Here is a 135,913-nt window from a genome sequence, read left to right as displayed (position 1 = left end):
TTAAGGAAAGAAAATATCATATCATATCATTATATCATATAGTTTGACCAACTTATGTATCTAACAACATATAAAAATCGAATGTGTACCTACTTATTTTTCAATTGAATGTAATTGACTACCTAATTGAGTGCCACCTATGCATTGGGACCTCTTTTAATTAATACAAAATTGAGGTTACATCTTTTCAAATGTTCCTCAATTAATATATAAGGGATCTTTAGAAAATAAGTTGAAGGTGACTTTTAGTAGAAATTAAAAATGCGAGGGTAGATTTTGAAACAGACGAAAAAGAAAGCCCCTCAAAAGAAACTCGGAAGGGACTAGCCGTTGGGGGTTCTCAGATTCAAAATCTCTCTCTCACCTCGGTAAAGACAAAAGAAGCCCAAAACCCGTTTCATTTCTTCTTCATCTCTACCACGAGACTAATCAGAAACCTCTCTCACTATCTACTTCACTCACATTCTTTTATTCTTTAATTCATTTCTTCTATCGTTGATCTCAGACAATTTTGGTGTCTGGATCTCTCTTCGATCCGAGAGTAACTCTTCGATTCCTTTGGTTTCTGTAAGTACTCCATCCCTTATTTTTTTTTTCTGTAACTCTGTTTAGTGAAGTGAAGTGTTTTTTTTTTCTTTTGGAAAGTTTCGAGCTTTAAGCAAACCTAAGATTACCTTTTATGGATTAGGTTTGACTCAAATCAAATTTCGTTAAGAAAATCCATTATTAATGTTGCCTTATATGAGTTTTTACATAGATCTGAGTAATATTTCAGAAGAAAGATTAAAAGTAATCCCTAGATTTGGGGGAAAATAATCTGGAATTCTGATGATGTAATAGATCTGACGAAACAATCTGTAATCATTTGTAGGAAGACGACAATGAGAACTCCTGGAACTCCACTTTCGAAAACCGACAGAACACCAGCTGTAACACCAGGTGGAAGCTCACGATCAAGGGAGGAGAAGATCGTTGTTACCGTGAGGCTAAGGCCACTGAACAAGAAGGAACAGTTAGCTAAAGACCAAGTGGCTTGGGAATGTGTTGATGACCACACCATTGTGTCCAAACCACAAGCTCAAGAACGTTCGCATCACCAGTCCTCGTTTACATTCGGTAATATTAAGAGTCCATATCTTTGCTTTTTTTTTTCGTTCTGTTTCCTGAGGAATCTTGTGTCTAATGAATGCACTCTTTTTTTTTTGTTTCAGATAAAGTGTTTGGACCAGAGAGTGTCACAGAAGATGTGTATGAAGATGGTGTTAAGAATGTTGCATTGTCTGCTCTGATGGGCATAAACGGTAGATGCTTTATGACTAAGATAGTCTTGTTTTGTTTGTAGCTTTTACTTGGATTGATTAGTAGATGACTAATTAGTTTTAATGTTTCAGCAACAATATTTGCATATGGACAAACGAGCAGTGGGAAGACATATACCATGAGAGGAGTAACGGAGAAAGCTGTCAATGATATTTACAATCACATAACTAACGTAAGCTTTGTTTTGCTATGATCAGAGCTTTATATGTCAGTGCAGATCTTTTGACTAGTTGCTTAATTTTTCTGGTTTATAGACCCCTGAAAGAGATTTTACTATCAAGATCTCTGGTCTGGAAATATACAATGAGAATGTTAGGGATCTGCTGAATTCAGATTCAGGGCGTGCCCTTAAACTCCTTGATGACCCTGAGGTACTCACTTATTTACATTGCATTGGAATCATTTTCTTGTTGATAATGGCCTAACGATCCACGATTGCAGAAAGGGACTGTGGTCGAAAAACTGGTGGAAGAAACAGCTAATAATGACCAACACTTGAGGCATCTGATTAGCATTTGTGAAGGTAACTTGGGCTTGTTGCATCATATTCGGTTTCTCATAATCTCCAAGTTTGATTCATGTTCGACATTTCTGACTGGTACTTCCTTTTTGATAGCTCAAAGGCAAGTTGGAGAAACTGCTTTGAATGATACTAGCTCACGGTCACACCAAATAATCAGACTGGTAATGTTCTTTATTCATTATTTCACTGAAACAAAATTAAACATCCCCTGTAAAATGCTGATAACAAGTTCTTGATGGCAAAGCAGACGATACAAAGTACTCACCGCGAAAATTCAGATTGTGTGAGATCATACATGTCTAGTCTGGTAAAAATAGATCCTTCTCTTTTCAGTTTCTCTATATTTTGAGTCTTCAGTATATCTAGAAATATGTGTTTTAACTGGTGCGTGTGTGCGTGAATTCATTGCAGAACTTTGTGGACTTAGCAGGAAGTGAAAGAGCGTCACAGTCGCAGGCAGATGGAACGAGGCTCAGGGAAGGTTGCCATATCAATCTTAGTCTAATGACCCTTACAACTGTCATAAGGAAACTAAGGTAAGATACTTATATATCTGTTGAGAGTGACACTTGAAATTTCAAAAACTCTTAATAAATTGATTTCATCTGAATTTTGAACTCTTCATAGTGTGGGGAAGAGAAGCGGCCACATACCTTACAGAGACTCCAAGCTCACTCGGATATTACAGCATTCACTCGGTGGAAATGCTCGAACAGCCATTATATGTACATTAAGTCCAGCCTCGACTCATGCTGAACAATCAAGAAATACTCTCTACTTCGCCAACCGAGCCAAGGAAGTTACAAACAATGCTCAAGTGAATATGGTAATGATCTTTGTTCTTTTTGGTGCCCTTTTTGGATGAAAACAAACAAAATATTTAACTTGCTAGTATTGTAACTACTACAGGTTGTCTCTGATAAGCAACTAGTGAAACATCTTCAGAAAGAAGTGGCTAGACTGGAGGCAGAGCGTCGCACACCTGGTCCATCAACAGAAAAGGATTTTAAGATCCAGCAGGTTTCTATTCACTTCAGTTTCGTCAAAACCGCATAGATTATATAGTGAACAAAAGGTTTGATACTTAGTGATGATTTTTGTAGATGGAAATGGAAATTGAAGAGCTTAGGAAACAAAGAGATGATGCACAAATCCAACTTGAGGAGTTGCGCCAAAAGCTTCAAGTGGAACAACAACAAAATAAGGTTCCTAAGTCTCTCCCTCTCTCTACTGTTTCTATATGTACTAACAGACTTTGTCTGTATCTCAGGGCTTAAATCCTTTTGATTCACCAGACCCACCGGTCAGAAAATGTCTTTCCTATTCTGTTGCCGTGACCCCTAGCGCGGAGAACAAAACGCTAAACAGGAACGAGAGAGCCAGAAAGACAACTATACGTCAATCTATGATACGCCAGTCATCAACAGCTCCTTTCACACTAATGCACGAGATCCGAAAACTTGAACACCTTCAAGAACAGCTTGGTGAAGAAGCAACAAAGGCTCTCGAAGTACTACAGAAGGAAGTAGCTTGCCACAGACTAGGAAACCAAGATGCAGCTCAGACCATCGCCAAGCTTCAAGAAGAGATAAGGGAGATGCGTACCGTGAGATCATCCTCCACAGTGCTTAAAGAAGTTTTGAATACGGGAGATGTTATAGCTCCTAACAAGAGTGTAAGTGCCAACCTCAAGGAAGAGATAACAAGGCTCCATTCACAAGGAAGCACCATCGCAAATCTAGAGGAGCAACTTGAGAGTGTTCAGAAGTCAATAGATAAGCTGGTGATGTCACTTACAAGCAACACCAATGCTGGAGATGAAACCCCCAAGGCAAAGAATCATCATCATCATTCAAAGAAGAAGAAGCTTCCATTGACGCCGAGCAGCGTGTCCAACCGCCAGAATTTCTTGAAATCTCCATGCTCTCCTCTTTCAGCTTCTAAGCAAGTCTTGGACTGTGATGCTGAGAACAAAGATCCTCAAGAGAACAACAGTCCCGCAACTAGAGGGACAGTGACACCACAAGAGACTCCACAGAAAGGAGGAGAAGAGAGCGGAGATGTGTCGTCAAGAGAAGGCACTCCAGGGTACAGAAGATCAAGCTCAGTGAACATGAAGAAAATGCAGCAGATGTTCCAAAACGCAGCGGAGGAGAACGTGAGAAGCATAAGAGCATACGTCACCGAGCTCAAAGAACGTGTCGCCAAACTACAGTACCAGAAACAACTTCTCGTTTGTCAGGTGCTTGAGCTGGAAGCAAATGAAGGAGCTGGATACAGCGTAGAGGACGAGGAGAAGACCATAGAGGAAAATGAAGAGCAGAGTCAAGTAGCGTGGCATATAACATTCATAGAGGAGAGACAACAGATCATAGAGCTGTGGCATGTCTGCCACGTCTCCATCATCCACAGGACACAGTTCTATCTACTGTTCAAAGGCGATCAGGCAGACCAAATCTACATGGAAGTCGAGCTGAGACGGTTGACATGGTTAGAACAACACCTAGCAGAAGTAGGTAACGCAACTCCAGCTCGAATAGGTAACGGAACTCCATCTAAAAATGGCGATGACACTGCAGTTGTATCTCTATCATCAAGGTACACACACACATACATACAAGTGAGTTCTCTTACATTAGCCACTTCACAAAAAGCTAATGTGTTGTGTTTATGCAGTATAAGAGCATTGAGACGTGAGAGGGAGTTTTTGGCGAGAAGGATCAATTCGAGACTGACGCCTGAGGAGAGAGAGGAGCTGTACATGAAATGGGACGTGCCACTGGAAGGGAAACAGAGGAAGCTGCAGTTTGTGAACAAGCTATGGACTGATCCTTACGACTCAAGGCACGTGCAGGAGAGCGCAGAGATAGTGGCGAAGCTTGTTGGGTTCTGCGAAAGTGGGAACATCTCTAAAGAGATGTTTGAGCTCAACTTCGCCATGCCTTCGGATAAAAGGTGGAACATTGGTTGGGACAACATCTCTAACCTTCTTCATCTATGAAACTTTTTTTTTGTTTGTGTTTGTGAATTATGTTCTCTTATCATTTTGATTTTGTATTCCCTATCACATTTGACAGTCCCAGTCATATCGTTTATCCAAGAATAATAGATTTTGACTAATGCTACTGAACTTACTAATGCTACTATCAGCAAAGTTTTTTGAATCCCTTATATATTAAAGGAGAAGCATTATAATAAATGCATTCACATTATAATAGACACGTGGCAGCTTCACAATGATTTGATAATAAATATGCTAACGCGCTCACACTATATTACATTTGACAGTCCCAGTCATATCGTTTATCCAAGAATAATGGATTTTGACTAATGCTACTGAATTTACAAAATAGGTCAAAGATTGTTATCTTGTTTTGGGAATCTGGAAAGACTATCAGCAAAGTTTTTTGAATCCCTTATATATTAAAGGAGAATCATTATAATAAATGCATTCACACTATAATAGACACGTGGCAGCCTCACAATGATTTGATAATAAATATGCTAACGCGTTCACACTATATTCATAAATGTGTTTACACTATATACTTTATATTTTTTAATATAAAATTCATATGCATGGTTCCAATAAAACTTTTGATTTTTCGGTTCGGATCAAAACAAATAACGAATCAAAAGCTAAACTATATATATATTATTTTTATTGTTTACCGATAAAGTTGGGCAAAATATTTATAAGTTTTGATTCAATTCGTTATCCGTTTTGAATTGAACCAAAAAATATGGATATCTGTAACTCTACAAAACAAATCAATTACTAAAATACAATTAAAAAAAAAAGCAAATCACAAATACCAATATTTTTAGGAGTAATTATCAAATTTGATCTATTATATGCATATATATATATACATATATGTACAGAATTATATATATATATGTTATATATATTATAGTTTATATAAGTATTACAATATTTTTATGAATTAAATTTATTATATTAGGTATTAAAATTTTAAAAGTAAATAATATTTTATTTTTGTAATAAAACGTTATTATTAAATTTTCAGTTATTTTTTAAATTTTATTTACGGATCAAGTCGGATATTCTTTAAAATTCTAAATCATTTCGGATATCATAGTCACCGATTATCCAAGTGGCTAAAGATTGAATCGACATGAATGCTTCCAAATACTCGGATATTCGATCTGTGCCCACTTCTATTTACGGATACAGTTGATTTTTTTATATGAAAAAAATTCACTAATGTCAAGGCCTTTTTAATTTTTAATTAATTTTAATTTTATCTGTTATGTATTATTTAGAACAAAAATATCATTAATATTAATTAACAATATCTTTATATATTTGTCATTTATTTTTATATACTTTTACATACACATATATGTGCACCTTGATGTGAGCACTTTATAAGTATTTACCACTACTGAAGTATCTATTTTTTTTTTGGAAGTTGAAATATTTTTTTTCTTAATGCTTCTTTCACTACCGACCAAATTATAGTGAAATGATTAGTCTTAATAATTTTTTTTTCTTTTTCTTGAACTATTATCCGTTTACAAACTATAATATGAAACCATTGGTTCGACATGACAATTATCTAAAATTTATATCATAAAAATAAACAAATAATAATAATTTTTTGTTTTTACCAAAAAAAACTAAAAAATCAAACATTCTAACAGAATAAACCAAAAAATAATTTAAAACTGAACCAATATCTAGATTAAACAGATTTAATATGTTTTTATTAAAAATAACGAAACTAATAATCACATCCCGCGCGAGGCGCGGGTTATTAACTAGAGATTATTATTATTACGTGCCACGTGGCGTATGTAAAATCTCTACTAATAAAAGGGAGCTTTTGAGGCTCCATAGGACGTCCACATCAGAGGAAAAAATTTCTCCCAAAAGATGACACGTGGCATAAAATATAGTTTTACATTTTAATATTAATTATTTTCGAAAATTGTAAAAAATATGTAAACATACAGCATTAAAAAATGAAAAAACTACATTAAACATATGTAAGATTACTATTTTTCACTTAAAAAAAAAGATGGCTTATCTCCATAATGTAACACTACCGTTTTATAAAAAAAAAAAAAACATTATATATAATTTCGAAAATAATAATTATATGTAAAACATACAACATAAAAATGGAAATACTACAATAAACATAAATATGTTTGACTATTTGTCCAAGTTCTTCTATTAAACATTGCCGTTTTACATTAAAAAGAAAAATACGTAAAAATTTAAACATCTATCTTAAAATATAAAATATAGACATTAACTAAATATAAAGTATAAAAAAGAGAAATACTAAATATATAAAAAATAATAAGTAAATATTATAAATATATAAATATACGAATTATATATACAATAATAAGTAAATGCACAATTTTTTAAAAATGAAAAGAGTATATTAAATATTAAACATCTCTCTTAAAATGTAAAATATAGATATTAAGTAAATAGAAAATATAAGAAAAAGAAATAAACAACTTAAAAACAATGAAAAAAGTATATTAAGATTTAAACATCTATCTTAAAATGTAAAATATAGATATTACGCAAATAGAAAATATAAGAAAAGGAAATACACAATTTAAAAAATGGAAAAAGTACATTAGTATTTAAACATCTATCTTAAAATGTAAATCAATATTAAAATATAAAATTATTAGTAAATAGAAAGTATAAGAAATAAAAATACACAATATAAAGAAAAATAAATAATAAGTAAATATATAATATAATCTCGAAAGATGACACGCGACATTAAACATATGTAAGATACTATTTTTCACTTAAAAAAAGACGGCTTATCTCCATAATGTAACATTACCGTTTTATAAAAAAAACAAAAAACATTATATATAATTTCGAAAATAATAAATATATGTAAAACATACAACATAAAAATGGAAATACTACAATAAACATAAATATGTTTGACTATTTGTCCAAGTTCTTCTATTAAACATTGTCGTTTTACATTAAAAATAGAAAAATACGTAAAGATTTAAACATCTATCTTAAAATATAAAATATAGACATTAACTAAATATAAAGTATAAAAAAGAGAAATACTCAATATATAAAAAAAAAATAATAAGTAAATATTATAAATATACGAATTATATATACAATAATAAGTAAATGCACAATTTTTTAAAAATGGAAAGAGTATATTAAATATTAAACATCTATCTTAAAATGTAAAATATAGATATTAAGTAAATAGAAAATATAAGAAAAAAAAATACACAACTTAAAAACAATGAAAAAAATATATTAAGATTTAAACATCTATCTTAAAATGTAAAATATAGATATTACGCAAATAGAAAGTATAAGAAAAGGAAATACACAATTTAAAAAAATGGAAAAAGTACATTAGTATTTAAACATCTATCTTAAAATGTAAATCAATCTAAAATATAAAATTATTAGTAAATAGAAAGTATAAGAAATAAAAATACACAATATAAAGAAAAATAAATAATAAGTAAATATATAATATAATCTCGAAAGATGACACGTGGCATAAAAATATAGTTTTACATTTTAATATTACTTATTTTTGAAAATTATAAAAAATATGTAAACATACAGCATAAAAAAATAGAAAAACTATATTAAACATATGTAAGATTACTATTTTTCACTTAAAAAAAGACGGCTTATCTCCATCATGTAACATTACCGTTTTATAAAAACAACAAAAACATTATATATAATTTTAAAAATAATAAATATATGTAAAACATACAACATAAAAATGGAAATACTACATTAAACATATGTAAGATTACATTTACATTTTTATTTTAAGAAAATAATATGTAAACATACAACATAAAAATGAAAAAACTACATTAAACATATGTAAGATTACCATTTTTCACTAAAACAAAAAAAGACGGCTTATCTCCATAATGTAACATTACTATTTTGTAAAAAAGAAATTATATATAATTTCGAAAATAATAAATAATATGTAAACATACACCATAAAAAATGGAAATACTACATTAAACATATGTAAAATTACCATTTTACATTTAAAAATAAAAAATATATGTAAACATACAACATAAAAAAATGGAAAAACTACATTAAACATATGTAAGATTACCATTGTTCACTAAAAAAACGGGTTATCTCCATAATGTAATATTACCATTTTATTAAAAAAAGAAAAAAAAACATAAATATAACTATTTGACTATTTATCCAAGTTCTTCTATTAAACATTGCCGTTTTACATTAAAAATGGAAAAATACGTAAAGATTTAAACATCTATCTTAAAATATAAAATATAGACATTAACTAAATATAAAGTATAAGAAAGAGAAATACTCAATATATAGAAAAAAATAATAAGTAAATGTTATAAATATATAAATATACGAATTATATATACAATAATAAGTAAATGCACAATTTTAAAAATGGAAAGAGTACATTAAATATTAAACATCTATCTTAAAATGTAAAATATAGATATTAAGTAAATAGAAAATATAAGAAAAGGAAATACACAATTTAAAAAAATGGAAAAATACATTAGTATTTAAACATCTATCTTAAAATGTAAATCAATCTTAAAATATAAAATTATTAGTAAATAGAAATTATAGGAAATAGAAATACACAATATAAAGAAAAATAAATAATAAGTAAATATATAATATAAGTGAATACCAAATTTAAAAAATGGGAAATTACATTAAGATTTAAAAATATATATTAAAATTTAAATATAGATATTACGTAAAATGAAAGTATAACAAATGGAAATATACAATTTAAAAAATGGAAAACGTACATTAAGATTTAAACATCTATCTTAAAATGTAAAATAGAGATATTAAGTAAATTAAAAGTACAAGAAATGGAAATACATATACAGGAAAATAAATAATAAGTAAATAATGTAAATATATAATATATGAATTATATATGTAATAATAAGTAAATACACAATTTTTTTAAAAATTGAAAAAATTCATCAAGCATTAACATCTATCTTAAAATGTAAAATATATAATATAAGTAAATACACAATTTAAAAATGGAAAAAGTACATTAATATTTAAATATCTATTTAAAAATATAAAATATAGATATTACGTAAATAAAAATGTAAGAAATGGAAATAAACATTTTAAAAAATGGAAAAAGTACATTAAGATTTAAGCATCTATCTTAAAATGTACTTCTATCTTAAAGTGGTAGTAAATTATATAAAAATGGAAATACCACATTAAACAAAAAAAAATGTATAGTTTTACATCAAAAAAGTCCCTATAAAACTCATTATTCCATCCACATCAATCTCACACTATTAAGGAAAATTTCAAAGCACTCGAGCAAAAAAATGGTTTCACTATCAACTCTTGCCGTACCAAAAACCTTTAATGACCTTGAATGAGATTTTTTTATAACAACAAACTTTTTGTTATGTGGATTCATTGTTGGGAAACCCACAACTTCCAAAAGCCAAACTTATTCATGGGAATTGAATTGTTTTTCATAGACTCAAAGGTATTCTTACAAATTTAAATTAATCTAATCCATAATTTTATTGTTAATATTCATACTAACTCTTTCATGATCAAACCATTTCAGTTAATAACCATTCAAGCGTTTATCCCGAAACACTTCCTTCCTCGCCGAATCAAGTATTGGTTCATATTGGTTTAGTATTGTTTTTGGTTTACTAACCGGTTTAGGATGGTCCTATTGTAAATATAATTTAAGTTGGTTTAGCATATATTATGTTTAAAATAACTTAAATTAAATAATAATAATAATATTATGCTTAAAATATAATTTTAGAGACTTTGAAAATATAGTTTACAGAACATTATAGGTGATGAATTTAATTTATTAAATTCGTTTATTACTTAAAACTAAGTTTTAAAAAAAACGTACTGAGTTATAAATATCAATGATGGATTGGTGAGTATAACATGAAGACAAAAATATAAATATCTGATTTTCAAGATAAGAAATTCAGCTTTTATTCAAATACTCAATATATAATATCTTAAATTATTTTTTAAAAAATATACATAATTTATATATTTAGATTAATCTTCCAAACTTAAACTATTATATTATATATGAATAATGTTTTTAAATAAAAATAATTTCTGATTTAAAATAAAAATAAAAACAACAAATGTTTATTTTCAAATAATGGATGTAATTTACATTATAATATCATTTAACAAGTATTAGATACGTTTTGATATATCATTATTTTCTATTTCCAGAAAACAATAAATTGTTAAACATCAATATCATCTAGGTTAAGTATACGAACAACAAAAATTCAAACATCACAAAAAATATTTACATAACCATTATAATACAATAATTTAATCAAAAATACAATTAAAAAAATATTAAAAATAATAGTTATATACTTAATATTTGAAAATAAAAGATATTTTTGCTAAAATTGTACCTACCTGGCCAAGGAGATCGACCATCATTTTACGGATCGATCGAATGTTGAGCATGTGGTCGATCCAAAAATACTCTGCAGTTTAATAAAATCTCTAAAACATTTATTCCAACACTCAAAAGATAGTTTTGTTAAATATGATAACTAGATAGCCAATAAAATTACAAAAAAATATTTAAATAGTAAAAAATATGTTAATTTAACGTGTTAAAATTTAAAATAAATTTTAATTATGACATGCATTTTAACATTTATATAAATATAAATCATAGCCTAAATATAAATAATTTAACAACTTCAATTAGAAAAAAATAAAAATCCCGGGCGTAGCCCGGGTTAATCCCTAGTAAAGTTATAAAACCCACGTTTGCTGGAAATTGGGCGTTACAACGTATATAATATTTGGGCCTGTTTCGGATCCAAATCCGGATCCTACCGAATCACCTCAGGGAAACGGGTCGGCGTCTGATCATCTCCAGCTTTTAATAACAGTGGAAACTCGAGACTTGCTGCGAAGATATCGAAGAAGGAGAAGATGTCAAGCTAGCTAATCGGATCTCGTTTCTAGCGGGAAGATACTGAAACTCTTGAGTTGGATTCTCGTGAAAGCTATATCAAATGGCTACCGTTGCTTCTAAGCTCTATTCAGGTCTTAACTTCCTCTCTGATTAGAAAACCCTAACACATAGTATGAAAACGATTCTGATTGTTTTCGCGCAGACGATGTTAGTCTTCTAGTGTTGTTACTCGATACGAATCCCTTGTTCTGGAGCAATAGATCGACTACATTCTCTCAGTTCCTATCTCATGTAAGTAAGTGTTGTTCTTTCGAATTACGTTGTGAATGATTTCGTTTTGTGTTCTTGATTTTGCTGTTTTGTTACGGTAGGTGCTTGCTTTTCTGAACGCGGTTTTGGGGTTGAATCAACTGAACCGAGTTGTAGTGATAGCTACTGGGTACTGTTCGTGTGATTACATCTATGATTCGTCTTTGACATTGAGTGGGAACTCTGAGAGTGGTAGAACTGGAATGCCTGCTCTTTTTGGCTCTTTGCTTGAGAAGTTGGAAGATTTTATTGACAAAGATGAGGAGCTTATCAAGGAGCAGGAGCATGATGAGAGGATAGCTTCTTCTCTCTTGTCAGGATCACTCTCCATGGCTCTTTGCTGTATCCTTTCTTGAAAATAATGATTCATTTAGTATTTGATCACTCTTCTTTGTGTGTTTTACTGGCAAGTGAAGGCCTTGTCTGTATGCTACATAACATCATGCTAATGATCTTAAGGCCTAGCGTCCTCTTAAGTTAGAAAAAAACTGATAGCATTTTAAGGTTGCTATGTGTGTTCTCGGCTAAACCTATAGCAAAGCTCTAGGGAAAACTCACCTTTTTTGTTTTCTTTGATTTTCCGGCTAGATATACAGAGGATTTTCCGTTCTGGACATCTTCATCCCCAGCCTCGGGTGCGTGTTCAGTATGATATACATCTCAATCAATTGTATTGGATAATAGTTCTCATCTTGATTGCTTTGTAGAAGTCTTCAGCTTAGAGCTCGTACCTCCTGATATTTGATTGCATCTCTTTCAAATAGAACTGATTGTGCTATTGGCATGTATATGAAATACAGATTTTATGCTTGCAAGGCTCCCCTGATGGCCCTGAACAGTACGTTTGCTTCTATATCCCTTTTCTACTTGCAATATCATCTCCTGTTTGTCTGGTCTCATGAAGGATGTTGTTCTTCTTTTCAGATATGTAGCTGTTATGAACTCTATCTTCTCTGCCCAACGCCTAATGGTACTCTTTGTTTTCATTAGTTCTTTGGGATTTAAGGTTTCTCAATAATTTCAAAGATCTGTACCTCAAGTGACTTGGTTATTTAGGTCCCCATTGATTCCTGTTACATAGGTACACAGAACTCGGCGTTTTTGCAGCAGGTAATATCATTTCTCCCTAGAATCTTCTTAAATCTTCAACCCCTCAACCTATGCATTAGTTTTTCATCATCTGTGGCATATATGTAGGCATCTTACATAACCGGCGGTGTACATCATGCACCAAAACAGTTGGATGGGCTGTTTCAGTTTCTTACGGTATGCTCTCAGCTAAAGTCCAAACACAAAACTATTACATGTGTACTGTGTAGTTTTATGTCTCTCGGTTACATTAGCGTAATCGAAGGGTCCTAACTTTCCTTTGTTCTGTTTTGCATAAAAAGACGATCTTTGCTACTGATTTGCACACCCGTAGCTTTGTACAACTTCCTAAACCCGTAGGCGTTGATTTTCGAGCATCGTAAGTGACACATATAGAACTCTTACAGTCTTCCTCCGCATGTTTTTAAGTAAGAGATGGTAAAATGTAAACAAACAAAAAACTCGCAGGTGTTTTTGCCACAAGAAGACTATCGATATGGGGTATGTATGTTCGGTATGTCTGTCCATTTTCTGTGAGCATCACAAGAAATGTTCGACGTGCGGGTAAGAGATATTGACCCATTCTTGTTCTTTCTCAATATAATAAGCTATCAAGAAGTTGTTTGATTCTAGTATCCATAAACTGAATTTGCAGGTCAGTTTTTGGTCAGTCTAAGCTTGATGGTGCTTCAACTGTCAGTGATAAGAAGAGAAAAGCTCCTGATTCTTAAAAGTCATCTTTTACGCTGGAGACACTTCAAAATTTGCTTAGTATTTATTTACGTATTGTAGTCTTTGCGTTGATTTACAACAATCTATGAAGAAAAACACCAAATTGAAAAATCAACTTAATTACAGTTTTGATCAAATCACCTATAGTGCCCTAGTGATTTGAGTTTATTTTTGCAAAGCTCTGACATGAACAAACAATACTCGAATACCTAGAGATTGAACTAGACTGTTCAAAGGCATTTGTGTTGCCAAAGACACCCCATTCTGAAACCCGAGTCCTCGCAACCAACCAGTCGTCTGTCATCAGCATACAATAAATTTGGTAAGCTGTGTGTACTTTTGTCTGGTTTAATTAACCTTTAGGAGAGATAGTACAGAGTTAGGACTTGGACTGATTAGTGTAAGAAACTGATCTTGTACTAGGTTTCGATATTGATGAATCAGAGAGATATTAGTCTGATAACTTTTCTTTTCAAAACTGCCTTAAATGTTGAATCATGAAGACTCGAACCTTAAATCGTCCTTGTAGACAAATAACGAGATTAGAAAATATGAAGTGTGGATGTGGTAATGGTTTTCTTGCGTAACAGAAAGGAACTTTAGGACCTGAAATGTGTACATGTAAACTAAACTGAGTGTTAACAAATCGTCCTTTCTCATAAATGGAGGGGGAAAAAAATCTAATAGGTATCCAATTCCATTTTTTCTAAGGCAAGTATATTAAAAAAAATATGAAACAAATATAAATAAATAAAAGAGGGATGGGCTGATGTGGTCGTATCAAAATTGTGGCTCCGATAGCCTCTGTGATTAATAGAGATCTCGTTGTCGCATCCGCCACCATGTGATGTGGCTGATTTCCCCTATTATCCCAACCATTTACTTTTACAATTTTCATGTGTGAACTTTCTAAATTTTCAGTAAAGGTGTATTATTATTTAATCAAATTACAACCAATCAATCATCTAATGGAAAAGGAGTAAACATAAACTACCTGATGATTGATGAACTATTTACAGAAATTAATTCAGGATATATAGATATTTGTTTCTTATAAAATCCAGGATTAAAGTTCTTAACAACCAGATTTGTTTAGGGGCAAAGAGCAATAAAACAGGGACGGAGATGATGAAATAAATAAATAAAAACAAAAAAATATCTTCTCAATAATTACAAGACACTCAATATCTTTTTCATAAATTCTAACGTCGCCCCCACTTTATCCACAGATCGGATCTTTGTAGACGAATCGCGTGAGGTACACCGCAAAGAAACGAGCGTGAAGGGTTAGGTTAGGTTAGCTCACAGCCACAAGATTATCTGTCTCTCACCTTCTCGAAATTTCCATAGAGATTAAAAAAAATATAGAAACTAGCATCTGACGTGGCAAAGCACGGCTATATTAGCACTTGCCCTTTCTAGTATGTTCTCCTCACTGTCTCCTTCCTAATCTCTTCTTCTCTAACTATTAATTTTTTTGTTTTTGCTTCACTTTCTCGGAGATAATCTTCCTGTTTCCAGGAGTTTGATTTCCCCTGGAAAAAAAAACAGAACTAGTCACACTTTTTTTTATCTATTAACTGTGCTGAGATCTGAAGAAAGCTTGCAGATACTGTTACATGGCTGCTCCGGTAATTAACTTTCTTCTTTTGGAAAACAGATTTGATTTAATTAAAGATGTGTTAGCTTGCGAATTGCTTTGTAAGCTATTTAGTTAATTGCTTTAGTTTTATACTGTAGGATCGAAGTGAGGATGGAAGTAGCAATGTAGAGAATGGAAGTTGCAATTCAAATGAAGGAACCAATCATGAAACCAGCAGTTGTCGGATCGCAAACGCTGCTAAGGTATCAGCTTTATTAAGACAGGTTCCACTGTCGGAGATTTTTTTTTTTTTTTTCATTTGCTGAACTCTCTGTGTATTGTTCTTTAAGGTTAGGAAGCCGTACACAGTATCTAAGCAGAGAGAGAAGTGGAGCGAGGCAGAGCATGAGAGGTTCCTTGATGCTATCGAGCTTTATGGTCGTGCTTGGCGGCAAATCCAAGGTATTCTTTCAGTTTTGTTTTGCTTTGACAGAAGGCAACTTTCTAGCTTGAGGTAGTTCTGAGTTAGTGTTGATTTTTTGGTGCAGAACATATAGGTACGAAAACAGCTGTTCAGATCAGAAGCCATGCTCAGAAGTTTTTCTCCAAGGTCTTGTCTATATACATACATCATCTCAAACATTAGTATTACTTATCTAGCTGGTTTTTTAATCTGACTTTTTTTCTGTTTGATCCATTTGCAGGTGGCTCGTGAAGCTGACAGTGGTAGGGACGGCTCGGTTAAAACGGTTGTGATCCCGCCTCCTCGTCCAAAGAGGAAACCAACACATCCTTATCCTCGGAAGTCGCCTGTTCCATATGCTCAGTCTCCTTCCTCTAATTTGGAGAAAGGAACAAAGTCTCCAACTTCTGTGCTATCACCATTTGATTCAGAGGATCAGGTCAACCGATGCTCCTCTCCTAACTCGTGTACCAGTGACATGCAGTCCATAGATAAGAAGAATGACTATGCAACATCCAAGCAATCTTTTAAAGAGGATGATGCTGTAACCGGTTCAAAACCCATATCTAGCATTATGCTTTTTGGGAAGATTGTCCTAGTGACGGGTGAATCTCACAAAACATCTTCTTCCAGAGAGGACTCAGGTGTTGATCACAAATCAACGACGGGTCAAGATTCTAGGCACGTCGACACTGCTTTATCTCTAGGGGTATGGGATACGTCATGTACCGGTTCCAACGTGTTTGGCTCGGTCACAGAAATTTCAGACAACTTGGAGAAGAGTGCAGAAGCACGGAAACGGCTAACCTCGTTAGAAAAACAAGAACCTTGTTATCGTGCAAATGGGTTCAGACCATACAAGAGATGCTTATCAGAAAGAGAAGTGACATCGTCCTTGTCCTTGGTAGCTTCAGAAGAAGAGGGAAGCCGGAGAAGAGCACGTGTATGCTCGTAGCCTAAGAACACGCCATCTTGTACAGTTGCTACAAAACCACTTTTAGGATTGATACTGATGGGTGGAAGGGCATATCATTGTTAGAGATTGGAGAGGAAGCAAATGCACTTGTGATGAAGTTTCATCCACTGTCTAACATTAAAAAAAGACGGTTCCTTTTTTTTTTTTGCTTCATAGACAAGTGTATTTGTCCAATCAACTGATTGTAACTCTATTCCAAGCTTAAGCATCGTTTCATGAATAACAGTCAGGAGATTTGTCAAAGGTTATGATTACAAAAGAGTGAACATTTAACCAGCTTAATAAGCCAACCATGAAGAAGGCAGAAGACAAGAGGGAAGGGACTTCGGCTAATTGAAACTTTCTACAGGGCCCAGATCTAAACATTCTAGGCCCATTGGTATATAAGACCACCTACAAATTGGAACTTTCTTCAGGGCCAGATCTAAACATTCTAGACCCATTGGTATAGGGCTGGGCAAATAAACCGAACCCGAAAATCCGAACCGAACCCGACCCGATAAAAATGAATCCGAACCGATCCGAACCCGACATAAAAACCGAATGGATCTTGTTTTATGGTATTTCGGGTTATGGGTATTATCCGAACCGAACCCGAATCTAAATGGATACCCGATAGAACCCGAAACATTCAAAATTTCCAAAAAGAACTTGTACCAAACATGATCTCAATTCCTAATATGTATTCAAAATATATTGAACATCTAAAATAATTATCTATTATATGAAGATTGATGGTTGAAGGTGGCGGTTGAAGGTTGAAGTTTTTAGATTTGGGTTTTATTTCTCATTGAATAATGTTTTTCATTTCGTGAGAACTTGATTTTCGTTTCATGCTTTCATTTATTTGGTTTTCTTTCGATCAATAACTATGTTTACCTTTCACTTGATTTTAAATGATTACATTTGATGTTCCTTTCTTTTTTTTTTGAACCGATTTTATTTATGTTTTGGTTACAAAATAGGTAGAAATCAAGTATTTTAAAACCAAAGAACCGATTTTAGTTACTTTTTGGTTACAAAGTAGATATAAATCAGGTACATTTAAACCGAAGAACCGATTGGGACCCGAACCCGAAAGTACATCGGGTTATACCGGTTCTTTGAAGATTTACTAAACCCGACCCGAACCCGATAGAACCCGAACCGGTCCCGAACCGAATTTTCATATAACCCGAATGGGACTGATTTTGATAAACCCGAAAAACCGAAACCCGATTGGACTAAACCGAAACCCGATTGGGACCCCGAATGCCCAGGCCTACATTGGTATATAAGACCACCTCCAAATTGGAGAGCTTTTTAAAAAGGTTCTAAAAAAACAAAAATAAATAAATAAAAAATGAGCTAAAAATACAGAACTGATGCTTAATATGACATTTTTAGCACTATTTTGGACAATAGAATGTATGAAAATTTTATATCAGTTTCAGGTTACATTTGCAACGGATTGTTCTTAGTTGGTGAAGATGGTTTCGGAACCAGAAGAATGGTCTGTATTTGCAAATTATTTGGAAGATATTAAGTCTCTGAAAGAGATTTTCACACGTTCGGAGATTATTTATGTACCAAGGACGCAAAATTCAAGAGCGGATAGCCTAACACGCAGTGTCAGGAAATAACCGTCGTTTGTTGTTCACATTGATCAAAATCTACCGGAGTGGTTCACAGAAAGTCAGTATGAGTCTCTACTTGATCGCAAAAAAAAAAAGAGAACTGGCTACAATTCCCTACGTGTCTTTTTTGTATTGGGTGATTAATTTTTTTGAGTTTCTCTCTTCCTCGATATTTTTCTCTTCGTCAAATATTTTTCACAGAATCAATTTCTTTCTTGAGTGATTTACACTCTAAGGCAGTTTACAAGTTTTATTATCACTTTAGGGCAGTTTGTGCTAATAGAGCAGTTTTTTGGTGAAAAGACTCAAAATGCCCTCTTAAAAGTGTAACTAGTAAGTTAATTTTTAGTTAGAAGATTTTGGTTTGATTGGATTTTCGAAATTCAAAATTAGTGAAGGATCCCATAAAAGATTAAACCTGATTTTATATACATAACTAGTAAAGTACTTTTTGTATATCTTCTCGTCTTCTTAGTTCTTTTTTTCTTTTCAGATCTATTATGCTATTTTTTTTTCCGACGATTGACTTTACAATCCCTAAAATCACTAATCATCCAATTCTCAGAAAGTTGCTCAAAGAAGAAGCGAGACAACTGTGAATTCCGGCGAAAGAGAATCTCAGAAAGTTGCTCGGAGAAGAATGTCGAGGATACGCAACCGGCGTGGGAAAGAGAAGGACGGCGGTGAGTTCCCCGACATTTGTGTGCTTGCTGTAGATCTTAAGGGAGTATGTATTTGATGTTTCTGGGATTTTTTGTAGGAGCAGAAACGACGGAGGCTGAGGATGTTTTGGTGGTGAGAGACGCACTAAACGGAACGTCGGAGATGTCTACCGGTAAGTGCTAGGCCTGGGCGTTCGGTGGACCGTTCGGTATCGGTCCGGATAATTCGGATTATCGGATTTTCAGTGTTATACTCAGAAGTACCATTCGGGTTTTACTAATTATCAGATCGGTTTCGGTTAGGTTCCTTCCGGGTTCGGTTCGGATCGGATGTAACCAATGTTTAAAATCGTCCAAAAATATATTTTTTATACTTTAAAAATTGACAATTTTTTTTTCAAAATATATAAATTGTTTAAAAATCAAATTAAAAATTAGTTAAACTATCTAAATTAACTAAAAAGTATTCAAAATAACAATTAAAACAAACTAAAAAAATATTTTGAATATCCTAAAATATCTAAATCATCTTAAATATATAAAAACTTTAACATATTTAACTAATTTCGGATATCTTCGGATCCTAGTTCGGATGTCGGTTCGGTTTGGATTATAACCAAACACCAAAGTACTAAGCTCATAAGTCCCGTTCGGATATTTTTGTATAACAGTTCGGATTCGGTTTCGGTTTTTCCGGTTCGGGTCTAGATAGGTACTTCGGATTGAGTTAAAAACGCCCAGGCCTAGTAAGTGCTTTGAATTCTTTGGTTTTATTTGTATTTTTCTGGAGAAAAAAAAACAAATCTATGTTTATTTGCAGAGCCGCCCAGTGGTGGAAGAATCCGACGAGCGACTACCGGTGATATCATCTTCTTCTCGGTGTTCCTTCTTCTACGCAGGAGGTCAAGGATAACGCTTCACTGACGACGTTTATGTCATCTTTGTCTCAAGTCTCACCTCGTCGTCACTGGTTCATCTCCGACCAACAGTACATGGACACGAAATGAATCTCAAGCACCAATGGTCAATTTTGACTTTTTTGCACATTTAATCTTTCAGTTTTTGTATAATTTTGTTTTGGAGTACACTTTGATGATAATGTACACATGTACACTCTGATGGACGTATTAAAAAAAAACAAAATGGCTAGTCAAGAAGAAGATTGTACATTCATATATATCTTGTACACGTACGCACTCTAATATAGTTGTCCACATGAAACTGTGTATGGTGGATATTTCAAAAAGATAACAAATATGGCTTAACATATTTGATGATAATGTACACATGTACACTCTGATACAGCGTGTAAAGTAGACATATTTAAAAAAAAGAAAAATACAAGAATGACTCATCAAGAAGAAGATTGTACACTCAGATATATATCTTGTACACGTACACAGTCAGATATAGTTGTCCACATGAAAGTATGTAAAGTGGATATTTCAAAAAGATAACAAATGTGGCGTTACAAAGAAATGTATAAAACATTTTAAATGCATTACATTTTGAAATATTACAAGTAGCTCAACAATGAACATATCTACATGTACACTTGTTTACCAATATCGACATATATATTTTACCATGGTGTAACATTCAATTAGACATTTACAAATTTGTAACATAGATTTACAAGTTTCAACATTGTATGTTTATATGGTGAATATATGTTCAAAACAATTATGCCACAGGAGAATTCAAAGCAAAGTCTAAATTATTTTAATTATGTATATTTTGATTCTTTCGGATAGAGTTGGAGATGTACATCATGTTCATGTTAAATTTTGATTCATTTTGATAAAGTAAACAAACTCCATGGATACTTGTTTGCAAATTTTGTCCTTCAGCTTTTGTATAATTTTGTTTTGGATACATAGTGTACACATGTACACTTTGATGGGAATGTACATATGTACAATCGGATGGATACATTGTGTAAGGTAGATGTATTTTTTAAAAAAATACCAGAATGACTCATCAAAAAAAAGATTGTACACTCAGATATATTTTGCACACGTACACAATCTGATATAGTTGTCCACATGAAAATATGTAAGGTGGATATTTCAAAAAGATAACAAATGTGGCTTTACAAATGTAGAAAACATTTTTAAATACATTACATCTTGAAATATTAAAAGTAGCTCCACGATGAATATATCTACATGTATACTTGTTTACCAATATCGACATATACATTTTACCATAGTGCAACATTCAATTAGACATTTACAAATTTGTAACATAGATTTATAAGTTTCAACATTTTATATTTAAATGGTGAACATATATACCCAAAATTTATGTCACAAGAGAATTCAAAGCAAAGTCAAAATTGTTTTAATTATGTAAATTTTGATTCTTTCGGATAAAGTTAGAGATGTACATCATGTTCGTGTTAAATTTTGATTCATTCGGATAAAATAAATGAACTCCATGTTGCATTTTTATTTTTATGTACAACATGTTCGTGTACACGAGTATATTGAGTAACCACATGGATACGATATTGGCTCAACATGTCCATGTGTTCCTATGTTTAAAGGTACATGTTTTAACGATGTCCACATGTATACTGTTGTAAAGATATTCACGTGTACACAATATCTGGGAATTTGTTCATGTCGTAATTATTTTTGGAAAAGTATGTTAGTATACCAAGCAGCCAAAATAAACTTTATTAAAGCTTGACTCAAGATCGAAACTTTACTAGAGGTATAAATTCAAAAGATGTGACAAATCTAAAATGTATCATCTATCATATAAAAGAGGAATAACTTGAGTCCAAGATCGAAACTTTACAATCACAGACACCAAAATCTGCAAGTTTGAGAACTCTGTCATCAACACCAGAGAGGATCTGAATCATCTATCTCTTAATCTCCCCTCCACCAGATATGAACTGTTATCTTCTTTTGCTGAAAAGAAGCCACGACAGTGGCTAGAAGCAATAATCCAGAGAGTTTATGGTCAAAGTTTAAGGTTTTTGGATTTTTCTGGACAAAAAAAAACGATGAACCGAGACAGATAAAAAAAAATGAAGTGGGATTAGATGATAAAATGAATATGAGCCATTAATAGTAAAAGTACAGCAGTAAATCCAAAGGTCAGGAATTAAGGAGGTGTTATTGGTTTATATATTTTTATTGATTTAGAAATCCGTATAGTATTTATAAATCCAAGTAAAATATACAAATTTTCAAATTTTCTCGGATTAGTATTTACAAATCCGGAAGTTTTCCTTCGGATTTGGGCCTTTGTATTTTTCACAAAGAAATCCATGCAAATCCATTCAAATACATTATGAAATCAAATATATTAGTAAATATGTATGATTGAATAACACTTGATTTGAATTAGAATTTATGAATCATTAAACGAATAACACTTGATTTGAATTAGAATTTATGAATCATTAAACGAATAACACATGATTTCAATACATATTTTAAAATCATAGAACCAATAACACTAGATTTAGTTTGGATTTTCAAATCTATCAAAATACACCAACCAATAACCCCCACTAAGACATATATATGTCTATTCCAATGTGTTCTGATTTAATCTTGGTCGTCGGATGGAAAGAAATATGTGCGGCTGAGGTAGGTTCCCGCCTATAATTCTAGTTTAGTTAGTCAGATGCATAATTAATAATAGACTAGTTTAGTTAAGAAAAAAGGAAACTGTTAGAATAAACTAGGGGTGGGCACTTTACCCGATATCCGAAGTGGCACCCGAACCCGATCCGAAAAAACCGAACCGAAATCCGAACCGAAGTAGCAAAATACCCGAACGGGTATTGAATAAGGAGAGATTGGATACCCGAACCCGAACGGATAATACCCGAACCCGAATGGATATCCGAAGATAACCGAACATATGTATAATTAACCTTATGTTTCTAGTTTATATCTCTCATTTTATATAAAATATTTATATTGATACTACACATAATTTAAGTTCATATGATATACATACAATTCCGGAAAAAATGATTTGCTACTCACTTAAAATGCATGTCAAGTTTTTTATTTCAAAAATTAACAAAAAGTTATATCCAAAATTTAAAAAAAAATAACTAAATTAGTGCCTTTTTAGTTTTAAAATGTTATATCCAAATCTATTAACCATTCAATCTATTAAAAATAAAAAATTAGTTAACTAAAAGTTATATTTTTAAATACAATAAACTTGAGAAATGAAAATTTTAATATTTTTTTTCAAAATCTAAATATCCGAACCCGATCCGAAATAACCGAATCCGAACTAAAAATACCCGAACCCGACCCGAAGTACAGAAATACCCGAACAGGTTCTAGACCTCTATACCGAAATACCCGAAAATCCAAAATACCCAACCCGAACCCGAACGGGTACCCGAACACCCACCCCTAGAATAAACTGTTTTGGTAATAGAAACTCTTCTATTGTGTTATAAAAAACATAAAACTGTCTCCCAATGTAATATTCTCTTCTTTCTTCCTCTTCGAATCCCAATCACTCTATCTTCTCTCTCACTTTTGATCTCCATCTCCTTCTCTTTACAAAGAGGTTGATATCTGGCGTGGGAGTAATCGTTTCGGATCCATGGCTACAAAGCCAGCTCATGCAAGTCGAGCTTCATTCTCTCAATTCCAAGGTAACTCTGAATCCATGGCTATGCAATCTCGTTTTTCAATCTGTATATAAACCTTTCGGATTCGTGTTTTAGTTTGCGGCGTTGAAGAATTAGAGAAATAAGGTTACGTTAGAGGATCTTCCACCTGTGTTGGTGAAGGTGAAGTCACTCACCTATGCGTTCAAGGAGAAAGAAATCAAAGAGATCTTACCAGATTTGGCTTCTGATTAGTTTTGTGAATCCCTTTCGATGTCTTAAATGTGTTTCTTGGACTCGAAGATAACTAAGATAATGTTTGTTTGTATGAGCTTGTGAAAGATGGTGTGCTTCTATGGTAAATGTAGAGTTTTTTTCATTGAATTGCATCTTAGATATGGTTTCTGGGGGTTTGACTTGATTCTTTTTTTGGCACAGTAAGTTTATTAATATAGCAGTTTATTAATATGGCAATTCCTGGGACGATTGATGAACGAGCCATCAACACGAAGAGAGTACTTAACTGTGGGAGAGAGATGAAAATCATACGCTCTGTCTCAACTCTGCTAGAGCTGTTGGAAGCAACATGGTTAATATTGGGACACATGACCTAGCTGAAGGATGGGTATGCTTTGCTTGCTTGATTTTTAATATATGATGTTTAGACTGCTAGAGAAGATTGTGACCACTGAATAAATTTTCTTGCAGCCTCATCTTGTGCTTGGATTGATCTCACAACTCATAAAGGTCCACACTTGTTTCTCTATACTCATATTCCTTTGTATTTGTGCTTGATGATTTATTAACTAATCTTGGGAACTGCAGTTTCAGCTCCTCGCTCATCTTAGTTTGAAGAAGATGCCTCAGCTTATTGAGTTGGTGGTGAGGACAACCAAGTAATGATTAAGCATATCTCTTTTTGAATTTTGACTAATGTATATGTGTGTTGTAAATAACAATAAATAGTTTCATGTCTGTTGCATGATATAGAAGAACTTCTGAGATTACTCCCGGAGAAAATCTTACTCAAATGGTTGAACTTCCATCTCTAGAAAGGTGGCTACAAAAAAACCATTGGAAACTTTTCTTCAGATTTGAAAGCATATATATAGTTTTCCAAGTACCAACTAGATTTATGTTTTTCTTTCATGTTTATTTAAAATTTTTAATTATAAATTTGTATTCCTATTTTTAATATGTTTTTATGTCATATTTGTTTAAATTTTATAAAATCCAACAATTTATGAGTTTTTTAAAATTTAAATCTAATAATTCAATTTCTAAAATTAAAAGAAAAAAATGATTTTTAAAAACCTGAGAGGAGTTCTACCATTTAATTAAAGAGAAAACAGCCATTAAAATCCCAAACTTTCAGATTAAAGCCAAAAAAACCTCAAACTCATGTTTAAGCCAAAATAATCACCAACTTTCAAATATTGGTCATTTTAAATTTCATATTTTGTTGACTCGGTCATTTAAGAGCTCCGAATAGTCAACCGTTAAATTTGATTAAAAATAAATGCATGTTAACTCTATAAACGACATCATTTTAAAAATCGATTAAAACATTGATCAACCGAGGTTTTGTTTTCTTCTGAAACACTTAAAACATTTCTTTCGCGAGACCAAAGTGAAGAAGATGAAGTTGATTTGGGGCTCTAGTTTTGCGAAAGAGATGATTTGAGTGTTTCCAGAAGCAAAAAGACGTCATTTAATCAATGTTTTAATCAGTTTTATAAGAAAAATATTGTTTGGATAGTTAATAGACGTTTAGTTTTAATTGATTTTAACAATTGACTATTCGGGTTTCTTAAACGGCAGAGTCAACAAAATATGAGAATTAAAATCTATATATATATAAAATTGTTTGCCTCTCTCCTGTGCCTCCAGCCTGGAAAGTCGAAGCTTCTGGTGTCAACACGTGTCCCACCTTGCCAAAACACATCGTTTCATTTAAGTTATTCTATGTACAGGTGGGCTTCGTGTTCTTTATGGGCCTTATTTCTTGCACAACTGACCCAGCCCGTGCTGATACCTCTAAGTGAAAACACGGCGTTTTAATATTAGGGTTGAACCAGTTTTTATCTTCGTCGTTCTTGATTGAGTAACAACCTCGAATTTGATAGCGTTCTTCCATCTTCTTGCTGACGATCCCAAGCTACCTGTTACAGATTCATCCTTGATTTGAAGGTTGGGCGTTATTCTTCCACAGTCTGGGTCTGACTTTTAAAGTTCCGGGAAGAGAGAACGTGATACGCGGTGGTGAGAGCATATAGGTGTGGACATGCTTCTCCTCGGCGCTAAGGTTATTCCGTTCTTTATACTCATGATCATCGGAGTTTTTAAACAAAATCCAGTGTCTAATCTCAGAATTTTCATACTTTTGTTTCCAAATCTTTATTTTAACTTCCTGCAGTGAAGTGGTTGAGGACTGTAATAGTAGTGCACAAGCCGCAGGGTTGCTTCTCAGAGTAACTATAAGCTTTGGCAATGAGTGTAGTTTTGACTTTACTAACGTTTCATGTTATTTTCTGAGTCTTCTTGGATTTGGTTTTGTTTGCTTTACGAAAGATCATTAAGCAGGCTAAAAGGGAGAATGAAAGATTGTTTGCTTTGAGTTGAAACTTCTAAGTTAACTCTAATCTTATTCTTTTAGGCAACTGGTGCTATGGCTCAAATTCTGCGCAGAAGATAGCGTCTCAAGAACCAAGTGTGAGTAGTACAGCAGTAACAGTTATGTGATCTCAAACTCAATATACTGAGATGATGCTAATGCATGATTTGTTCTTGGATTTTCTCACAGGATTATACAAATATGTCCCATGTGACTGGTTAGACAGATTCCATTTCCATTTATTCAAATAACTTGAAACAAACTGTAGTCTCAGATGTGAGGTTAACTCTGGTAAGTTTCAATGTTTTTACTACAATGGTTATATGTATTGAAGTTGGAAGCTTATCTTTTGTCTGTGTTCAATTTTTTCCATATTTTTATTCAAAAGAAGATGAGGAAATCACCATGGATAGGTTTCAGAATGGTAAGTTTTCTTTACTGTATTAAAGTTAGTTTTGTGGTTTTGTTACGACTTCTAAATTGATATTGTTATTTTAGAGTTGGAGAAATCAAACGCCACTGGGTTGAATGATCAAAAGGCCAACAGTGAAGCTGATGAAAAGGCCAACATTGAAGCTGGTGAATCTGAGGCAGATGACAAAGATAAATCTGACTCTTAACTCTGATGTGGTAAATTTAAATTCGTTTTAATTAGTGCAAAGTTTAGTTTTCTTTTTGATGGGTTGAGAGTAGCATTGACTCACTTAATTTTTTTGAAAGCTATGATCTGTATACTGATTTTGCTTTATTTAGTTTTAGATGGGTTCAGATGACGATGAGGATGACTCGGAAAAAGAAGAGGAAACACCTTAAAGGTATTTTCCTAAAGAACTGGTTCTTTGCAAGAGCTTACAAACATTTTAGCTTTGAAAGCTTGTGAAATTTGGATCAATAATGCAAGGAATAAAGAGTGGAACCACTGAGCAAGAGACCCAATGGTGGAGCAATAAACAACAACAACACAAATGTGTCAAAGAATCCAAAGATGCAAGTCAGCATAAGCCGTTAGGTAACTAAACCCAACTAAAGCTAGAGCTGTAAAAGCTCAAAACTTTGAATATGAACAGTTGGATTAATGTTTGGTTACAAACTAACTTGGTGCAGGAGGGAATACATGCACAAGTGCGGCGGTGTTTGTCCTCCAAAAAGAAACCAGAGAACGAGCCAAGTCACATTTTTCATAAAAAGTTTTAATACTTTTTTCCTATTGGTGAATGGTTGAGTGGGTGAGTGAGGATTTGAGTTTAATAGGCTAAATATCTAGGATTCAATATTTATTTTAACTGCATTGAGTTATCGAGGGATGTGGTTTACAGTTTTTTGAAAGTATGGTTTTTTATTGATTTTTATTTAACGTTTCACTTTAAATAAAATATTTTATTAGATTAAGAATTTGAAATGAATTTATTTTTTCCTTAAAATATTTTTAATTGGATTCATCTTCTACAAGAATATAAGAAATACAATGTTATTTTATTAATCATTTGTAAAAGTTCTTTCAAAGTTCTCATAACATTCGAATAAATATTAACAATACATCAAATTCTCTATAAATAATCTTTAAGTCTAACAATACATCAAATAGTTATGGTTTTCTATTTTTTTTTGGTTTAACCTAAATTTTGGTGATAAAAAAAAAGAAAAAAATTTGATAATAGAAAAAAGGAAACAATTACGAAATTTATTATTTTTCAGATTTTTGTTAATGTGAATTTGAAGAATCATAAAAATAACAAATATTTTTAATGATACTTGCTTATTGTTCTTTAAAAAAAAATTGAATTTTCTTTTTCGATTTTTTTAAAATTATAAAATTTAAGAAGAAATTTATTAAAAATCTAATAAATTCAAGAAAATAAAATATTGTGAACAAAGTAAAATACTTATAATATTTATGAATTGTTTTAATATAATAACAAATATATAATTTGTAAAAAAAGAGAAGTAAATTTTGTAGTAAAAATAGTAAAAATTATAATTAAAAACAAACTAAAATTTATTAAAATTTAAAATGTATTTGTACTGTTTCTTTCATTTGCTGATCCGTCCGTAGGGCGGGTCCGGCCCTAGTGACTAATATTTGAAAGTTGATGATTTTTTTGACTCAAACATAAGTTGAAGGTTTTTTTGGTTTTAATTTGAAAGTTCAAGGTTTTAATGACTGTTTTCTCTTTAATTAAAGCGTATATTTTAAATTTGTGTCGGATTATGTTTTTCTTTTCTTGGAGGGGGATCAAATGTGCCACGTGGCATGTTGCATGAGAAGTAGTGTGCGTTTCCGAGAAAGAAAACAAATCATCGCGCTTCTTCTCCTACCATACCAATGTCGCTGCAGATTCAGACGATACATCTTCTAATCACTTTCTAAAAACAAACAAGACAGAGAACTAGGGGAAACCAAAATTAGAGAGAAATGGCTCAGTCGAAACCAAAGGGCGACGCTCCGTTCCGGTTCCCGAAATGCGAAGCCTCTGTTTTACCCGACCCATCTCGCTTCTTCAGCAACCATCTCCTCTCAAACCCTCTTCCTACTAACTCTTTCTTCCAGAACTTCACTCTCGGTAAAGACGACCAACCTGAGTACTTCCACCCTTACCTCATCAAACCGGCGAAATCATCACTCTCCATCTCGTACCCATCTCTGTTTCATAACTCAGACTTCTTCCACGAGGTTTTCAAACCGGACATTACCATCTCCGGTTCACCCATTGACCAGAGTTCCAAACAAACTCATCAGATCTCTTCATTCAGCGATCTCGGCGTCAATCTTGACTTCCCTTACTCTAATCTCAGATTCTTCCTCGTCAGAGGAAGCCCGTTCATCACCTTCTCGGTCTCCTGCAACAAGATCACAATCTCAACAAGCCACGAGTTCGTGTCCTTTTCCGGAAACAGCTCGTGTACAAAGTACACAGCCAAGCTTAACAACAACCAAACATGGTTGATTTACACCACTACGCCTACTAAACTAACCAAAAAAGACAACTCCTCGATTCATTGCCGTGGCGAGTTTTCCGGTTTAATCCGAATCGCTGTGTTACCTAACTCCAAACCAGATTTCGAACCGATCCTCGACCGGTTCAGTCGCTCTTACCCGGTTTCCGGCGACGCTGACTTCACAACGCCCTTCACTTTAGAGTACAAATGGGAGAAGAGAGGCCACGGAGATCTCCTGATGCTCGCGCATCCTCTTCATCTAAAGCTATTGTCAGAATCAGCCACCGTACTAGACAAAATCAAATACAAAAGCATCGACGGAGACTTAACCGGTGTTATCGGAGATTCATGGGTTCTTAAACCGGACACTGTTTCAATTACGTGGCATTCACTCAAAGGAGTGAAACAAGATTCGTCACGCGAAGAGATCATCTCAGCTCTCATCAAAGACGTTATCGCATTAAACTCTTCCTCTCCCGTCTCGAGTTGGACTTATCACTACGGGAAAGTGATAGCGAGAGCGGCGAGGCTGGCTTTGATCGCTGAAGAAGTCTCATATCTCCACGTGATCCCAGAGATCAGTAAGTACTTAAAGGACAAGATCGAGCCGTGGCTTGACGGGAGCTTCGGACCAAACTCGTTTGTGTATGATCCTAAATGGGGAGGTATTATCACAACGCAAGGAGGGAAAAATGCACGAGAAGATCACGGGTATGGGATTTACAATAATCACCATGTTCATCTAGGTTACTTTCTCTACGCGATCGCTGTGCTCGTTAAGATCGATCCTTTGTGGGGGAAGAGATACAAATCTCATGCGTACGCTCTTATGGCGGATTACATGACGTTGGGGAGGAAGTGTGGTGGTTATGATTCTGTTTTCCCCCGTTTGAGATGTTTTGACGTTTTCAAGCTACACTCTTGGGCGGGAGGGTTGACTGTATTCGCCGACGGGAGGAATCAGGTGTGTCCGAGCGAGGCTGTGAACGCTTATTACTCAGCTGCTTTGTTAGGTTTAGCGTATGGTGACGTTCATGTTGTTGCGGCGGCTTCGACGATCATGTCGCTTGAGATCCACGCCTCGAAAATGTGGTGGCAGGTAACGGTTTTCAAACCAAGTCATTCGAATAAACCGAATTGGGTTGTGTCTTAGATTTTAGTCCGGTTTGTTTGGTTTATAAGAGGGGACACTTATAGAAATCAAATGAAAAAAAAATGAATAACTAGGAAGTTTTTTTTTTGAAACACTTCCTAGTTATAATTAAAACTTCCTAGTTATAATCCTCTAAAATGTTTGGTTTTTTTTGAAACTAGGAAGTACATCAAAGAAATTACACATTTTTGGGAATAATTAGGTGAGTTTCTACTTTATAATTAAAATTTTATTTGACAAAACAGTTACCAAATCAGTTTTCCAATTTTCTATTGTTGATGGGTTTGATTTAAGCTATTTTTTTTTTTGGTTATGTAATTGTTGTAGTTGGATCAGGTTAATTTTTCTTTGTTACAACTTGCAATTGTTAGATCGTTGCGGTTCGGCTTTGGGTTCGACGAAACCGGAAATCTGAAATGAACCAAACCAAAACATAAGATATATCATATATTTGTTAACCAGATTCAAACCAAATTGCTGGAATAGTAGCTAGTAATCAAATTTGCCTACTGTTTTTCTTTTTTTGGTGTGCAGGTGAAAGAAGATGACACGATATACCCAAAAGAATTCACTGCCAAGAATCGTTTGGTTGGGGTATTATGGTCAACAAAGAGAGACAGTAGCCTATGGTTCGGTGATAAGGATATTAAGCTAGATGGACTTCCAACCTAAAACCAATTGGTGCTAAGTGGAGTGACTCATCTATCTTATATATTGTTTAGGATCCCTTCCAATATCCGATGTGGGACATTTATCCCTAATACGCCCCCTCGAGATGATGGCTCTTTGAGCGTCAATCTCGGAATGCTCGGGCAAGGATCGATGGGCCGACTTTGGGCTGGATCGATAATGGATCGGATTGGACTGCGTGGATCGGGCTCTGATACCATATTAAGCTAGATGGACTTCCAACCTAAAACCAATTGGTGCTAAGTGGAGTGACTCATCTATCTTATATATTGTTTAGGATCCCTTCCAATATCCGATGTGGGACATTTATCCCTAATAAAGGAGTGGAAAGAGTGTCGGCTTGGTCAACAGTTATTACCGTTGACTCCCGTTTCGGAAGTCCTCTTCTCCGATGTTAAATTCGTGAAGCAGCTCGTGAAGTGGACTTTGCCTGCGTTGAAGAGAGACGGCGTTCAAGATGGTTGGAAAGGCTTTGTTTATGCTTTGGAAAGTGTTTACGACAAATATGAAGCTTTACAGAAGATTCGAGGATTACATGAGTTTGACGATGGAAACTCTCTGAGTAATCTATTGTGGTGGGTTCACAGTAGAGACTAGAGACGCTGGTCATGAAGTCTAGTAATAATAATTAAAGCTAAGATTCTGCAGTACAATTCTTAAGTATTATCAGACGTGTGTGTGATCATGAAGCTAAACATTTGATTTGAGTTTATTAAAATGTTTTATTTAAGGAACCTTAACTTTGCCCGCATTGTTGTAGTCAATCGGTAGGTGAAATCTGGAGATGTGCTAAAACACTTATTCCGGAATTCAAGCTCTTTTGAATTAAAATCAGGTTTTAGGTTTTAGTCCATGCAGTTTAATGGTAATCCGGTAATAGATTATTCACAATATAGTGGTCTTTCGAAGAAAAATCTACTTTCTTACACTAAATGTGTTCCTATAGAAGCTTATAGTACAAAAAAAAGAGGAAAATGACTAGCATTTTCTTCACAATCAAAGAATAAATGAATCATTAAATACAAAAAGATTGAATAAAATTAGGAGTATATAGTTGACATCTTATTTTCATACAATCAAAACTTTTCCACAACTCTCAAGAGACAGAGAGATGCTGTGACCAAATGAATCCTCCCCAGTAAGCTTCTTCTTCTGATCCCTGTGGACACTAAGTCTAAAAGCTCTGTTCCACCAACCTCTAAACATCATTAGCTTCAATCTCAACCTCCTCGGCCTTACACTTCAGGTTAACAAATACTTCAAGAGCTTCTCTCATCCACCAGTTCTGACACACCTCTCTCGCTTCATCCAAACCAACCCATCTCCGTTGTCTAGTCTCCGCCTCAGGCCACCGCTCATACTCTTGGTCAACAAGCAACGCAAACATGTAACCTTCGTGAATCACGCTCTGTCTTTTACTCTTGTATTGCCATTTCCCAAGCTTTTCCTCGAGCTCTCCCGTTACACCAGCTTCCTCTATCGTCTCTCTCAAAGCTGCTTCCTCCATAGACTCATCAATCTCCCAACCTCCTTTTGGGAATAACATTCCTTTGCCCTTTTGAGCACTGATAAGGAGAAGTTCGATCTCTTTTGTCTCGGTTCCATTGCCTTGTCGTTTCTTGTATCTGTACGGAACGCATCTGCGGAGATTTGACCAAATTTAAAAAAAAATATGAGATTCCCAAATGAACAGCGATAGATAGAGAGTGACGTCAAAGGTGGAAAAACTTTTCAACACGTGTTTGACGTACCCGACGACTTGACGATAGCCTTCGTTATCGTAACGCTGCAAATCTCTCCCGGTGCGAGAGACGAGAGAGACAACCTTCTCGATCTGCGCTGGAACAACCTTAGACGGGATGGTCTCGAAGATGGGAGATAGGTACGAGGCGACGTTTGATAAGTTTGACACGATAAGAGACACAGAGAAGCCTGTCATTTTTTGAATCCCTCTTTTGACCCACTAATTGAGAACAGGAGAGAGGGTTGGAATCAAAAGGCTCTGTTCTCGAATTCGAGAGGATCGATATAAGGAAGAGAGAGAGAATGGATAAGCAACAATAAAGAGAGAGAGAGAAGCGATTTTGTTAAGATGGTTCGGTTTTAGAACTGTCTTTATATGGAAAACCACACGAGATATTGGAACCTCTCACGCGCTTCAGACGTTTCGTCCAACCTCTTTTTGTTTTTGTTTTACAATATCAACTCGCTATATATATTTTTAGAATTATATAATGTATAAATATATATATATATATATATGTTTTATTTTATTTTAGTTTTTGAGAAAGGTCTAATATAATATTTGACTGGCTATTAAATTGATTTCCACAGTTAATGAATTGATTTTTCTAGGTTTCTTGGCTAACTGAATCTAGCTTAACTGTTTTATTTCTCTATTTTGAGATTTGTTGTTTTGTTATTGAGCTAACTCTCAGCTTAATTGATTCTGAATCTTAAATTTTTTTAACAAAATAGAGACTTTGTTAGTTACAACAAACCATGAGGTATGTAAATAACCATTTAAAAGTTAATATAAATTGATACAAAAGTCTACAGAACATTCGATTTTTTTCCAGGTCTACGGAACATTCGATTCTACTGACAAATCGATAAGCCATGTTTTTGTTGTTCTTCTAGATTTTTGTTTAATTTTTTCGTCAAGAAAAATCAAACTTAGATCGCTATTAAAAAAAGTCAACTCGTTAACGACCAAAAACAGAAAAATCTCGGCACAGACACGGGAGAAGACACAAAATGGAAGACGTAGGAGACACGCGCACTATGAGCGCATGGGGAAGCTGTGCAAGTGGGTTCCTCATTTTTGTCTGTTTATGCTTTTTCGGACAGAAAAAATACTAAAAAGAGTGTGTGCTCATCCACAAACTCCTGACGCAAACACGCTATTAGGCGAGGCCCCTCCTCTAGTCTATCTAAGGTGACTCTTGTTGCTTTGTCATCCTCATTTTTTTTTCTAGAAGCCCAAACATGGATACAACCGATAAGCTTTTATTTTAAATGGGCCTTAACCTAGCATCAGTATTTTTGAATTGGATTGAACACTAATCATCAGTATTTTCTGTCTGTGTTCTTATCACAGATTATTTAATGCTAAAAGCTTGCTTATGTATGAATTATGATATACCTATACTCAGGTAGGTGTGTAGACTTTGGCCTAGGACGAAAAAAATATGCAGGTCCTTTCTATAATATTCCTTCTTTGGTTATTAGATCGGCTGGCGAAATCTTTATATTCAGAGCATCTGCTATGGTTCCAATTAAGTTCTCAAATCTATATTAATTAAACGTTCAAAACTTAACATGTATGTTTATAAATATATACGTACCAAAATAGTTGTACCTAAAATCTGGTTTACCAGAAACCAGCGTCTACGTTGACCATTATCTTTTTTATCGGATGGAAAAAACACCCAGACTCAGTATAGCTGTCGGGTTAATACTACAAGAAACAATATCCAGTCAAAATTAGTTACTTGCATGTGAGGTTATCTCAAACTATGTAATTTTTTCTGTTAGGAGTCTGATTTTGTTTCAATGAAACTGCTAAACTACTTGTTCTTAAAAGTTGATATAGAGATTGGGCCAATCTCTATAATTCAAATGTATAATTAACCAATGATTCCAACTAAAATTCAGTATATCGTGAATATATTCATGTATTTAGGCCTCAATTTTTCTTCATAACTCGGACAAAAAAAAAACTAGGGAAACAAAAATAAATAACAAAATGTACTCGTCTAAGATTAATAATATAGTAAAATAATTAACGATCGATCTTCAAGATTTTATTCATTTAGCTCTCGACGATCGTCTCCAATCCAGGTCTCCAAGATCCATAGTTCAATTCGCATAGTACCTTCTCTTCAAGAGTGTCTCTTATTTCCACACCATCATGATCATGGTGATCATCTTCATTACTCGATGATGAGTTTCTTCTTTTGTCTCCAGACACTGGAAACATACAAACAGGGAATACTCTCTTCAAATGGTTATACCGGCTCTCGTTGAGTATCTCTGCTGCTTTCTCGGAGATGAGAGCGAGTTCTTCGTGTGTTAAGACGGAGAAGAGCATGTCTGTCGGAAGGAGAAGGTAGAGATGTCGTCTCGGCCGCAAAAACTCGTCGGGAGATACGGCGGTGACTCGGTGGCCTATTTGGAGAAGTGTAGAGTCGGTGATGAATTGACCGGAGTTTTGAGAGACGATATCTAAAGCTTTGATGGGCTTTGAGAAAACGTCGAGCGTTCCGGTGAAAGGAGATAATATTTTGACTACTCCTGATGATGTGATCAATGGTGCGCATGAAGATGTGTTTCCCATTATTGTGATATAAAAGTAGAATTAAGAACGAGAGAAAGAGAAGGTCGCATACACAAAGAGAGAAGTTTCTCAGAAATGGGATGGCTTTTATAATTATGTGTATACATTATTAGTTTATGGATTAAGAGGTGATTAAGTGTTAATTATTCTTTCAGCTGGTTGTGTACAACTCACAGGTCTGGGTGTATCTTCCTCTCTCCGGTTTATACTTGTCGCTTCTTAACTTTATTGGGGGCTTTATCCGATAGATATAGTAATCAAATTACAAAAAGTAAGGTTTTCGTTGATCAGTTTAATTCATTAATTCACATATATCTGGCTGCTACTTAATTAATAATTATCATATAATCAAGTCAAACTCGATAATTAATCAGATTCATCCCTTATAAGACCAGCTCCATTGTCTATCTATCTTTAGTTCTACCAAACACTAGAAATTACTAAAATACAATGTATATTCAGTATTGGTCCAACATTTTTAAAATTTTCTTGATGCCCCAAGCTAAACTAAAATTTTATATCCTTGTTATTTATGTAAATTTTTTATAATGCCCCGTATACAACTAAAATGATCGGTTAAAATTATGATTTTTAATGGTCGGTTCCTCGGATATACTCCAGACTTTAGAACTTTTTGTCGTGACAAATGTCATTTAGAACTAAATGTTCTTATTCAGCTCTGGGTACTTGTAAACCCTCGTTCAAACGAATGCACTTTTTATTTTACGTATATTAAAAATTTTAAATGATCATAAAATCAAAAGTTATGGCTTAACGATTTTCTTACATTTTACACTACGTATAACAAAGAAGCACATGGATGAAGCCATGAAGGATGGGTTTGATTGGGATAAGCTGGGCGATTGGGCTGAGCTCGAGTCACGACGCTACCTAACTCATCATCAGACATGGCTTCTCTTGTTTCGGTTTCCTTTTTATTTACATTTTTTTACTTATTATAATATTAATTAGTTTATCTGTTTTTAGAATTTCCAAAAGCCAAAAACAAAGATTACATAAGTAGGTACCATGAAACAAATAGGAATATCATAATATACAAATACAGCTCATTAGATATCTGGATACATCATACATGTATAGATGTATCTTTGTTAGTTGCGACATTTTTAAAAAGCATGCCATATGTGAGAATGTATTATGTAGATTTGATTATCAGAGTTAACTCATGTGGCTACGAACATATATTTAGCTCCACCCTCCAGATTATAATTTTCAGTATATACTTTCTAATTGATTACGAAAATTACATACAAACAATTTAGTAGCGATGATAAAAAGCTAATTAGTATGTATAAAATTTTTGTTGAGCACTCTTAACTTATGCCTTCATACGGGGATAAAAAAAAACACACTAATGTGCATGTGTATATGTTTATGCGGCTGTATGTTTGCTTGCAGATATGCATTTGTCGCTGTCAGTGGTTCGAATTATATGATTTTATTTGTAAAGTGTCCTGGACTTCAGACTCTACTTGTTTTGTATTCTTGCTCATTTTTTATTATTTGAATCAATCTTACAAATAAAAAAACTATACCGGATCCATTTGATGAACTGTCACAAGATTTCCTACTCAATTATATCTTAAAAAAGCACAGTCACAAACACTTGGATAAAATTATATAAAAACGTTAGTTATAATCAAAGTAAAAAGGGGATCTCAAGTAGCTATCGTCAACATATTTTAACAGGGAATCATTTCCTATTACATTATCCGGGAGTTGCAACGTCAAAATCTCGACAGTAGCTTAAAAACTAGCTTCCAAAAACGTTAGCTATCAGACTAACGAGGTATATACCTATTTTAAACATATTGTATACTTGACATATGTATACTATACACCAGTATATGTAAAATTAATAGTTTGAAGTAGTAACCTCATAGTATCACTAATTCATAGTTCATATCGACTTGTGGTAATGTACATGTTTTTTTTTTTGGTGAATACAAGGGAGAAAAACCTCCCAAGTTTAATTTATTTCAAAACAAAAAACGTACTACTCGACCACATGCTTCAACTTAGGTGGGCCTGAACCATCCTCAATCAACAAGAGACTAACTTCTACTGGAACAACATCAAAAATATGAAATCCTAACGCTAGAGAAAAAGCATAAGTAGCCAAGCCATCTGCAAGACCATTAGCTTCTCTGTAGACGTGTTTAAAACGGACTATCCAGTCCCTAGAGATAAAGCCATAGCACAATCGTACTAGGAAGGACAAAGGATGCGTCTCTGCAATCTCTGTGGTAATGTACATGTTTGTGATTGCATTACATGTACACAAAAAATAAATTAAAACAAAAACCGTAATGAGATGAATTTAGATTTGGGCATTAAACTAATTAGAGAAAGTGTTGGTAAAGACATGCTGGAAATTATTACTATTATTAGAAATTTCAAAGTACATAATGATAATAATAATAATAATTAATAACCAAACAAATTTTCAACATATAAAAAACCTACATAATAATGAATAAAGAAAAAATGCAATATAGTAGTAGATCAGAAGAAGATTGTTGCCAATGCCATGAAAGCTGATGCGAAGCTAGCTCCGGCGAAGTTGATGGCAGGAGCCGAGTTTGTTGGTTTATCCGTTGAAGAAGATGAAGCTCCGGTGGAACCGCTTCCTGTTCATGTATTAAAAAAAAACAAAGATAAATATATACTCCACCACGTACAACTGTTATTATAAGATTATGTAATCATACCAGTGGAAGATGCCGGAGGAGTTGTGGTAGTTCCCGTCGAAGGTGTAGTGGTGCCTTAGTAAAATTAAAAAAAAAATTAAAAATAATAAAGATAAGGAACAAAAACGTGCGTGCATCAAGCTAAAACCTACTGTAAACGGCGTCGTATTAAGTGGCTTACCATTGCTGGATTTGCATAGCGAGATGTCAGCCTTGGCGCCACAAGCTTTAGGGAGAACAAGAGCGTTTTCTTTAGTGAGGTTAAGCGATTTGAGCATGTCGACATTGTTGAAGACGGAGCAAAGACACGTGGCGTCTTTCTCGACGATCTCCTTCATCGGCAGGCAACACGACGCGGGCGGTGGAGGAGTCACCGAGTGAAGATAAGGCTGACATGGCATCAGTTTCTGTATACACGGCATTGAGTGAGCATCTCCTCCTCCTCCTCCGCCTCCACCCATTGCCGGTGTAGGCTCAGCCTTAGATGACGAGACGGAGAACAATACAAAAACGACGGCGACGGCGAATCTAACGACCTCCATTTTCAAAAAAGCAAAGAGCTTAATATTTCAAACAAACGGTTATTATGTTGTCTTCCTTTGAAAGTTGTGTGGATTGATGTAATACATCTTCACGTGTCTTATATAGTACACACACGTTGGTTATAGTTTTGTTTGTTTTGCAATCTAATCGAGTTTCTCCCTGGTTTTTCGAGAAACAGTAACAAAATCTGTTCTGATCCGGTTCTTATGCAATGGATCGAAGACTAAGCTCTGGATTGTCTGACGTTAATTAGTTAAATCCTAATTTCAATCTAATTATAAGAGTTCACAGAAAAGATTGCTATTACATGAACAGAACAGAGCATGAACATACGGTTTGTTGTAGTTTTCAACCATGTTCACTGGGCATGGGCATCCGGGTCCTAGATATTTGGATTCATATAGGCACTTATAATTTTTCGGGTCGGTTCTAAGTCGGATTTTGTCGGATCCAGATCGATTCAAGTCTAAAATTTCAATATACGTAAAATATCCGTAATTATCGGGTATATTTTAAATTCGGGTCGGTTTGGGTATTTAGGACCCGAAAATCCGAAAACTCGAAAATTAACTGTAAACTTTAAAAATATCTGAAGAACCGCAAAAATACCTGAAAATTTATCCAAAATCAAACCCAAAACCCAAAAGATACCAAAATACCTGAATTATATTTTTTGAAAATCTAAAATTTTACCGAAACCTGAAATTATACCAAAAAACCCAAACTAAAACTTAAAAAAATATCTGAAATACCAAAAATGTAACTAATCACCCAAATATACTTAATATATACAATAATTTTTTGTTATTTCGGGTATTCGATGGGGTCTCTAATAGGATTCAGACTCGAACCGAGACCCGCAGCTCCAAAAAAAAAACTCAACATGTACTTTAGCATAGATTCGGATCCGAATCCAAACATATATTTCCGAATCGGTTCCGGTTCAGATCTTTAGTTCCGGAGAAAAGGCCGAGGCCTAATGTTCACGAATCTCACCTAACAATTACAAAACTATCTTTATTTATTTATTTATTTTATTTTGTGCGAGTTTGGAGCTTTTTGCCAGATAAGTTAAAAAAGCTTTTTGGATATGGATTTCCACGTATGAGTCTACGATGTTAACTTATCTGTCGCAAATCACAATGGCGCTTATTATAAAATTATTAGTTAATTAGTTAATTAGTGGAGATTAATCAAACGGATGTTGATATAGACGTTACAGAAACATATGCGTATGAAATTGGTTAGCTGACTTAAATTATTTTACAATCGGTGGAGAAAGGAAAGAGAATCGGAGAACAAAAAAATGGGAGGTGATGGTGGTGGCGTCGTTGGGTTCGTTGGTTTGGATCTCTTCAGCTTCGAATTAGCTTCTTCGCTTCTTAGTTCTGGGTTTAGGGTTCAAGCATTCGAGGTCAGCTTTCTTTTTTTGATCGGCTGGTTTTATGTTAAATCAAGGTTGATCGGGTTTCATAATATTGGTACCAAGCATGTGAAAATTTGTGTGTTCGATCTTTTAAGAATTTTCTTAATTTATCTCAGAGGAATTCAGCTGTTTCTTACACGTTTATTTCTATTCTCACAACACAAAGTGTTTTGAAATGAAATGATTTGATTAAATGTTCAGTGATTGTTGCTTTTGTCTAAAAAGAAACAAACCAGACTTGTTTTCTTCAGCTTTTTTCTTTTTAAATTGAGGAGGAAAGTTAAACGGTTGTGTCTATATTCAACAGATAAGTACAGAGATGGTGGAGAAGTTCACTGAACTGGGAGGATGCAAATGTGACAGTCCTGCAGATGTTGGCAAAGGTACCAGATTGTGTTATAAGTAATTAGAAACAATTAAGATACATGGAAGAAAAGTTTAGTATTAGCCTTTCTGCTGCTGCCTCTCTGTTTACTTTTGATGTGTTATGTTATTTACTCTCCTCTCTATCTCTCTTTTTTTTTTGTCTTTATTACCTCTACGCAGGTGCAGCAGCCGTGGTTGTTTTACTTTCCCACCCTGACCAAATTCAAGATGTTATTTTTGGCGATGAGGGTGTTATTAAAGGTTATTCCCCAAGTTTCTTTACCTCACAGTTTTTGAATTTTATCTCGGGATTGTTGTCTAAGAGACTGTATGCGATTGCGTCATCTCTAGTCAGGTCTACAGAAGGGCACTGTTTTGCTTTTGTCTTCCACAATACCGCCTTTGCACCTCCAGAAGCTAGAGAAACAACTTGCAGGTTGCTACAAATTTGGATACTTTTGAGGCATCGTTTGCATTTCATCTCTGTATTTTGAAGTTTCCACTTTTCAGTCGTGAACTGAAAATGGGGTTTGGTTTCCGATGCAGAGGGTAAAGAGCAGATTTTTGTAGTCGATGCCTATGTTTTAAAAGGAATGTCTGAGCTTCTTGATGGAAAACTAATGGTATAATCTCTCCTCTCTTTCTAAGTCTTTGATGTTGGTGAAGTGTCACTGAGCTAGTTTGATCTCCATTCATTGTTTAAAGTGGCTTGTCATTGTACTTGTAGTAACACGTTTCATTTTAACTTTATAAGATCATAGCATCTGGAAGGTCTGATTCGATCACAAGAGCACAACCCTATCTTACTGGTAAAATGTTAACTCCAGTTTATAGAACATATAGACTTTCTGATAGTTTGTTTTCTTACTAAGACAATTTATTTGTTTCGTGAAGCAATGTGTCAGAAGCTTTACACCTTTGAGGGAGAAATTGGTGCTGGAAGGTATGGAAATTTTGGGGTGATAAATAACCTTCCCGTGTTGGTCAAGTTGCTTACCGAAATATCATGAAACCTATGAACTCTTTGATCATAACATGCTTGAACAAAACCGTTGATGATTCTAACTATTCCTCTGCATTAGAGACAACATTGATCTCGTTGTTTTTTCTGAACCAGTAAAGTTAAAATGGTTAATGAGCTACTTGAGGGCATTCATCTTGTTGCTGCTGTGGAGGCTATATCTTTAGGTTCTCAGGCGGGTGTGCATCCATGGATATTGTATGACATCATTTCCAATGCTGCTGGGAATTCATGGTATGCATTATGCTACAAGGACTTCCCTTTGGTTACGAGTAATACAAAAGTATTCCAGTACCAAAATCAGAAAGATTTTTGATAGGACTGTTATGGAATAATAGGGTTGACTACATTTCATGTAGTAGTAGAACTTTAATATACACTCATTAAAGGGATGGAAAAAGAATAGGCAGAATAGTTTCATTCTGAAAGTTTTGAGAATAGGATAGACTAAAGATTTCCCTGAAGGTTTATGCCATATCAGCATGTCAATATTCCTACAATGGCTGTCAGAGAATTAACTTGTCTTGTGTGCATTTTGTTTTCAGGATTTACAAGAATCATATACCCTTGTTGCTGAAAAGTGATATAGATGGTCACTTCCTCGATGTTCTCTCTCAGAATCTGGTATGATACACCAAATTGAAAGTGACTATATATCTTTCAAATTGATTTAGCAAAGAGAGAAAAACAAAATATAGATCCAGTTAATGAGTCATTTTAAACTCACAGTGATTAAATCTTGATGTTTAGCACATAAATTAATGAAACGCTAACTGATTTTCCAAATGGTTAGGGCATTGTTGAAGATAAAGCCAAATCGCTCCCATTTCCTGTCCCGCTGTTGGCAGTTGCACGTCAACAACTAATCCTCGGTACATATCAATATGATCTTATGTATGGTACAATGATAGTGACCTCTTTCCACTTGTCTAATTTTATGCATAACTTCTCCTTGTCCAGGAATATCTCAAATGCACGGAGATGATACATCTATTTCATTGGCTAAGGTCCCTTATAGAGTTCTTTTCTTCTTTTTCGGAACTTGTGGCAAATTTAAAGGAACGGAAAACTACTGTCATAGACCATGTATTTGATACATGCCTGTCTAATGAAAGGTTTGCGTAATGATTAAACAGATCTGGGAAAAAGTGCTTGGTGTTGGCATACTAGAAGCAGCCAATAAAGAACTTTACAAGCCAGAGGATTTGGCCAAAGAAATTACTACTCAAGCAAAGCCTGTGAAAAGAATTGGTTTCATTGGTCTCGGAGCAATGGGTTTTGGTATGGCAGCGCACCTGTTGAAATCAAACTTTTCTGTCCGTGGTTATGATGTAAGCCTCTGATTAACTCTCCACTGTGAATACTTTATTGAATCTATGGTATTCGTGTTTTGGGTGACTTTTCAAACAATTGTTAACTTATTGATGTATTAGCGTTAGATCATTCAGACTATTATAAATTTAGGAATAGCTGATAGTGGCTTAACTTTAAAAAAGCCTGTGCATCTTGAGTAGAAAAGATGACATTGTTACATGAAATGTTTGATACTGATACTGTATTGCAGGTATACAAGCCAACGCTCGTCAGATTTGAGGGTGTCGGCGGAGTGGCGGCAAATTCTCCAGCTGATGTGACAAAAGGTAGTCCTCAAAATCAAGACAAGTGAAACAGATTACAGTGTAGATGTGTCTTGTAGCTCTCAGAACTTTGAGATGAAAATCCTTCTTTGATCCTGTGAATCCAGTAAATTTTCCCCTGATATATGTTTTTATTTGTATCTGCTTCTACAGATGTTGATGTTCTTGTAATTATGGTAACAAACGAGGTTCAGGCCGAGGATGTCTTGTATGGGCATCTTGGAGCAGTTGAAGGTATACATCTCTGTTATCCTAGCTTTTAGCTTAGAGCTGATTTTCCTAAGTTTTTCTTTAACAATATTTCAGCTATTCCGTCTGGAACAACTGTTGTACTTGCGTCAACAGTCTCTCCCGCATTTGTTAGTCAGCTTGAAAGGCGTCTAGAAAGTAAGTTCCACTCTGAGCTGATCTTGATGGTCAGATGATCCCCTGATCAAATTGTTACTTCCATCATGATATTTTACTGTCACTTGATTGAGTTCTATATTTTACTTGGTAATCTTTTAGATGAGGGTAAGGACCTAAAGCTGGTGGATGCTCCTGTTTCTGGTGGTGTTAAGAGGGCTGCCATGGGAGAACTTACGGTATGAAGTCTAGATACCTATATACAATGTCTAATGAAGCTGAAGTTATATGTTTTTTTCCTCAGATAATGGCTTCAGGTACCGAAGAAGCACTCAAGTCTGCGGGGATGGTGTTGTCAGGTGACGATTTCATTTTCACTTTTCTCGTGAATTATTTTCTTGTTCACATCAGTAACCTGGACGTGCCTGATTATTATTGATTTTGTGCAGCATTAAGTGAGAAGCTTTATGTGATTAGAGGAGGTTGCGGTGCAGGAAGGTAATTTGTTATGCTCTTTTTTATCGCCATCACGATCCTTTCTATACTGACATAGACATCATTTCACTTTCTTTGTTACGTGGTTACTTGATGTTCCATAGTGGTGTTAAAATGGTCAATCAATTGCTTGCGGGAGTTCATATTGCATCAGCTGCCGAAGCAATGGCATTTGGAGCTCGGTTAGGTCTGAATACTCGAAAGCTATTCAATGTTATTTCCAACTGCGGTGGAACATCTTGGTATGTTTTACTTAGATTTTGTGGAATAAGTTTTTCTTTTCTCATCTCTGGAAGAGTATGTGGTACCATAAACGGCAATAGCATTTCTGATGTGCACCACTCTGATGCACTGCATAATCTCAGATAATAGTTTGTCCTCTTTATTTTTTTTTCTGTAGTAGCTGTATCATTACTTGTCCTAGTCTCCCAAAGGATGATATTGCCAAACAGGCTCCAGTTTGCTATATTTTGTTATTTCGGAGCCTCTAAAAGCTTAAAGTTATTAAAAACAATTGTAGGATTAACAATCTTAAGCCCAAAGTATTGTCTTTCTGAAACCCTAGATTTTGCTTGATATTTATCTTTACAAGTTTATGAAATAACGTTTGTGTTGGCCTGCTATTTGATAAATTGAATGGCTTCTATTCTTGCAGGATGTTTGAGAATCGCGTTCCACACATGCTGGATAATGATTATACACCATACTCTGCTCTTGATATTTTTGTTAAGGATTTGGTAAGTTTAGCAACTGTAGTCAATTTTGTAAACTTGCTCTTTTGTTTTATATTAAATTTAGCAAGAGTTTTGACTGTAGGGAATTGTTACCCGAGACGGTTCATCTCGTAAAGTTCCACTCCATATATCGACGGTGGCACATCAGCTATTCTTAGCCGGTAGACTAATCTTTTTACTTTTCTCAATTCATCTGGAACGTGCATTATTTCGGTCCTACCATTTCAACAATATGGTTTCATGTGTTTCAAATTTCTTGAAAAATATATTGGCAGTGCTTCTTTTTTAATGTTTTGGAGAAGGAGATAAATAGTTTTACTTTTAGTTAGCTATACTAATACTACTATAGTTCCTTTTTCTTTTGTGCCCCGTATACTTAAAGAAATTTTCATTTGCAGGCTCCGCTGCGGGCTGGGGACGGATAGATGATGCTGGAGTGGTCAAGGTATAATTGTCATAAATGCACTGATTTGTAGCGCCAAGCTTATAGTGATTGAGTTTGAGACAGTTTTTGCCTGTTTGTATCTGTCTTTTAAAAGAAATCCTATTTCTATTTGAGAGGACAAGGGAAAAAGTTTACTAGTAAAGCAAATACATACAATTTATTGAGATGACATGCTGTTAATGAATAGTAGAAGCTGAAACATTTTGCATTAATCTTATAGCATATGAACTATTGGACTCAAGATCTACATACAGTATTTGCTGATTATCCTTCTTAACCATAGATGGTAGAGTGAAGCTATAACAGTATTAAGATTTCTGTTCTGCTTGGGTTTGATTTTATTTATAGGTATATGAAACCCTTGGAGGGGTTAAAGTAGAAGGGAGGCTTCCTGTTCTGAAGAAACAAGAAGTATTAAAATCTCTTCCATCTGAATGGCCTTTCGACCCCACAGAGGACATACATAGATTAAATATGGGAAAGTCAAAGACGTTGGTTGTTCTAGATGATGATCCAACTGGGACACAAACTGTTCATGACGTAGAGGTTTTAACAGAATGGTTAGTTTTGCATGCTTTCTCTATAAAGACTGAAGTTATCTTGCTATTACAAAATTTATCATGAATCTGACTAATTGAGTTGACAAGTTGCTAGCTTAGGAAACAATGCCAGAATTTGATATTTGGTTATTGCTTTCACCTACATTTTGACAGGAGTGTTGAGTCTATTTCTGAGCAGTTCAGAAAGAAGCCGGCGTGCTTCTTCATATTGACAAATTCGAGGTCATTGAGCTCTGAGAAGGTCAAGGCATTCCTATGTTGTGCACTTTACTTATTGAAGAGTTCTAAACTCCTGGAACAATGAAAAGCTGATGCTACCTCAGCTTTTAGCAATTTAAAGCTCTAACTGCATATTTCTTAAACAGGCTAGTGCACTGATCAAAGATATCTGTACCAACCTATGTGCTGCATCAAAAGAATCTGGCAATGCTGACTACACAATTGTTCTGCGTGGTGATTCAACATTGCGTGGTCATTTTCCTCAGGCAAGTTTGGTGCTCCAAGAATGAAATGGCAGACCATCATATCACTGTTGGATTTGAGATTAAAATTATGAACCATGCAGGAAGCAGATGCTGCTGTCTCTATACTTGGGGAAATGGACGCATGGATTATTTGCCCCTTCTTCCTTCAAGGAGGACGGTATACTATCGATGATGTGCATTATGTTGCAGATTCTGATAGGTATATCTTTGTGAACAAAGAGTGTGTGTGTTTTAACTTCCTGAATCAGAGAAAAGTTCCCTTCATAGCATGAAGTTTGATAGTCGTCAGCTCTTCTTCATGTCTTGCAGACTAGTTCCTGCAGGAGAGACAGAGTTTGCCAAAGACGCATCCTTTGGATATAAATCCTCAAATCTCCGTGAGGTCTGAATTCTTCCAACAGCAGAATCATCTAATCTAATTTGACCTCAACGAAATAGTAGTAACGAACAAATTTATGATTCCAGTGGGTTGAGGAAAAAACAGCTGGCACCATTCCTGCTAACAGCGTTGAGTCGATATCAATCCAACTTCTAAGAACAGGTGGCCCTGATGCAGTGTGTGAGTTCTTATGCAGTTTAAAGAAGGTAATATTTCCAGCATATGTTGCTACGGCTTTCAGGGAACTTTTCTGGTCTTTAGAACTGGTGGAACCAGTAACTCCAGGTTTGATATAAAGTGAAACTTTATTTCCATTTCAGGGATCTGCATGTATTGTCAATGCAGCTAGTGATAGAGACATGGCTGTATTTGCAGCGGGTATGATTCAGGTAAGCCGGCCTATTATTCTTTCAGTTTTTATTTACTGTTCCTTATTGATCCATTAGAGTATGCATTTTTGTTTTTATCTTATATTTTTGGTCCTTTAGCTTGATCAAACATTATCTTTGGCAGGCAGAACAGAAAGGGAAATCTTTCTTATGCCGTACTGCTGCTAGCTTTGTGTCTGCTCGAATAGGGATTATTCCAAAAGATCTTGTGTTGCCGAAAGATTTTGCTTCTAACAAAGAAAGTAGTGGTGCGCTAATAGTTGTGGGTTCCTATGTCCCAAAAACAACAAAGCAGGTTAACTTTCGTTACTAACTCTGATTTCTCTGTTGCGGTAAATGGAATAGTTAAAAGAGTCATGAGTCATTTTCTTTAAACCAACAGGTTGAGGAACTTCAGTCACAACATAAGCAGAAGTTAAGGAGCATTGAGGTAAAAACAAGTAGATATGGCTAACAAGGATAGTTGTTATGGTAGCTAAGTTCTAGATGTGATCAACAGATCTCTGTAGAGAAAGTTGCTCTTAAGTCCTCCGAAGAGAGAGTTGCGGAGATCACTAGAGCGGTTGAGATGGCTGATTCTTTCCTTCGTGCTGGCAGAGAGACTCTAATTATGAGCAGTCGCGAGCTCATCACTGGGAAAAGTTGTTTCTCCATTCCTACTCTTTATACATTTTTATTACTGAGTAATAAAGTCATGATGACCAAGGAATAACATCATTAACGGGTCTGCTATCTATTTTGACAGCATCTTCGGAGAGTCTTGATATTAATAGCAAAGTGAGCTCCGCTCTGGTTGAAGTAGTGAGCCAGATAACTACTAGACCCCGTTATATTCTTGCTAAGGTACTTTTGCATACACTTATTACTTCTCTGTTCAGCTTACCATATCATAAACTTACTGGCACAATCTGTCAATGTACAATACAGTCAATGATTGCAACTGTTTTATAGTTTGTTGTATTTTGACACTGTAACATATCCTTGTTTTAGGGTGGGATTACGTCATCAGACACAGCTACAAAAGCACTTAAAGCAAGACGCGCACTTGTGATTGGTCAAGCCCTTGCTGGTGTTCCAGTATGGAAGTTAGGTCCAGAAAGTAGACATCCCGGAGTTCCCTACATTGTTTTCCCGGGTAAACCTTAGTTTGTAAAAAACATATTCAACTGAAGAAAATAGGTATCCTTAAATGAAAAGAAAAATGTATGTGAACATGTAACAGGTAATGTTGGTAGCAGCACAGCTCTTGCAGAAGTTGTGAAGTCATGGTCAGTTGTAGCTGGGCGATCAACAAAAGAGCTGCTTCTTGTGAGTATCTCTATTATTCTATGGCCTCAATTTCTCTCTTTCATCTATTGATATTGTGTTTTTATGTGAAACAGAACGCCGAAAATGGTGGATATGCGATTGGAGCATTTAATGTGTATAACCTTGAAGGAATAGAAGCTGTTGTAGAAGCTGCAGAGGAAGAAAACAGTCCTGCCATTTTGCAGGTTAGTGTTGTGATCAAAAAGTCAATTTCGGATACGTCAAAGGGTTTCATATGAGAGACGTCAGCCACTGATAGAAACCAAAGCATAACACTCTGTTCTCAGTTGTTCAAAAATGCATGACAGAAAAAAACTGAAAGCTGATTTTTTCCCTGTTCTTATGGCGCTATGCTTTTAGGTCCATCCAGGTGCGTTCAAGCAAGGAGGTATTCCATTAGTATCATGTTGCATCTCCGCAGCTGAACAAGCCAGGGTAAGTAACTTTGATTATGCATTATATTTATATCTTATTTGTAAGTCATGTATCTTGAGTTTGCTTTGCTATCACGAATGAAACAAAAAGCTACTAACTCGGCAACCGGAAAAAAGAAGAAGCCAGATTGTCTGGAATAAATACTAAAATTTTGTTACTAATAGGCATAATGTGGCAGGTTCCTATATCAGTGCATTTTGACCATGGAACAACAAAACATGAGCTATTAGAAGCTCTTGAACTCGTAAGTTTGAGATATATGTCGCCTACATTCAAAACATTTGTATCTTGTACTTGTTTTATGTTGAAAACTTCGTACCAATTGTTCTGGTGCAGGGATTTGATTCAGTGATGGTAGATGGTTCTCATCTTTCCTTCACGGAAAATGTAGCCTACACGAAATTAATAACAGAGTTGGCACGTTCAAAAAACATTATGGTGGAAGCTGAATTAGGTAGACTCTCAGGTACCGAGGATGGCTTGACCGTTGAAGATTATGAGGCAAAGCTCACCAACGTTCATCAGGTCTTTGTTGTTTTCAAGCACCTCTCACATTGTGTTCCAAAAAAAAAAACACCTCTCACATTTTACTATTCAGGTCTTCTAAAACAAACATCAATGAGTTTTTTTCAGGCTCAGGAGTTTATGGAGACTGGTATAGATGCTCTGGCTGTGTGTATAGGAAATGTACATGGAAAATACCCTGAGTCCGGCCCAAACCTCAAGCTTGACTTACTTAAGGTCAAGCATACTCTTGTGCTGAATGCAGTTTACTGAGTTTGCTTCACTCTTATTCTAAATGATTTTTCATGTGTATAGGAACTTCACAATTTAAGTTCGAAGAAAGGCGTCGTTCTTGTTCTTCATGGAGCTTCTGGTTTGCCTGAGAAACTTATCAAGGTATCTAGAGCTTTATCAAGATTTTGTTATGGCTTTAACTCTTTATGGGTAATGAATTGTTGGTCTCATGTTGTCGTCAGGACTGCATTGAGAATGGAGTGAGGAAGTTCAACGTGAACACAGAAGTAAGAAAGGCGTACATGGATGCTCTTACCTCCGAGAAAAAGACCGACCTTGTTGACCTCATGTCGGCAACAAAAACAGCCATGAAAGCTGTGATCGGTGACAAGATTCGTCTCTTTGGCTCTGCCGGAAAAGCTTAATTTGTTAATGAACAATGCACAGTGAGAGTATGTTTACAGTTGTAAATCATATCCACACATCCAAATAACCATTGTATGCAATGTACAATTGTTGAAAAATAAAGAAAACTTTTTTTAAAGAAATTCGAATTTCTTAAATGGGAAGCCACTTTCTTTTTTGGATAAATTTACTAATTATACATGGCTGTTATCTCTAGACATTATAAACCTCGCAATCTTCGCCGTTTTATCTTCTCGTTCCCCAATCTACAATCCCTAACTCTCACACACATTCTTCATTGGGAATCTACTTCCTTCTTTTTAGAAAAAGCTCAAAGTGTATATCTTTATGAGTTTCTTCGTTCTTAGCTATTGATGTCTACTACTACCTCTACGTAATGGGTTTTGCTTCATTTCTCAATCTTTCGAGTAAAGTCGATGGCTTTGGATGTGGGCTCTTCGTTTTTTGCAGTTTCTCTCAGATTCTCAATCTCTTCTTTCTCGTTTGCTTGCTTGCTTTGTCACTCAAGTTTCTGCTCTTCAAGTGTCCTTCCTCGTTTCTACAGTCTCTAGAGAAGATATATCGAGTCTCTCCGAAGATTGAGTGTTGCAGTTCCTTCGATCAAGACAACAGCAAAGATGGGTTTGTATCCAAATCTTGTTTGGTTGATGAGCTGGATCAGAAGAAAGCTATCATCTTACACTGGAACCCTGATTCTGCTGATGAATTGAAGAAGAGCTGTGAGAACTGTGATAAACTTCTTCTAAGCGACGAGCTTAATCTCAGAACGAACAGAGACACTGCTCCAGCGTCATCGGAGACAGAGGAAAGCGAGGACGAGGAGGAGTCACGTGAAGATCAGGTGTTCGACGTTATTACTCTGAGAAAAATGGTGAAGAGAGAAAAGAAACGCGGAGATGGTTTGAAGATGGAGCTGGAGAAGGAGAGAAGAGCGGCGGAAACAGCTGCTGGAGAAGCCATGGCTATGCTTCTGAAGCTACGGATGGAGAAGAGCGCGGTGGAGATGGAGGCGAATCAGTACAAGAGAGTCGCGGAACAGAAGCAAGTCTATGACCAAGAAGTGATTCAATCGTTACAGTGGATGTTGATGAAGCTCGATGACGGAGATAATAATAAGATTCAAGACTAAAAAAACTCTTTGATCGTCCTCTTTGTATGCATATAAATAAACAAAAAATTTAGACATGTATTTTTGATTAACACAGTTGAAAGTTTGAAACTGAACTGAATTTATCTTACGTGGCAATTTTAGACAAGTATGTTTACGTGGCGTGTTACTATTGGATGTATGATATATTCGACGTGGCAATTTTTGGACTCTGTGAATTACGTAACTACCCTGTATCATCTTCTTTATTTCCCTCGTCAATTGGATTTATCACAAGTCTACTTACGTGGCAATTTGGACAAGTCTACTTACGTGCCATGTGACTATTGGATGTATGATAACGATTAGACGTGGCAATTTATTGACTGAATGAAATTACGTAACTACCCCTTTCATCTTCTTTCTTTCTCTCCCGAGTCATCCTTCTGAAACTCGATCTGATCACTGAGAAACTACGACGACGACGAAGAAGGTGGAGGAAGAATGAGAATCTCAGGCTACGGAATCGTTGTTCTCTCTGTATTTTTATTCTATTTCATCGATCATAGCGTTCACGCGCGTCCCGTTGTCCTCGTCCTCTCCAACGACGATCTCAACAGCGGCGGAGACGATCCCGGAGTCGGAGACTCCTCCGACTTCGACGAATTCGGCGAATCCGAACCCAAGTCCGAAGAGGAGCTCGATCCCGGCTCGTGGCGACGGATGTTCGAGCCGGACGACGACTCAACCGTCGAAGCCGCGTCGCCGCAGTACTACTCCGGCCTCCACAAGATTCTATCGGCGGCGAGCGAAGGAAACGACAGGTTGATGGAGGAAGCGGTGGAGGAGATAGAGGCGGCTTCTTCGTCCGGAGATCCGCACTCGCAGTCGTTGATGGGGTTCGTCTACGGGACAGGGATGATGAGGGAGAAGAGCAAAAGCAAGTCCTTTCTTCACCATAGCTTTGCTGCTGAAGGTGGGAACATGCAGTCAAAGATGACACTTGCCTTCACCTATCTGCGACAAGATGTAAGCTAAAGGATTATTATTATTTTTTGAGTTTAAGGTTTTGAGTTTGTTATTTGATTGGCCCTTGTGTTTGCAGATGCATGATAAAGCTGTGAAGCTATACGCTGAGCTGGCAGAGACGGCTGTGAATAGTTTCCTAATCTCAAAGGATTCGCCTGTAGTCGAACCAACTAGAATCCACAGCGGGACTGAAGAGAACAAAGGCGCACTAAGGAAGTCACGAGGGGAGGAGGATGAGGATTTTCAGATATTGGAGTATCAGGCACAGAAAGGCAATGCTGCGGCTATGTACAAGATTGGACTGTTCTATTACTTTGGTCTGCGAGGGTTAAGGCGTGATCACACCAAGGCGTTGCACTGGTTTTCGAAGGCGGTGGAGAAAGGAGAGCCGAGGTCTATGGAGCTTCTTGGGGAGATATATGCTCGAGGAGCTGGTGTTGAGAGAAATTATACCAAGGCGCTTGAATGGCTTACACTTGCTGCTAAAGAAGGTCTCTATTCAGCGTTTAATGGGATTGGCTACTTGTATGTTAAAGGCTATGGAGTAGAGAAGAAAAACTACACTAAGGTATGGCCTCAGAATTCCCAGGACTTAAGTCATTATTTGATTTAGCAGGAACATATTTAGACGATGGATATAATATAGGAACTTATGAATCTAACGTTCCGTTGTAATATGGCTTCAAATGTAGGCAAAAGAATATTTTGAAAAGGCTGTTGACAATGAAGACCCCAGTGGGCATTATAACCTTGGGGTTCTGTATCTTAAAGGCATCGGAGTCAAAAGGGATGTGAGACAGGCAACAAAATACTTCTTTGTTGCTGCAAATGCTGGTCAGCCAAAGGCTTTCTATCAACTCGCCAAGATGTTCCATACTGGAGTTGGGCTTAAGAAGAACCTGGAAATGGTAATATACTTATAAATTTTTTCTCTGCCTAAACATGAATGCTAAATGCAATGGTTCTAAATCCATATAGTTAAGGGGAATGAAACTCTTTAAAAAATATTGAACATCTTGTTTTTATATGTCTTTGAGCACTTTGGGCACATATTATTGTGGGACTTTATGCTTTAGTTGTTTGTTAACTTTCCTTGCATTTTGGTTTCAGGCCACTTCGTTCTATAAGTTAGTAGCAGAAAGAGGACCATGGAGTTCTCTCTCTAGATGGGCGCTTGAAGCTTACCTTAAAGGAGATGTGGGTAAGGCTTTAATCTTATACTCGAGAATGGCAGAGATGGGTTATGAAGTAGCACAAAGTAATGCTGCATGGATCCTCGACAAATACGGTGAAAGAAGCATGTGCATGGGAGTATCTGGGTTTTGCACGGACAAGGAGAGACATGAGAGAGCACATTCGTTGTGGTGGCGTGCATCTGAACAAGGCAATGAACATGCTGCTCTCCTTATTGGAGATGCTTATTACTATGGCCGGGTTAGTTTTCCTACTATTTTGAAACTAAACCATTAGAGTATCAGACCAATAACGTTAGGAGAAGTTTACAACTTCAAAAAAAAAAATTATCCTGATTCCTCTTCTCTCTGTGCTCATTCTTGCATATCTTAGGGAACGGAGAGAGATTATGTGCGTGCGGCTGAGGCATACATGCATGCTAAATCACAGTCAAACGCGCAAGCAATGTTCAACCTAGGTTACATGCATGAGCATGGACAAGGGCTTCCCTTTGACCTGCATCTAGCAAAACGTTACTATGATCAAGCACTTCAGAGCGATGCAGCAGCTAAATTGCCAGTCACACTTGCTCTCGCCAGCTTATGGCTACGTAGAAACTATGCTGATACCTTCCTGGTAAACTAAAAAAACTGATTGTTTCTCAATTCTTAGATCAATACCTTGATGCAGTTTATCAGATCGAAATGACAATTGAGGAAATGCGTTTTTTATAAACTGATAGGTGAGAGTTGTGGACTCGTTACCAGAAGTGTATCCAAAGGTAGAGACTTGGGTTGAGAATGTGGTGTTTGACGAAGGTAACGCCACAATCCTCACACTTTTTGTCTGCCTTATTACGATTCTCTATCTCCGAGAGAGACAACGAAGACAAGTCGTTGTCCCCGATCCAGTGGGAGGCGATGTGGCTCAACCTCTTGATGCTGACGTTGCACAACACCTTGCTGCGTTCCCACGGTGATGCGGTTATCATCCTCTTCTTCATTGCAATAGCAGAGTTTTTTTTTATTGTACAGCTTAAACGTGCTTCAAAAATTGTACCGTAGAATCTTCCAGCTTTTTTTTTTACAGTGTATCTTGTTGGGCCTATGTCTCTGATAGATGTGGCCTATTACGTTATATTAACCAAACTATAAGGCCAGTGAACCCTGACTTGCTCTGCTCTTTAACTTTTTCAATGGGGGGTTATAAACTTATAATGTGCCTTTGAGCTTAAGATTTGAAAAAGGTATCTTGTTTTTTTTGAATTTGGCGTAGCGGGGTAAAGTTATGCTTTGCCTTTACATTAACATTTTTAACTGGAAGAAAATTTAATTATAAAAAAATCCATTACTTATAAGCGGAGAAAATTTCTTATAAGAAAATTACTTAATTACTTTTTTTTTTTTGAACTGATTCATAAATTACTTAATTACTTAGAAAATTATTTTAAAAAAACTCCACGAAACTTTTCATGAAATAGTTATTACAAGGTCCGAAGTCAAATGTACAAGAAATAAGTAAACGTAACCAGTCACAAATGCAGACGAATAATTGAAGTAGACGTGAATGTTTGTACGTTTCCAGCACTGTCGTGCATGTAAAAATATAGCTAAATACGTATAAAGAGTGTGAAGAACGACAAGCATTCCAAGAAGAGAATCTATCGGATAAAGGAAGCCATGGGAAATGGGAGGGACCCGATTTAAGTATCGACGACTAAGCACATCCACACGATGAGCGTATTAATTAGGAGTATGGTACACTTTTCCATTAATAATTGTAATGAATGCTGGAAACCTCATTACATACAGTTTAAGGTTATTTTTTCATTTGGGGATGATGCTTACGTTAGATATCTCTTTTTCGTAGGGATGATTTTTTTTGTATAGTTAGACGGAACTAGAATGGTTTAGTTAATTCGATAGTTAACTAATATTTCGAATTCTACGGAGAATGATTAATCAGTGTCACTTGACAACGAAACTGCTGATGAGAGGACAGTTACATTATTTTGACTGTGAAAAGAAAAAGCTATCACGCACTAACTGGTCTGACAGTCTCGAGACATGTGGTAACATTTTCATTATTACATTCCAAAAATAATATCCACAGCCAACTTTTTCCCTTAAATTCCATAAAAAGCACTGAGAACTGAGAAGAAACATATTGATTCAGTCTCACTCACTCTTGCTCAAGTGGAGCTCCATCAATGGCTTCACTAAACCTCTTCAACTTCGCTCTCCTTCTTCTTATCTCTCGCGCTTCAGGTTCTCTTTATTTTAACATTTTAGTTTTAAATACTGAAAAATTATGTCTCACGTTTATTAGATTTGTAAATATTTTAGTTGCAGATTCTCTAATCATTCACATGTTGATTTGTTCTTCGTTGTGACCAGCTTCAACGGTAGTATTCTTCAACAAATGCAGATACCCAGTGTGGCCAGGCATCCAGCCCAGCGCCGGCCAAAACATACTCGCCGGCGGTGGATTTAAGCTTCCGGCTAACAAAGCCTACACCCTTCAGCTCCCACCGCTTTGGTCCGGCCGCTTCTGGGGTCGCCACGGCTGCACATTCGACGGATCTGGCCGTGGTCGCTGCGCCACCGGTGACTGCGGCGGTTCTCTCACCTGCAACGGAGCTGGCGGTTCACCTCCGGCAACTCTCGCAGAAATCACCCTCGGACAAGAGCTTGACTTCTATGACGTCAGCCTCGTCGACGGGTCTGTGAACTTATAATATCAAATCTTCAACTTTTTTTTTACAAATCTAACTTAAAAGTGTTTTGTTTTATTTTGTGTAATGACAGTTATAACCTCGCGATGTCTATAATGCCGGTGAAAGGTAGAGGACAATGTAGCTACGCCGGTTGTGTAAGCGATCTAAACCGGATGTGTCCGGTTGGGTTACAAGTCCGGTCACGCAACGGGAAACGGGTATTAGCCTGTAAAAGCGCTTGCTCTGCCTTCAACTCACCACAGTACTGTTGTACCGGCACGTTCGGTAACCCACTCACCTGCAAGCCAACGTCATACTCCAAAATCTTCAAGGTCGCTTGCCCTAAAGCTTATTCTTATGCTTACGACGACCCAACCAGCATCGCAACTTGCTCCAAGGCTAACTACATCGTCACCTTTTGCCCTCACCATCGCCGTTAAAATCACAATTATTAAGAAGAAAGCATTTCTTTATTAGCAAAATCTTGTGTTATGTAATTGAGAATCTTTGAGGTTTATGTTTCTACAATTGTAACACTCTTGAAATGCAAAATCCTATAACAATATCAATATCAGTAGATTTTGTTATTGATAACACTTAAAAAAAGAAGTATTTTCCATTTTATTAAGGTGTTTACTTAAGAACAAAACAACTAACAAATGATGGGCATGTGAGTTATAGATCCCCTTGTGAAAAGTAAGCAAGCAAAGTCCAGGGCCGGCTTAGTGTAATGCAGGAGGTCATGTTACAGAAACTTACAATGGGCCTAATTTGGTCATGTTACAGAAACTTACAATGGGCCTAATTTTTTATTGAGCCCTTTCAGTAACAATTTTATATATCTTCTACAGCATATTAAATTCGATTGCAGTCTAAGTACACACCCAGACTAAAAACATATAGTTAAATGGAAATGCGAAGCTTTCTCTCTCTTCTCTGTTTTCGCTCTCGTATCTTTCACAGAGAAAGGAGAAAGCTTGCCGTTTTGTTGCCGGTGTTCTCCGGTTTTGCTTTCTGATGTTCGGGCTTTTGATTCTGGGTTGCGGTGGCTTTCATAGCACTGCTTCGCCGGCTTCGATTCTGGAAAACAGTGGTTTATAAAGCGCTGATTTTACCAGCTTTGGTTTCGATCGTTGCGTCTTGCTTCATCTTCCTCACTGGCTCTCTATCCGATTCTCTTTTCTTCCTCTCCTTCGGAAGATCCGAGCTTGTTGGATCGATTGAAGACGGTGATTATCTTTCTAGATGCGATGATTTGTCAGATTAGAAATTCCGGGTTGAACTCTGTGAGAACTACTCAGTTGGTTCTCCACCGGTTCGTTTTTCCGCTGATGGCGGAGCTCCGGCGTTCATCTTGACGCGTGTCTTGAATGCGCTAGACGTTCCTACACGTGGTGGATGACGTGTTTCCTTCTCAACGGTTTGAGCTTATTGGGCTGAAGGCCCTAAACGTTTGTTTTAAGTTCGTTCTTTCTGTCTGGGTCTTTTGTTGTTTTTAATGTTGGGCTTAGACCTTTAATAAATCTACCAGTGGAAAAAAAAAAAACACACCGAGACTTTGATAATAATCATACTAGCAGGTTTTAATAGTTTTTACGAACCAACCAAAACAACAAAAAGGGAAACTATTTGATATTTTATTTATTTTATCTTATTGTCAATATATACATATGCAAGTTCATACTAAATGATACTACTGGATAATGCTCACTCGACCCTAAATTACGTGTATCTTTCTCACATCTTTGGTGACATAAAGCAACAAGACTGAAACAGAAACCTAACCGTCTGGTTTGATTAGGATAAAGGATTTGATATCTGCAAAGGGTTGAATGTGAAATACAGCTAAAGTTTTAGTGTCTAGTTTACAGAACTATTAGTATGTTAAAAATGAAAAATGACCCCAATGTGAAATACAGCTAAAGTTTTAGATGTCTAATTTACAGAGTCTATTAGTAGTATGTTAAAAAGGAAAAATGCCCCCACTGTATTAATTAACATGCCGCGTAAAAGGAGCGTGTGTACGTGACGCGTTTCCCGCGTTGGATTGAGACACATTTCCCCCTCACGACTCGCGTTAGCATCTTTTTGAATCATCAACGAAGGCTTCCTCGAACTTTTCTTTTAAAGCAGCATTTACGAAACAAACAAAGGTTTTCTGTCCAAATACAAATAAACAAAAACGTATTTTTATATTTTATGTGTTGAAATTTTATATTTTTGAAGATTTCAAAATAACGAAAACGTATTTACTACAACTTGATGAATAAGAGAAATAGTCTGTTAACGAGTAGTATTCTAACGAGAAATGAAGGAAACCCAATGATAGTAACAACTTTAAACAAATGAAAATCTCATGAAGCCACGTGAGGTGACAAGGTCGCGTGTTCCTTAAACCTCGTAACACGTGGAAAGTTTCACTAAAATAATACGAAGATATTGGTATTTCACCTAGAATTAGGAGTATAAAAGTATTTAGTTAAAGTTTACGTAAACGTCTCTAAATCACCAAAATAAAAAAAGTACAGTATGCAATTGTTTTTAGTTCTTGAAATAGAAAAACTATGTAATTGCTTATAGCGTTTTTTCTCTTCCGATTAATAAAAATGCAGTTAAAGCTTATTATTAACTCAGAGTAATCTCTTCAATGTGTAAATGCGTTTAATCCAGAAAATTCGATAATAATACAATGAAAAGAAATCAAAACCGTAAAAGATTCGATTCAAAATGTATAACCAATGGCAACCAAAATACGTGGATAGAGACGAAAGGCATCTACAGAAGAAGAAAAAAACGGTCTATAAAAGGTCACACATCCGCAAAAGCCTCTTTAACAAATTTTCTCCAAAACCTCTCTCTCTAACATTTTACCTTTTAACAGAAAAAAAAATGGCAAGTGGTAACCCTGTAACCGCCAAACCCACGCCTACACCGGTGGACATGGCGAATCCCGAGGAGCTGAAGAAGGTTTTCGACCAGTTCGACTCCAACGGCGACGGCAAGATCTCGGTGACCGAGCTCGGAGGCGTTTTCAAGGCCATGGGGACTTCCTACACCGAGACGGAGATCAACCGCGTCCTGGAGGAGGTCGACACCGATCGCGACGGCTTCATCAACGTGGACGAGTTCTCCGCTCTCTGCCGCTCGTCCTCCTCCGCTTCCGAGATCCGCGACGCCTTCGATCTGTACGATCAGGACAAGAACGGGCTCATCTCCGCGGCCGAGCTCCACCAGGTGCTGAACCGCCTCGGGATGTCGTGCTCCGTGGAGGACTGCGCTAAGATGATCGGGCCTGTGGACGCTGACGGCGACGGGAATGTAAATTTCGAGGAGTTTCAGAAGATGATGACGTCATCCTCCCTCGCTAACAGCAACAACGGATCGTCGGCCTAGGGTTTTCTAGATTCCGTATCAGGATCGTCTCTAAAACTGGGAAGAATAATTACTACTATGCTTCGTTTAGGTGCTTTTTAAAAAAAAATGTGATAAAAAAAGTCTAACTTCGATCCATCGTTGTTTGGTTGTTCTTGTTCAAACAAATTTGCTTTTCTAATTTTCCCATCGTTTACATTCTCGATGCTATAGTTTTGAACGATGATTACTTTGGCTTTGAAATCGAATCAGATTTTTTCTACGTCTTGAAAAGTTTCAATGGAAACTGATTAAATCATTTTGAAATTTGAATTTAGGTTTCTGTGTTACTTTTGTTTACACCCCACTCGAATTGTTAAATGGTAAAAAAACTGAAGTTTTGGTTTCAATGAATTTAATAATACGGTTGCTAATAATGAACGCTGGAATCAAATTGACTCGGTCAACGCGTAAATTTATGTTCGCGACCTTACTACTACTGTGCATGTTATTTTCGTTTCCTTTTCGTAGTATTAATTTTTTTTTTTATAGAAAGTTGTACAAATCCCTTATATATTAAAGGAGAAACATTGTAATAAATGCATTCACACTATAATAGACACGTGGCAGCCTCACAATGATTTGATAATAAATATGCTAACGCGTTCACACTATATTCATAAATATGTTCACACTATATACTTTGTATTTTTTTAATATAAAACTCATATGCATGGTTCCAATAAAACTTTAGATTTTTCGGTTCGAATCAAAATAAATAACGAATCAAAAGCTAAACTATATATATATATTATTTTTATTGTTTACCGATAAAATTGGGCAAAATATTTATAAGTTTTGATTCAATTTGTTATCCGTTTTGAATTGAACCAAAAAATATGGATATCTGTAACTCTACGAAGCACATCAATTACTAAAATACAATTAAAAAAAACAAATCACAAATACCAATATTTTTAAGAGTAATTATCAAATTCGATCTGTTATATGCATGTATATACACATATATATACATAATTATATATATATACATGTTATATATATTATAATTTATATAAATTTTACAATATTTTTATGAATTAAATTTATTTTATTAGGTATTAAAATTTAAAAAGTAAATAATATTTTATTTTTGTAATAAAACATTATTATTAAACTTTTCAATTATTTTAAAATTTTTATTTACGGATCAAATCGGATATTCTTTAAAATTCTAAATCATTTCGGATATCATAGTCACCGACTATCCAAGTGGCTAAAGATTGAATAGACATGAATGCCTCCAAATACTCGGATATTCGACATGTGCCCAGCTCTATTTACGGATACAATTGATTTTTTATATGAAAAAAATTCACTAATGTCAAGGCCTTTTTAATTTTTAATTAATTTTAAATTTATCTTTCATGTATTATTTAGAACAAAAATATCATTTAATATTAATTAACAATATATTTATATATTTGTCATTTATTTTTATATACTTTTACATACACATACATGTGCACCGCACTTTATAAGTATTTACCACTACTGAAGTATCTATTTTTTTTTTTGGAAGTTGAAATATTTTTTTCTTATTGCTTCTTTCACTACCGACCAAATTGTAGTGAAATGATTAGTCTTAATAAATTTTTTTTTTCTTGAACTATTATCCGTTTACAAACTATAATATAAAACCATTGGTTCGACATGACGATTATCTAAAATTTATAACATAAAAATAAATAAATAATAATAATTTTTGGTTTTTACCGAAAAACTAAAAAATCAAACATTCTAACAGAATAAACCAAAAAATCATTTAAAACCGAACCAATATCCAAATTAAACATATTTAATGTGTTTTTATTTAAAATAACAAAACTAATCATCACATTCCGCGCAAGGCGCGGGTAATTACCTAGTATAATTGTATAAAACAAAATACTGCGCGTGAATCTTTTTTTTTTTGTTATTCAAGTGTAATAATAATAAGCAACTCGAGAAAGAGAATCCAATTGGGCACCAAAGAAAAAGGATGGAGGCTAAAAAGAATGGAATCCTATAAAGAGATGTGGAATTCCAATACTCCTCCTTCGAGTAACGAATAATCGCATGGGCAAAAAAATGAAGTTCAACTTGTTTGTGAATTCTTATAAAGCAGACAAGACTCGGGGGTTTATTCAACGAAATCCGGGTATAATGCAGTAACAACCCCTCCATAGATGATCACTCCCAATGTTCTTGCGGCCACCAATCAACAGAACCTGGAATTTAATTGGCAAAAAAACATTTGGTCAATTAAAACGTCCCCAAAGCTTCAGCTTTTCCTTTGGTCGACGGCTCAAGGTGCCTTACCTTTAGGAGTGGAACTTCAACGAAGGGGAATGAACTCTGCAGCGCTCTGCCCTCGTTGCAAAGCAGTGGAATCAGCAACACATGTTTTCTTCCACTGTCCCTATGCCAAAGAAGTCTGGAGCCACATCTCTCTAGCCACCCCATTTCACATAGCTGAGGGAGTAGACTTTAAAGGGGCAATGGTTCGCTTCAGACAAGCCCTCTGCCTCCCCCCATCAGGTGTAGTGTCACCCGTCTTCCCTTGGATCTGTTGGACACTCTGGACAGCCCGCAATAAACTCATCTTTGAAGACAAGGCAACTCGACCTATAGTGACAGCCAGAGGCGTGCCTACAGTGTATTAAAAAAGGCATTCGCCTCAGGCCCCTGATTAATATGACTGTTTTTAGGGCCCCAAATTTTAAGATAATTTCTAGTATAGTGGTTTAGACTTATTTTAAAAAAAAAAACATTTTTACGAAAATTAATTAACTCACTTTTTGAATTCATGTACTTTTTCTATATGACATAATATAATATATTTACGTTATAAACTTATTCTTTTACAGTATTAGACTTGTGTATTTGGTGAAAATAATATATCATATTAGAAAATTGTTTTCATTACGGTTGTAAATAAATTTATTTTTAAAACTTGCCTTAGGCCCCTAAAACTCTTCGCACAGCACTGGTGACAGCAACAAAAGGTTTATCGGCTGCTTTAGAATGGTGTCAAGCTCAATCCACAAAGCACAGTGAAACCGTTATTCGCTTACCTTCGAGAAGTGAATCCCAAAACGCCACGAGATCACCACCGGAGTTATCTTGTTTCGTTGATACTGCTTGGGACGCCTCCACGAAGCGAGCAGGGCTTGCTTGCTTCTTTTCAGGTGATCGACAGAATCACCAATCACAGGAGCACAGATGATCGCGTCGGTTAGTTCCCCTCTTTTAGCTGAATCACTAGCTCTCCGAAGAGGAATCGAGAAGGCGTTAGAAGCAGGATTCACAACGATCACCATCCTCTCCGATTGTTCAACGCTCATCCCAGCTATCATCACCAAAAGCCAGATCACAGAGCTCTACGGTGTTCTCCAAGACATCCACCTCTTCTCGTCTCGCTTTGCTAGAATCGTCTTCCGTCTCATCCCTCGTTCACAGAACAGAGTCGCAGACACCCTAGCTAAACAGGCCCTTAAGGCCCAATCTCAATTATCTTCTGTTTCGTAATTTAGCCCACAGACCTGAACTCTGTTTCCGCTTCTTCTAATTAAAAATTTCGTCGTTCAAAAAAAAAAGAATTCTTATAAAGCCTGCGTTTGGCCCAAGTAGCTATCTTTGTTTAATTTATTCACTCGTTTACAAATCAAAACAAAAACCCAAACGTTGAATTAAATACCACAAACGAGAGCACACAACGATAAAGAAAATATCGAACCAACAGACAAATTAATCATGAACCGGATTCGGTTTGGTTGGTGTGGAGTTTCTTTCTGGGTTAGCTAATTACACCCTCCAAATCTTTTCTTCTTCTCCGATGGGATGTGACTAATTCAGGATCACTTTGGGTGACTAAGCATTTGCTCTTTAAAATCTCAATTTTTCAAAAGGACAGTGAAGAAAAATGGCGAATTGGATCTCGTCGAAGCTCAAAGCCGCCGAAACCATTCTTCAACAGGTACGATTGTATGTATAGTAAACGGAAGAAACATTTCGATGGAATCATCCGATTTGGAAGACGTTAGGTCCCAATTGAATTTCGATCTCCATGTTTTGAACGGTTTTACACTCTATTGTTTCGTTGGTTAAAGATCTTCATCTCAAATGGACGTGATCCAAGCTCGACCAAATCTTAAAAATCAAATTTTCAATGTTGTTTGTTACACCATCTGGGAAATTGAAATGTCTAGCTCAAAAAGCTAATGAATTCACTTGTTCTTTAGCCGAGGGATCTCCTTATCAGTTTATATGCTCCAAGTTACTTAAGATTCTTCATGGATCTTTATTGATTAGGAATGTACTAACTGGGGATTGAGTAAAATTGTTTTTTTTTTTTTTACATTCAGATCGATCAGCAGGCAGCAGAGTCTCTTCGAAAAGATGAGAAGTCTGAGACACATGAAGAGGTGTTTGAGACCTCTTCGAAATCTTCAAGTCCAGTTTCTTTGAAAGATCAGTTGAGGAAGAAAACATATGATGGTAGTGACTCTGGTGGTGGTGGATCTCAGAGAAACTCAACTGAGCTAAAACCTAGCTACTTAAGTAGTAGTAAAAATCTACGCAAACCAGATCAATCTCGAGAAAGAACAACAAGTTCGCCTTCGAAAAGTTTGACACAAGAGAAACCTACACTCACTGATGCTGACTGGACTGAACTTCTGAGTGCTCCTCCGAATCAGGGGACCAGCACTCCTAAGCCTCGTACTCCCCGTGGAGCAGCTGTGATTCGGGGATTGAAGAAGGATGTAAAAAGGCAAGGGAATGGGGGGAAAAGTCCTACGGTATCTGATGCTAAGAGGAGTGAGAAGACTAGTGGTAATGTGGTTGATTCCAGAGGGAAGTCACAAAAACAGATGAATAAGGAACCAAGCGACAAGGAAGTGTCTAGCCCTTCTAAGGATATATTTGTGAAGTCAACTCACAAGGAGAGTGAGAAGGGTGTCAATGCTGAGCCACCTTCCCCGGATGACTCCGCAAAATCTGCCAAGGAGACTCTTCCTAGGGAACCATTACCAAGTGCAGGAAAACAAGTGAGGGGAGAAGTTTTGCGGAGAAATGTTTCTGATGGTTTAAAGAGGAAGGATTCTTCCTTGTCCAGCGATGAATCTGAATCAGATTATGAGTCTGATTCAAGCACGGACTCTGAGAGGGAGCGTCAGAGGGAGGAGCGGAGGAGGAGAAGAGAGAAAGTTTTCGCTGAAAAAGTTGCAGCAAAAGCTGTGGCGGTCATCAAAGAGCGAGAGAATATGGTAGCGAGGCTCGAGGGTGAGAAACAGAGTTTGGAGAAAATAGTTGAGGAGCGAGCTAAACAACAGGCACAAGAGGTAAAAAAAGTTATCAAGCTTTTTCCTTGCAATTTATGAGGTAGTTGATACTTAAGTTTGCTCTTGGACTTTGTTTCGTGTTTTAGCTGACAATATGCAAGCATGGGTGTTACTTGATTCAGATTAAGATATGGCATACTCATTATTGTTGAACATTAGCAAAAAAAGTAGTTGTACCATTAGGCCGGAACTGCAAAAATCACTGTGCTTATGATAGCTGTGAAGATCTATAATATGTTTGATGTTTGTATTATTCGAGCTCGGTGAACTAACTATATATGCTGTTTTTGTCCTATTTCTCTAGGCTGCGGAATTGCAAACAAACATGATGGAAACACTGGAAGCTGCCGACCTTGAAAAACAGAAGCACAACAACACTAGAATGGAAGTTTTCTCACGCTTAGCAGGATTAGAGGTATTACAGAATGTGTATATTGTTTGCCGACGGTCAAATTGATTTTAGTGTTGTTACCTTATAAGTGGAGCAAGATGCTGACATTGAAAATGGATTGTTTTAGGCGGCAAACGCTGAACTTACAAGATCGCTTGCTGCTGGGCAGAAGAAGCTTGAAGCTCAGGTATAGAGATTACTTGTATCTTTTTATCTTGTTTCTTGGTTTGCTTTAATTAGCTGGAATTTACAAAGGTAAAAATGGTTCATGGTTGCTGTTGGAACTTAAAGATGTAGAGTGTCCGATGCAAAGAAAGCTTCAACCAAGCTTTTTCTCACTAAGTTTTATATCTGCATTTGCTTACTAATCTCTTTCTTTTCTGATGTGACCAGATAGATCAGGTAGCAGTACTCCGAGAACAAGTTGAGCTTAAAGAGTCTGCCCTTGAAGGTATATATTTTTTCTTTCGGAGAGTATAGTTACTTATATATATTAAAGCCTTCCCTCTTCTAGAAAGCTTCTTGATGTCAGAAAAAAGAAAGCTTCTTCTACCCCAAATGACCCTGTTATACTTCTCATTGTCATTTGGGGATAATAACTGATCTATTATAGTCTTTTAATTCTAAAGAAGTGTTTATCATGTAGGACTGAAGCGAAAAACTTCTAATATCCAAGGAAGAGGAAATCTCGTAAACAAGGTGCCTTGATTCTTCTCTTCCTCTTTTTAGAATTTTGGCGTGGAAATCTTTGTTCTAATTGGGTATGAGAATAATGGTCTGCGTATATGTAGTTGGATGCATCTAGAGGAGATATGTTCGAACACCAAATGCTTGAAGCAGAGATTTCGTTACTCACTGATAAAATCGGGTGGTTACAAGATAAGGTACCACAATTGTCTAACTGACTTACTCTTCAGGTTTCATATGGAATTATTATTCTCATTTGGTATATGCAGCTGTATAATTTTCTATGAAAGGTTGGGAACTCACTATATATGATAGAGCTTTTGGGAAAATCTCTCACTGTTCTTTTTGAAATTGTGAAACTCCAGGCAAATAAACTGGAAGCAGACATCAATACAATGAGGAAAGAACTCGAAGAACCAACTGAAGTGGAAATTGAACTGAAAAGAAGGCTTGATCAGCTAACAGACCATCTTATTCAAAAACAATCCCAGGTATATGCCCACTATAAATAAAGAGAATTCAGACAAAACTAATCTAAAACTTCCAACTCTCTTGCTAAATTTGCCAGGTCGAAGCGCTATCCTCGGAGAAAGCAACTATATCATTTAGAATCGAGGTATATAGATGAATCCCACCAATCTGCTCCTAAAAGAAAAGATATGTGTTCTTCACACACAACCCAATTTTAATTATTTGCTAGGCTGTATCAAGGCTTATAGAAGAAAACAAAGGTATGTCTGCAACCGAAGCTTCGTCCCAAGATCTTGAAGCAGGAGAATGGAAACTGTCAGGATCAAAGTTCAAACCAGCTTTTCAAGATAAAATCAGATCAGGCAAGAGACATTTGGGATGGTTAGTGATGCAGCTAAACGCTATATTCGTCTCTGGAACTGTCTTCTTGCGTAGAAACCCCACTGCAAAAATCTGGGCTTTGGTCTATCTGGTTTGCCTTCATCTCTGGGTACTATACATTTTATTATCTCATTCCAGTGATTCTTCCTCGAGTGAACTCAGATCAGGTGCAGTTATTTCCTTAGAGAATTTCAATAATAGTTCCCTTCATTAGCTTTTTTCCTTTAGAAACTATCAAAGAAAATTACTTTTTAAATCATATGTAATTTTTCTCTTTTCAACAGTTTATAAGGTTGATTTGAATCTTAATTGTATTCTCAATCAATGTATCAATCACGTTTCACGAATATTTTAAGACGGAATGAGAATCTATACAAAAAGAGAGTTTGATCATGAGAGAACACAGGACATGTGGCCAAAGACTGTAATCATCTCTTCATCTCTCAGTCAATGTTTCTTTTTTGAGTTTCCTCTATCCCTTGCGCATAAGAAAATTGCAGAAAGCTCATTAGTTCACACGCCAAGCCTTGTAGAGTTACAAAGATATGCAAACCGAAAACAGAATGAATTCAATCAATGCTCGCGAGACTCACCAGACTGTAGTTTCTTGAGGGAGATTCTTGCTGTACAATGGAAACTCAAAGAGAAAGACTGTTTTGCACCACTTTGGTAAGTACCCGTACACTCCTCTCGGTAACAGAATCAGGGGACTGTAAAACCAATTGAAAGAGGAAACACTTGAATCTTAAGTCTCATACTACACATATCAAGTGCCAATAACGATGTTAAAAGAGCTTGTATGATACCTGGTTGTCTTCTTATAGTGTCTATAAGCTCCCAAGTTACCATACTTTTTGTCTGCCGATTCCTGCATTCATACAAAATAAGAACATTGACTTCTGCTGCGTGATTCAGAAAGTGTCAAAGTGGAAAGAGAGAGAACCTCGAGTAATGGTATGCCGCTAACGAAGAAAAGCAGCAAAGTGAGAAAGATTGGTCCAACTATGACAAGGAACTCTGCACCTTTAAGAACAGGCAATGAAGCCACATATATGCCCCACCAGAGCAACATCTGAAATTCATAATCACCCTCCATTAATATTATAACCGATATGTGAAATGTGATCAAAGTCTTCTATAAACAATACTAACCTCTCCAAAGTAGTTTGGATGGCGTGAATACTTCCACAGTCCAACATCGCACCATCTTCCTTTGTTTTCTTGACGATTCTTAAATAGAAGCTTTTGTTGATCAGCTATAGCTTCCACCAAGAACCCTGCAACAAACATAGCCCAACCAATAACATCTGCGGGCTGAAACAATCTTCCACCGTTGCTAGCATTAACAAGAGTAACAGGTAAACTAACTGTCCAAACCCACACGGCCTGGCAAAGGTAAAACAAAAGAAGAAAACCCACACGATTTAAGATCACAAGCATAGAGCTTAGCTGGACTAGTTTCTTATCTAAATTTTAAAGATGGGAAGAGAAACCAGAGGTAGTAGGTAACCTGAAGAGTCCAAAAGACTACTAGTTTCCCCATGTTTTCACGCATTTCATCAAAGCGTCGATCTTCACCCCATTTCAGGATCCTATTCACACACAAATATACTTAAATGTTTCTGTCTCTCTCTCTCACACAATATTGGTAGATGCATATTTGATATCAGAGCATTCAAGTTTATAATTTGGTAAAAGAAAACTAACTAACTAGTTAATGAATAGTGGCACAGAGCATAAATGATGAAGTAAGAAGTGGTTATCATCAAGTAAAGGGTAGAAAGAACTACAAACCGCATAAGGAGGAACATGCCAAGACGAAGTCCCCATACGACTACTAGTGAAGTCAAGACTACCTGAGAAGATAAAAAGAACCGAGTCAGTCAATTTTTACAGAATCACGAAGAATAACTCAATGCAGAAAAGGAGATTTTTTTACGAACCTGACGAAAATGCCAAGTGCCTTTGAGAACCAGAGTCAAGACAGCAAGTATCACGAAGTTTGTACTTCCTGACCAAACATTATTTTGAGTCAAAATCATGTTTTAACAAAAGTCAACGAAATGAAAACTCTCCACATTCGTTATCACAATCGAAAGTTCCAAAATTGAGAAGATGAAGAAGGTACCGGCAAAGTCGGTAACTTGATCGAATTTGAAAAGAGCTGTGATCACGAAGAATATTAATTGATACACCACCTGCCCCCACCCACCAGAAAAATAAGAAAGCACCCAACGAAATTAGGAGAGTGAAGACTCTCGATAACTGGTGATTAACGACGAGAAGTAAAAGAGCACAAGAAGACTTACGGTGACAATGGCGGTGATGGTCAGGTAATGGGAATCGATTACCTTTACCATTCTTCCTAACCAAACCAAACTCTTCTTCTCTCTTTTTTTTTTTTCCTATTCGCCGGAGAAAAAGTCTGTTCCTTTCCTCTTTAATGGAAAAAAAAAGTGACTCGTGGTTTTAAATTAGCCGTCTTTTTTTATAAATGTGAGTGGTGCTGAATTTCATGTGGTTGCGAACCATACATTAGTATTATACATACATACATACATACATCACCATAGAAACACGTCTCATGTTTATTATTTGCTGAATCACTAACCAAGGAAATACTTATTCCATGATTGTTTTTTATTTATTGTCAACGACTTATTCCATCATTTAAAACCATATTCATATGTTTATTTTTATCAACATATTAGAAATAATCTTCCTTTTTTGTTCAAATATTAGAAATAAATAATCTAAATTTATAAATCTAAATTATAACTTGATATATAATCATAAAACAGCTCCACACAAGTATATTTTTTTGTCAATTACAACACTATTCACAACAACAGACTGGAGCATTTAACAAGAGATCAAAACTAAAGCAGGAGCAGTTGAGACTCCCTCAATCTCAACTACATACTCCCAGCGGGATCAGGTCACAATCCTTTCCTATATGGTTTTGAACCCACCGCAATTGCCAATGGTTTCTTTCTTGTCTTTGTTTCCAATTGTGTCCAGTCCACCAACAGTTTAAAGGTCTTATCATTGTAATAAGTAGTAATACCAGTCAAATATCACTGAAATAAATGAGTCTTTTGTTCCCAACAAGGTAAATGATGAATTCTTTTGAATTTTGTACATGAGAGTCATGCTTTCAAGTTCAATTCTCAATGTTTCCACCATTACCAAAATAATTTTCTTTTCTTTTTTTTTTCCTTTTTTGCCTTCTTCCTTTTTACAGTTTGTTACGCAAAAAAACATTGGGGAATTACACATGAACCAGGCACACCACAACAAACCATGCACATAGTGATCCCACTTTAGTCATCTTCTTCAACTCTATTACTGCTCCTGCTCAGTGATCATTGAAGAAGTACTGGGAGTTGCTGCTCTTTGAACGTTTGGACTCATTATAGGTTTCTGTAGCTGCTTTAGAGAGGTCATAATCTCTGCAAAACTTGGTCTTAACCTTGGATCCCTAACAAAAAAAAAAGATTATAACCATTACAGACCAGAGCTAAATTCATCAAGAAAACAAAAATGATAAAGATTCTACAATAACACTACTTACGTCTGCCAACATTTACTGATGATATCTGCAATCCTAGGATCCACAGATTCAGGGATTTCTAGTCGTCGATGTTGAAACCCAACCGCTCCAACAACCTGCATTGGGTTCATCTTCCCCCATGGTTGCTGTAACGTAAAGAGTTCCCATAGAATGACTCCATAGCTGTACACATCACACCTGTTTTTCACATGATAGATCTGGTTCTTTAAAAGGGGAACATCACGTGTATAAAAAGATAGAAAGCAGGTGCTTTAGAAAAACCGTACTTTTCATCCGCAGGTTCGTTTCTAAGTACTTCTGGAGCCATCCATTCAGCCTGAAATGAGCAAACACTTTATTAAACCTAGCTAAGAATCAAAGTACTGGCAAGTAAGACATCATGCTGTTCCTGATAAAAGAAAATTTGTTCTCCGGTTTGATGAACTAGTGAATTTCTTCTAGCAGCTTACCGTGCCTGCTGTTGACTTTGAAGAGAGGTATGTGCTTAGTTTCATCCTAGACAATCCGAAATCGCACACCTGAGAAATATGTAAAGCCATTACAGATATACGAATAGTAACATAATTTTGGTCGGAGAGAAAACAAAGTTGGGAGAGCTGACCTTGACAACCCAGTTTTTGTCAACTAGAAGGTTTGGAGATTTTAGATCACGATGGACAATTACTGGATTACAGCTGTGTAAATAATTCATTCCACGAGCCTGCAGGAGGTTGGAAGAAGTTTCTTGTAAGAAACAATCAAGAAGATACTAATAGACACTGGAGGTAAAAGGAGTGGAAGTGAAAAGAGTAATAATACAGCATCAAGAGCCATCCTCAGACGCTTTCGCTCATCTAATTGGTTATTAGGCCTGTGGATTAACCTATACAAGCTACCTCTGCACAAGCAATTTTTTCCTTCAAATTTGTGAAAAGCTGTAAAGTAAATATCCAAGGAAAGTACACACAGAAAAGAGTCTGAGCTCTGCTCATTAATGGATGGGAGAGGGGCAGTTATCATTATGAAAGGATCAAAATAATACCTAGGAAGAAATTCTGTAACAATTGAGAGGTTTGGGGGACGGGTTACAGCTCCCATGAAGAGAACAATGTTAGGGTGTCTGAGCCTTCTCATCATCCGGACCTTGCATCAAATTCAAATGAAATGTTACAAAATCTTTCACTTAGCAATAAAGCATAGAAACTTGAAAAGGTACGAGAGGGTTCCAGAGAAGGAAAAGCTTGTACCTCACTTCTGAATTCCTCCAGTGCCTCTCCGGTAATATCTTGGTCAATGAACTTCTTGACGGCCACTGCCTACCAAATCAAGAGTTTCATCGTTATTGAAACAAAAAGTAAATTTAAGACTTCTGTGTGGCTGTCTGCCAATTAAGAGCTACTCACAGTTCCATGCCAATCTCCCCTATACACTTCTCCGTATGATCCTGCATAAAGAATGATAAAACTAAAATGCTTATTTGTTGTAGAACTAGTTACACTAATACATATAGTAGAGAGCATAAGACAGTACCCAGTCCGATACGCTCAGCCACAGTAATTTCCTCCCACAGAATCTCGCATTCAGCCACATCATCAATTGCAGCATCAGATTTTGAACTTTCATTGCCTGTAGATCTGTCGGATATTCTTTCTCCTCCTGAACTTGGCCCGTAAGGCCCACCAGAACCACCATCCTCGTTGCTTTGCGAATCTAGTTCAAGCTGCCTTCCCACTGCGGCAGCTGTCGCCACAACTGCAGCAGCTGCTGCAACAGAAAGTTCTAAGGTGGAGGAATCCGAGTTTGCCGACTTTGCGGCAGCAACAACCATGGAAGATGCAACAACAGCAGCTGCAGCTACGGCAACAGGAACATTTCTGGGATAGTCGGTAGATGTTTCAGAATGTGAAGAATCAGACAAATGACCGAGAGGTCCCGAGTGTTCCCGTTGATCATGAGTATTTGCTTTAGATTGCGGCCTTGGGAGTGGAGGCAAAAACCTCACAGGACCAAGATTGCTCTGGACTCTTCCTTGTTGAATGGTTCCAAAATCTTCCCCTTTCTCATCGTTGGATTCAGCAACAGATCTGCTTTCAACTGTTGCCTCCATTGACTCTGAATAAACTTCAGAAAACAAATTCCGAGGAGCAACGACTCCACTTTCAAGTAATACATCATGAAGCTTCTGAGCTAGTTGAGGATTCTCTTTGGCAGCATCGATCATATATTGTGAAACATCTTTTACTTTCATCCTTCGTCCAGCAGGAGAGCTAACACCTTCAGTCCAAGAAGGCGATCTGGCATGCGCGAAAGAATGAGTAGGTTTGCTGGAAAGATGTTGAACTGGAGCCTTTTGGCTTCCCACAACTTCTTTAAAAGTATTTGGACGGATCATGAGATCACCTCCACCTTCAGATTGCTTTTCCTCCCAGGAACCCTTGGTCCTAGAGGGATGTTCTGCTGACCAAGATTCTGCGGGCTCTTCAAATGAGGTCTCAACCCAACTGCTGGAAGAAGCTACATGAGATGAATCAACGTCTCTGGGACTAGCAGAGTAGACAGAATCGTCATAGTCCATTTGTAGTCCAGCTGCATCAGCGGGGATGAGGGTGCCTGGATCTCCCATGAGATCAACAATGTACTCCCTGAAGTTCACATTTCCATTAGTTAGGGAAGTACATTGCAACTCCAGCAGAAATAATCACAATACAAGCCAAAAACACACTCAATCATGCTTTCATTTTATAGTCCAAGAAATTTTTTATCTAGCCTCTATTAGATTTGAACTTTGAAAGATGCGAGTTAGCTATACAACACAAACCCAAATCCATATGCACCAATGTTCACTTTTACGTATACACACATTCTCCTCTACAAGTGTTACAGAAATTGAGAAATATAGATAGCGAATTTTATTTGAATATGAACGTCACCTGCCATCATCAGTCTTAATGGAGTTCATTGCCACATCATCTGAACCGGTATATTGCTGTCCTTTGACTATTCGACAAGGAACACCAACACTATCACACAAAACCTACAAAGTCTCATAAGAAAGAAGAAACAAAAACACCGCACGCGTTTTAGAGGTGCAATAAGCTTTGTCTGTAATATTCGTAAAGTCATACAGACTAGGGACTTTGACACAAAATTTCAACGGAACATGCACCAAACTAGTAAGAAGATTCAACGGTCACAAGATTGAAAATGAATTCCTCTCTTATGCTAATTTTAACACAAAACAAAAATAAGAGAGAGCAGGGTACATACTTTGAACAACAAGGCGCGATGACGAGCCAATCCAATAGTTAGAGAACCCAGGGGCAAAACCATGCTACAGAGGGTTGCTTTCAGACTGTAGCTCAGACTCCACCAAGCTCTTAATGTGCTATCTGGGTCTACAACAGGTCCACCCATGTAATCTCCAACTAAAACCGCCAGCTTCCTCACCAATTCACTGTTCATAAAGCCTGAAGAAGACACTGACTTTGATTTCGCTGCAATATCAAGAGCCTTCTGTTCAAGTCTTAACAGATTAGAATCCTTGCTTCGGTCCACTAGAACAGCTTCCCAAGTAACACCATCTGACACAAGTGTCCCCTGAAGATCAACTAAGGGAGGTAACTTTTCTAAGGAAGATTCATTTATCACTCCACGCAGGTCATAGAAACCATCCACGATCTTGTCATCATAGCCAAGACAGTTATAATGCTGCAAAAAAAAGCATCCAAATTCCAGATCATATATAATGTCTTGAGGTGGATTCTTGTATAATAACACACATTACTGGAATTCTATAGTGGACAATCAACTTAGCTTTTCTTGTATCTATCACTCTCTAGCAGAAAAAAAAAATGAAAACTTTGAAACATTTCTAATTATGGCAATGAGTCAAAAGCCTTACCCAGTATCTATACGCCATGAGCTCAGCAGGAGAATTCTCAGGAGCAGGAGGACAGGAACCTAAACTGAACTGTTTAATAGCCTCAATCTGAGCAGCTTCAGGATCCTCCCTAGCACTTAGCTCTAAAGCCAACTGTATCTGATACTCTTCCTCAACCACAGGATCCTTGGAAGTACCAGAACCCAAATCTTTCATCACGGATTCAGACACAACGGGAGCACCACCACCACCACGCTCCAAGCTCGCCTCATCCCCTGTGCTACTACTATTATTAGCATTGGAAGAAGTTGTTGTGCTAGAGCTTTTCCTCTGAGCAACAGAGCTTAACCAATTCGAAAACCCCGCAAAGGGTTTGAACTCAGGGTTATGATGGCTATCTTGAGAAGGAGATGGCTCTGCATCACTCGACTTGTTGCTCCTGTTTGAGACCGAGCCTTCCCCGTCTTCGCGTTGATTCGGAGTGATCCGCAGCTTTTTTAGAAACTTCTTCATGTTCATCTTCATACTCGGAATGCTAGAGCATCGAGCATGGGCCTGTGAACTTCTCCATCCCCTCGAATCAACAGAGAAATGAAGAAGGATGGCTCAAAACCCTAATTCCTCGCTAACACGACCCGGAGATCCGGAGCTCCGTCCAGATCAACGGAGTCTAACTGCAAGCAGAAGGAAACCTTAATCGGGATCCAAATCGAAGCAAGACTCTCTCTCTCTCAAACGCCTCAAGAAAGATCGGATTTTGATTACGAGCAGAGACTAAAGATAGTTCCTTTTCTCCGGATTTAAAAAAAGCTGATCAAAGCCCCAATAAGGAGGAAGAGATGAAAGTTTCGAGCTTTGAGCAAGTAAACGAACGAATCCTCTTTGCTTCTCTCTCTCTCTCTCTATAGAGAGAAAGTCCACGATAGTCGATAGGCCACTTTCTCTTTCTCTTAAAGTCCGACAAAAATCAACTAAAAACTAACGTAAAACAGAGAGGAGTAGATAGCTTACTAGAGAAGTGGATTCTTGAGCTGGAGACTTTAATTTCTTTTTTGCTTCTTTTTTTTTTTTTGCAATCGTTGTGTCATGCAAAAATAAAAGCATTTTTTCCACTCCACATTTTCGCATTTTTATTCAACACCATAATTTATTAAAACAAAAAATTAACATTGTAACAAAATACATAATTTATTAGAATAAAAGCGGAATTTTGTTCTTCACTTCACATTTTCTCAATTTTATTCAACACCAGAATTTATTAAAACAAAAAATTTACATTGTAACAAAAATACATAATTTATTGGAATAACAAGTGGAATTATAACATATATTGTTCTCTTTTCTCATTAGTTTTGTAAAAAGAAAACTATTTTGTTTTACAAGAAAACTATTTTGTTTTACTTTTAGGGAAATCCCTTAGTCTTATTTTATAAGTTCTCCAGTCTAGCAAAACAAAACTAACATTTCTCTTTCTTGTTGAAAACAGAATAAATCCAGAGACTCAATTCTGTTATAAACTAGTTTCTGTTTTGTACAACCAGTAAAAGCTAATTAAGCAATATAAAAACTTATCTATTCATTTTAATGAAATAATAAAGATTATGCAATCTTTTTAATTAAAAGAATGAAAATAACAACATTATTTATGATCGTGCATTCCATATTCATTATTCCTTTTTCGCGTATCCGGATTTATTAAAATAGTTCATTTAAATAAAAATTGTCTTTAGGTTATAAAAAATCTTAGATCAACACTTTGATGCCTTAATTAATACTCCCATGACATACTTTCTAAAAGTTTTGAATGTTACGAACCGTTCCGTCCTGCACCGCAGTTAACACTAACAAAAATCTCTACATATGCCATATATCTATACGTTTTTATAACTGTTAAAACCGCATCGCAGTTAAACCGCTTGTTCCGCACCGCTTAAACCGCGTTATTATTCGAAGCCTAAAGAAAGAAAAAAAAGCTCCCATGACATATCGTCATGAGTAATTACAATTATCATTGATCGATTTGAAAAAAAAAAAGACAACAGGTTTTCTTCACCAATAAAATGATTGTTCCAAATTAATGCCATACTGGCTTATGCCAAATTAATGCCACGTCATTGTTATCCACAGAGAAAATAAATTGGAAAGAAGGTCTCTGGCCTTCCAATTGGCAAATTAGGCGTCATCGCCGCCAGGGACCACCTATCCCACCAAGCAGTTTTCTTCCTCTCACGAAAATAATGTTTTTAAAAGCGTTGACAATTAAAAAAAAAATTAACTTCCATCAAGGACGAAACCCAACTAAACATAAATAAAATAAAGTTTTTTTGGTAAAATAAATAAAATAAAGTTGCTCATATATATATCAAAACAAAATAGGAGGAAGTAGTAGCCATTCTTCATTCTTTGCACGTAATCTCATTCTAGATATCTCGTGTCTCTCATAAATACTATATTCGTTTATTGCTTTCCAATGGTTTCCTTTGAAACTTGAAGAAATGCAAATTGCTTGTAAAGTTAGTTATCATATAAGAAGTATTAGAAATAATGAGGACAGTCTTGAGTAGAGAATTGAGATCTTTGCTGGATGCTAAAAGCGGATTGCATGAGTCAAACTAAAATACCAAGTACACGGATTAATGGTCAAATCTAAAAATTACGAGGGAATAAGCTGAGAAAAGACATGACAATATCAAGTTTCATTGACATGTAATATATTCGAGACTATACTGTATATATGCACCTTACATATTAAGGGAATACTACATTTTGATTCCTGCACCTGCACGGGTGTTTCCTTTATTTTTTATATAAATATATATTTGTTGTATGTAGACAGAGTTATATTATTATTTTGCATTAAATGTTATTTTATTTTTATTATAAATATAATGTAATATATTTCATATATTATTTTTTCAAAAATATATTGCTATTTATTTTTCATGTCACTATTATATATCATATATGTGTCATCGTATAATTAATCATATTTTATATGTACTATCATATAAGCAACCATATAACTAATAACATTTTATATGTATCATTGTATAAATAATCATATATATTATATTTTTAAAGCTTAATGTGAAATATAAAAACATAAATTTAAGTTAGTGTTTGAAATTAGGCTTTGTATTGTATTTTCCTTATATATATTTATTTATAATGGTTATTAGAAAATATTTTAGTAAAAATTAACTTTTGAATATGTGTATATTTTTGAATCAATTTGTGATATAAATCAATTTTAAATTAATATTTTGATTTGAAATCTGTATAAAAAGTTTAAATTTTGTTTTATGATTATTTTAGACAAAAGATGTTTTTAGGTAATTAGATTGTGTTATTTTCGTATATTTAAAAATTGGTCCGAATATATAGTTTCTCATAATAAAATAGACTTTCAATTTTTTTTAATAACATAAGTCCATAATTGTTTTTTTTAATATACTGATATCCATATTTCCAAACAATATTATATTTTTTTACTGCTATCTATGTTTCTAATCACGTCATAAAGGTACTTCTAATTAATATTTTGATTTGAAATATGTATATAAAGTTTAAATTTTGTTTTATGATTATTTTAGCCATAAGATATTTTTAGGTAACTAGATTGTGTCATTTTCTTATATTTTAAAACTGGCCCGAATATATAATTTCTCATAATATAATAGACTTTCAATTTTTCTTAATAACATAAGTTCAACTTTTTTTTTCTTAATATACTATACATGCTTCCAAACAATATTATACTTTTTCTACTGCTATCTATGTTTTCAAACACTTCTTAAAAGTAATTCTACTTTAATAATAAAGATTGATATGGTTGGTTTTGGTTTGGGGACACTAATGGGGAGTCTAGTCTATGCGTGAGTATAAATGATCAAAAACCCAATACCAGAAGCATTTAAAAGTCTCGAGCTCTGAACAGGTAAACATACCCAGTTTCTTCTCTCTTTCTCTCAAAAACTTTTGTTTTTATCTTTCTTATCATTTGAAATACATGTCCCTGTTTGTAAGGGGTAGTACGTAGGGAAGCTGTTACAATTGCAGTGTTGTGTGTCTTTTGTGAGTCCGTACCAGATTCAAAAGTGAGGACGATTCAAAGCAATTTTTAGTCAAGATTAACCAAAGACCAAGGGTGAAAAAGGACACTCAAAAAGTACAAAAGAAAGAAAAAGATAGATGGATGGACCAATAGTATGTAGTCTTTAGTAGGCGAGGATAGTCCTTTTAAGCTCAAGAATTCTTAACGTTCACCAGTTTCACACATTCTGTCTCTAATTATCTACATTGCAAGACCTAACCTAAAAAAAAAATCTCTGAAAGCTTTCTTCTTAACATATAATGATGAGATCCTCATCGACTTCTTTTACATCAAAGAGGTGTCGAGCTCCACAAGAGAAGGTCATTCTTAAGGTCACAAACCTAGAGGACGAAGGGATAGATGTCTACAAAATGGGTACTCATGTACATCTGAAGAAACTAATGCTTGCTTACTGCCAAAGGAGAAACTTAGACTACAGGACTCTTAGGTTCATCTTTAACGGTAGCTTCCTCAGGCCAAGACAGACTCCTGCTCAGCTCATGATGGAAGATGACGATATCATCCACACGGTCATGGAACAAGCTAGCAATGCCGGCCCTAACGACGATGCTTTGATCTCCTTGTAATAAACAAAACGGTTTCTTGTCACTTTTCCGAGAGTTTCAAAACTAGAGCATTCTAATTTGTTGCCGGTTCAGTTTGTTGTGTTGCATTTAGTAGTAGTAGTAGTAGAAATGTAGAACCTTGTCCAGTGGTTTTAATCAGTAGATTACCTATTTTGGATGGGCAAACAAAGCTTATTTATATTTTAATTTTGGTCAAGGAAAGTGTATTCAATATATTATTTAGAGTTGTTTGATGGACAATTGTCAATAATAGCACCTTTTGAAGTTTATGTCTCAAAAATAGCACTAGAAGGAGAAAGTCACAAAAATGACATTCATTAAAGGGTAAAATATCCCTAATACTCTTGGTTTAAAATTAAATAAACAAACTAAAATAAATAAAAATAAATAAAATAAAAATAAAAAAATGAAAAAAAGATTTTTTTTTATAGTTTCAGATTATATGTTTTCAGATTCGAAATTTTTATAATTTTTTTTTCGAAATTTTTTTTTTTAATTTTTTTTTTTCAAATTTTCTTTTTATAATTTAAAAATACTTTTTGAAACTGTTTTTAAAATTTTTATTTTTTATTTTAGTATTTATTTTTTATAAAATTTTAAACCCTAATTCCAAAACCCACCCCTTAACTCTAAACCCTAAGGTTTGGATTAATTAACCCAAGGGGTATAAGTGTATATTTACCTCTTTAATGAAACCTATTTTTATGACTTTGAACCTTGAGTGCTACTTTGGGAACATAAACTTAGTTTGGTGCTATCCTAGTCTTTTTCTCTTGTTTGATTTTTAGTGGATTTTTAGATAAATTATAGAAGTTGTGATTTTTTAGTTAATAAACTATAGAATTCTATCTAAAACCATTTTTTAGTTACAATAGTTGTACCATAACACCATAGAATCATCACAAATCTTTATAAATCCACTAATATACTTTTAATTAATGACATGAAATTTCAAATACATTTAAAATTATAAATCAATTCAATACCACTGGATTTGAAAAAGATAGAAAATTTATGTTTGAGTAACAGAAGATTTTTTTATTTTAGTATATATCACTTTAAATTCTGGATTAAATCCAATCCCTTAAAAAATATTTTCTTTGATTTCAAAAGAAGAATCATAAGTATTAAGTACACACTTCTTGTATGAACCACTACAAATGCATGCCCACACCACACGGCACACGGCCACGTCACTACGGTAACCTGAATCCGGTTAGTACAAAACCGGTAATTTCAAACCGGGTCGTTGAAAGATTCTTACGTTTTAAATATACACACTAGATTTTGACCCGCGCTTTGAAAGCGCGGGTTTATTTTTGTTTTTTTTTTCAATTGACAAATATTTAGTAAATGTCACATTTTCATATATTTGTGTTTTATTTTATAAAAGACTTAAAAAATTTATTTTATTTATCGTATTTCATTTTAAATGACTATTTATGTTAAAAAAATTAAACTTTATTTTTTTAATGAATTAAGTTGGTATAACTCTGATAAATTAATTTTATTATGGGGTTAATATTTTAATTAAAAAATTATATACTTTTAATAAAGATTTATACTTTTCAATAAAAAAAAGCAATTATTTTTATGAATGCTTAAATTATATTAAGAAAAGAAAAAAATAATAATTAAGAATAGTTGAAAAAAAATTATTTGAACTTGGACTCAATGGCCCAAAAGAAAAAAAAAGTGAGAATTGAATCTGATTTTTTAATAAGCCCAAATGGCCCAAGAGAGATTTGATTTGGGCTGGATCCAAAAATAATGACCCAATATAGATTTGTTATTAATATTACTTAATTGCCCTTAATGAAACATGCAATGTTAGTGAAGGAAACATGCCCCTAAGGTAATTATGACAATAGGATCCTGCTTTAATAGTATAGATTTAGTTATTCCCTCTCATCTCTCTCTAATCAATTAGGGTGAAAGAAAAATATCTGATCATGCCAAAAAAAAAAATAATAATTGAAAGAAAATAGGAAGAGACAAAGAGAGAAGAAAGAACATGGTCTCCAACTCTCCGAAGGACGCGGCGAGAAAGATGCTGAGAATTGTTTGGCTGAGCTGAAATTAGGAAACCCAATATCGTAAATTACCAATCATTTTTAATCTGTTTTTCTAATCTAAAGTAGTGGTTTGGTTGATGGGTGGTGGTGGGAATCTCGTCGACGGTGTTCGTCGTTGGCTTTTTCAGCGTCCTTCTTCTTCTTCCAATATTCAAAACGAACCCATTCTTCTCTCCTCTGCTACTTTTTCTAATCGAGATCAATCAGGTGACGCTGGAGATTTGAATGAGCTTGTTGTTACTGAAGATTTCGATTTTACTGGGTTAAAGCTTCTTAAGGTTCCTAAACGTAATCACTTACCCATGGATCCTCAAAAGAAGGTTCCTTTCTTCTTCTTATCCTTGGCATCCTTCTTTCTATCTATGTTTGGTGATGAATTGATTGACTGTTTTGTTGGGAATTTAGACATGATTTGATTGAATTTGATGCAGTTTGGTCTGAAAGTTATTTTCTTTTGTCTGCCCTTGTTGACTGAGATTTGAGTGACTTGTTGTTTTGTTGTATTAATGTTCTGTGTTGTTGCCTTTGCTCCACAAAAAGATTACAATGTTCCAATCTATGTTCATCATTCTTCTCCTTCTCATCGTTGTTTCTATTTTTGTTTGGTGATGATTGATTGTTTTGTTGGTATTGTAGACATTGATTTTATTACAGTTGATGCAGTTTGGTCTCTTGTTTTGAGATTTGGTGTTTTGTTCTCTTCATGTTCTGTGTTATGAACAAAAGATTACAATGTCATTTTTTTTTTGTGTTCAATTTGATTGTTCCTATTGTTCATTGAATCAAACTCTGGAATCATATGTATTGTATTCTTCAGGGTGCGCAGGAAACTGAGTTCTTCACGGAGTATGGAGAAGCAAACAGGTACCAGGTTCAAGAAGTCGTCGGTAAAGGAAGCTATGGTGTTGTGGCTTCTGCTCTAGACACACACACTGGTGAAAGAGTTGCCATCAAGAAGATCAACGATGTCTTTGAGCACGTATCTGATGCGACTAGGATTCTCAGAGAGATAAAGCTGTTGCGGTTGCTTCGTCATCCAGATGTTGTGGAGATCAAACACATCATGCTACCTCCTTCTCGCCGTGAGTTCCGGGATATTTACGTTGTGTTCGAGTTGATGGAGTCTGATCTCCACCAAGTGATTAAGGCCAACGATGATTTGACTGCTGAGCATCATCAGTTCTTCTTATACCAGCTTCTCCGTGGTCTTAAATATGTTCACGCAGGTTAGTTTCCTTGATGTATACATTGTCTCTTTCAACCCTTATGGTCTCCTTTTAGTTTTGTTGAAATGATTAAGTGTTATGTTTGCAGCCAATGTGTTTCATAGGGATTTGAAACCAAAGAACATTCTAGCTAATGCTGATTGCAAATTGAAGATTTGTGATTTTGGACTCGCTCGTGTTTCTTTCAACGACGCTCCAACTGCTATATTCTGGACTGTGAGTCATCTTTCAAGCAACTAAACTGGTCATTAGATTTTCTGTGAACTCACTCCTCTTAATCTCTTATGTATTTTTTGTAGGATTATGTAGCTACTCGGTGGTATCGTGCCCCTGAACTTTGTGGATCGTTTTTCTCCAAAGTAAGATTCTTTCTCACTGAACCCAACTTCTGTTCTATATCACTAGAAAATAAAGACTTACAGATTTCAGTCTTGTAGAATATTGTTGTGTGGTTCTATGTAACATTTCATGCTAAGTGAACTTCATTTTCACATTGCAGTATACTCCTGCCATTGATATCTGGAGTGTTGGTTGCATTTTTGCGGAAATGCTTTTGGGTAAGCCTTTGTTTCCGGGGAAAAACGTGGTGCACCAATTGGATCTTATGACTGACTTTCTTGGCACTCCACCTCCTGAGTCCATATCAAGGGTTAGTCACTCAACTAGTTTGCAAAAAACATGTTCATATTTGAGAGTGAGTTCATTTTCTGTAATGAGATTTTTTGGGATCTTGAAATTTAACAGATTAGAAATGAAAAGGCGAGGAGGTACCTTAGCAGCATGAGGAAAAAACAGCCAGTCCCTTTCTCTCAGAAGTTCCCTAAAGCTGACCCTTTGGCTCTCCGCCTTCTTGAACGCCTGCTTGCCTTTGATCCCAAAGATCGTGCATCTGCTGAAGATGTAAGAGAGACGCAACTTTTGTTTTTCATTCCCATTTTCTTACACAAGAATGAAACTCTCATGTTTCATTGTTCTGATTTGCTTATTTACAGGCACTATCTGATCCATACTTCAGTGGTCTGTCAAACTCAGAGCGCGAACCATCAACACAGCCAATCTCAAAGCTTGAGTTTGATTTTGAGAGAAAGAAGTTAACAAAAGATGATGTCAGAGAATTAATCTACCGAGAGGTAACACAAAAAAAAAACCTTTCTTCTTCTACACATTTTGTTTTTCTCTGCTCTTCATTGGTTTTAACGATATCTCATATTTGGGAAAAAAACATTAGATATTGGAGTATCATCCTCAGATGTTGGAGGAATACAAGCGCGGTGGTGATCAGCTTAGCTTCATGTACCCTAGGTTAGCTCTCGTTAACATCTCAACAACTATAAATCATCAAAACAAAAGAAAAGTTGCGAAATGAATAAATCTTTTTGTTGTTCAGTGGGGTTGATCGGTTTAAGAGGCAATTTGCTTATCTTGAAGAGAATCAAGGTAAACCAGGAGCAGCAGCAGGTGGAGGAAGAAGTACTGCACTTCACAGACATCATGCTTCTTTGCCAAGGTAAATGTCTTTCACATAATTTCTCTCTTGCTCTTTCTTGTCCTCTTTCTCTGAAAGCATTGTGCTTCTATGTGATTGTGTGTTGTAGAGAGAGAGTTCCGGCTCAGAATGGTGAAACTGCAGAAGAAATCAGTGATGTTGAGAGAAGAGCAGCAGCTGCTGTGGCTTCAACCTTGGAATCTGAGGAAGCAGACAATGGAGGAGGTTACAGTGCTCGTAACCTCATGAAAAGTTCCAGCATCAGCGGTTCTAAATGCATCGGTGTCCAATCTAAAACTGACAAAGAGGTTAGTTAATATAAAGAGAGAAAGAAGAAGCAAAAAGAGTATCTTGAAAGGAACATGAAGATGGAGTTTACTTACTGTTGCACTGTTCTCTCTGTTCGCAGGACACCGTAGCTGAGGCAGATGATGAAACAGTTACAGAGCTTACTGATAGAGTTTCTTCTCTTCAATGATTCTTAAAAAAATTGTTTTCTCCATTTTCTTTTCCCTTCTACCACAGCTATCTTCGTGGTTGGGTTTGAATTGTTGTATATAATAGTTTGGGGGTGTGAATGAGAACTTTAAATAAGAACATCCATCTCCATGTATTTTTTCCTTTTGCTAAATCTTTTTTTTTTTTGATATATAAACTGATTTTCAAGTTCTTTCTACCGATTCAATTTGCTTTAGTATAATATATATTAGAACATTGTGTATCGTTTGAGTTTATCCCGAGAGGACAAATATTAGACAATAGAGTCTAATATTTCCTATGAAGATCTAAAAGTTATAATCTCTCGGTTCCCATTTGTTTTGGTTTTATGTTGTAATATTTAACAGAGCCAAAAATGTGTTGTTTCCTTAAAACAGTAGATGGTTGATAGAATAACATTTAGAATGAAAACGTGACACATCCAAATTGAAAAATTATTCATCAGAACCAAAAATGTATTGGTTCCTCAAAACAGTAGATGGTTGATAGAATAATATTTAGAATGAAAATGTTACACATCCAAATTGAAAACTCCAATAGACTCAACTGAGGAGATGCCGAAACTTGAGTCCCTCGTTAGCAACACATGATGCATATGTGTTAGAGAAATATAGTTGACTTTTTTTAACATATTTGTTAGATGATGTGAAATATTTACTGAGAACAATTATATGATCATTGGACCACTGACACCACTTCAACTGGCTATACAAAATGAAAAAAAAACTTATAGAAATCAAACCAAGAGAAAAGGATCACGGTTCACGGAGTACATTTTATCCTTATATCCTTTAGAGCCTTACTATTAGATTACTGGCAGTTGGTTGTATGACATGCACGTGAATTTTTTTCTTGTAATGGACCTTACTTATTCTGTAAGACACTACGAGTTACCACCAGTGGAAGTTAATTAGTTTACCAACTAGTACCACAAGGATCGCCCACACGTGTAAGGGTGGATCCTCGTAACTGACGGCAAAATTGGTGTCACGTGGCAGGTCGAACAAAAGGAATCGTGGGTAACAGCTGAGACCAAGATAATGCACGTGTCATATGTGGATGAAACGAAGTGTGAAATGGCCTATGCATGGCCTATAGGTTACATTACACTGATCCGACGAAAGCTTCTTTAAACCTTTTCCTTTTTTTTTTTTTTTTTTTTTGATAATCCAAATATCCGGACCTCTCACTTAGTCCGACTATCCCACCGCGTCTAATCGGAATTAGCGAAAAAGGTCTTAGAAATCAAACAGAAGCCATGTTAAATCCGCTGTGGCCGAAGCTCGAACTCGTGGTGGCGGACACCTCAGCCAAAGATTCTTTACTACCAGACCACGAGGCTCGGTTCCTTTACCACAAGTCAGAACTGTACTGTAGATTCCCCGAAATATTACATGAAAGATTAGATATGTACTTACTTAGCATCTTATTTTCAACATTGATATAGTATTTGATCATAGAGTTGGTTCCACGGTAATATAGCATTACTTTTGATGTTTGGTAAATCTGTTGATGAATGTGGACCTGACCATGAATTACAAGACACGAGTGGATTGTCTTGTAACATATGTACCATTGACGACAAAATAACGCATTATGATATTTTGTTGAGATATTTTTATCATTAATTAGTACTATATTATAAGAATACTAACAAGTTACCAACGAAAATATACGGAAACGCAATGGAAACTAACATTTATTCTTTAAACCTAAAACTATAATGAGTTCTAGATCTAAATAATTAATGTTTTGGTGGTGGATGTCTCGACAGATATTTATGAAAAATGTAAATAAATACATGTTTTTCACATATAAAACGCAAACAAGCAAAGACAAAAAAAAACAATCGAAGTGTATTATAGTTTAACCGCGAAAATATCAAATAAAATGGACTGCATGATGCATCATTGTTCAAATTCATTGTATTTGTCGATGGATTTTAAATATTCTTTTTTTTGTTGTAAGAAAATTTATCTCTATATATAAATCATTACAGTGATGTCCATCCGAATTAGGACATGCGCTCAACGATTCTTCTTCTATAACTAAAAGAATCTCTAATTCTCTCTTTCTCTATCTCTACTTCTCTCTTTCTCTTTCCGTGGATCGATGGCAGCTTCGGTTGATCCTTTGGTGGTTGGAAGAGTGATTGGAGATGTGTTGGACATGTACATCCCCACTGCCAACATGTCTGTCTACGTTGGCCCCAAACACATCACTAACGGCTGCGAGATCAAACCCTCCGCCGCAGTCAAGCCTCCCAAAGTCAACATCTCCGGCAACCCTGATGAGCTTTACACCCTCGTATATTTATTCATCTTATCACTTATATACATTTATGTGCAATCTCCCTTGCAAACATATCTTTGATTATACCAGCCCACAGGAACATGCATACATTCTTTAATATATGCTCTGGTATTTTCACTGAGTTTTCAGTTCATGATTTATTTTTTCGAGTTAGACACGGTTTAGCTGATTATTGGACCACAATATAATTAACATTTTTCTGTATGCATGAGTTGAAAAATTATTTGCCTTTTGTAAATGTAAATAATGGATGCATGCAGGTGATGACTGACCCGGACGCACCTAGCCCGAGCGAGCCGAACATGCGAGAATGGGTCCATTGGTACGTACGCGTGACACACTCATGCATAAACATCGAGTTTTTCTTTTAATTTTAACTATATACGAAACAAACATAGCGTATAAACATAATACACTTATTTCTTATGTTTCAGGATTGTCGTGGATATCCCCGGAGGCACCAATCCATCAAAAGGTATGAAAAAGAGAGTCGGAACTAAGAGCAGCTCCATCGGCAAGCTCTTTAATGAGTTTTTAGCATTTAAGAAAAAGGAAAAAGAAATTAATTTTGGTGAAAGAACGTTGAAAGGTTCTGATTACAGGATTTTAAGAATCAATATCAAACTTAAAAGGACAGATGTCATTATAGTAGTGTTTCAATTGGTTTTGGAAAATTAATACATAATTAAATTACTATAATAACATTTTATTTTTTTTAGAACCTTTCACAGGTTATAACCGATGGAGCTGGCCTAAGTTATTTGCCCTTTAGGAATATGCTAATTAACTTACTTAGAAATAAAGTGAAGTTAGTGTGAAGGTTATTAAGAAACATTTAATAATGGTTAATGATGTCCATGTTGATGTGTTTAGATGAAAAGGATACACTAATCTCTTTATTCATTTAAACACATTATCCTTGAGACGTGGTGCTTTCGGTTTGATGAAATGGATTCCCGTATTGCAAGATATTGATTGGTTCAAAAAGAAATATGCAAGTCTCTCAGATGCATAGGTTGCATAATATACAATTAATATATTTGGCTGTTTACAAGTTAGGATAGAAGATCCACTATCTAATTTTCGTTCTTTACAAGTTTTCTCACAATAAAGAGACGTGGTGTCTTCTAAAACAAACATCTCATGTATGTCTGTACGTGTACATTAACGTATGTCATCATATGAGAACCTTAAACACGACAAAATACACTAGAGTAAGAAAACGTCCAAGTATAAACATGTTTTCCAGTACTGGAACAACTATTGCTTAATTTATTTCATTTTAAGTATCACGTGAAACGTTTTAATAAATATGTATACTTGCATGTTTTCATTTTCTTTCAGGAAAGGAGATACTGCCATATATGGAACCGAAACCACCGGTGGGGATTCACCGTTACATATTTGTACTTTTCCGGCAGATCTCACCGGTGGGTTTGATGGTGCAGCAGCCGCCGTCACGAGCCAATTTCAGCACCCGAATGTTCGCTGGTCATCTCGATCTTGGTTTACCTGTGGCAACTGTTTACTTCAATGCCCAGAAAGAGCCAGCTTCAGGCAGACGTTAATTCCAATAAACAGACTAAAGAATAACGAGGAGAGCCTTTTCAGGGTTTTTACCCAAAAACCGGACTGGAAAGAAATGTGGTTTTTATATGTCAAACCATATTTTATATTATTCCGGTTCTCGCTACATATCTATATATGTCTATGATTATACAAATATGTTTGTGTTTTTGTGTTACATGAAGTTGTTTGCGTGTAATATATGGTTTTCGTTGGTGTGATCTTTTTGTATATGAATCGTATACTATTGTACATCAACAAAGAGGCAGAGAAGAGATTACACATAAATTCAAACCAAAATATATAAATTTACAATCGACGAAAGAAAATCAAATACACTGCTTTTAATTGTTTATCTTAGCATTCCTTTTTGAGAAAAAAACTAAGATAGCACTAAACCAAGTTTTTGTTTCCAAAGTAGCACTCAAAGCTCAAAGTCACAAAAATATGTTTCATTAAAGAGGTAAATATACACTTATACCCCTTGAGTTAATTAATCCAAACCTTAGGGTTTAGAGTTAAGGGGTGGGGTTTTGGAATTAGGGTTTAAAATTTTATAAAAAATAAATACTAAAATAAAAAATAAAAATTTTAAAAACAGTTTCAAAAAGTATTTTTAAATTATAAAAAGAAAATTTGAAAAAAAAAATAAAAAAAATTTTGAAAAAAAAAATTTCAGAATAAAAATTATAAAAATTCCGAATCTGAAAACATATAATCTGAAACTATAAAAAAAAAATTTTTTTTATTTTTTTTTTATTTTTATTTTAATTATTTTTATTTATTTTTGTTTGTTTATTTAATTTTAAACCAAAAGTATTAGGGATATTTTACCCTTTAATGAATGTCATTTTTGTGATTTTCTCCTTCTAGTGCTATTTTTGAGACATAAACTTCAAAAGATGCTATTATTAACAATTGCCCTTCCTTTTTCTCTGAACCTCTACAGCTTCGCTTTGAAGTCTTTAGGTTTTGCTCCATGGACTCTTTCTATAGTAATGTTCACATGAACTTGAATTTCAATTATATAGTCTTATGTGGGATCGGATCTTTCCTTATCTATGTTCTTATTATCAGAGTCTTATTTGATTATAGAATCATCAAGCTTGGGAAAATTATTGAAACCTATTTGATCATCCGAAAGTTTCTTAGAGTTTGGTGAAAAAGAAAATTCCATTGCTTAGCCATTGGTCCCAAAGGAAAGTTCTTGCATTCCGTACTCTACTATTTCCATATTGATTTCATCAGTGTTTCTTATATAACTTTTCAAGCTGCAACACCAGTTTGTTTAGAGCTTAATCTTGTTTGGCTCCTTGAGAACAGCTTATGGACCGATCATAATTTCATCTGCACTCTTGAACTATATACTTTTTTCACTTTCAGCCCAAGGACATAAACAAAAGCGGCAGTTTCTTGTACTATATAATCTAAGAAAAGGGCTTGTAACTTACAAGTAGATTATTATAAATTCATTGTCAAGTGTGATTATACTATTCGACCATGTTGCTAGATTATCAATGTAATCACATGAGCACAAAACGAAAGTAACATAGAATGGCAAAAGATCTCACAAAATAAGTAAAGATCCGAACCTAAAATTGACATAAAACAAAATATCCTTCAGAGTACTTTATCATGGAACATATGAGTTTGCTGACAAAACAAAAGAGTGATAGATAAACCAACCAAGGAGAGACAGAGAAAAGACATGGGATAACTAGTAACGGCCAATACCCCAAACCCTGATAACTCCATCGGTGTAACCACTGAACAAAGTGCTTCCATCCGCACTCCAGTTCAGGCTGGTGCAGTAAATAACCTATCCAAAAACCAATTCCAATACAATGATTAAAACATTAGAAATGTAGCTTACACAAAAGTTAACATGTTTAAGTATTGTTTAACAATCACATATCCATAAAAGACCAGTCAGCAATAAACTGCAATCACTATTCTATGACAGAGCCAATGTATGAACTATGAAGTTAAATTCATAAATACCATTTCACGTCTACATTTGCTATAACACATCTAGTTTAGGCTTTACAGGTATTAAAGCTATTCTCCTTGATCATAGGTTTTATCTATCTATACAAAAGCAGAAAACTTGCAATCCAAGGCAAACATATAATCGAACCAAGAGTCAAATTGTGTGTACCTTCCTCTTGGTGGCAGCAGTACCACTACCATCAGACTTCTCAGCCTCGGCCTTGAGATCAACCTTCAAATCCTCAACAACGCTCTTGCTCTCAAGATCCCAAATCTTAATACCCTGTTCGGTCGCAGCACACAGCCAGTACCTATTAGGGCTAAAGCAAAGCGCGTGGATCACAGAGTTAGCCTCAAGAGAGTAAAGCTTCTTCCCCTCAGCCAAATCCCAAAGCAAAACGACACCGTCTTTGCCTCCACTCGCGCAAAGAGAACCATCAGGCGAAACAGCCACAGTGTTAACATACCCAGTGTGACCAGCAAGAGTCGACCTAAGCTTACAGTTCGACAAGTTCCACACTTTCACGGTCTTGTCCCACGAAGCCGACACAATCGTCGGCTGAAGCGTGTTAGGACTGAACCTAACGCAACTAACCCAGTCGCGGTGTCCCTCACCGCCTCCCTCGGCGATAGTGTACTTACACTCCCCCAGAGTGTTCCAGAGCTTGATCGTACGGTCACGAGACGCCGACACGATCTGACGGTTATCAAGCGAGAACGCGACGGAGAGGACATCCTTAGTGTGTCCGACGAATCTTCGAGTCGACACACCGGCGGCGAGATCCCAGAGACGGAGCTCGCCGTCCCAGCTTCCGGAGAGCGCGAACTGTCCGTCGGAGGAGAGGACGACGTCCTCGACGAAGTGCGAGTGGCCGGTGAGACGCCTCTGAGCTACGCCGTAGGACTTGTCGTCCTTGGTGAGTTTCCAGACGATGATGGATTTGTCGCGGGAAGCCGAGACGATGGTGTCGGAGTTGTCGATGGGGGTGGCGATTGCGGTGACCATGTCGGTGTGCGCACGCATGGTGCCCTTCAAAACGAGTCCTTCCGCCATTGTAAGTAGGTGAGCTTGTGGAAGTAAGGGTTATCGCTTTTCTCAGGGGGTGGCGGAGATGCGTGAGAAAATGGCGTGCAAAACGGAAGAGGCGGTTTATATGAGAGGCAGATGATGGATTAGGGTTACTTTACTTGGGCCTGTGGATAAGATTTATAAATGGGCTTCTATCTTCTCAGGTCCATGTTTTGTGCCACTTTGTGTGGAAGATGCGGTACGCACCTGAAGTAACATTTTCATTTTCTGATTTACTTGTATGATTGACGGTTTAATAATCCCGCCGACATTAAAAAAACACCCAATAATTTGTTACGCACTATACGAAATACTAGGTGATATCCACGCCCTGCAGGAAGTAAATTTATTTGATAGAATTTATAATGTTCAAACTATATATATTAGAAATGTAAAAGTCATTGTAACAAATATATACATGTTATATAACTAAGATGTAACATTTTATATAGAGAAAAATGTATAAATTCTATTTCAGCTTTACGATTTGCTGAGGTGGTGAAGTTGATGGAAAAAATTTGTCAACCATTAAAAGTAATAGTTTTATTAATATTTTTATATGTAATAATTTTATTTAAAAAAAATAGACTCTTTCGAAATAAAAATAAAAAACCAAAATTGTCGACAACTAGAAGTAATCTGATAACCAATAATATTTTCCATCACATATTCACTATTTATTAAGTAAAATAAAATTTTGGAATGATAACCATCATTTACTTGCAAATCTTCTATATACTGAGTATCATCTACAGCAACCAAAACTCCACAAATGTCTTATGTAAACATGGAATAGTGGTTACACATATTAGTTCGACTATATATAGATGATAATATGACAACTAAAGTATAGAAACGACTGCATCAAATATTTAAATAAATTGTTTGTAAGAAATAGACAAAACAGCTGCATCCAACGACATATCTATTTATAAACTATAAAATTAGGATATAGGACTCGTAATAAAATATTTTCTAGGCTTACTAATTATTTTCCCTTTTAGAAATCAGTATATTGAGTCAAAGATACAAAAATTAGTATTGCTAAATTAGTGGTACATATTAAATTAATACGCTCCTTAACACACACTATAATCAATGGTCACATATGTATATAGAATAATATCGCTATACTGAGTCAAAGATACACAAATTATTTTGCTAAATTAGTGGTACATATTACATAAATACTTTTTTTAACACGCATTATAATCACTAAACATTTCATATGCAAAGTTACCTTTTTGTAAACTTATATAATTACCTTTCACGTACCCATTGATGCAACATGTAAGTAGACGGCAAGAAAATTAATAAGAATACAATTTTTTTTGAATTTATCTTCAACACTACTCCAAGTTGGTACAAACTAATGAGACCCAAATAATGTTACATGGACTTAATGTATGGTCCCTTTTAATGATATAATTGAATATGTCAGGCTTTTTTCATTCGGTCCATAACTATAGAGTATATGCTTCTTTTCATTCGGTCCATAACTATAGAGTATATGCTAATGTTATTAATAACAATGATTGTTAGCAAGATAATTTTTTTTTTACGATATTAGCGAAACTGTTATATATTATTTTACATGTTGGTTGTGGTCATCATTCTCATATGGCATTTTCATTATTTTGGTAAATGAGTAACTTGTGGTCACTAAAATTGAAATATCGAGCTTGTAACATAGTGTAATGTACATTATCTAATATAAATTTGGTCTAGTGTACATGATGAATACGTTCTAAAAATCAATATATGGCTCAACTATTATTTTATTGTTAAACAGTAGATGAATCTACATAAAAAATCAAATTTGGTTAAGACAAATAAATTGGTTATTTTGGGTTTAGCTATTTGATGTAAGACAGAATTATTTCGGTTCTATACGAAACATATAGTATAATTTTAGCATAATAATTAATAATGAATAATGGCATTACATGTAATAAATCTGGGTGATGGAGGGCTTTTAATGTAAGGATGTGAGAAGAGCTCTAGTGATGTCACATAAGTAATAATATTTTGGTTAATCACACATGAAAGTAAGGTTACTTACTAAAAGTTTTCCTCAAATAATATAAAAGAGATTTGAAATATATGTAAGAAATACCATTCATGTAATATTTCCAAAAGAGTTACAAAAAAATCAACAAGTTCACCATCAATGAAATCTTATTGCAGCAATTACACTAGTCGAGTGAATAGCACACAGATCTAACTAAAAGAACAATAAGCACATTTTTATATTTTCATAGAATTTACATATTTAACCATTTGTCTATTTCTAACATTGTTTACAAATGGTATAAGTGGTTGACTAATTCGATGCTAAATCATATATAATCATGATTAGATCTTCTTTGTTAAGATGTGAAGACAGCCGTTAAAACAGCAAAAATCTTGTTAGTTTTGCTGATTAGATGCATGCTCATGTACGGATACCTAAAACTACAATTAAATTTAGTAAAAATGCAACAATCTACAAAATCTCGGTCGTCTACACTGTTCTTCTTAGATCTCAAGCATTCACCATCTGTATTGGAACAACAGTTACCACTTAGCACTTACTAGCAATTTAGATTTTAAAATATTACTAGATTTTAAAACTGAACACAATATCTAACATCATGATTTTAAACTATTTATTTTTATAAAAATATTGTTAAAGAACATATTTGATTTTATTATTCCTAGGCTGCGAGTATATATTTAAGACATTTTCCTACATTGTCCACATTATTTGTTGAATCTGAGTTTGGTGGCCTTTTAAAAAGATGAATAAAACTCAATATGAGTTATTTGAAATACATTTTACTAATTAAATGAAAAAGGTTATAATTATTGTATGAGCAAGAGAAAAGAGTGATGACATTTGGTGAGAATGTATCGAAAAAGTACATGTCGGCAATAGCTAAATAGTATAAACCCTAATTCTAGCCGTCAATCTCTGAGGTGAAATCTGAATGCCCGTGATCTCATATCCCTCTTTTATACCCAAGCATGCTCTTATGTTTTCCCTAAGGTAGGCCTGACCTAATAAGATAGGCCAAATGTTGGGCCGAGTCCTTTGAACTGATCCCCTGAGCGTCGAGCTCTTGAGACAAGTTTTCGGGTCAAGCTTTAAGGTTGAACTTTTGTAATGGGATGCAATCCGTCTTCAACATAATTGGATAATTTTATCGAGCCAGAAAAAAATGAAGCGCATGCAAAAATAAAAACGATATATAAAACTCTGAAAAAGTCACGAAGATTATATATATGGGACCGTTCATTATAGGAGGCCTGGACACTGAATTCTTCAAATCTGTTTTGATAATGTTACAAAATAAAAATTACGTATATACAACATTAAGGAAATTACAATTTAGAAAATACAAATGATATATACATGTATGCTTCAGAACATATCATTATTCAGGTGAGTTAGATCCATCATCCTTGTATAAACACCTGCAAAGCAAAAAAAGCTACGAGAAACAATTATTGAAATAATAATAATAATGGAAAGAGAGACATGTGGAGAGATGAAGAGCTTCCTTCATCCAAAGAAGAGTGAAGTCATTAAAAGGGCAAGTGAAAACTCCAAAGATATGGAATCCATAATATCATCAATTAGTTTTAGTTTGTCCATAGATTAGCAGCTTTACTTCACCTTGCTAAACCCTCTTTTAAATGTAAAGAAGCTCTTCTTCTTATTTTTGCTATGCTTTCTTCTTGTAAGCAATCACAACTCACAAGCGTCATCTTTTAACCTAAACCTATGTTTCATATGCATAAAGATATTTACACAAAGGGGAAAAGAAACTAGCTAGGCAGAATTAATTCAAGCACTTGAACCTAAACACCAAGGCTTAATTCACTAGAGTTGCAAACAAGAAGAACAAGCGAGAGAATAATTGACTTTGAATTTATACAAAACCTTAGCCTATGAATCTTTAATCTGGTCAAAACAAGAGACAACTAGGATCAAAAGAAAATTGGAAGGATATAACTTGTGTGAAAAAGATAGATCTCCATCATAATATTCAGTGGTGGAGCTAGAAACTTTTTCAACCGGAGTTAAAATTAACATAATTTTCATAGAGATTTTGCTTAAATTGAAAATATATTTTCTGTTGAAATAACATAGGCTTCAAACTATATAGGGGTCAGTAACATATTTGTATTGGGGTCAAATATAGTTTAAATCCAATGTTATTCCAGCTGAAAAAATATTATATATCTTTCACCAACATCTTAAAAACTTTGAAAAGAGAGAAAATAAGAGAAAGATAACAAGTGAATGACTCATTGAAACTTGAAAGACTTTTATATACTATCTAACCCTAATGAAAATGAGAGAGGGTAGAAAATTGTAAGAGATTTTGGGGATATTGTTACCATCTTACTTATGATTTTATATTATTAAGGGTACTATTATTCATCACTAAATTAATTATTTTTTTCAGAAAATACAAAATTACATAATATAGACTAGAGGGAAACAAATAAATCAAAACAAAGAAAAAAAAATGTGCGGTCAGGATTGAAGGATGGATATAGTAGATGAATGCATAAACGGAAATAATCTTTTTTTTTGAAAAAAAAAACGGAAACAATCTATGAATAGATTTCCTAAAGATACATTTCTATAAAATTCTTCCTGCTTACATGCTCATGAATGTATAAACGGAAATAATCTTTTTATTTTGAACAAAAAAACGGAAATAATCTATGAATAGATTTCCTACGGATACATTTCTATGAAATTCTTCCTGGTTACATGCATTGTTCATTTGTTCCCAACGATATAGTTAGAATTAAACGCTCAGGTGCTCCTGCCCGAAAAAAAAATGATCTGAGATACTCCTGCCCGAAACTGACCGGATTTGGAATTTAATATATCTTTAATTAAATCAGAAAATTTATTAAAAGACCACAGAGCCAACAGAAACTTACATAATTACAACCCAACCAGGGCCATTTCGCAGACCATCCAGACCCGATCCATAAATTCGGATCTATTTCGCCTTAACTTCCGAAACCTTTATATGACTTAGTGTAATTGTAAACTTTGGTATAACTGTGTAGCGTAATAAAACCTGAACAAATAAATACTGTCCCAGTTACAAAGTGATGCTAAATTGAACTTAATCACACATTGAGTACTCCACATTTAGATTGCAATTTATTATTACGTTATTGTTCGGCCACATGTGTTGTTATTGATATATTTAGTGAAGTTCAAATAAAAAGATTAGTTTATAGATATAACTAGAGTAATTACATAATGTTTATAGATAGAACTAGAGAAATAACAGAGCATAACAGCTCATCAACTTAACAACTTAGTAAAACTAGATAAAACTTCTACTAATCTTCAATTGGCCATGTGCGAGCAGTCAAGTGTATTTGGTAGCAAAAGTCCCAAGCTGCACAATTCCAGAAACAACGATCGCATTTCCACCGTGATCGTGATCCATCTAGGGAGACTTCAAACTCTGGAGGGTCTATGTGGGAACACCAACAATCACATGGCACATTAGGATCTATCCTTTCAGCCACAGATAGAAACATGCCAGGTTTATCGTAATCCCAATGGCCTGAGAGTTGCCAACTACAGATGATTTGAAACATCTTATAAACATGTTGACGAGTAAAGGCAGGGTAGTTGTGAACAATTCCCCTATGATCAACGCTAAAGGCTAAGTTCAGCATTCCATCAACAAACTGGGCCAACTCGCATCCTCTCTCACCAGCAAGATGGATTTTTTCCCTTCCTTCATCAACTAAATGGAGGATGAAGAACTCATACATACCTCTCAAGTATATGGCCTCTGGATTACCCGAACGGTAGCATTTTAGCCTGAATGTTCGAACAGCACTGACCTCGTCTACCCAGTCATTCAGGTAAATGAGATTGGCCGATCTGTAGAAGTGATCTTCTCTTCCAACTTCGTTGAACCCGGAAAAAGCAATCCTTGCAGAACCAAAATCTCGGATATTCATCGTTGCTACCGTAGAGAGAATCTTATGAAGCATTGAAGGAGGGAGAGAATCCATGTCTAACTCTGATAAAAGAAAAAATGTTATTGTATGAGAGAGATGAGGGAAATTGTAGAGATTCGAAATTTATGTAATTGTAGAGTGTAATTGTAGAAGTGATAAACCATTTATAGGTGATTTGATGGGCTCCTCGAGAAGACATGACTTCTGTGACACGCCTTTTGAATAGTAGTCGCGTCTGTTGGAATTGAAACTTTGTAAAACTATAATTTATTAAGATATATCTAACTATATTTAATGAAGTTGAACAGTGGCGTGTCCATTTAAGGTTGATTTGATGAGTATTATTACTTGATTGACTCAGGTTGATTTGATGAGTATTATTACTTGATTGACTCGAGACTCCCCCGAGATTAAACCATTTCTCTCCCCGAGAAAGCATAACTACTTCAACTTATCTAACACGCTTTCTGACTGCAACAGTCGCCTCTCCTGAATTTTAACATACATAAATATGTATAAGTAAGTGAAACTCGTGGAGATCACGGGCTAAATTTATGAAACTAAGCAAAACGTAACAATTTAGATTGTATGAAAATTTGAAACTATACAAAACTTAACGAAATTTAGATATTATATCGTTTTATTTTTTAAAAGATGGTCAGTTTCCAAAATGTATAATAGTTAGTGAATATATTTAGAGTTCATATATTTAATGATAGCAACTACCAGTGTAGGAGATAATCAATGAAAAGGATAATATTAATTTTGAGAAAAAACCTGTAATTTAATGAACTATTAGAATCTACTACTCCTATTTTTGCCCGAGGTTGATAGACTCGTGGAACGAACACGACATTTGATAGACTCGTCGAAAGGAAAATACGTCCCCACGACTTCTCTTGTGAAAAAGTCTCTTTTAATAATCATTACACTTCCGAGTATCATTTATACGCTACATCTCTTGCATTTAAGAGAATTATGCATTTAAACACTCACTGTTACTACATCTCCTCTCTCATCTCTTCTCTCATCTCTGCGAATACTCCATCTCTTCTCTCATCTCTCAACAAACAAGATGGCAGAGTACGATAAGCTTTCCGAGGTTATTTATAACCCGGCGGTCAGGGCTTGGCGTTTCAGAGTGAAACTACACATGATCTACCCTTTCTATTCCTGTGTTACTAACAGTGGGCCTTACTATAACTATATCCTCGCAGATGAAGATGTAAGTGTTATATCATCATCTCTCAATTGTGTAATAAACATGTAACCGTCAGAAATAAAAACTTGATCCTTGTAACATGTAATAAACATGATCTTTGTACTTTATTTTTGTAGGGATACAAGATGGAGATGAACACTTATGAGAATTATAAAAATTTTAGAGGCCTTGAGAAGGAAGAGGGAAGATGGGTGGAAATCTTTGTGGTAGATGTTGAACGGACCTACCCATGTTTCAAGACAACTAGGTCTCCGTTCAGACTAATTGCTTCGCGCCTTACGCAAGTCCGCATCATCGAACCTCTGAACAATCGTCTTTTCTTTGATTTCAAAAGCATCCATGCAATCCCTCGCATGCACTGGCGTGACCTCAAATATCCCATAGGTAAGTGAAACGAACAGATTTAGGAATGGTAATCACAACTGATTTAAGAATGGTTTAGGAATGGTAATCACAACTGATTTAGGAATGGTAATCTCAACAGTCGCATGGCTTGGTTTCAGAACTTTGTATAACTCTGTAGATGTATGTGAAACTAAGTGAAACGAACTGATTTAGTTGAGTAACACTTATATGGTAGATACAATGGGAGTGGTCTTCAACACAGAAGCTAATCTCGATGCCCCTTCAGAACCAAGGATGGAGTTTTACATAAGGGACAACATGTGAGTATAAAGTAACATATGATTCAAGCAAATTTATATATATATATATATATATATATATTGTAACTGACGCACTTTTTCTTTATTATGAATAGTGACCATCAGATAAGATGTGTGGTGACCGGCACTCAGGCAGTTGCCTTCCGGGATGGTCTTGATGACATGAGTGGTGGGGTCGTAGACAGGTGATTGTTGTCCTTAAGATGTGGAGAGTCTGTGAATCTACGAGTAAGTGTTGTTTCTGTGTCTAGTTTTAAATGTGATAGTTGAGTAGAACTTTTGCTAAAATCAAGACCATACAGATTATTTTGGTCCTGATGATATATGGCTTCAGACCGAAGGTGGATTTGCGGACTTCAGGTTCAATCCGCGTTTGCCAGAGGTTGAGGAATTCGGGCAGTCTGTACTAAACAGCGACCCTTATGTTCAGAAATATGGGGTTGAAGGTCTCGTGTAAATGTTTAATGTCGGTGAAACTTTGTTTAAATATCGGTACAACTATGTGTTAATGTTGGTGAAACTATCTCTATTGTCGGTACAACTTTGTTCACTCTATTGTTCAATTTTCCAACTTTATAGTTTCACTTAGTCAATTTTCAAACTTTTCGTTTCACTTAATCTCACCTGTTTCAACTTTTGGTTTCACTTAATCTCACTTGTTTCAACTTTTGGTTTCACTTAATCTCACTTGTTTCAACTTTTGGTTTCACCTAATCTGTTCCAACTTCTGGCTTAACTTATTTCTCTGTTCGACTTTTTCGTATAAATAGGTCAGATATTGTGTTAGTTTCACTTTCTCAATTGTCTAACATACTAAAAATAATAGAAACTTTTTCAATAGATCAAACTACATGGTTGTTCAACTTCGCATAACTTAGAAAAACATAGCTTAGCAATAACAATTAGTTATAGGAATTGGAATTCTCTTAGAATTTCAATTACTTTTTGTACATCATAATTTCTACAACTAAAACGATGGTAAGAAGAACACAACCTCCTGATATCTTTATCATGGGCATCTTTTTGGGACCTTCGCGGATATCTCCTTCATTCCTTATTGTTGCTTTGAGACTCTGAACTTCTTCTTCGAGCATTCGAACTTGGTAGTTCAGCTGATGTATCTCATCGGTGAAGGCTTCGTCAACCCATTTGAAGACATGATTGTTGTTCTCGAGCTACAACATGATTTTTTTTTCAAAACGAGTAAGCGTGATTCATAAGCGTTCGATATATAAACAACAAACGGATGTACCCTTTGTGAAGCCGCAAAGAGACACCGATAATACCGGCGATATGGGTTTGGATTGCTTCTGGAGATGATCTCGATGACGCCCACCCCGCACCAACACCTACTAGGTATCCCCGGAGTTCGTATCCGTCTCCAACCACCGGTCGTGGAAGATGAAGCGGCGGACATCTCGGTTTTTGGGAGGGGAGGGAGTGACGAGGAGAGAGAGGAGAAAGATTAGGGAAGAGAGAGAAAATGAAGATAGCAAATGGGGAAAACCTAAAAAAAGGGTCTTTAATACTTCGATTGAACGATTGGGAAAAGCTGGGAAATTAGAAATTCGAAAAGCTGGGCGGGAAAATTAAGAATCCCACGGTTTTTTCTGTTGTAAGTTTCACCAAGTACTCAGTTTTACAGAAAGCGTCAAAGTTGCACTTTTTAATTATTTCTATTTATCTTAGTTATACTCGACTTGAATTAATGATTTTGTGGTTATACCAATGCAATTATGTTTCCTGAGTTCATTTCTCATACGATCATGTACATATAAACTTGATTTCGTGCCATGAAGAGTTATCAAATCTAACGAGGTCAGTTTCATCGATAAAGCTATAACAACACATTGTATTTCCTATATGATTGCTACCAAGCAATGAGATAGAATTTTAACAATTCTGATTAAATCATAATTAACATAGCACTAATAATAAACTACAATCGTATTACTTCCATGACTTATAAAATTAAATTACAAAGTTTAGAATTTACAATCATATTATTCAATTTACATAACGTAGTTATACCAGTTTCACTTAGTTATAGAACACACAAATAAAATTTATTTCACCTCACAACGTTCTCATACGATAAAAACACCAAAACCAAAAGTGAAAGGCAAACACCAAAACCGAAAGTGAAAGGCTTACAACCTAATCCACATCAAAACTGAAACTGAAAGGTTTACAACCTACTCTTATTCTGTTTCTTGTGGGGATGTTCATCGTGCTCCAAACCTGTGCCCACATTATCTTCTTCTCCATATCCACTCTCACGCTCACAATAGTTCCTACTACAAGAGCTCTCTCCAACTCTCGACAGTTGCTCGGTTATTTGAACTATTTGCAATTCTTCGATGTCCTCCACATGCAAAATACTCCTTCTTTGCTCTCTATCAACTGATGTTAGATAAACAAACACATCTTCATCATCCAAAATATACGATTGCCTCTTAGGTTCCACTACCAATGGAATGTAACCCAAATTGAGCCTCTTCGTAAACGAATATATTCCCATCTTCCTGCATATCCTCTCTTTCAACAACGAATAAGTGATCTCCTCCAACGATGATGTCTTAAAGGATATAGCATACAAACGAGCATCGGTTGGAATCCATTCATAATCATCTCCATCCTTAGAATAATGTCCATCATAATCAAAGTGTATGTTCGTCGAAATGGACACATTGTCTGCAATAAAAACATTTAACCACTTAAAGTTATACTTGTTTATTCAGTTATACCATTCATGTTATACTTGGTTACACAGTTAAACCATTAAAGTTATACTTCGTTATACTTCATTATACCATGTCACAGAGTTGCGTCAGTAACCAACCAATTAGTGATAAGCCAGAACGTCTAATCTTCGATTGAATCGTCATAATTTCCGACATTCAATCATTCCTTTCCGATCCTCGATTAGTTCATGAAACCCAAATGAATAAGAATTTTTCAATTAAAACTATAAATTTGGAGTCGAGTCTTCAATTCAAAACCAAATTGTTATCAGCTTTGATTCCCGACATTCAATTATACAGTTGTTGATTATCGAATTCCCTAACAAACATACCATTCAAACTTTCCGATCGTCGATTAGTTCATACACAAATACGGAATCTTCTATCTAATCGGAATCCCGTGAATAATGAGTTCGTCTATGGTGGATTCTATACATCGGTCTTAACGACGATTTGAGATACATACCTTGTATAACGGAATTAATAGCTCGATGATCCAGTATCCAAGCGAAGAGATCGTATTCCAAACGAATTTCCGAGAAGATGAGTACGAGGGAAGTATCGAGTGGGCTTCGAGTGAATCTTCGAGTCGAAATTCGTCGGGGGGGAGAGGGAGGGAGGAGGAGAGGAGAGAGAGAGTGGATACTCGATTAATTTGATTAATTTATTCATTAAATCAGTCAGAGGTATTTTAGATATTAACCATATTCTCTAAGAGTATAAAGATAGATAAGAGTATGGCAGATCACATGAGAGTATGATAGATCACTTTTTCCCTCATTAAGAGTACCTGTACCTGAGCAGTTGACTCATATAGTTAGGCCTTCAAACTTTCAGCATCAATTAATGGGCCATAAAGCAAACCATATGGGCCGTTTTTAATGGGCTTATTTTATTTAACGACGTGGCTTAAAACTAGAAGCTTCGGATGAGAAAGAAATCTCATTTCATCACGTAAGTCATACATTATCAAAAGGTAGGAAACACAGCGACGGAATATATATTAACTTCCACCTGGGCAAAGTTTACAGCCTCTTAATAAAACCTAGAACTGCTTTCCTCTCCTTCTATTCCCACCATCATCCCCCATGGGTAGGCTTTCTCGAGCTCCGTTTATCTCTGTCGCTTTTTCCTACTTCGATTCTCGTCTGTATTACTCGATCTAACCTTACTCTCTGTTATGTGTGTATGCTTGTAATCTTACATCGGTTTTGGAGCCGATGGATTCGTTACTCGCGTGGTAGATGTTTCGGCGTGAGAATTAGTAATCGGATTTAGGGTTTTGAATCACTGGATTGACTTTTAATGTGTTGTTTAGAACTGAGATTTGTTAATTTATTATGCTATCTGGAGTTTTTGCGGATCTATTTAGGTTTGTAGCATTGGGGGTTAGGGTTATGCTATGGCTTGCTCTATATGGAACTTGTTTGACCTGATTGACTTTCTCTTTTCGCTTATACCAGTTTGTGATTTTTGGTGATCAAGTAGTTCTTTGTGAGGTGTTTCTGTACATAATTGATCTAACTGTCGAGTTCACGAGCTTACAACATGTTCATCATAATAGTGTTATTAGTAGGGTTCCAATTTGATCATTAATATGTCTGTTATGAGTTATTGTGTCTGTTCTTTTTAATATTTCATCCATCTTATATCTTTTGTCAACTATGTAGATATTGAGGCTGATATCCGCGCATTACAGCTTGATTCCGCAGGTAATTCCTTGGAGATGATAAGCTTAACATTTCTTTTTCTTAGTTTGCAATTCGCATGGTGCTAAAACGTTGGTGTTGAAATGTGCAGAAGAGAACAATGGAGTTGGAGGTGTCATTCCGGCAGATCAGAACTCAGATGGAGTTGAGATAGTGGATAAAATGGATGAAGGTTGTGGCATTACACTTTCTGTTTATATTTTCTCTGTCACACTGTTTGGATTGTCTATTTGTGGGTCGGTTTACTCCTATAGTTTCACCGTGTCTGTTACATATGTATGATGTTAGCTTGTGATTGAGGGAGGCGGGTCCAAGGTTTATGCTGTCATGAGATTGAATGCTGATTCTAATTATCTAATACTTGATATTTATCCTCTCTCTACAGACCTGAAAGATGAGGTTCAAGAATCAGCGCCCGTCCCTGATGTGCAACAAGGTTGATAGATCTTTCTTTCTATTTCATTTTCCCTAAAAGGTAGTTAAAATTTGTGAGGTATACCTCGTTGGTGATGTTTTTTTTTTCCTGGACATTGGTGGTTTCAGCTCCCGAGGATCATGATCAGGAAATGCTCCATCCAGTGCATAACCCAGCAAAAGGTTCTTATATACTCGTTTGTTTCTCATCTTTCTGTGATCGTGTTGTCTAGTTGACGACTGAATTATCTCTCTCGTCTATTTAATCAATATAGCTAAAGAGAAGGCAGCCCAGGAGAAGGCCGCCAAAGAGGAAGCTGAAGAAGAGGCAGAGGCAAACAAAAAGAGACACTTGAATGTGGTGTTCATTGGACATGTTGGTATGGTCATCTACTTGATTTTTTCCATCAATTCAATTTTCTTAATTGATAACTCGTCTGTAGTTTCCGGGAAAGTCTTTTCCATTTTAGATTGTAACTGTTTCCTTGTATAGACACATGGTTTCAAAGCTAATTGATTTAATATTCACATGTCAACCGTTTCCATTGTAGATGCTGGGAAGTCTACAATTGGAGGACAAATTCTCTTCCTTAGCGGTCAGGTGGACGACCGACAAATCCAAAAGTATGAAAAGGAAGCAAAAGAAAAAAGTAGAGAAAGCTGGTGAGTATTTGTGTTTAATACAAACTAATAAGGTATGCTTAGGTTCTATTTTCTGTTTCCATAAACTTGTTATTGTCCTCTATGCTAGGTATATGGCCTATATAATGGATACAAATGAAGAAGAGAGGGCCAAGGTACTTCCTGCGGTGATTAGTGTTTCTTTGTTTCCTGTAAATGTGTCCGAGATGACAGAGTTCACGTGTCTGTAGTATTCCCAGCAATGTTTATGGTTAATTCTAAACTTTCCTATGTGGTATGGCTTACTTGCTACATTGACAGGGTAAAACTGTTGAAGTTGGAAGGGCTCATTTTGAAACTGAGAGCACTAGATTTACAATTCTGGATGCTCCGGTAAGGATCAACCTAAAGTAATAGTTTTTTGTTCATTTGTCTTTCATGTCAAGTGTATCTTTCTAATTCTCTTTTCCTTTTTTTGAACTTGCAGGGTCATAAGAGTTATGTACCAAATATGATTAGTGGAGCATCTCAGGCCGACATTGGTGTGCTGGTTCGTTAGTACTATGTCAAATTGTTCTGATTCCTTAAGTGTAGCATTTGTCTCTCGTAGGGAACCTATTAATTTCCTGCCTTTGTTTCTCGGTTGTAGGTGATATCGGCTCGTAAAGGTGAATTTGAAACAGGATATGAGAGGGGCGGGCAGACGCGTGAACATGTTCAACTGGCAAAAACATTGGGCGTGTCAAAGCTGGTGGTTGTTGTGAACAAGATGGATGACCCAACTGTTAACTGGTCGAAAGAGAGGTACGTACAAAATCCTTTCTAATCCCTGGCACTGTTGATTTACATCTCTTTCTGTTCACCCTCGTATTTATGTACTCTTATGCAGGTACGATGAAATTGAACAAAAAATGGTACCATTTCTGAAATCCTCTGGCTACAACACAAAGAAAGGTATGCAGTGAACTATAAACGTTAGAAATGAGCTATGGTCTAATTGCATGTTTAACTTGTTTTACACTCTTTTGTTTTGAAGATGTTATCTTCCTGCCTATATCTGGTCTAATGGGGATTAATATAGACAAGAGTATGGATCGAAACGTTTGTCCTTGGTTCAGCGGCCCTAGCTTTTTTGAAGTCCTCAATGCTATTGAAGTTCCGCCACGGGATCCTAATGGTCCATTCAGGTGAACCTCAATGCCGCTTCTTATTCTTTTTTCATTCGAATGTGTCTTTCAAAATACTAGTTGATGCATTCATGAAATCCCGTTAGTCCATGTTGCTTCTTGACCATAGCGACCATATGCATTGTTTTCTGCACCTTTTTTTGCACTACAGAGTAGGAAATGTCTTCTATAGTTTCTTTCTCATTCTTTATAGTTGAGATGAGAATTATTGTCTGTAAGCATATCTTTGTATATTTTTAACTGTTAACCCGTATTGATCTTGTGAATTGTATTATATAGGATGCCCATTATTGATAAATTCAAAGACATGGGAACTGTTGTTATGGGAAAAGTAGAATCTGGCAGCATTCGGGAGGGTGATTCCTTGATTGTTATGCCAAACAAGGTATTTTCCAAACGTCGTCTCGCATGACTATATAATTGCCGGCTCATTGTCTTCCTGATAACTATCATCTACCAATTTAGGAACACGTGAAAGTGGTTGCTATATATTGCGATGAAGACAAAGTTAAGCGTGCTGGACCTGGTGAGAATTTGAGAGTCCGTATAACTGGCATTGAAGACGAGGATATCCTTGCAGGTTTTGTTTTATCCAGCGCGGGTGAGTATGATGATTTTTGTTGATATCTCGAATCATACTCTTCTCTTTTTGTAGAGATACTAATTTGTCGGTTTTCTTTGTTTATCTGTTGCAGTAAAGCCTGTACCTGCCGTTACTGAGTTCGTTGCCCAACTACAAATCCTTGAGCTGCTTGACAATGTAAGCACATTTTTTCTTATGGAATGTCAACTTTTGAGCGTATGCACTTCTTAATAGTGTTGCTGCATTCTTACAATACATTCAGAATATTAATCCCTCGAGTCATCATTATTTTCTGCTCCTGTAGGCGATCTTTACAGCTGGTTACAAGGCTATTCTCCACATTCATGCGGTTGTTGAGGAATGTGAGATAATTGAATTGATATGCCAAATTGATATGAAGACTAGGAAACCCATGAAAAAGAAAATTCTGTTTGTGAAGAATGGTGCTGCTGTTGTCTGTCGTATACAGGTCTGGCTCCCCTTCTGTTTCCCTTTCTTTCCTTTTATATTTTATTTATTGCCATATGTTTCAGCGAAGTTATGGTTGAAGTTTCTATGCCCGTCTTAAGAAAAAGCATGAAATATTACTTCATTTCATTTGAGCTTGCTACAATGTTTTGGTGATGATTGTTTGGTCTTCAAACTTGTTTGAATGTGTATGTTTTCTATTTGCCTGCTGCTTGACAAGAGTAATAAAATGTTCACAGCCGTTTTCTGTTTGTAAATAAACCGTTGTTGCAAAGCTTACCAGGAACATTGAGAGCATCTGCACGAGATTTCTGTTTAACAGCTTTAGCAAATTTTTATCTAGTCTTTCTAATCCTAATCACTGCTATCCATTGCTTCATCTATGCAGGTTAGCAATTCAATCTGTGTTGAAAAATTCTCAGATTTTCCGCAACTTGGAAGATTCACTCTGCGAACTGAAGGTAAAGATTTGCTGAGACTATATTAAATGCAATGCAGAATATGATCACTCATCTTAATTTATGTGCATGGTTTACAAATCTATTTGGGGACTCACTACAGGGAAAACAATTGCTGTTGGAAAAGTGACTGCGCTCTCAGGTGCTTCCTCAAGCGCTTGATCCCAATTTTGCGAGGAAAAAGGTGACTAGCTACTCTTACGATTTCAATTATTTGTGAAACCACCAAATTGAAGAAACATCCAATCTGAGCTGGTTTCTGGTTCTTTAAACTGCAGGAGACGGCTTTCGAGTTGCACCAAGAGGGGGCTTCAGGAAAGTGCTTCTGACGAAGGAATCTGGAGTTCCCTAAACTCAAATCTTAGTACCATCTGTATGGTGAGGTTTGAGAGTTACTGCTACAGAGAGGTGTAACTTGAGACCGTTTTCTGAAAAATTTAAAAGCTAGAAAGAGTATTATGATGAACATGAGTGAGAGTTTTTACTTCTTTTGGAGCTAAATTTTACAATTACTACTGTTGTTATTACCCTTTTAGCTGCTGAGTCTGTCTTTGGGCTTTTTGGAGTTTGCTGTTTAAATAGTTGAGGAAACACCATTTGTTCCTTAATGCTCGTCATAAAAGTAACTTATTTCTTCCTGCCTTTGCTCCATGCGACTTGGCTGATGCAGACTTGGGGTTTACATTGGTCCTTTGACAAGTGCGTGCTTCTAAGTTCAGTATTACGTAGATCGGACAAGGATTGAAACTTGCAGTGAAGCAGTGTGTGGCGTTATTTATGATTATACCAACGTAAAATGGAATTTAATTTTGAAAGTTGTTTCAATATCAGGTAAGAATGGTGACGGGGAATAATAGGGAATAATGAATTTCTTAACGTTTTTATTAAAAAATTACCATTCACAAGAAATAATAATTTTTTCTCATTCTTTCTTGTTTCCTTTTTTTATAGAAAATTAAAGGACACAATTATTTTTGTAAAATTTAAGAAGGAACAATCATTCTTTTTCATTGATGCTATTTTTTTTCTATATATTCCTTTTTTGTTTGTTCCTTTTATTTCCCGAATAATCACCAGTCAGACCCATCATCTTTCGAAAGAGGAACCCGAATTGAAAGAAGAAATCAAGTTATCAAAAGAGAGATCTGTTTAGTCTTCAAAGTCAATTTTCCTTCTAGCCATTTTTTTATAAATAAATATTTATTTGTATAATTGATCATATATATTTTAAAATTATCCGTTTAAATAATTTTTTAATTTGTCATTTCAAAACAAAATAATTTTATAGTTTATATTGTGATATCATCCATAGAATGTGACATGTATATCCACATAATTTTTTTTATTTGGAACCGTGTAACCGCACATGTATTAAGTTTCACTTTTATAACTAAATTATTATTTTTATAATTTATATGTATTATATAATTGTTTTAAAATGACATTTTAAAACATAATATTTTATTTATTACAATAAATAACTATATTTTGTTTTTCTACCATCAATTATATCATTTCTATATCTTATCATATTTATTTTATCATATTTATATATAATTGTATTTGTATTTATATTAAAATATACTACCAGTAATATATTAACATATTAATTTTTATCTTATTTATATATTGTAAAATTGATTTATTTTGTGGTCTTTATTTTTTTATTTGTTAAATAATGAGAAATATAACTACAGATGTTAATAAATAAAATATTTTGTTTTTCTACCATCAATTATATCATTTATATATCTTATAAATTTATTTTATCGTATTTATATTTATATTCAAATATACTAACATATTATAATATATTAACATATTAATTTGTATCTTATTTATATATATATTCTAAAACTGATTATTTTTTGGTTTTTGTTTTTTATTTATTAAATAATGAAAATATAGCTACATTTGTTTAAAATAATAGTGTGCTATAAATTCTGTAAATGAATAAACTAATTCCAAATACTATTGAAATTATGAAAAATGATATTACATATATTACGGATACTCTCTGATTTTATTCACATATTTTTCGTTTCTGTTTATTAGATTAGTAACAAATTTTTTATAATTTAAATCTGAAATTGAAAGTATATATTTATATTTCCGTTTATGAAAGAATGTAAAAGTGGAAAATATTAAGGGATAAGCTTAATTAAATTATATAATATTATTTATTGGTAAGCTAGATTATAGAAAGTAGTTTGGATTAAAAATGAATGAATTTGATTTTTAAACAATTGATCATTTTTAATCATAATTAAAAAGTATCTGCACGAGTACTTGTTTGGTATATTAATACTTAAACTATTTTAGGAAATTAGTTTCTTCTTGGAAAAGATAAACATTAATTAAAGATATATTTATTAAATTTCAGTGGCACTGGATTGTAAATATTGTGCAAGTTTAAGAGTTAGTCTTAATTTGTACTTCAGATTTATGCAAAGTAATTTAAGGCGAAACTCTGTTGCGGAAAATCATTTCGCAAATAATAATATAAATAAATCAAAGTTACAAGGTGGGATTTAAGTTAATAACGTTATTTAGACGTGCTTGAGAATAATTTTTGCAAAAAAAAAATCACAAACTGAGGCGACTTATGGAAAAAAAAGTATGACGGTTCCATCGTCCAACCTCATATTAAAAAAGAGGAATAGATGGAAAAAGGTCTAAAAATATTATATTTGCGTATTTTTGTTTTTATTTTCAATTTACAGAAGGTATCACTTAGACCATGATTAACTTCAGTCTCTTAACTGAGGTTATTAGCTTCGATTAAGAGATGGTTCTTATCTTTTCTAAGATTTTAACTAAGAAAAGTTAAAAATCGTCATTTAAATAAAAGATATAAAAACCGTTTCTTAGTCGAAAAGTGAAAAAAAAATAAAAAAACAAAAAAATGTCAAATCATGAATTAAGAATCCTGGCTAATAGACCAGAATTAATCATGCCCTTACAAAAACTGTAAAGGAAAAAAACTTCATAAACCTTAGGAATTTTAATTTGAAGGGGTTTTTTTAAGACCCATAAAAATTTAAGCTGCTCGGCCGTGTTCAAGTTTCTTTTTGTTCGCAAGCTCTTGATTCCAAGAACATGGACATAAGACGAGACGTTAACGTGAGGTCCATAAATGTGTGGTTGACGGGATAAAATGTTGGACTTTTATCTTTCCACTGGGTCCTATTCCTATAATATGAAAAGATAGTGTTACGTACTTGATTGGGTAATAAGTAGGACTCTCTTCGTGGCAACTACGGTAAGCTTTCTGTATAAAGTAATGAATAATTCTGGAACATAAGTGTGGTGTTTCACATTGTTATTAAAAGTCCCTGAGGGTGTTTTTTTTCTTTCGCGTTCTTGCTCTTTTTATATTCTCGCTTCTTAAACTAATCTGAAGAAGTTAGTTATTGGAGAGACAAAAGCACATGGGGAAGGAGAGGATCGTTTTCTTTACTTCTTTGCTCTTTTTTATCATATTTCCAAGTTTGAGGTTTGCAGGGATAACGACCGAGAGTCCTTTGTGTAGGTTTGTATAACTGGATGATCTTATTAGAATAGGTAATTACAATATTTATAGTGATTACATAGGGTTTAGCTAATGACTAATATGTCCTTATACACATATTATCTACACTCCCCCTCAAGATGGAGGACCTTGATGAACTCCAATCTTGGACATGAGTTCCCTAAATCGTTGGCGCGGCAAAGCTTTAGTAAGAGCATCGGCTAGTTGGTCTTTTGTGGATACATGAGACACTCTCAAGGCACCGGATTGAACATTGTTTCGAACAAAATGAAAATCCAATGCAAGATGTTTCATCTTGGAATGAAACACTGGATTATGACTGAGATATGTAGCTCCGACGTTGTCGCAATAGATAACCGGTGTCTGAGGAAGAGTAACACCAAGCTCAGTGAGAAGTGAACATACCCATCGTATCTCTGCTGCAGTATTTGCGACAGATCTGTACTCAGCCTCCGTGGAGGACCGTGCTACACCCGTCTGCTTTTTAGAGGACCACGCAATAGGGGTTGAGCCAAGATAGAGGATGTGCGCATTCGTAGAGACATAATCATCAGTGTCGCCAGCCCAGTCAGCATCCGAGTAAGCGTGAAGAGTGATAGGCGTGTGTTTTCGAAGAAAGATACCATATGAGGCCGTACCTGCCAAGTACCGGAGTATACGCTTCGCCGCTTGCCAATGGAGATCGGTAGGACGATGCATAAACTGTGATAGACGGTTGACGCCGAAGGCAATGTCAGGTCGAGTAAAGGAGAGATATTGCAGGCTTCCGATAAGTTGTCTGTATTCACGTGGATCATCAATCGGAGAACCCGAGTTAAGAGACAACCTTGGAGTTGTTGCTAGAGGCGCTGAGACCGGCTTTGCATCAAGCATATTCATCTTTGTAAGCAAGTCAACGATGTATTTCTTCTGCATGAGGAGGATACCTTCAGAGGTTCGTATGACTTCTATACCAAGAAAATAATGAATGTCAGACGGATCTTTCAAGGAGAAACGATTAGAGAGGCACCGGATGAATGCATTGACGAGAGTCAAGGTGCTGCCAGTGACAATAATGTCATCGACGTAGACCAAGATATACACAATGTTAGCCTCGTGAATGTAGATAAATGCCGATGTATCCGCCAGGGAATTGATGCAGCCCATGTCAGTGAGAAATGTTTTAAGCTCTTGGTACCAGGCACGCGGCGCCTGCTTGAGCCCGTAGAGTGCTTTGTTGAGACGACAAACATGGTGTGGTTTGTCGGGATCAACAAAACCAGGAGGCTGTGAAACATAGACTTCATCCGTGAGAGTGCCTTGTAAGAAAGCGTTGTTGACGTCGAGTTGCTTGATTGGCCAAGAGCGCGAGACAGCAAGGTGAAGAACAAGGCGTATCGTGATTGATTTCACAACTGGGCTAAACGTCTCAGCGTAATCGATGCCATGTTCTTGTTTATCTCCACGAGCTACCCAGCGTGCCTTAGGCCTGTCAAAAGAACCATCAGCCAAATATTTTTCAGTATAAATCCACTTGGTTGCAATAACATTCTGATTCGGAGCAGGAGGAACCAAATCAAAAGTACGATTGCGAACTTGAGCATCATACTCATTACTCATAGCTCCGCGCCACATTGGATCTCGCATGGCCTGGATATGGGTTTTGGGTATGGTTTTGGTTGGGTTTGTGGTTACAGTGAGGGAGAGCTTTTTGGAAGGTTTGACTATTTTGTTTTTGGCTCGGGTTTGCATCGGATGCATATTTGCGATGGGTGGTTGTGCGGGTTGGTGTGGACTCTCGGGAACAGGGGTAGGTTCGTTTGTGGTTTGATTTGAGGTAGAGGTTTGGTGTGTAGAGGTCGGGTTTGGGGAAGGATGATCTCTGTTTCCGTCTGTATCAGCTTGAGGTGAAGCTGGTAACGATGTGTTTGCGGAATGATTCCCACTGCTCGCTTCCCTTTCTTGCTCAGGAGCAGAAGGAGAAGACGAAGAAGTCGGGGTCAACTGACTTCGGTGAGAATCCCGGCCCGAGGGTGTTGATGACGATGAAGAAGCTGCCGAAGACGAAGACGAGGACGAGTGTACGAGTAGTGGTGACTGAAGTGGAACATGAGTATGTGGTGAGAATGGAGGTGTCTGGGAAGGAGTTTCTTCTGGTGGAGTTGTCGGTTTGTTGAGGAAAGGAAACTGGGATTCAACAAACTTGACATGTCGCGAGATGTAGTAGAGACCAGTAGGGACATGGAGGCATATGTATGCACTCTGTGTAAGTGAGTATCCCATGAACACGCACGGCAAGGATTTATTCTCCAGTTTGTGGCTCGTATAAGGTTTTAGCCAAGGAAAACATAGGCTCCCGAAGACTTTCAGCTTCAAGTAGTTTGGTTGTTTGGAGAAGATCTTTGAGTAGGGAGACTGATTATCAATGACCGGCGTGGGGAGACGATTTATGAGGTAGACAGCTGCTGCAAAAGAGTATGTCCAGTACTCCAATGGAATCGAAGCTTGGTGAAGAAGTGTGAGCCCAGTCTCGACAATATGACGATGTTTTCTCTCCGCAATACCATTGTGTTCTGGTGTATGTGGTGGTGAAGTGAAATGAGAGATGCCATGAGTGCCGAGAAATTGTCTTAGAGCCACAAATTCTCCACCATTATCAGAATACAGATTTCTGATCCTCGTGCCAAAATGATTCTCCACCAGCGATTTGAAGAGAACAAACACGTCTTTTACTTGGGATTTGAACTTCAACGGATAGAACCATGTGTACCGGGTGTGGTGGTCTACAAAGACAAGGTAATACTTATACTGATCAATGGACAGGATTGGTGATGTCCAAACATCCGTATAAATATATTCAAGAGGCTTTTTAGAGGTAATAGTGTTTGTGTGAAAAGGAAGTTTGTGACTTTTATTGATAAAGCAATGGGAACAAGGAGTCTGTTTATTCAAAGAATTTGAAACTGGTAAAGAAAACTGAGAAACAATGGTTTGCAAAACAGAAAATGAAGGATGACCCAAGCGGGAATGCCAAAAAGAACTAGAAGCTTTTGGTGTGGGAGAGGCGAAAAGACTGATGGTGTTTTGGGATGAAACCGGCCACTCGTACAACTCGTCTTTAGTCTTGCCTTGGAGCAATCGGACCCCCGTGCTGAGATCCTTCACCTGAAAGTGAGCAGGGAAAAATTCAACAGACACATTATTAGCATTACACAGACGATAAACAGAAATTAAGTTTTTCTGCAGGTTTGGAACACAAAGAATATCGTTTAAGGTTAAAAGACGAGAGGGAGTTTTGAGGGAATTGGAACCAGTATGCGAGATCGAGAGGCCTGAGCCATCAGCAATAGTAACTTCCTCACCACCAGTATACGGTTGATGGAGGGAGAGGTTGCTCAAATCAGTGGTGAGATGATGAGTCGCGCCACTGTCAAGAATCCAATTATTTGGATTGTAAGCTTGGGTTGTCACCATGTTAGCACGAGGCTGCCAGTTTGTGTTGAAAGCAGGGCGAGTGTTGAACGAGGACGAGGCGCCCTGGAGTTGAGAGCATGTGCGAGCACTATGTCCATGGATGCCGCAGAGCTGGCATCGGCCCTGATAACCTCGCGATTGCTGGTCAGGACGAGAGGAGTGATTCTGTGTTGGCTGCCATGTTTGTTGTTGACGATTGTTCCTCTGTTGTCCGTGATAGTTGTTGCTTCCACGGGTTTTGTTGTTGCTGTTGGAGCCTCGGTAGTTGACGACATTAGCAGTAATGGGTGCTGGAAGAGACGGAACTGATTTGCTTTGAAGTTTAGCTTCATAGTTGAGTAGCTTCTCATGTACCTCAGTAAGTGATGGAGGTGTTTCGCGACCTTCAATCTGGTCAACAACTTGTTTATACTCCTCTGGTAAGCCATCCATGAGAAGCTCGATTTGATCCTCGAGATCGTATGGCTTGCCAAGAATAGCCAACTGATCAAACCGGGTAGTGAAACTCTGGACGTAAGCGTCAATCGTCAGAGTCCCCTTTGTCAAGTGCTTGACTTGATGTCGGAGTTGTTGGATGTGGCCCCGAGATGGCTTGGCATAGGTTTCAGAGAGCGTCTTCCAGATCTGTGCCGTCGTGGTAGCCGTCGAGAGAAGAGGCTGAATGGTGACTGTGATGGCGCCCAATAAGGCGCTGTAGAGGAGTTGATCCTGTCTTTTCCACAAAGTGTAAGCAGGGTTAACGGAGACGACGCCATCAATCGTGACCGTAGATGATGGTTGTTCGATCGAACCATCGAGATGACCGGAGAGGTCATAGCCGTCGAGTAACGCGTGAACCTGGCGACTCCACATCAGAAAATTCGTCGCAGTGAGCTTAGTAACGTTGGCCATATTAACGTTCACCAGAGTCTGTGCGTCGGCGGTAACGATAGTCTCATGAGATGTTGCAGGTGAAGACATGGCGAGGGAAGAAGAGAACGTTAGGAGATGGCGGCTAGAGGAAAAAAAAAAATTTGAGATCCCTAGGTAAGCTCTGATACCATGTAGGTTTGTATAACTGGATGATCTTATTAGAATAGGTAATTACAATATTTATAGTGATTACATAGGGTTTAGCTAATGACTAATATGTCCTTATACACATATTATCTACACTTTGTCAATAGGACAAACTCTCAGTTCCTCTAATGGAGTTTATGAACTCGGGTTCTTCAGTCCTAATAACTCGCAGAATCAATATGTCGGAATCTGGTACAAGGGTATCATTCCCCGGGTGGTTGTGTGGGTGGCCAATAGAGAAAAGCCTGTTACAGACTCCACGGCAAATCTAGCTATCAACAGCAATGGAACTCTTCTATTATTTAATGGCAAGCATGGCGTTGTCTGGTCCATTGGAGAAACTTCCGCATCAAACGGGTCTCGTGCAGAGCTTTTAGACACTGGAAATCTTATTGTCATGGAACATGTGTCCGGAAGAACTGTATGGGAAAGCTTGGCGCATCTTAGTGATACTATGCTCCCTTTGTCGTCCATGACGTATAATCTCGCCACGGGTGAGAAGCGAGTGTTGACTTCTTGGAAAAGTTACACTGATCCATCGCCTGGTGACTTTGTGCTTGAGATTACACCACAGGTGCCATCACAGGTGTATACGATGAGAGGCTCAACTCGTTATTGGAGAAGCGGTCCATGGACTAAAACAAGGTACGCGGGGATACCAGCAATGGATGTGACATATGCAAGTCCATTCAGCTTCCAGCAGGATGCAAACGGGTCAGGATCTTTCACTTATATTGAAACAAGACTTCGTTCACGTATAATCCTAACATCAGATGGCTCAGTGAGGATTTATTGGCATAGTGGGAGTGACTGGATATTAAAATATGATGCTCTACTCACTTCATGCGATATTTATGGTGAATGTGGACCATTTGGATTGTGTGTACCACCAAAGTGCAAATGCTTAAAAGGGTTTGTACCAAAATATACTGAGGAGTGGCAAAGAGGAAACTGGACCGGTGGTTGTGTGAGACGTACCGAACTACATTGTCAAGGAAGCTCTACTGGCAAGGATGTAAACGTCTTCCATCCTATTGCCAATACAAAGCCTCCAGATAGTTACGAACTTGCAAGCTCAGCAACTCCCATCTTGTTCACTGAAGATTGTCACCAATTTTGCCTCCACAATTGTTCTTGCTTGGCCTTTTCTTTTATTAATGGTATAGGGTGCTTGGTGTGGAGTCACGAGCTAATAGACGTGGTGAAATTTTCTGCGGGAGGAGAGCTTCTGTCCATTCGTCTTGCACGTTCTGAACTAGGTACGGTTTACAAGATAACACGAAAGAGATACTTCGTAAAGTACAACTTTATTGGTAGTGGAACCTGGCTTATTGATTTAATCTTTTTTTTCTTTTATAAATCTCAGGTGGATACAATCGCAAGAGTATTGTTGCTGCTAGTGTTGCAAGCCTTTTTCTTTTTATTGTATTGGGTTCTTCTGCGTTTGGTTTCTGGAGATACAGAGTGAAACATAAAGGTACATTGTTTATCTCTCAACTATTTCTTTTTATTTATCTGTACATTTTCTCGGTAATACTAGTATACACTGATGCCTTTATTATGTATTCTTGAAACTCAATTTTCAGCTAATAAATCAAATAATGCTTCACAATATGCATGGAGAAATGATCTGGAACCACAAGATGTCGAAGGTTTAAATTTCTTTGAGATGAATACCATAGAAACTGCCACCAATAATTTCAGTCTATCAAACAAACTCGGACAAGGTGGATTTGGTTCAGTTTACAAGGTAAGAGAGTATAGTTTTTTTCTCTGCTATTCTTTGTTAATGTTCTCAAGATAGGCCTTGTGCAATCTGTTACAGGGAAAACTGCAAGATGGGACAGAAATTGCTGTGAAACGGCTTTCTAGCAGCTCGGGGCAGGGCAAAGAAGAGTTTATGAATGAAATAGTACTCATCTCAAAACTACAACACAAAAACTTAGTTCGGATTTTAGGATGTTGCATTGAAGGAGAAGAGAGCCTATTAATTTATGAGTTCTTGTTGAACAAAAGCCTTGATACTTTTCTCTTTGGTGGGTCTATTCTTGTCTCAGTACTTTCCTATCAGTTGTTTTTCTCTCTGTGCATAACACTTTGTCTGATATTTTTAACACTGTATCATTGCTTAGATTCAAGAAAAAGGCTTGAGATTGACTGGCTAAAGAGATTCAATATTATCCAAGGTATTGCCCGCGGACTTCTCTATCTCCACCGTGACTCACGCCTCAAGGTCATTCACCGAGACCTGAAGGTGAGCAACATCCTTCTAGATGAGAAAATGAACCCAAAAATATCAGATTTTGGATTGGCTCGGATGTATCAGGGAACCGAGTATCAGGAAAACACTCGCAGAGTTGTAGGAACCCTGTAAGAATAGATTCTCAACACATGGTTAGCAAAATTCATAGTCATTATAATATATTAAACTAGATTCAAATAAATTTATGTTTGCACAGAGGATATATGGCTCCTGAGTATGCATGGAGTGGGATGTTCTCTGAGAAGTCAGACATCTACAGCTTCGGAGTGCTGCTATTGGAAATCATCAGTGGAGAAAAGATCTCAAGATTCTGCCATGGAGAAGAAGGAAAAACTCTTATTGCTTATGTAAGTGATAATTTAGGTTTACATACACTTGCAAATGTTTCAAAATGTTTCTTGCTCTTATTAAACGATACACAAACAGGCGTGGGAATCTTGGTGTGAAACCGGAGGAGTTGATCTTTTGGATAAAGATGTTGCTGAATCATGTCAGCCATTAGAAGTTGAGAGATGTGTTCAGATTGGTTTGCTTTGTGTTCAGCACCAACCTTCAGACAGACCCAACACACTTGAGTTGCTCTCCATGCTCACCACAACATCAGATCTTCCATCACCAAAAGAACCCACATTTGTAATTCATGCTCGAGAAGAAGAATCCCTATCTAAAGGTTTGATCACTGATAATGAGATATCACAAACTGTGATCCTTGGACGTTAAGAACGGAATGTGTGATCCAATTTTATGGAATTCAAAGTGAGCAGATTTTTTTTCCAAAACTGGGGATAATTTGAAACATGAGCTTCCTTAAACACAATTAACCCATGCACGGTTTCATAGATAAGTTTTTGAATTTTTTTTTTGTGTGATAAAAAAAATTAATTAAAAGAGAACCAATAGCGGGCCGCCACGTATCGGTGGGGAAGTCTTCGTCAAGCTTGGATTCCACTTGATATGGAAGAAGACTTCATCAGAAGACTTTCAGGAAGTCCAGACGACTTCCAGAAAGTCGTCTGGAAGACTTCCTGGAAGTCGTCTAGCGCATTATATTTTAGTCGTCCCAAAAGTCTTTAAGATCTGAAAACATGCATATCAAATCCAGATATGAAAAACCTGCATATAAAAAAACGTTCAAATGGTTTAAAAACAGAAAAAATGAGTGGAAGATTAAATAAATCTACCTTTATAGATCACACAAAAATACATATCTAAAATTAATAGATGTACCTTTAAATGGGTGGAAGATGAGAACCATCTGATTAAAAACCTGCAAAAAAAAAAGGATAGATTAGTGGAAAAGACATGAGACAAAACTGGAAATTCATATAAAGTTTGATGTTTTCAAGTCAAAGAGATTAGAGTGAATTTGGAGAGTTTTATTTTAGGAAAAAAGTAAGACCCTTATACAATAGGAAGCTACTAAATGAAAAAATATCTGACATAAAAACTTACCAAAACGTTCAGATCTGTTATGAAAAGTAGACTTGGAAGACTTCCTGGAAGTCGTCTGGAAGACTTCCTGGAAGTTGTCTAACACAATATATTTTAGATGACTAACAGGTAAGTCGTCCCAGAAGTCTTCCAGATCTGAAAAACCTGCATATCCAAATCCAGATCTAAAAAACCTGCATATCAAAAAACGTTCAAATGGCTTAAGGGCATCTCCATCTCTACTCCATTTTTTCTCTAAAATGGAGTAAAAGTGATTATGGAGTAAAGAATGCTCCAACCCAACCCCATATCTCACTCCATAATGAAGTTTACTCCATAAATGGAGTAATCTATTTTTTGTTTGTTCATCACTCCATTATAGAGTGGGAAATAGAGTAGGATTGGAGCAATTTTACTTCATTTTCACTTTTACTCCATTTTGGAAGAAAAAATGGTGTTTTACATTGGAGATGCTCTAAGAACAGAGAAAATGAGTGCAAGATAAATCTAACTTTATAAAACACACAAAAATACATATCTAAAATTGATAGATCTACCTTTAAATGAGTGGAAGATGAGAATCATGCGATGAAAAACCTGCAAAAACAAGATAAATTAGAGAGAAAGACATAAGACAAAAACAATAAATTGATATAAAGCTTAGTGTTTATAAGGTCAAAGAGATTAGAGAGAGGTTGAAGAGTTTTAGAATGATGAACATTACATTTTTGTTGCAGCTATTTGAGAGGAGGAGAGAGAATGTGTAATTTTTTCTTTATATAAGGAGACAAAAAAATCTAATTAGGTTAAAATATTTTTAGCGAGAAATAAAATAGAAGACTTCCTAGACGAATTACAAATAAGTCATCTAGTTTAAATTATTTAAGCGGGAAAATAATTTTTTAAATAATGTTAGGCGGAAATATGTAAGTCGTCCAGCTAAAATTATTCACCAGACGATTTCCATAGAAGTCGTATAGACCCTAAACATAACCCCTAAATTTAATTAACTAACTAAACACTTCATAAAATCAAATTAAACTTCAAAAGTGTTTACTATACACAAAAATAAACACTTACAAGTAAAAATTTAATTTTTCAAAAAAACATTTAAGCTTTCCAAAATCTAACCCTAAGAATACATACAATACTACAACATATGTTGTCAAACCCTAGACCAAAGAATACCATGATTCACTACCTACACTCATCTATGTTGAAAATAATTCAGTTTTGTTATATTTTAATTTATATCACTTAAAACTGTCTATAGTTACATGATTTTAATTTTTTGGTTATCAAAATATTTTTTTTTTAAATTATAAATTATTTTTAAGATCAGCTACACCAGAAGACTTACTTGGAAGTCATCTAGAAGACTTCTAGCATCTCAGACGACTTACGAGAGATATATTTGTAAAAATGGCTTCTGTTTTTTTGTTTGGTCACAAGAGACTGACTGTAATTTCACAAGGCTTTTAGGTTAATTTTGCATTTGATTCAAGTTTGTGTATAGGTTTGTATTTAAAATCAAGTTGTGAGTCATATTTGACAAATTTACCTTGTTTTTTTTACCCTTTTAGCTGCTGAGTCTGTCTTTCGACTTTTTGGAATTTGCTGTTTAACTAGTTGAGGAAACACCATTTGTTCCTTAATGCTCGTTATAAAAGTACCTTATTTCTTCCTGCCTTTGCTCCATGCGACCTGACGGACGCAGCTTTGGGGTTTTGCATTGGTCCATTGACAAGTGCGTGCTTCTAAGTTCAGTATTGCGTAAAACGGATAAGGATTGAAACTTACAGTGAAGCAGTGTGTGGCGAGCATCTCCAATGGTGTTACCACCATTGGAGTCCTTAGCATTATTAAACTAATTTTTTTTTTTTTGAATAGTTAAGGATCCTAATCAAAATTCTATCTCCAATGGTGTTCTCCAATTTGGAGTTCTTAGAAATAAAACACAACTCTTGAATTTTCTGATTCTTGACATCCTCAATGTTGAGACTTTGAGAAGATTAATGAATGCTTAAAGTAGAGAACTTTAGTTATATCAGAGATAGACCTAAACGTACCAATAGTATGAACATATAGTGACTGAATGAAAAAGGCTAAGTTGGTGTTAGAAAAGGCTTCATATATATAAGAAAAATTTCGGGAAAGCCACACCCTCTTCATACCAGCAAAGGTTTTCAAATTACTCTAGAAAGTAAAACCAGAGACTCAAATAGTTGAGAGTCTGATATGAAATTTGAAATAACTAACTAAGATGGAGATAAAACAAGTAAGAGTACCTCCACAAATCACACCCACAAAAGAGACAATACTCAACATTCAAAGTATGACATCTCACCAGCAGGATATGGCTTCCTCTTCCTTTGTGCATTTTCATTAACAGGAACAAGCTTCCAGTTTTTTCTCTGGTTCATTATGGTTTCCCTTGCCTATTTGGTAAAATATGTAACAATTTATTTAGCTCATTCAACATAAAGATAGAGACTTCCCTATATTCTAAGGTCTTGGAAGCAATTGAACACAATCAGAGTCTGATTCACAAAGCATTGGTTTTTAAGTTTGATGTATAAAGATTATAGAGAGCATCCACATTATAAGACCCATCTTACAAATTGTATGACTATGCACAACACTAAATATCATAACAGAGCAGAGTAACAGGTGACAAGGAAAGCAGAACACATGCGTAGGCAAGAAACAAGTCTACACAATGATTTACATACCTTTCCTTGATGGCTTTTTAACGAGGCAGACAAAGTAAACTTAACAAAGTCTGATAAGCGACCCAGTAACATGTCGAACAGCTTCCGTCTGTAACGAGCGTAGCTACTTCTCTACAGCGAGTGGTAGTGACACGAAACCTAACACGAGAAACTCTTCACATCTCAAGATTGCAAAAAAGGTATTGAGCTTTAAGAGAGAGAGAGAGAACGAGAAGGTTAAAGCATACCTGATGCAGATGAGGAGAACGATAGGCTATTGGATTTGATTCCACCGTGAGCATAAAAGGCGGAAGATGGTTGACGCGGGTCCGGAGTTAGGCGGAGGCACGGCGGCGAAGCTAACGACTTCACCTTCTCTGTGGTGTTGCGGCGGAGATCTCGAAGATGATGAAGCAGCAGTTCCTTTGTTTCCTTCTTCTTCTCCCATGGCTGTTCCTTCTCTCCATTACAGAATCTGGATTCGTTGTTGTACAAGAAGAAGAGTCAATGCCAAGCTGCCACGTCTATAAGGATTTGATCCTTAAAATCTTTATTTAGGGATCAATCCTTAGGTAACTAAGTGTTTATATTGTTATTATATTATTAATCCCCTAGGATTAAGAGCTAAGGATTCCTCTTCATCTCCCCGTTACGGGTGGTCTTAGAACACCTGCGTTAATTTAAAGTAATCTTTAACTGTTCAAAAATTAATAAAATAATTATGTGGGGTTCATGTTTTTAGGTTTTTGTGTCATCAAAATTTCAAATAATTCTTGTTTAAGAATTCATTCTTATGCAATATCGTCACTGTTTGTGGATCTCGAATCATCATCTCTTTTTTTCAACTTAAAAAAAAATAAATAACAATAAAAAAATCATAATTACTATTTCTAAGAACTTGATGCCCTTATGATTATACCAACGTAAAATGGAAGTTAATGTTGAAAGTTGTTTCAATATCATCTTTCAAAGAGGAACCCGAATTGAAGAAAGAAGAGATTACGTTATCAAAAGAGAGATCTGTTTAGTCTTCAAAGTCATTTTTCCTTCTAGTGGTGGTCACCGATACATTGATATGTAAAAAAAGTGTGTTGCAACAAAAGGTTTGGAACACTTCAAGCAAAGCCAAAACCAATAAGAAAAACAGATGCCCACAGGCTTTTCTTTTCGTCATCCACGTTTGAAGACAATCACGATTGCTGTGCAATTGTCTTTGCAACGACGCTCCTTCACAGCTTCCTTTACAAGACGACGACTAATTGTGCTTACAGGCAAGCCTTCCTGCAAAATCACAGCTCTTAGAAATCTCTCATTGCCCTTTACTTGTATGCACAAAGTTCTACACAAACATTAGCTCACATGGCTACCAAAAAAACTTGTGTCCATCTAGTTAAAGAGTGTGCAATGAAGAACAAAGCGATTTGACTAGCGTGTTTGTGGTTACCTTCAAGAGTTTCTGAACAAATCCAACAGCATCACTTGGTCCAAACACCTGAAAACGGATGCAGTGTGTCAATTATGAGTAAACTTTGGATATAAAAAAGGAAAAGGATGTTCTTATACAACTATGAGCTTACTTCCCACAATCCATCGCAACCAAGAATCATGAAGTTTTCTCTCTCAGTTAATTCAAACGCATGAATGTCCGGAGTTGCAATGACACCATACTGAAATCAATACCTTTTGTTAGATGCGAACAACCACCATAAATGTCTGGACTAGCCAAATGGTAAAATGTCAGAAGGATTATGAGCTCAGGACAAAGTGGGAAGCCAAATGATGACTTACCTTCTTGAATTGACGATCGCCAAACGCCCTAGAAACCTCAAGACGCCCTTGTAAACGTCCATTTGAGCTCACAACACCACCTGACTGCGAAACTCAGACCAAGTTACTAACAGAGCATGTGGTACTCGATTTATTATAGATATCACTGGTCTTGCTCATCATAGAGAAAAAACCTTTTGAATGCGAGAACGCTCCTGTGGATAAATTGCTTTATGCTCTCTGGTTAAAACAATTGCTTTGAGTGGGTTACATGCTTCTGTATGACTCCCTGATTCGTCGGTAGGAGAGGATCGTGCCAAAACAGCCTTAGCATCACCAATATTGGCAATAAAAACCTAAAAAATGCAGGAAAGTTTACGGGTGTGAATAATGTATAAAAGGTTGCGTAATTTTGTGAAGTCCATTTAAGAATTAGAGTCAACATATCGCATTCCAAAGGAAGAACGACCATATCACTGTCATCCCACGGTTATACCTTTTGATCAACTATCCAGACACACACTGCTGTTGCGCCATCTTGCCATCCTCCTGAGCCATACACAAAGGTCAGGACTGAGAAGAAAGATTCTATGGAGGAGATAATTAGCAAAGCAATCAACAGCCGAGAGAAAAGCTCCTACGCAGACAAAGCATGTCACGAATTACCTGAAACACTTTCTTGTAGGAGCAGCTCATCGGTTTTCCGGAAACCTGGTAACAAAGTTGTGTTAACAGTTCAAAATCAATGAAGTGATTAGATAGCTACAAAAAGAGGTTATAGACTGAACTTATATACCATCAAGTATGGCTTTCTTCGCAACTTTGACGTCCATCTGAAGCAGCAACCGAACATTTGGATCAAGAAAAGAACGAGAAAGAAGTTGAAGTGAGACCTACTGAGTGAGAGACACCAAAACAGTCTTGCTTTGCAAAAAAAGAAAAAGACATAAATAATCTGAACAAAGTAAAACAGACCAACTCACGTGGTAAACCAGATGAAAGAACATTAAGGTGAAGATGCTTCTTAGCAAACTCTGCAGCTAAACGTCCACCATGCCCATCATATATCGCAAAATGACCACACCTACCATAACAATATCATCAATACAGAAGAACATCGTTTTCGTTTGAAAAATCAAGCCTTTCACTGTGCAGCATAACAAGACTTGATGTGTTCTTAATTACCAAATTAGATTCACACGAAAGTTACTTCTTTTCTACCTTAGTTTCCCTGGGAAATCCAAAGAAGCGTCGGGCAAAACCAACGAAACATCTTCCATTGCCTGTCTAGCTCCTTTGTCTTCAGCAACATCAGCTTCAAAGACAAATCCTTTCTTCTCCTCACTTATACAGCTCGAGCTACCTTCTTCCGCCGCTCTATTATCAACGGCGGGTATGACTTCTTCTCCGCCACTGGGGATTTTCGGATCTTTAGTATTATCACATCCGGTCTCCTCTGACTTCTTCGCCTTCTTCACCGGCGGAGAGATCAAATCCTCGCTGGAGAACGAGTCAGCCGTGTGTTTCTGGTTCGGTTGTTTCTCCATTGCAGCCAAACCAGCTTCTTTCGCTTTATTTTGTTTCCCGACAAATAATCTTAGCCGCCGTGCGAAGTTTGTTAAGACAGAAGTTACTAACCTCAACGTTGCAAGCATTTATACCTTTAGCACCCATAATATTTATTTATTTCATTTTAGCCCCTACATTTTTGTACACACGAATTTAAAATCGATTCGGATCTAAAAATTGGGTAAGGTTTGCCTGAGAGCTTTTTTTCTCTTTATATCCCCATAGCGACAAGGAGTGAAATTCGTTCCGACAAAAACCTAGAATCTCCTCCGTAAAATTAGAGATTCTCCATTGTGTCTAATCATCTTTTGGGGGAAGTTTATAAGGAGATACTAGATTTTGATCCGCGCTTAAAAGTTCGGGTTATTTTTCTGATAAAAATATATGATATGAATTAGTATTTTAGTTTTGTTATCCATTATTATGTGACAAAATTGTATTATATCAAAAAATAAAATTATTATTTTTATTTAGTTAGTTAATGTAATTATATTTTTAATCATTTGATTTTTTTTTAACATTATAAGGTTTGATCAGACTCAATGTCTATTATTTTAAAATAAATTATTTTAAATTAGATGAGAACAATATTTTTATATCGAGTTTGGATCCGTGGTCGAACCGATAAACATGATGACTTGTACATAAACTGGTTTAGATTAATGAAAACTCGTTAATTTAAAGCATGTAAACTTCGAAAAATCTGCAATCAAGTGTGACCCGACATTTCGTTGACCTGGTAGAAAAATAAATAATCTTCAATAATATTTTAAGAGATGAATGAAACTTCTAATATATATATATATTTTTTTTTGACAGCAAGACATTCACAGACTCATATTGACTCTGTTTCTAATATATTTTTAAATTTATGATTTTTTATTTACTTAAATGTTTAAAATTTATATATAATTAGTTGTTTTATATGAAATATTTGGTTTGATATAAATATAGGATGTTTTTCAATTTTAGTAAGATTATATATAAATTGTATAAAAGTCAGTTAATATTATATATACATTGTATATACATTATTTAAATTTCATCATCAATTTTCATTAATAATAATTGGGTTTACATGATATGAATTTGTAGCTGGTAAAATAGGTTAGCACTTATCAATAATGCATTCTTTTAGAATATTACTGAATCTATATGTAAAAAAGAATGACTATATATTCATGTAAGTTTGTATAAAAAGAATATTTTAGATGTTATAAATCGTGCTCAAACACTTGTCTACAAACTTATACATATATATATATGTTATGATAAAGGTTGTCTTAGAAACCTATGTTTTATACAACAACATAGAATTCAATAATAACATTTCTATTATTATGTAGTACTATATTAGAATGCAATATTGGTTTGTGAAATTTTCATATTCAAATAATATGATAAAAAAAAATAAACGGAAAGTTAATTTGATAAAATATTACCAAATTCATAGAGTCTATTTTTATATTCATAAATATCATTTTATATTCAGTTTCTTAAACAATGAGAAGTAATAAATGATTTCATTAAAAATATTGTATAGTTAGAGAAAAATAAGGTGAGACCAAAAAAATAGTTAAATTTAAGGAAAATTGCCACAAATACCACATTCATAGTACCACTTTTCATGTTTACACTAACCACTTTTACCCTCACTTTTAATGAAGGGTAAAATACAATTATACCCTTAGGTTAACTAATCTAGACTTAGGGTTTAGAATTGAGGTGGGGTAGGTTTTTGGAATGTGAAATTTATGATTCTAATAAATATATAAATACTTAAAAAATATATAAAAAATTTAAAAAATAGTTTCAAGCATAATTTTCGTTTTTCAAAAAAAAATTTGAAAAAAAATAAAAAAAAATTCGAAAAAAAAATTCAAAAAAAAAGTTTTATAAAAAAATTCGAATTTGAAAAAGTATATTTCGAAAAATAAATTTTTTTTTTTTTATTTTTATTTTTATTTTTATTTTTATTTTATTTTATTTTTTTTATTTTTTTTATTTTTATTTAAATAATAATTTATTATATAGATAAATAACAAGGACATAAGAGTCTTTTGTCACTTAATGATTAAGGTATTTTTGAAAATGTCTCATTAATGATGGTAAAAATGAAAAGTTGTAGCATGAAAGTGGTAAACATGTAATTTCCCCTAAATTTAATGAAAGGGTCCAACAATTTTTCATAGGTAGATTTTTTAAAACTCTTTCCGTTTTAATAGTATAGATATGCAACAAGGAGTTGTAAAAGCATTACTTTTGAGTAATCTCATAAACTATATTTGTGAAGTGATTTTGCCACATGTCATTTATACAATCAATTTCACAAAACAAATATAACATGGTTATTGAAATTGATGACATGTCTTATACCTTAATATGACATAGACAATTGTATTTAATGTTAATTTATATTTTTGGTAAACTTTTTAAAATATAATAATAACTCATATATTACATTTAATGTCAATTTATATTTTTGAATTTTTTTTAAAAATATGGGAATAACTCATAAATCATCATTAAAATAAATATATTCAAATATGACATTATAAATTTCGAAATATAATCTCCTAGACTATATTTGCGAAATGATTTTGCCACATGTCATTTATACAATCAATTTCACAAAACAAATATGACATGGCTATTGAAATTGATGACATATTTTATAGCTTAATATGACATTTAATGTTAATTTACATTTTTGGTAAACTTTTTAAAATATAGTAATAATTCATATATTACATTTATTATCAATTTATATTTTTGGAAATATTTTTAGAATATGGGAATAACTCATAAATCATCATTAAAATAAATATATTCAAATATGGCATTATAAATTTCGAAATATAATTTAATTATATATTTTTAAATTATACAATTTTATTACTTAAAATTTTAAAAATGTATACATTTTTTTAGAAAATTATAAAAATATATTCGTAAAATCATTATTTTCTTATATATCTACAAATTTTATAAATATTGTTTAATTTTAATTTTTGGTAATTATGCAACTTTTACAAATTTATGTAATATATTTAATTAAAATAAATAGATAGAAAAATCTATCTAAGATTATAATTTCAAATATATACATGCATATTCTTAAATATAATTTTTATGTTTAATGAAATCAAATTTATATTAAAATATTGATACGAAAAAGAAAATTTACAATATTAATAAAATTTTATTTTAAAATATAATTTATATTTTTTTTTTGACATCAAATATAATTTATATTTATCTGTTAAAAATAATTTAATTTTTTTTCTATACACCTAGTATCATTATTACAAAACTATACACCAATAATGTTCAATAGAACTAAAAGTACAAAGACAACACTTTCACGAACCAGTTATTGGAAATACAGACTTACAAGACGCTTAAAGAAACAAAGTTAAGAGAGATGGGCTTAGCTAACAGTGATGCTGCCACCGAGATGGTTCAACCGAGCTTTTCCATGAACCATATGTGTTTGTTTGTGTGAAGTGAAGAAGATATATCCGATCACCAATCCACAGAATACACCTGGTCCGAAGGCTATTGCAGCAGCTTTCCAGCTCAACGCTTCTTCTGACTCTTCGGATGAAAATTCTTTGGATTGATGTGAATCCCCCGATGTAGGATGAGGAACATGGACCGATCCACAGATGTCCTCGAGACCAAAGAGTCCAAGATTGTCCTCGAATGAAGAACAATGTTGCCTCTGAAACTGAGTGCTTCTTGGAACAGGACCTTGGAGAAGGTTGTGGGAGAAGTCCAAGTATGACACGAAGGAGAGGTTAGCAAGATCACGAGGAATATAACCAGAAAGCTTATTGTGAGAGAGATCTAGTGCCTCTAGGTTTTTTATATTTGCCAAAGATGAAGGGATACTGCCTGTAAATGCATTTCTTGAAAAGTTGACATGACGCAATTCCTTCAACATGCCAATTGATTTAGGGATCCGTCCCGTGAATTTGTTTCCAGAAAAATCGATGGCTTTGAACATAAGTAAGATCAGTGGAAACTCTGTGTCTACACCTTTATACATCATATCCATCGAATCCTCATAGATTCCTCCTCCCATGTGTTCCATAAATGTGTCTATGCCGTCACTAGATGTAAAGCCATCCTTTTCCCCCACTGATGCCATTTCACGCCAGTTCACAAAATAATCTTGTGGCAGTGTTCCATTGAAGCTATTGTTCGATAGGTCAATGACTCGCAGACTCGGAAACCCCAAATGTGAAGAGATTGGACCATAAAGTGCATTTGATCCGAGAAACAAAACACTTAATGATCCCAAAGAACTCAACCAAGATGGAAACGTGTCCTTGAACTTGTTTCCTTTCAGATTCAGATTTTCCATAGACGTGCAGTTGATCAAAGATTTTGGAAGCTTCCCCGATAACTGGTTACGGCTAACGTCTAGCGATCGTAACTTGGTGGCATTGGTAAAGATGTCTGGAAGGAATCCACTCAAGTTGTTGTTTCTCAGAATTATAACGCCAAGAGAAGAAGTACAATTCATCAGACATGAAGGAATGGAACCAGAGAGATGGTTGTTTGACAGATCCAAGAAGATCAATGATGAATGCTTACAGATCCAACGGGGGATAAGTCCTTCGAGTGCATTTGAACTAAGATCAAATTGAACTGGTCCTTGGACTGAATTTGAAGTAAGATCATAGTCACTTCCATTGACGACAGCTTGGGGTAATTCCTCGAGGTTACTGAAAGAATTATGAGAAAGCCTCAAGGTGTATATCCTCCACAAGAAACTTGGTACTTGACCTTCCAACTTATTGTAAGAGAGATCTAGCTCACTGAGGGAAACTAATTTGAACATAGATCCAGGTATTGACCCAGTGAAGCTGTTATTGCTAAGACTTATAATATCGAGTTTGCGAAATAGAGATATATCTTCTGGGATTGGTCCATGGAAGTCGTTAGAAGCGAGTTCTAGCAATTCTAACTCAGAAGACGATGATGATATATTCCCAAACTCTAAGGGTCCCTCGAACTGGTTTCCATTCAAATAAACCTCTCGTAAGGAAGGAATCCTAAACAGAGATGTAGGGAAAGTCCCGACAAAAGAGTTACTACTCACTCTAAATACCTCCAAGTTATGGAGTCCACTCATGTTAGGTGGAAGCTTGGATTTGAAGTGGTTTTCGGAAATGTCTAAATAAGACAGGCTGGTTAAATTTGATAGTATAAGAGGTAAATCTCCACCAGAGAACTGATTTTCTGAGAGGATTAAATAGGACAGCTTGTTCAAATTGGCAAATGAACTAGGAATATTACCATTCAGTTTATTTATGTAACATATCATGATTGTTAGCTGGTTAAGATTGCCAATTGAAGGCGGAACTTCACCTATCAAGCCATGATTGTCACTAAGATCAAGAACTGTGAGACGGGACAAGTTTCCTAGGGAAGATGGAATTTTACCTACTAAATAATTATGAGAGAGGTCAAGAAAACTGAGATAAGAAAGGTTTCCTATAGAGGATGGAATTTCACCTGTCAAGAAATTATTATCAGAAATGTTAAGATGTCTGAGATGAGAAAGGTTTCCTAATGAAGAAGGAATCTCTCCTATGAGATCGCAATTGTAAAGGGTTAGGTGGTGAAGATGATGGAGTTTTAAAAGACTAGTGTTTGCTTTCAAAGACCCATTAAGGTAGGTGTACTCAAGGACGAGTGATATCACCTCACTGGAATGAGCGTTGCATGTGACACCTTTCCAGGAACAGTGATCACTGCTTGTGTTCCACGAACTTAAAGGGGCTTCAGGAGGAGCACGTGGGTCTGATGCATTGAACGGAAACTCATTTTTGAACTCCAAAAGAGCATCCCTTTGGTGCGTAGGAGAAGCAAGAGTGTTGAATATAACGGAAAGAAAGAAGATGAAGAAAAAAGATTGGTTCGGAATCATCATCCTGTTTTTTTTTGTTTCTGAAGTTTGGGTGGTAAGTAATGAGTTGTGTAAGGCTTATGGGTTTCATTTAAAAAGCTTTGGCTTCTCAAGTCTTGCGTCATCTCTCTTGTTGGATTTTTCAGTTGATTTGTCAACTCTTCTGTGATCCCCACACTCTCCCCCACTTGGCTCATAAGTCTAAAACGTTGACTCATTCCTTCCTCTCATTTGCGGCACGCAATTATTTTAAGCCACTTAAATTATTGTGGTTTTTTTATAGACATGACAATAACATTCTTCTTCAATAGTCAATATTTGACGCATTGGATATGGAAGCTGAGCCCACAGTCTAATTTCTCAACCTGGTCATCTCTATCATACTCATGCTGTCATCAGAAAATAATAACATTAATATCAATTTGAAACTCACGATAGTACAAGCTTTTGTTAGAGTTTTGAGAAGATATAGATTGACTGATCAATCTGGACTTTACCTGACTGGCAGATAATGTATTTTCTATCAGTAAGAGCATGTGATACGGAGGCATTATGTATTTGTGTTCTCTGCCTGATGTTAATGGTGTAGGACTTAGATATATGACATGACTTCATTCTACAGATCGATACGGCTGTAGAGTCACTGACCCGATTTTGAGTCTGGTTCCTAACATTGAGGTTTTGTGCCTACTGAGGATACATCTCTTACTATTATTAAAACTTTTGTAATTCGTCCATATGATTTGCTTAGTCTGAATCTATGTTTTATCATGAGCAGAATTTCAGGACAACATTAAGATGCACGCGGTTCTAGAATCTTTTGCTTCATTTCATTAATGTGAGTATCATGCTACTTATGTCGAGTCTTTCTCTGACAATTGCTAGGGATTGCTTGTAGCTCGGATATGTTAATATTATCCTAATGCACTCCCAAATATATTAGCTTCTCAGTATTGAGGATTCAATCCAGTCCTTCTTTGTTCTATGGATGAATGATATATCAGTTCTTCAAGTGATGCCCATCATTGCTCCTGCTTCTGCTTGTCTGAACTCCACTTATAGTGTCTCTGCAAGTACATTGTGGATTATGACATGAGAGTTTCATAGAGGCAAAGATATATGTGAGGTAATACTTAGATAGTCTTAATAGTTTTGGCTTCTATGCACAGATTGATTGATTAATGACAGTCGTTTGTTGTCTTGCAGCTACGGAAGCAAAGAAAGCTTACTTGGATACCAATTTTTAGCCATTTGCATTCTTTGAAGCATATAAAAACTATTGATGATTTAAGAAAATGGAAAGTTTGGGTTGAGTCACGTCTCAGACAGCTCACACTGAAGGTACAACTCTTGTTTATTCTCAATTGGTATCAAATATCTGTATATAGAATCACTGGTTATTTGACCGGGCTATAGACATTGTATTCTTAGATAGAGAGACATGCTTGAGTGTCACCCTCATCCACATGGGTTGAGTCACGTCTCAGACAGCTCACTGTGAAGGTGAAAAACTGGTGTTTATTCTCAGTTGATATAAAAGGTTTGTATATAGAATCATTGGTTATTTGACTTGGATATCAATATTGTATTCTTAGATTGAGAGACATACTTACGACATGCTTCAATGCCACCTCATCCCCATGATTTTTAAGACGCATCCCGACCACTCCGTTGCTCTTACTCTGCAGCGTAAACAAGGAGTTCTAGCAGCAGAAGGCGAGCAATTCGAGATCAGAAGAACTGTTGAGGAGTTTAAACATACTGTTAACGGTTACATGTTGTGGATTCCCGGGATGGACATTAGTGTCAGCCAATATAAAGCGAACAAGTATACCAAGATTTGTGTTTCCTGGTGGAATTAGACCTTCACATACCTCTAAAGAAACATGGGACAGCAAAGATGTTACTTACGAGGACAGGCACCCCCCACCTATTCTGTATCACTACACGAGGAAGGCTCGTCAGTGATAGAAAGGCTTTGAGAATAATAAGTTAAAAAGCCCAATGAGTAAGGAACTTGGAGGGCAAGTAGCATAGCGTAGTAGTAATGAGGTGGTATCAAGATAAGGGGACCTGCACACATGGGGTGTTGGATCAGGTGCTTTAGTGACGACTGAGGAACACCTTATATAGTCACATGAGTTTTTCTAGTAGGGTATCAAGTTGTTTGATCATGAAGTTCATGTAAAGAGAGTGACTCATTTTTCATCTCTAAGTCGTTTGCTTTTGATCAAAAAAACCTTGAGTATTTTCTTGTTCTTAGTATTCTTACAAAAGAAAGAGAGAGTAATCGTAACAAAAGAGCTTTCAGAGCACATAGTTTCTTCTACAGCAAGTGGAGCTACTACTACTAACGAAGCGAGTTCTGAGAGTAAAGGTGGTTCTAACAGTCCCGGAGATGAGAAGAAGAGAAAACGGGGAGACGATGAGACACTCACAGATCAGTTAAGGAACTCCAAACACGTTGCTGCTTCAGTGCCTTTAGAAAATGGTCAAGTCTGGAGCCCGAATCTATCTGTTGGATCCATTTGTTCAAGTCCTACGAAAGATTATTGTACAAATGGTAAATCTGATTCCATTGGTAAAGATACACCAGAGAGTCAAGTCAGCCAATTGAGAAGATATGCACTCCTCAAGCTCCCAATCAAAAAACAGAGGAGCTTGAAGACAGTGTTGATTTTGAAAATCAAGTTATTGAGCGAATTCTAGTAAAGACAGCAATCTTGAAGCTGCAGCAATTATTCCTCTAAATGGAGGATTCAAGAACTGGAGGTTCTTTTTTATTTTCTAAGATAGTTTTGATCTTGCTCTTGTCTGATTATTTTCTTTAATCTTAATGGTTATTCCAATGCGAGGTGACGCATAGAGCTTCAGTACAACAGCGAAAGCCGATAATAAAGTTAGGCCCTGTTCGTTCCCAAACGCAGAGGATAGCCACTGTTCAAGCTCCTAGTCAAGAATCAGAAGAGCTTGAAGACAGTTTTGATTTTGGATATCTATTAGAGAGATAAATAATCCCACATCAGAAATTTAATGGGACATTAACTAATATATAAAAGGTTAGGGTCAATCTACTAATTGCCAGTTGATTTTAAATTGGAATCCGTATAAATTCAAATATAATCTTTGCTACTACTTCAAATGGTTCACCATTCTGTAATGGAGCACTGGAAGAACTCGAGGTTAAACTTCACGTCTCTCTAGGCAAAACCATCGGCAAGTAATAATGGTGCTTTTGCCTATATGGCCAAGAGTCTCTGAGCTAACACAAATTCAAGACGTCAAGTTGAAGGGTTCTTCTTACTTTCTGTAAAAGAAGATTTTTATATTGTATGCTTTTCTTTGATGTTAAAAGCTTTTAGTTCGACGTAAAACTCGTTCGGACAAGAATTATGTAGTGTGTTCTCGTCTATGTCCTGAAAAAAGTATTCCAACTTCACAGAAATAAAATAACATTATATGATGTTACCATAACAACAATAACACCAACACTTCAATAGAACGAAAACTCAAACCGAAAATTACAAACACAACATTTTGCTGAACCAGTTATTGGAAGTACAGACTTACAAGACGCTTAAAGAAACAAAGTTGAGAATGATGCACTTAACGAACAGTGATGATCCCACAGGGATGGTTTCGACGAAACTTCTCCATGACCCATATGTGTTTGTGTGAAGTGAAGAAGATATAAGTGATGAAGCACGGGGACGGCAGTTTGGTTCACGTACCCGTACCGGAAACGTTTCGGGGACGGAAACACCATAGGAACGGCACGGGGACACTTCCGGGACGTTGCAGTTCATTTATGGAATATTTGAAATGAATTTTCTTCAATATTATTGTATTTTAAGCTAATTCATTTACTTTTTTCCAAAAAAATAAAAGGAAGTAACATTTTAACTGTATTTTTAACTTTCAATCTTGTTTCTAAGTTTATGAACTTTTATTACATGAACCAAATTTTGATAAAAAAAATGTTTAACCATTGTTTTTATTATTATTATTTAAAATAATATACTGAATTATTTTTTATGTTAAGATTTTGGTGTAATTTTTTCTTATTTTGTTCATTATGGATAGCATATATATATTTTTAACATATATATTTTTGCCGTACCCGTACCCAAAATTATTTAGTTTTGCCGTTTCCCGTCCCCGCTTCCGTACCCGTATCTGTCCCCGTATCCGTCTCGGTGCAAGATCATATAACCGATCACCAATCCACCAAACACACCAGGTCCAAAGGCTATTGCAGCTGCTATCCAGTTCAACACTTCTTCTGACTCTTCAGATGAAAATTCCTCGGACTGCTGTAAATCTTCACAGATTTCCTCGAGACCAAAGAGTCCAAGATTGTCCTCGAATGAAGAACAATTTTGGCTTTGAAACTGAGTGCTTCGTGGAACTGGACCTTGGAGAAAGTTGTGGGAGAAGTCCAAGTATGACACAAAGGAGAGGCAGGCAAGATCAGGAGGAATATTACCTGAAAGCTTATTGTAAGAAAGATCTAGTGCCTCTAGATTTGTTAAATTTCCCAAGGATGATGGGATACTGCCTGTAAATTCATTTCTTGAAAAGTTGACATGAATCAATTCCGTCAACAGGCCAATTGATTCAGGGATCTGTCCCGTGAATTTGTTTCCAGAAAAATCGATGGCTTTAAACGCAAGAAAGATCCGTGGAAACTCTGTGTCTACACCTTTATACATCATCTCCATCGAATCCTCATTATTTAATCCCCCCATGTATGCCAGATATGAACTGTTTTCGTACATATTAATCATAGACCATTCGCTTTTATTTCTCCACCCCGATGACATTTGAAGCCAGTTCACAAAATAATCTTGTGGTAATGTTCCATTGAAGTTATTGTGCGATATGTCAATGAGTTGAAGACTTGGAAACCCAAAATGTGAAGAGATTGGACCATAAAATGCATTTGATCCGAGAAAGAGAACACTTAATGATCTCAACGGGCTCAACCAAGATGGAAACGTGTCCTTGAACTTGTTTCCTTTAAGATTCAGATATTCCAAAGACTCGCACTTGATCAAAGATTCTGGAAGCTTCCCCACTAACCGGTTACGGCTAA

At 35.7% G+C, this 135,913-nt stretch overlaps 23 protein-coding genes and 1 pseudogene across 28 annotated transcripts; 14 read left to right on the top strand and 10 right to left on the bottom strand.

Moving 5' to 3' along the window:
• Positions 1–322: 322 nt before the first annotated feature.
• Positions 323–4,978, top strand: LOC103872599 (kinesin-like protein KIN-7A). The gene is made up of 14 exons (XM_009151030.3): positions 323–567; positions 872–1,116; positions 1,212–1,301; positions 1,392–1,492; positions 1,575–1,691; positions 1,762–1,843; positions 1,937–2,004; positions 2,091–2,150; positions 2,255–2,379; positions 2,471–2,669; positions 2,753–2,863; positions 2,947–3,048; positions 3,114–4,441; positions 4,520–4,978. Exons 2-14 carry the CDS (start codon positions 882–884, stop codon positions 4,842–4,844), a joined length of 2,943 nt encoding a protein of 980 aa, XP_009149278.1. The 5' UTR covers positions 323–567; positions 872–881; the 3' UTR covers positions 4,845–4,978.
• Positions 4,979–11,714: 6,736 nt separating this feature from the next.
• On the top strand, positions 11,715–14,126 carry LOC103872598 (general transcription and DNA repair factor IIH subunit TFB4). The gene is made up of 11 exons (XM_009151029.3): positions 11,715–11,969; positions 12,041–12,129; positions 12,210–12,489; positions 12,736–12,782; positions 12,948–12,985; positions 13,072–13,117; positions 13,204–13,257; positions 13,345–13,413; positions 13,539–13,615; positions 13,705–13,800; positions 13,892–14,126. Exons 1-11 carry the CDS (start codon positions 11,939–11,941, stop codon positions 13,965–13,967), a joined length of 903 nt encoding a protein of 300 aa, XP_009149277.1. The 5' UTR covers positions 11,715–11,938; the 3' UTR covers positions 13,968–14,126.
• Positions 14,127–15,347: 1,221 nt separating this feature from the next.
• EPR1 (protein REVEILLE 7) lies at positions 15,348–17,232 on the top strand. Of its 2 annotated transcripts, none has more exons than XM_033292955.1 (5): positions 15,348–15,599; positions 15,709–15,813; positions 15,885–16,012; positions 16,099–16,160; positions 16,255–17,232. In XM_033292955.1, exons 2-5 carry the CDS (start codon positions 15,743–15,745, stop codon positions 16,966–16,968), a joined length of 975 nt encoding a protein of 324 aa, XP_033148846.1. In that variant the 5' UTR covers positions 15,348–15,599; positions 15,709–15,742; the 3' UTR covers positions 16,969–17,232. The 2 variants fall into 2 exon arrangements, with proteins under 2 accessions (XP_033148846.1, NP_001288892.1); NM_001301963.1 differs by having other exon boundaries at positions 15,588–15,599; positions 15,901–16,012; positions 16,255–16,968.
• Positions 17,233–23,601: 6,369 nt separating this feature from the next.
• LOC103872595 (probable endo-1,3(4)-beta-glucanase ARB_01444) lies at positions 23,602–32,570 on the top strand. The gene is made up of 13 exons (XM_033272226.1): positions 23,602–23,912; positions 23,985–24,225; positions 24,306–24,492; positions 24,576–24,614; positions 24,693–26,579; positions 26,671–26,772; positions 26,870–26,905; positions 26,980–27,111; positions 27,235–27,296; positions 27,383–27,490; positions 27,586–30,517; positions 31,106–31,213; positions 31,583–32,570. The coding sequence occupies exons 11-13, from the start codon at positions 28,895–28,897 to the stop codon at positions 31,856–31,858; spliced, it is 2,007 nt and encodes a 668-aa protein (XP_033128117.1). The 5' UTR covers positions 23,602–23,912; positions 23,985–24,225; positions 24,306–24,492; positions 24,576–24,614; positions 24,693–26,579; positions 26,671–26,772; positions 26,870–26,905; positions 26,980–27,111; positions 27,235–27,296; positions 27,383–27,490; positions 27,586–28,894; the 3' UTR covers positions 31,859–32,570.
• Positions 32,218–33,453, bottom strand: LOC103872594 (nudix hydrolase 4). Its single transcript, XM_009151026.3, has 2 exons — positions 33,013–33,453; positions 32,218–32,901 (listed from the first exon to the last, which is right to left on the bottom strand). The coding sequence occupies exons 1-2, from the start codon at positions 33,198–33,200 to the stop codon at positions 32,460–32,462; spliced, it is 630 nt and encodes a 209-aa protein (XP_009149274.1). The 5' UTR covers positions 33,201–33,453; the 3' UTR covers positions 32,218–32,459.
• On the bottom strand, positions 33,453–37,753 carry LOC103872592. The gene has a single exon (XM_033272264.1). It carries the CDS (start codon positions 35,598–35,600, stop codon positions 35,076–35,078), a length of 525 nt encoding a protein of 174 aa, XP_033128155.1. The 5' UTR covers positions 35,601–37,753; the 3' UTR covers positions 33,453–35,075.
• Positions 37,754–37,981: 228 nt separating this feature from the next.
• Positions 37,982–39,148, bottom strand: LOC103872591 (protein YLS3). The gene is made up of 3 exons (XM_009151024.3): positions 38,493–39,148; positions 38,333–38,386; positions 37,982–38,251 (listed from the first exon to the last, which is right to left on the bottom strand). Exons 1-3 carry the CDS (start codon positions 38,851–38,853, stop codon positions 38,127–38,129), a joined length of 540 nt encoding a protein of 179 aa, XP_009149272.1. The 5' UTR covers positions 38,854–39,148; the 3' UTR covers positions 37,982–38,126.
• Positions 39,149–39,999: 851 nt separating this feature from the next.
• LOC103872590 lies at positions 40,000–50,180 on the top strand. Its single transcript, XM_009151023.3, has 42 exons — positions 40,000–40,268; positions 40,588–40,663; positions 40,827–40,907; positions 41,002–41,082; positions 41,193–41,269; positions 41,401–41,455; positions 41,541–41,589; positions 41,764–41,901; positions 42,213–42,291; positions 42,461–42,539; positions 42,628–42,674; positions 42,804–42,998; positions 43,232–43,307; positions 43,458–43,538; positions 43,611–43,691; positions 43,812–43,888; positions 43,954–44,008; positions 44,099–44,147; positions 44,249–44,386; positions 44,800–44,881; positions 44,961–45,039; positions 45,277–45,323; positions 45,672–45,883; positions 46,037–46,124; positions 46,249–46,368; positions 46,449–46,567; positions 46,678–46,750; positions 46,834–46,953; positions 47,068–47,136; positions 47,261–47,431; positions 47,519–47,566; positions 47,636–47,777; positions 47,882–47,979; positions 48,127–48,271; positions 48,359–48,444; positions 48,519–48,629; positions 48,805–48,879; positions 49,058–49,123; positions 49,216–49,404; positions 49,513–49,620; positions 49,699–49,779; positions 49,860–50,180. The coding sequence occupies exons 1-42, from the start codon at positions 40,161–40,163 to the stop codon at positions 50,040–50,042; spliced, it is 4,134 nt and encodes a 1,377-aa protein (XP_009149271.1). The 5' UTR covers positions 40,000–40,160; the 3' UTR covers positions 50,043–50,180.
• Positions 50,178–51,299, top strand: LOC103872589 (protein FLOURY 1-like). Its single transcript, XM_009151022.3, has one exon. The coding sequence runs from the start codon at positions 50,420–50,422 to the stop codon at positions 51,170–51,172; it is 753 nt and encodes a 250-aa protein (XP_009149270.1). The 5' UTR covers positions 50,178–50,419; the 3' UTR covers positions 51,173–51,299.
• Positions 51,300–51,555: 256 nt separating this feature from the next.
• On the top strand, positions 51,556–54,555 carry LOC103872588 (ERAD-associated E3 ubiquitin-protein ligase component HRD3A). Its single transcript, XM_009151021.3, has 6 exons — positions 51,556–52,159; positions 52,236–52,727; positions 52,852–53,067; positions 53,270–53,593; positions 53,726–53,968; positions 54,075–54,555. The coding sequence occupies exons 1-6, from the start codon at positions 51,635–51,637 to the stop codon at positions 54,309–54,311; spliced, it is 2,037 nt and encodes a 678-aa protein (XP_009149269.1). The 5' UTR covers positions 51,556–51,634; the 3' UTR covers positions 54,312–54,555.
• A 963-nt stretch (positions 54,556–55,518) lies between these two features.
• LOC103249156 (thaumatin-like protein) lies at positions 55,519–56,654 on the top strand. Its single transcript, NM_001301885.1, is given in 3 exon segments — positions 55,519–55,599; positions 55,729–56,053; positions 56,140–56,654. Coding segments are annotated over 3 exon segments (732 nt in total). The 5' UTR covers positions 55,519–55,541; the 3' UTR covers positions 56,489–56,654.
• Positions 56,655–58,865: 2,211 nt separating this feature from the next.
• On the top strand, positions 58,866–59,682 carry LOC103872587 (probable calcium-binding protein CML27). The gene has a single exon (XM_009151019.3). The coding sequence runs from the start codon at positions 58,938–58,940 to the stop codon at positions 59,439–59,441; it is 504 nt and encodes a 167-aa protein (XP_009149267.1). The 5' UTR covers positions 58,866–58,937; the 3' UTR covers positions 59,442–59,682.
• A 3,450-nt stretch (positions 59,683–63,132) lies between these two features.
• LOC103872585 (golgin candidate 2) lies at positions 63,133–67,060 on the top strand. Its single transcript, XM_009151015.3, has 10 exons — positions 63,133–63,417; positions 63,806–64,783; positions 65,088–65,198; positions 65,302–65,361; positions 65,568–65,625; positions 65,821–65,873; positions 65,966–66,058; positions 66,227–66,352; positions 66,430–66,477; positions 66,562–67,060. Exons 1-10 carry the CDS (start codon positions 63,364–63,366, stop codon positions 66,925–66,927), a joined length of 1,947 nt encoding a protein of 648 aa, XP_009149263.1. The 5' UTR covers positions 63,133–63,363; the 3' UTR covers positions 66,928–67,060.
• Positions 66,958–69,241, bottom strand: LOC103872586. 2 transcript variants are annotated; one of them, XM_009151017.3, is made up of 10 exons: positions 69,023–69,241; positions 68,842–68,911; positions 68,657–68,724; positions 68,508–68,569; positions 68,224–68,305; positions 67,866–68,099; positions 67,657–67,785; positions 67,520–67,581; positions 67,307–67,423; positions 66,958–67,185 (listed from the first exon to the last, which is right to left on the bottom strand). In XM_009151017.3, coding segments are annotated over exons 1-10 (876 nt in total). In that variant the 5' UTR covers positions 69,074–69,241; the 3' UTR covers positions 66,958–67,184. The 2 variants fall into 2 exon arrangements, with proteins under 2 accessions (XP_009149265.1, XP_009149264.1); XM_009151016.3 differs by having other exon boundaries at positions 66,980–67,191.
• A 533-nt stretch (positions 69,242–69,774) lies between these two features.
• Positions 69,775–76,925, bottom strand: LOC103872583 (probable serine/threonine-protein kinase SIS8). Of its 2 annotated transcripts, XM_009151014.3 has the most exons (13): positions 74,168–76,514; positions 73,534–73,974; positions 73,197–73,300; positions 71,797–72,908; positions 71,670–71,710; positions 71,514–71,582; positions 71,309–71,409; positions 71,086–71,164; positions 70,889–70,987; positions 70,737–70,805; positions 70,554–70,603; positions 70,288–70,464; positions 69,775–70,194 (listed from the first exon to the last, which is right to left on the bottom strand). In XM_009151014.3, the coding sequence occupies exons 1-13, from the start codon at positions 74,669–74,671 to the stop codon at positions 70,059–70,061; spliced, it is 2,982 nt and encodes a 993-aa protein (XP_009149262.1). In that variant the 5' UTR covers positions 74,672–76,514; the 3' UTR covers positions 69,775–70,058. The 2 variants fall into 2 exon arrangements, 1 of the variants encoding a protein (XP_009149262.1); XR_004448190.1 differs by lacking the exons at positions 69,775–70,194; positions 70,288–70,464; positions 70,554–70,603; positions 70,737–70,805 and having other exon boundaries at positions 71,086–71,201; positions 74,168–76,925.
• A 3,811-nt stretch (positions 76,926–80,736) lies between these two features.
• On the top strand, positions 80,737–84,284 carry LOC103872582 (mitogen-activated protein kinase 8). The gene is made up of 11 exons (XM_009151013.3): positions 80,737–81,221; positions 81,719–82,127; positions 82,216–82,343; positions 82,427–82,486; positions 82,627–82,776; positions 82,872–83,027; positions 83,120–83,257; positions 83,356–83,429; positions 83,515–83,634; positions 83,723–83,921; positions 84,023–84,284. The coding sequence occupies exons 1-11, from the start codon at positions 80,979–80,981 to the stop codon at positions 84,089–84,091; spliced, it is 1,746 nt and encodes a 581-aa protein (XP_009149261.1). The 5' UTR covers positions 80,737–80,978; the 3' UTR covers positions 84,092–84,284.
• A 1,643-nt stretch (positions 84,285–85,927) lies between these two features.
• Positions 85,928–88,298, top strand: LOC103872581 (protein MOTHER of FT and TFL1). The gene is made up of 4 exons (XM_009151012.3): positions 85,928–86,418; positions 86,685–86,746; positions 86,859–86,899; positions 87,769–88,298. The coding sequence occupies exons 1-4, from the start codon at positions 86,224–86,226 to the stop codon at positions 87,990–87,992; spliced, it is 522 nt and encodes a 173-aa protein (XP_009149260.1). The 5' UTR covers positions 85,928–86,223; the 3' UTR covers positions 87,993–88,298.
• A 1,222-nt stretch (positions 88,299–89,520) lies between these two features.
• LOC103872580 (guanine nucleotide-binding protein subunit beta-like protein) lies at positions 89,521–91,116 on the bottom strand. The gene is made up of 2 exons (XM_009151011.3): positions 90,149–91,116; positions 89,521–89,809 (listed from the first exon to the last, which is right to left on the bottom strand). Exons 1-2 carry the CDS (start codon positions 91,031–91,033, stop codon positions 89,708–89,710), a joined length of 987 nt encoding a protein of 328 aa, XP_009149259.2. The 5' UTR covers positions 91,034–91,116; the 3' UTR covers positions 89,521–89,707.
• Positions 91,117–99,867: 8,751 nt separating this feature from the next.
• LOC117125927 (uncharacterized protein At4g04775-like) lies at positions 99,868–100,346 on the bottom strand. The gene is made up of 2 exons (XM_033272903.1): positions 100,182–100,346; positions 99,868–100,104 (listed from the first exon to the last, which is right to left on the bottom strand). The coding sequence occupies exons 1-2, from the start codon at positions 100,344–100,346 to the stop codon at positions 99,868–99,870; spliced, it is 402 nt and encodes a 133-aa protein (XP_033128794.1).
• A 2,244-nt stretch (positions 100,347–102,590) lies between these two features.
• On the top strand, positions 102,591–107,723 carry LOC103872579 (eukaryotic peptide chain release factor GTP-binding subunit ERF3A). The gene is made up of 20 exons (XM_009151010.3): positions 102,591–102,765; positions 103,344–103,385; positions 103,474–103,554; positions 103,768–103,818; positions 103,926–103,979; positions 104,072–104,176; positions 104,348–104,459; positions 104,548–104,593; positions 104,739–104,810; positions 104,905–104,967; positions 105,067–105,221; positions 105,307–105,371; positions 105,454–105,604; positions 105,884–105,989; positions 106,070–106,205; positions 106,300–106,364; positions 106,492–106,656; positions 107,044–107,116; positions 107,217–107,297; positions 107,392–107,723. The coding sequence occupies exons 1-19, from the start codon at positions 102,762–102,764 to the stop codon at positions 107,273–107,275; spliced, it is 1,605 nt and encodes a 534-aa protein (XP_009149258.2). The 5' UTR covers positions 102,591–102,761; the 3' UTR covers positions 107,276–107,297; positions 107,392–107,723.
• A 7,549-nt stretch (positions 107,724–115,272) lies between these two features.
• Positions 115,273–118,702, top strand: LOC103872578 (G-type lectin S-receptor-like serine/threonine-protein kinase At1g61480). 2 transcript variants are annotated; one of them, XM_033272223.1, is made up of 7 exons: positions 115,273–116,416; positions 116,524–116,634; positions 116,744–116,907; positions 116,983–117,193; positions 117,290–117,527; positions 117,617–117,767; positions 117,847–118,702. In XM_033272223.1, exons 1-7 carry the CDS (start codon positions 115,555–115,557, stop codon positions 118,138–118,140), a joined length of 2,031 nt encoding a protein of 676 aa, XP_033128114.1. In that variant the 5' UTR covers positions 115,273–115,554; the 3' UTR covers positions 118,141–118,702. The 2 variants fall into 2 exon arrangements, with proteins under 2 accessions (XP_033128114.1, XP_033128113.1); XM_033272222.1 differs by having other exon boundaries at positions 116,983–117,527.
• A 3,801-nt stretch (positions 118,703–122,503) lies between these two features.
• Positions 122,504–126,470, bottom strand: LOC103872577 (probable protein phosphatase 2C 8). Of its 2 annotated transcripts, XM_009151008.3 has the most exons (10): positions 124,551–125,717; positions 124,305–124,413; positions 124,126–124,162; positions 123,996–124,040; positions 123,826–123,878; positions 123,524–123,685; positions 123,351–123,434; positions 123,140–123,229; positions 123,007–123,054; positions 122,504–122,843 (listed from the first exon to the last, which is right to left on the bottom strand). In XM_009151008.3, exons 1-10 carry the CDS (start codon positions 124,982–124,984, stop codon positions 122,733–122,735), a joined length of 1,173 nt encoding a protein of 390 aa, XP_009149256.2. In that variant the 5' UTR covers positions 124,985–125,717; the 3' UTR covers positions 122,504–122,732. The 2 variants fall into 2 exon arrangements, 1 of the variants encoding a protein (XP_009149256.2); XR_004448192.1 differs by lacking the exon at positions 122,504–122,843 and having other exon boundaries at positions 123,001–123,054; positions 123,140–123,275; positions 124,551–126,470.
• Positions 126,471–128,133: 1,663 nt separating this feature from the next.
• LOC103872576 (receptor-like protein 30) lies at positions 128,134–131,641 on the bottom strand. Its single transcript, XM_018659708.2, is given in 2 exon segments — positions 128,134–128,396; positions 128,398–131,641. Coding segments are annotated over 2 exon segments (2,481 nt in total). The 5' UTR covers positions 130,843–131,641; the 3' UTR covers positions 128,134–128,360.
• Positions 131,642–133,998: 2,357 nt separating this feature from the next.
• Positions 133,999–135,913, bottom strand: part of LOC103872575 — a 4,873-nt pseudogene continuing 2,958 nt past the window's right edge.

Source organism: Brassica rapa, chromosome A06, assembly GCF_000309985.2.
Source record: "Brassica rapa cultivar Chiifu-401-42 chromosome A06, CAAS_Brap_v3.01, whole genome shotgun sequence".
In the NCBI taxonomy this organism is placed as follows: Eukaryota; Viridiplantae; Streptophyta; class Magnoliopsida; order Brassicales; family Brassicaceae; genus Brassica; species Brassica rapa.
Note: the sequence above shows the minus strand (reverse complement) of the source record. Positions and strands in the feature narration are given on the sequence as shown.

Excerpts from the sequence above, each read along its gene's own strand:
- LOC103872599 (XM_009151030.3), top strand. The coding sequence starts at position 882 with ATGAGAACTCCTGGAACTCCACTTTCGAAAACCGACAGAACACCAGCT. Across the intron at positions 2,864-2,946 it reads AGGATTTTAAGATCCAGCAG|ATGGAAATGGAAATTGAAGA; the intron begins GTTTCTATTCAC and ends TGATTTTTGTAG. Across the intron at positions 4,442-4,519 it reads GTTGTATCTCTATCATCAAG|TATAAGAGCATTGAGACGTG; the intron begins GTACACACACAC and ends GTGTTTATGCAG.
- LOC103872598 (XM_009151029.3), top strand. The coding sequence starts at position 11,939 with ATGGCTACCGTTGCTTCTAAGCTCTATTCAG. Across the intron at positions 12,130-12,209 it reads TCTCTCAGTTCCTATCTCAT|GTGCTTGCTTTTCTGAACGC; the intron begins GTAAGTAAGTGT and ends TTGTTACGGTAG. Across the intron at positions 13,118-13,203 it reads TCTCTGCCCAACGCCTAATG|GTCCCCATTGATTCCTGTTA; the intron begins GTACTCTTTGTT and ends TTGGTTATTTAG.
- EPR1 (NM_001301963.1), top strand. Across the intron at positions 16,013-16,098 it reads TGCTTGGCGGCAAATCCAAG|AACATATAGGTACGAAAACA; the intron begins GTATTCTTTCAG and ends TTTTTGGTGCAG. Across the intron at positions 16,161-16,254 it reads CTCAGAAGTTTTTCTCCAAG|GTGGCTCGTGAAGCTGACAG; the intron begins GTCTTGTCTATA and ends ATCCATTTGCAG.
- LOC103872595 (XM_033272226.1), top strand. The coding sequence starts at position 28,895 with ATGGCTCAGTCGAAACCAAAGGGCGACGCTCCGTTCCGGTTCCCGAAA. Across the intron at positions 30,518-31,105 it reads CCTCGAAAATGTGGTGGCAG|GTGAAAGAAGATGACACGAT; the intron begins GTAACGGTTTTC and ends TTTGGTGTGCAG. Across the intron at positions 31,214-31,582 it reads GCCTATGGTTCGGTGATAAG|GAGTGGAAAGAGTGTCGGCT; the intron begins GATATTAAGCTA and ends TCCCTAATAAAG.
- LOC103872594 (XM_009151026.3), bottom strand. The coding sequence starts at position 33,200 with ATGACAGGCTTCTCTGTGTCTCTTATCGTGTCAAACTTATCAAACGTC. Across the intron at positions 32,902-33,012 it reads GGCTATCGTCAAGTCGTCGG|ATGCGTTCCGTACAGATACA; the intron begins GTACGTCAAACA and ends AAATCTCCGCAG.
- LOC103872592 (XM_033272264.1), bottom strand. The coding sequence starts at position 35,600 with ATGGGAAACACATCTTCATGCGCACCATTGATCACATCATCAGGAGTA.
- LOC103872591 (XM_009151024.3), bottom strand. The coding sequence starts at position 38,853 with ATGGAGGTCGTTAGATTCGCCGTCGCCGTCGTTTTTGTATTGTTCTCC. Across the intron at positions 38,387-38,492 it reads GCTATGCAAATCCAGCAATG|GCACCACTACACCTTCGACG; the intron begins GTAAGCCACTTA and ends AATTTTACTAAG. Across the intron at positions 38,252-38,332 it reads TCCTCCGGCATCTTCCACTG|GAAGCGGTTCCACCGGAGCT; the intron begins GTATGATTACAT and ends ATACATGAACAG.
- LOC103872590 (XM_009151023.3), top strand. The coding sequence starts at position 40,161 with ATGGGAGGTGATGGTGGTGGCGTCGTTGGGTTCGTTGGTTTGGATCTC. Across the intron at positions 44,387-44,799 it reads AACTGCGGTGGAACATCTTG|GATGTTTGAGAATCGCGTTC; the intron begins GTATGTTTTACT and ends CTATTCTTGCAG. Across the intron at positions 48,445-48,518 it reads CAACAAAAGAGCTGCTTCTT|AACGCCGAAAATGGTGGATA; the intron begins GTGAGTATCTCT and ends TATGTGAAACAG.
- LOC103872589 (XM_009151022.3), top strand. The coding sequence starts at position 50,420 with ATGGGTTTTGCTTCATTTCTCAATCTTTCGAGTAAAGTCGATGGCTTT.
- LOC103872588 (XM_009151021.3), top strand. The coding sequence starts at position 51,635 with ATGAGAATCTCAGGCTACGGAATCGTTGTTCTCTCTGTATTTTTATTC. Across the intron at positions 52,160-52,235 it reads TCACCTATCTGCGACAAGAT|ATGCATGATAAAGCTGTGAA; the intron begins GTAAGCTAAAGG and ends TTGTGTTTGCAG. Across the intron at positions 53,068-53,269 it reads TTAAGAAGAACCTGGAAATG|GCCACTTCGTTCTATAAGTT; the intron begins GTAATATACTTA and ends TTTTGGTTTCAG.
- LOC103872587 (XM_009151019.3), top strand. The coding sequence starts at position 58,938 with ATGGCAAGTGGTAACCCTGTAACCGCCAAACCCACGCCTACACCGGTG.
- LOC103872585 (XM_009151015.3), top strand. The coding sequence starts at position 63,364 with ATGGCGAATTGGATCTCGTCGAAGCTCAAAGCCGCCGAAACCATTCTT. Across the intron at positions 65,362-65,567 it reads AGAAGAAGCTTGAAGCTCAG|ATAGATCAGGTAGCAGTACT; the intron begins GTATAGAGATTA and ends TGATGTGACCAG. Across the intron at positions 66,059-66,226 it reads TCGGGTGGTTACAAGATAAG|GCAAATAAACTGGAAGCAGA; the intron begins GTACCACAATTG and ends GTGAAACTCCAG.
- LOC103872586 (XM_009151016.3), bottom strand. The coding sequence starts at position 69,073 with ATGGTAAAGGTAATCGATTCCCATTACCTGACCATCACCGCCATTGTC. Across the intron at positions 68,725-68,841 it reads TCAAGTTACCGACTTTGCCG|GAAGTACAAACTTCGTGATA; the intron begins GTACCTTCTTCA and ends ATGTTTGGTCAG. Across the intron at positions 68,100-68,223 it reads TAGTCTTTTGGACTCTTCAG|GCCGTGTGGGTTTGGACAGT; the intron begins GTTACCTACTAC and ends TACCTTTGCCAG.
- LOC103872583 (XM_009151014.3), bottom strand. The coding sequence starts at position 74,671 with ATGAAGATGAACATGAAGAAGTTTCTAAAAAAGCTGCGGATCACTCCG. Across the intron at positions 73,975-74,167 it reads TCATGGCGTATAGATACTGG|CATTATAACTGTCTTGGCTA; the intron begins GTAAGGCTTTTG and ends TTTTTTTTGCAG. Across the intron at positions 70,604-70,736 it reads CAAAGTCAACAGCAGGCACG|GCTGAATGGATGGCTCCAGA; the intron begins GTAAGCTGCTAG and ends TGCTCATTTCAG.
- LOC103872582 (XM_009151013.3), top strand. The coding sequence starts at position 80,979 with ATGGGTGGTGGTGGGAATCTCGTCGACGGTGTTCGTCGTTGGCTTTTT. Across the intron at positions 83,635-83,722 it reads CATCATGCTTCTTTGCCAAG|AGAGAGAGTTCCGGCTCAGA; the intron begins GTAAATGTCTTT and ends TGTGTGTTGTAG. Across the intron at positions 83,922-84,022 it reads AATCTAAAACTGACAAAGAG|GACACCGTAGCTGAGGCAGA; the intron begins GTTAGTTAATAT and ends CTCTGTTCGCAG.
- LOC103872581 (XM_009151012.3), top strand. The coding sequence starts at position 86,224 with ATGGCAGCTTCGGTTGATCCTTTGGTGGTTGGAAGAGTGATTGGAGAT. Across the intron at positions 86,747-86,858 it reads ATGCGAGAATGGGTCCATTG|GATTGTCGTGGATATCCCCG; the intron begins GTACGTACGCGT and ends CTTATGTTTCAG. Across the intron at positions 86,900-87,768 it reads AGGCACCAATCCATCAAAAG|GAAAGGAGATACTGCCATAT; the intron begins GTATGAAAAAGA and ends ATTTTCTTTCAG.
- LOC103872580 (XM_009151011.3), bottom strand. The coding sequence starts at position 91,033 with ATGGCGGAAGGACTCGTTTTGAAGGGCACCATGCGTGCGCACACCGAC. Across the intron at positions 89,810-90,148 it reads CTGCTGCCACCAAGAGGAAG|GTTATTTACTGCACCAGCCT; the intron begins GTACACACAATT and ends GTTTTTGGATAG.
- LOC117125927 (XM_033272903.1), bottom strand. The coding sequence starts at position 100,346 with ATGTCCGCCGCTTCATCTTCCACGACCGGTGGTTGGAGACGGATACGA. Across the intron at positions 100,105-100,181 it reads TCTTTGCGGCTTCACAAAGG|CTCGAGAACAACAATCATGT; the intron begins GTACATCCGTTT and ends ATCATGTTGTAG.
- LOC103872579 (XM_009151010.3), top strand. Across the intron at positions 103,819-103,925 it reads CGTCCCTGATGTGCAACAAG|CTCCCGAGGATCATGATCAG; the intron begins GTTGATAGATCT and ends TGGTGGTTTCAG. Across the intron at positions 105,372-105,453 it reads TGGCTACAACACAAAGAAAG|ATGTTATCTTCCTGCCTATA; the intron begins GTATGCAGTGAA and ends TTTGTTTTGAAG.
- LOC103872578 (XM_033272222.1), top strand. The coding sequence starts at position 115,555 with ATGGAACATGTGTCCGGAAGAACTGTATGGGAAAGCTTGGCGCATCTT. Across the intron at positions 116,417-116,523 it reads TCTTGCACGTTCTGAACTAG|GTGGATACAATCGCAAGAGT; the intron begins GTACGGTTTACA and ends TATAAATCTCAG. Across the intron at positions 117,768-117,846 it reads GAAAAACTCTTATTGCTTAT|GCGTGGGAATCTTGGTGTGA; the intron begins GTAAGTGATAAT and ends ATACACAAACAG.
- LOC103872577 (XM_009151008.3), bottom strand. The coding sequence starts at position 124,984 with ATGCTTGCAACGTTGAGGTTAGTAACTTCTGTCTTAACAAACTTCGCA. Across the intron at positions 124,163-124,304 it reads CTGGTTTACCACGTGAGTTG|ATGGACGTCAAAGTTGCGAA; the intron begins GTCTGTTTTACT and ends TTGCTGCTTCAG. Across the intron at positions 123,055-123,139 it reads GTTGCGATGGATTGTGGGAA|GTGTTTGGACCAAGTGATGC; the intron begins GTAAGCTCATAG and ends ATCCGTTTTCAG.